Here is a 119,489-nt window from a genome sequence, read left to right as displayed (position 1 = left end):
ACAATCACTTGGCGCTATTTCTCTCTCCCTTCGTATCATTACGTGCTGTGTAGCTATTCCTGGAGAACGATTTTGTGATGCAAATGTATTACTCTTTTGAACACATATTATTTTGAGGAGCAAAACGCTTTATTTTTTAAACCCCAGCCAACTAGCCGGACTACCTGAAACTCGGCTCACAGGATGCAGCAGGGGGTAAGTCCAATTTAATAAATGATATTGCTAATATGTTATGTCATACAGCTTCATGTCAAAAGAGGCGAACTATCCCTTTAACTCCTCCAGGAAGCCTCCTGCCTTCTCGAGCCTCTCTCCTCGTTTCAGCATTTCAGGACTGGAGACATCCTTCAAATTATTTTGCTGAGATCGACTTCCACTCACAGGCAGGAGAATGGAGGACAGCAGAGAAGAGGAGGCATTTGCTGCACTACTGACTGGCTTTTTGTGTATTTAATTATTTCCAACATTAGGGCGGCCTAGGTTGGATTGTGTCGAAGACAACTAATGATAAATAAGGAGCTCTACGGCATGGAAGAGTGAGATATTTCTGCTGCCGGAGACACGCAGGCGCACACAATCCACTTGTTAGAAGATGCAGTTGCTCTCCTTTCTTTCCATAACTAATGCCGTTAACATTCAGTGATGATCTTATGGGCTTACTTAATTATTTCGTTCTGTGAAATCATGGATTTGAGATGGGCTGCAGCTGTGTGAGTTGACACAGAAGCCACTGCACGTGCTGTAGTTTAAGCTTTGAGCAAAGATAATAATCTGCAGAGGAAGCCACCAAACGAGTGAAAGAGTGTTGTGCTTTTTGTGCATAAGCTCACCGACACGTTCACATTGTCCAAGCGTTTGCATAATGCTCAAATCATGATTTACAGCACTTCTTTGTTTGGGAGTGACGTAAGAGGCTGCTTTGATGAGGAACATCTGCTAACTGACTCAGTTAACCAGTCAGCACATCAGAAGTGAACTCTTATATCAGCTGTAGCAGTCACAGTGCCGTGTGGATTAAGAGTTTTTCAAACTTTGACAAAACCAACATTCCTGTGGGGGATGTTTACGTATGTGGATATAAACCAGATCTTCATTTTCTTTCCACAAAGGAAAAAGAGACAGAAACTGCCTAATTTACAACACCCTTAAGAGCTTTTGGGGAGTCGAACTCACTCTTGGAAAAGTGGGACACTTACTATCTTATCTAGACCATAACTCGAAAGTTGACACTTTAACACCCCTTTTCACCAGCAAACCGACCAGATGGCTACACACGAACTGAGAAGACTCACTTTTAGTCGAATCTTAAAACTATATTAAATGTGTTTGATAACCGTGTACAATTTCTTTCAGGTTTCCAGCTTGATCACAAGACGCATATAGAGACAATTTGTACGATTCTGGCTTAAATATTGACAAAGAACTGATTTTGGTGGAAAATGCCCAACCTGCCTGATGGAACCACATTGCCCCCTAGTGGTCTGCAGTGTTGATTAGTTGAACATTTAAATCCCAGAGGACTCAGTAAAATGGACAATGTATATGCAACAATTTAACTTTTAACGATGTCCCTTCGGTATCTATTTGGTATTTGTTTAGTGTCCCCATTGTTAACACAGAAATTAGCATTGTGTGACTCACTATTCATATGTCACGATTTCATAGATATTCATCTGAATTTTGAAAGTCATAATTGTCTTTATCATGTGTGTTATTTTGATGTCTTTATATTACAAGTCTATGTTATATCTTTAATCTGCATATCTTAACAAGATGTGGTGTTTTCAGAATCACAGAGACAAATGTTCTATGAGATGGGAGTAATGGAGAAACACAGAGTTCTTTGTCTCATCCAGAAATCCCCCTATAGCACAGATCACCTTACAGAGACATGCACACAGTTCAAGCATGTCATTGGCTGAAAAAGTAGTGTAAGCCCCGCCTCCGAGAGTCAAAACCCGGAACCCGCGGAAAACACACTCTCTCTCTGGCTCTCTGTCTCTCTCTAGTGCTCTCTCTAGTTCTCTCGTTTGCTGGCTCGCTTGAGGCGTCTGCTCTCTTGCTTCTTGCCTCTTGTTCCAGAAGGGTTCCAACCCAGAGTTTCAGAAGGAGATTTGAGCAGAGAACAGCTGCTCAGAGACTTTTAGAGATGGTTTAAGCAGAAGAGAAGAGCTCACCAGAGTTTGGGAGTTTTCCCATAATCTCAGGAGAGAACGGAAGGACGTGTGGATAACGATGCAGCGGACGACCGGAGGAGACCCTCCAGAACCCAGTGAGACCCCGGAGACGAGAAAGAAAGACCCGAACAAAGAAACAGATTGAAATACTCTGAAGATGCACGTTTTACGTGTTTTTGTTCGTCCCTCGCCATCCACGTCCTTCTACGTCGCACGTCCTAACCTCCGCTGTTTCACGCCATCATCACCTTTTCCTACCAAGAAAGCCAACTCCAAGCAACCTTTTTTTAATCTTCTGTAAACTTAAGTTCACTTCATCAGAGAAGCAACGGACCCACTGACACTAAGAAGATTCGACCATCTAACCCCAGTCCTCGGCACCATCGTTTCGGTTTCCCGGTGAAAGAAACAACTGAGAAGTCCGCTAAAGTCAGCCACCACAGCCAGGAAGGCCCAGAGAGCGGAAGAGAAATCCCCTCGGACCCGCGTGGCCGCTACCGTGAATAGAACTTCAGCACAGTAAGACCGACCCGTTTTCACCTTAAAGTGGGTTTGATGGATGTCTCGAGGCTTTCACAGAATGATACATTAATCCGAAATGTCAGTACAGTATTTAGATTCAAATAGTCAGCCAACCCAAACTATTTGAATAAATCCAGTAACTCTCCATTCCCCATATTTTATTTTATATTCACTAAGTGTTTTATATAATCACCCATATTCCATGCATCTCCTGTTTGTTTAAAGGTTCATGTCTAAGATCATATCATTGTAATAAACAGCTCATATATCTATATATATGTTATAATCACAGATTGTGTCGTATGCTTTCTTTACGTAATGTGTCCAACCAAACGAGAACTTCACGAAAGTAGCGAGATATGAGACTGATTATTAATTGAATATTAATTTAACACCAGGATCGTAAGATTTCGAACAGTTTTCCTACCTGACTGTGACTTAAATTAAGTCAAAACCTAGGTAGGTGGTGCCCTGAATTCGAGGTAAGGTTTATTTGAGACTGTAAGAACATCTCATAAATCCTTATATTTAATACGTATATAAATACCCGGTAACGCTACACAGCTCCAACAGGGATATATGAGGAGCTATATCAATATATATGTAAGAGTGCACAAGAGAATTAGGAGTGCTGGTCCTTGGGACACTGTGGTCAGGTGGAGTTTGCCATCAAATCACCGTCAGTTCAGCACAGTGATACTCACTATTTTTCTCACAAGAACCACATTGGCAGAGCAAAATCAGGGGAAGAGCCACGTTTACGACAACATACTAAAGTCCCCTTTTGCAAATATGCATTTCTACATATAAAACATCCCACAAAAACAGAAACACAGCCAATACATTTTCAATTAAGACCACATTTACCTTAATACTGGGATGAGCGGAAGCTGACATGCATGTCTGTGACTTTCTTCATGTTGTGTTTGTAGTTTGTTGTTGTAATCATAGTGAGACATTCAAGATGAGCATGGTTTTTGTGCTGGTTTTTGCCCTTTTTTAATTAAAAACCGAACCATTGTGCCTGCATCTCGCGCTGGCTAAAGGAGCTAGCGTGCTCTGCGGTCAAGTGTGACACTGAAAAAATGAATTGTTATTCTTACCATATTGTTATAAGCTACTATGCAAGTGCGAGCCACCAATTAGAGCTTGAGGAGCCGCGCAATGATTATTTCAGGTTTAGCACATATGTAAGCGGCCATGTTGATATAAGGTGCAAAAGAGCAATTTCCCTGACTCAGTTACCTACAGAGGAGCATCAGTACGTCTTAAATGATGACGCTGACGCTCGTACTCTCTGTGCAAACGTCATTATTGGCTGTCACCTCTGAAAAAGGAGGAAGGGGTGGGTGTTGGGGGGGTTGATCCGGTCTCCCATCAAGAGACCCCCAAGATTGACACTGATTCTACAGTATCAGTGAATGTTTTTCACAGTTCTTTGACTGTTTGACTTCCAGACTTCCAAATGGTTAGGGGTAGAATTAAGATGTGTTGTTAGGAGTTACACATTTTACCTTTCATGGGTCGCTGTTCTACACAAACAGCCTGAGACGACGTTGTCATCTTACAGAGTATAACCATTGACTGTGACATGACTACATTTTGGAGATATGGAGAAATGTACCAATTAAACACGGTCTGACGAGACTTGGCTCCAGACTGCTTGCACACAGGCGATGCTAAGCCTTCTACAAGGGGAGACACTTGTGTTTTTGTGTGTATGAGCCCACAGAAACTGTATGAATGTTCATTTATAAACCATTGCAAGTATGTCAGTTACTGTAAAATGGTTTTTGTTTCTTTTCCGGTCGGAAATATTCATTTGCTTTTCATGATGTTATGGTACTACCTCTTTTTTCCCCAGCTTTATCAAATAGAGACGCTGATTACATGCAGAGCCTCATAATGTGTTTTTAAAGTCTCATTGCTATTGCTGTGAGTGTGGGTGGGAAATTCATAATATTTGCTATTTTACGGAGTAAACTGCAGCAGTTCAGGCAGCTGATCCAGGGTCTGTCCTGTAGCATAGCAACAATAACAAATCAATATCCAATCCAACATAATCACAAACCAGATAGAGTAGTTGCCTGCAGCTGAATGTGCAGAGTTTGGAAAGAAATTCCCTCCCTAATAAACATCATCCATCCAACCACGGGATTCACCATCATTTCAATCCTGAGCCACAAAGAAAGCCAACCTGGAGAAACGGTCGCTGAAACACTGCAACACTACAGAGATGAGATCAGGCAGTAGCCTCATTATGTTGGGGATACATTCAATATGTCTACATTGCAACATCCCCCACCTCTTGTTTCATCTTTTAAGCTTGGTGTGATGTTGCATCAGTGTTTGCCTGATTCAGGCGGGCTCGCCTGACAGCGATACCACACACACCTTTTTGGACGCATTCCCACGATGTGATGGCAGGATTCAATCTCATGGCTGAGGTGCATTGGAGTCTGAATTCAGTGATCATATCCCTCTGTTTGGAAGCTAAAGGGGCTATTAAAGCTGGGATGGAAATGAAAAAACCATTACCAGAAATGGGCATGGGTTCTCTGAATGACTATCAACTTCCTTATGAAGCTTCACTAGGTAGCCCCCCCCCCCTTAAGGAGGGACTTAAGGGCGCACCGAAGAGAATAAATGTAGCAGAGGTAGCATAAAAGCTGTTTCCTTTCCATTCCTTTCCATTTCTGTTCTGTCTAAGCTTATTGTTGCCAACATGCCTTTACAAGGTCTTTGAATGACAGTCTTTTATTCTGTGAGAGGCTTTCTCTGGAGATCAGGATGTACCCTGAGCAGCAGTGATGAAGTTTATATGAATTGATAAGATGATTTTACTTTGTTTTGTAGTGGAACTGTGGATGTTGACTTGGTTGACGTCAGGTGACCGTGAGAAAGTTTGAGTTAGCATATTAGTTTGAGGATGATATGGTGCACAAAGACTCCTCTTAATTCCCAGTTTGGCACACCCATTCTTGTTAATCATAAACCATCCAAATTTCAGAAATTTAGGATCGAAAGAATTTAAGATGCAGGTATAAATGTGTGGATAAGTGGAAATAAAACTAACAGACACATAACATTTAAACAATTTTGAAATGTACCTCATTCACAAACTCCGACACCGACAGACAGATCGCTTTATGCTAGTTTTCAGTTTTCTTGTTAGATCCATGCTTAACAGCTCAAATGTGTTACCTGAAAAATAGCAGTAAAAAACAAGCAAATACATTTAATTCAGGATGTATTCTTTAATAATATGTTTTTGTTCAAAGAAAGTCATTCGGCTCAATCCAGTCAGAGCTTTCTGAAGAAAAAAACATACAATATAACCAGAAAAACACAATGAAGGCAGCTCTTTTGCCGTAGTCATGCGCTTCTCAGCAGTTTGACTTTACAGAGGATTAAACCATTAAAGAGAACGGATAGACAGAATGTTAAATATTGATTATTAGAAAGTGTCAGAAGTATATTCCACTTCATGTTTGATAGCAGAGTCCCAGCTGCCTGGCACACTGCATTTTGTCATCTGTATAGATGATCCATCACAAACAGGTAACCAGCCTCTGCTGCCACAGTGATGTCATTTCACCTCAACTTTTTTGTGAAATGAAAGCTTAAAGGTAAGTAATACATTTGCAGCACGGTCTACACAGCCCGCAGTGATATGAAGGGAGAGAAAATAGCGACAGGCGATTGTGAGGTCTCACTTTTTCCTGCACAACGATTTTGTGATGCAAATGTAATACTCTTATGAACACATATTGTTTTGAGAAGCAAAACGCTTTATTTTTGTGGCCCCAGCCAACTAGCCGGACTACCTTCGTCAACGTCATAACGAGGCTGGAACTCGGCTCACAGGACGCAGCAGGGGGGTGAGAAAATGTTCATAAATGATATTGTTAGTATGGGATGTCATACAGCTTCATGTCAAAAGAGGCGAACTATCCCTTTAAGCTGTAATGTGCTCACCTCAATGAAAACGCTAATTATTGTTGCATTAATTGCTGTGCTAATCCCATGTATCTATTTCAGAAGAGATGCCAGTAAAACCTTTTAGAAATGGCATCCCTGGTCAGCGAGCACCTGTGTTGCTATTGTGCAAATGCTCAACAATTTCAGTGCCTTTACCAACTTTGACTTTTACGTCTCCACATTCTCCTTTTGGATAATACAGTATTCCATCTTCAAAAAAGTTAAGTGCATTTGCTCAGGCAAATATACTAAAGATTGTTCGGCCTACTGACTCTCACGATGTGTGGTGGGCAATGATGTGGAGGGAACAGATGCAGACACAGATGAAACCCAGAGGCAGGAGAAATTCAGATTGATTTATTCAAACTAAACAGAAAAACAAACCAAAAAAAAAAAAAAGAACTCAGGAGACAAAACCATGCGGTAGAAGCAGCAACAGCACGGATCTGAGAAAGACCGGGGCCAACCAGGGAGCTTAAATGCAGGGGAGGACTAATTGGTGCAGCGATGGCAGCTGAGGCAGCACAGGTGAAGGGAATGGAGCTATAGAATAATGATCGAGATCAGATACACAACAGAGAGCAGGAAAAGGTGAATTAACTAAGAAGCCAGAGCCAGAATAAATGCTCAACTGTGAAAAAAACACTAGAAACACAAAACAAACCACAGATCGTGACAGTGAGGAGCAGTAAAGTCAAAGAGAAAAATCCTTATCTTCAATGACAATATTTTTTGGGGATATGTTCCTTTGGATTTGTAATAGTCTCATGAAGTTTGGGGTCCATAGCTGTTGTTGGAATGAAAGCCAAGAGCAACATAAGTTCCACCCCCTGGTCCAGCTCTGTTCTCAGCCCCAAAGCATCTTACTGGCCGACCTCCGGAGAGGCAGTACCCGTGTGCCTCGTCTTCTCACCTGTCCCTGGTCCAGCACCTGAGCCTTCCCCGCAGTCTTTGGCTGTGTTCGAAACCGCATACTTCTCCTACTACTCCTACTACTCATACTAACTTTTTGAGTTAGTATGCAAGTTTTAGTAAGCGAGAAGTTCCCGGATGCATACTAGATTCGCCGAAATGTTGGGTATGCATCATGAGGTTACTACTCATACTCAAACTACCCAAGATGCAACGTAACGTGACGTCGCCGATCGTCATTTCTTGTCAAAACGGCAGTTTTAAGCTAGCTACAACGAGGGTAGGTTCACTCCCTGTTTTCAAAACAAAAGCACCAATTGTTTCGAAATGGCTTTCCCTATGATAAAGGGCAACGGGGTATTTTATTTTGTGAAAATAACCGGAAGTGCGTTGCTCACTACGGCTAGCCTTAGTAGTGCCAAATTCGTCGGACAAAATTGTAAATAGCCGGTATTTTGTCAGATTTTCAACACGTTGGGGATCTAAACGACTACTTTCTCGCCTGAAAATGTTTCAAATGTTGCTAAAGTTTACAGAGTTGAGAGCTTAAGCGAAATCAGCTTCAGGCCGGCTGATTTCGGCTCGGGCAGGAGCGAAATGCATTGTGGGTAACGCTCTGCATACTGTCTGATCGATGAGTATGCAGAATGGAAGTATGTAGCATGCAGTTTCGAACACAGCCTTTGCCCTCACACGAGTCCCTCTTCATCGAAGGCTATATCAGAGCTCCAGCCTTCAACCACTAAACTAAGATAAACTTAATAAACGCACAGACCAAAACAGAAACACCCTCCTTCACGCATGCAATCAGCCCCCAATTAATTCTGCAGCATGCAGCTCGACTTTTCAGCCTCTGCAGAAGATGCTCTGCTCTCCTCAGAGATGTTTGTTTTCATGACATTCCAGGCTTGTGTATCCTCGTTTTTCCAAGATCATGCGTATACTTTGACTGCCATCTACTTTTGTCCCCTGAAAAGAAATAAAGGAAACATTGCACTAAGAAATAGCCGAAGAGAGTAAATGAAAAATGATCACATGTCACTAGGAAAAAAACTCAAAGGTTCCCTCCACATTTCTCAGGGGAAAAACAATTCCCCAAACTAAGATTTTTTATTCTAAACTCATGTTTGTCAGTGAAACCCATTATTGCATTACATTATTTAAAGTTTGGTACATTTAGCTTTCAGGATAGATCCTCTGCAACTTTTCTCCTCGGCAGAGATTCAAGGGGCTGTGAAATAGCCGCGAGTCATAAAGTAATGAGATTAGTTTGAAATTGTATTTTGATTAGTGGCCATAAGATGACAACTGCTGTTGCCATTGAAATATTATAAATGCATGACCGTCTGATTCTAAGGGACCTCAGGATAATGTTTTCCTCAGATTACCCTGCTGTGTAAGCGTGTACAGATTTTTCAAAGTACAGGCTTCACAAGCCGATCACATGGAGCTTTTCTAATAGCCTCGATGGAGCTCCCACATATGCTGAGAAACCGTTGCCTGATTATCCTACACTCTGAGGTCCAGCTCATCCCAAACCATCTCAAGCTGCTTTTTCCACCCCATCTGCTACACAATTCTGTGTGTTATAAAGCTACATGTGTCGGTGTTTTGAAGAAACTACAGTATTACCGTTGTGTCTCCAAAGGTGAAATTCATAGGGACACAGCAGCACAACAAACTGTCAGCAAGGAAGTAAAAATGTATTATACAGAACCTTTCAAGGTAAAAAAAAAAAAATCACAAAGTGCTTCTCAATGAAATTCAGGAAATATAAAAAGATGGCAAAAGCTAATCAAAAGCAAGTTTGTCAGCTCCTACGTCTGCAGATATTCACTGATGGAAAATATAGTTCAAAAATAAAAAAAAACTGCTCTCAGAACAGGAGGAGGACATTTTTCTCTTTTTGCTGCAGACCACATAACTTCAGCACAACCTTGACAGGCTTTTCTTCACTGGGTTTATGTAATACCCTTTTTTTAATTTATTTTTTTATAGAGTGCAGAGCCATTACAAAGTGAGAACAACGACTGATGTGCAACAGAAAACCAGATAATAGAAAATAAATAAAACTTTCAGATACAAAAAGGTAAAAAAAAATAACCCACTGCTGCATGCGACAGCCTTCAAACTAATTAAGATCAACGCATGTCCTCCTTTCTGCCTCTCCAACTTTGATGTAAACATCTGGGAACTTTACCAGTTTCCATGGTTACATCCCTCCAAAAATCTTATTTGCCTGAACACACCTCACCATCCGGATGAAAAGCTCAGTTGCTAAGTAGAGCTTAATGGTGGACAGGTAGGTGTGTGTGTGTTCATCTATCTTAATGAGGACTGAACAGAGTTGTACACCTGTGGGGTAAAAACATTTTGGCATATTAGGAGCTTAGATTTGATCTTTGAGAGTTCAGGTTCACATTAAAATCAGGCTTATAGTTGTGATGATTAAGGCTCAAGTAACAGTAAGGCAGAGATATTCACATAAGATCCCTCAAAAGCTTCAGTCATCTGAAATACCTGTGCGGATTACGACCAAGTCGACATTTTAGTCGACTCCCGACAAAAGGATTTTTCCTCAGCCGACACATTTTTTATTTTCTCATTTTATTTTTTTTAATGAATTATGTTGAAATAGAGCCTGCATGTCTTAAAAAGATTGTTTACTTTGTGGGAGAGAGCAGGGCCTTGACACTGTTCGAACCACATCTTGTTTAGGGTCAGAATGTTCTCTGTCCAGATGTTGCAGCAATCTCAGACAGACTGGGTTCAGGCCACACACGCACTGAATGATGAGGAAGTATAAGAGGATCTCACAAGCTGTTGTTGTTGGGGATTCTGTGTATGCTGCCACCTAATACGTTTCTATGTTGTTCCTGTTAATAAATTCCCCATAAGCGGCTGTAAAGGGGAGTCCGACCACTCTTTTCTCCACAACAACTTCTGTCCTCAATGGTTTGCATGAACAACAACTTTTAGATGAAGTTTTTAAATAGGGAGTACTTGTTTTTTTGTGACCACATGTCAGTGTGTCATCTTTAAAAGCTTTTTGTGTTTTTCCCTCATCCACAGCATCCTTAGCAAACGCATTCTTGCACTCTGAGCCTTGAGGAACTGGGTGCGGACTATAGTTGGAGGTAGTTAATTTCACAATTCTTTCTTAGTCATGAAAGGCGAATTACACTGCTATAACGCAGGGCTTCTTCAGTCTTGATGGCCGCTCGTAGTGCTTTATTGTACAAGCCACAATAACCCATTTATTTAATTTATATACACTGAGCTGCATTGGCAAATCATTCATACACCGAATGCTTCCTCTGTAGAAGGAGTTTGCAGAATGAAAGAAAACGCTTATTATTAATGCAAACAGAACCAGCCAGTAGAAAGAAACCTCCATTGTTGAATGGCAGAGGTCCTTAGACCCACCCATAGCTGCCAGTATGGGATGCTACAAACCTTCGTGCTGAGGCTACAAACTGATAACTCAGCACCTGGCAAGATGTCGTCTCTTGTGGTCTTATGAATTTCACAAGAACTCTGCAGCTTGGAAAGGTTGGGTCAAAACAAACCTTCAATATGTCAACATCTGCACCATCTGAGCTATAGTCAAATGGGAAATTTTCTCAAGTATCAGTGCAACTTTCAAAGCTTTCTGCGTATATTTACAGGGATAACAAAGGTATACATGTGTCTACTTACCTTTTTGCACTTGTTCTTAATTGTACTCTTGTTTTAAACGAGCAGTTAGTTTCTTCGTTCCTTTCTCCTGCTGCATGACCTGCAAGTTTGCTTCTAAGCCTGATCTAATCTGTCTGGTCAAGAGGTGTTTGTCGCGGCCAGGTGCCTCGCTGCCTCACAAAAACGGACTCAGAGTTTATTTACAAGTGGTGGGTGCTGAAAGCCGAAAAGGTGGATCCAGGTAGATAGAAGGGAGATGATTAGTGAGGTTCCCAATGAGGAATTTGTCCAGAAAATGGGTATTTGGGTTTGACCTCACTTGATCAAGGAGGGAATCCAAAGTGGAGGGGAGGGTGCTGGCTGTGGTGCAGAGTGCGGCAGGGCGAGCAGGCAGGTACACTCTCAGAAATAGGGGTACAGTACAAGTCCTTTTTTGTCCCCTGGGGTACAAACTATACTAATGTACCCCCTAGGGTTAATTATTGGACCTAAAGGTATAAATGTACCTTTTTTTTCTACATGCTGGGGTACAATAGACAGTCTGTATTAGGCTACTTCAGTATAAGGGTACAAAACTATATCTTCTGAGGGTACTGCCCCAGTGACAAGCCATCGTACCCCTAAAGGTACAATTCTGTACTTTATTTTCTGAGAGTGTATGTGGAACAGGCTGGCGGGAGGAGGGTAACACGAGATGCCGGTCTGGACTCGAAATCCAAGGCTTGGAGAGTGGACGCAGGAAACCAGAAGGCAAGGTCAGAACTAGGAGTTTAACTTGCAGCACAACACAGGAGTCGTCCTGATTACTATCAGACAGTCAAATTAATCTCCAACGAATCAATTTCATTCGGTTTACTGAAGAGATGAAAACACGACTGTGTGCGAGTTTAAAACGATAAACAAGGAGATCAAGTTACAGCTCCAAGAAAAGTTGTTTTTTTGGAGCTCAGTTTCTTAGGCAAAGCTCAGATGGATGCTTGTATACGATGTGATGCAGCGCGTGTTTGTGTGGGCACTTCTGACACGTGCATCCCTGCCTGCATGCTGTCAACAGTTTTAGTCACCTGAGCAGCTTGAGAACAACATTTTCTTACAATTTTATTTGCCACCTTTGTAACTCTCACGGAAAAAAACAATGTCTACTTCTGAGTTACCGAAACTTTCAAACTGAACTTAAAATATAATTCCCAGTAGATGTGTTGTATCAAAATGATGCAATTTGACACCAGGTTTGACAAAGCGCGGAGCATATGCTCATCTTTTCGAGTTTATGATTAAATACCATGAAAGTGACACGTGGAATGAGGAGGAAGGGGATAAAACAGAATTTAAATACAAAACTAAACTCCAACTGTGTCTGCAGTTTGATCAAAGGTCTGGAGAAGGCTGACAGAAGCTTTAAAACCTCCTTATCTGAGATGTGACATTGGTTTCCACAGGCAGAAGGCAAAAAGCTAATCTTGCCATCACTCTAATACGGAAGAGACCGACAGAAGTGGCTGGTGAGCAGAGCCGAGATCGTCTAGTTGAAAGCAATTATAGATTCACAATCAAAACTCTTTGTAATTATTCAGAAACCGAACCCCTTAATTAAAATCAAGCCAGATTTTAATGTTGATTTTAATGTTGATTTTAATGTTGATTGTTGTTGATGTTGCTCATGTTGGGGGTGGTGGGGGGGTAGTATGTGTGCAGTGTGGTTGTCGGTGTGATGTTGTGTGTGAGTTTATGCATGAATTCATTTGATTACTGATTTTATTATGTAAAGCACTTTGTGGTGCTTTTTTAGTATGAAAGGTGCTATATAAATAAAGTTTGATTTGATTTGATTTGATTTAATTAAAAAAAAGAAAAAGAAAGAAAACATCCTGGGGAAAATGTCACTTTATTTGGACATGAAATCTAATTCTATTTAAAACGGAGCAAACGCCACCAGGAAGATTTTCATTTCAAGTAAAATATCAGTAGATGGAACATTTTACTTTGGTAAAACAAAGTATCATCTGTAAAAAGTGCCTATAAAATAGAATTCATCAATGCAAGAAGTTTACAGTCAAATCATTAACTTTATCGGCAGCTGAATGGCTGAAATAGTTTTTTTTGTGACCTCACAAAGTTCTTTGACACTTACACCCGTTCATACAGAACTTCTTAGTCTATACAGTCATTTTTACAGCCTATGCTCTGCTTTTTTGGTTAAGGCTTCCAGGGAATTTACAATGAAGTTGTCTTCAGTTTATTACGGCAACTCCTTTTTTTTTTTTATCAGTTCATTGAGAAAGTCAGAACATCCTGAGCCTAAAGCGACTCCATTTTTTAATCCAACACCTGAAAGAACAAAAGTATCAAAAAGAAAAGCAAAAATAGTTGAATTAATCAACTTAAAAACAAACATTCAGCTCAAATTGAATAAACAGTGTGTCTGGAGGCATCCTGTTAATACACAGCCTGTCCAGTTCCATATTTTTAATTTGTATTACATTTTAATATATTTAAATTATGTCTGTTTACCACATTTAATCGGCTAGTGAAAAGAAATATAACTTCATATTAACCAACAACTTCTCTTTCAAAGAAATGACTGTTTTGGACGTGTTGATGTTATAAATGAATTATTTGGGATTAAACTTTGGGTGTAAAAGGTGAGCTGCAGGAAGCACTACCACACTGATTATTATTGTTTGTAGTCCACCTGTGGAGTTGTTGAAGGTCAGCATACAGCCTTTACAGTTCAATATAATATTTTATGATGCCATAAATGTACAGAAATAAAATTCTTGGACAATCAGACATTAAATAAAGTCAGCATTGAAAATCAAGGTTGGTGCTCTTTATGATTTCATCAGGATTTACAGACTTCAGTTGTGCATTTTACATATTTACAGTTGTTTGATGTGAAATAAAGAATCGAGTAATAAGGATTAAACTGCTTGGGCTAATAGATATAGTGCAAATTGATTTAAAGAGTATTTTGGGCATCTATTTAGACCTAGACCCATCTGTATATATTCTGGGGATAATTTCCTCAGATATGATCAGAAAAGAAAAGAAATATCTGATTAGAGTCTCGCTTCTGATAGCGAAGAAATGTATTACTACTGCCTGGTTAAGACCACAACCTCCCAGTATTACGCAGTGGAGAGTCAGAAAGGTCTACATTATGGAAAAAACAACAGCAAGACTACAACTTAAGATGGAGAAGTTTGAAGCCAAGTGGAAACCTGTAGCTGGATTCATATTGAAACCCTGACACCTCTACCTATGTTCTTGCAAGTTTTTTTTATTTATTTTTTTAATTTAGTTGGTGTTATGCATCTTTATTACCTTAGTTTTTAGTTTTTCGATGTTCACTGTTGTTCCTTACACCGTAATTAATGCGGATTTACACGGTCATAGATGTTGTTAAAGATAACCATAATCTCTGAGTGAGGTTAATGGATATTTGTGAGAAATATATTCATGTTTACTTTTGCGAGGACTTGTGTTAGTCGAAATAGACAGCCGGTATATTTACGGCAGGTTAAAATGTTTAAAATGGTCCGTGTAAATATGATAGTAATAAGATGTAAAATGTGAAACGGGACAAAGAGTGAATTGTGAATATGTTTGTACAAAATGGTTAATGGAAAAAAAAAAAAAAAAAAAAAGGTTAAAAGAGGCAAAATTTAGCCCGATGATACCTTCTGCATCCAGTGTGAGCACTGGATGCGATTTCCTCGGATATTATTGAAAGAATGCTTTTAACGACACTGAAATAGGTTAAGCCATAAATACTCTGCCCACTCAGATTCTCGAGTCATTATTATCGTTGTTTGCAGCTTTTTCAGCCGACACAATCACACACTTTGGATGTTCAGTTCAACACGAGGCGATGGAATACCTGTAGACGTGTGAAGTCTGTGTTATGACAGACGTAATTACGTCAGGTTGTGAATCACGTTCATAGACACGCACACAAACGATGCAAAAGTACCCGCTTGACATTGATGGCAAAAGAAGGCACATGTGTTTTGCTCTTGCCAGTTTTTTACCTCACCACCCTGGGGCCAGAGGATCCCACATGGAGGCATTAATTCTGTTATGGATCTGTCAGGAAAACGGCTCGGGGCTGCTGGGGTGATAAATGTGTTGATAATGCTAAGTGCTGTCCCTCTAATTCAGTGTCTGGCATTTTGCTGGAGGTGGTTTTGAATCCTAAAACTTTAACACATTAGATGCTCCTACCTCTTCTTTTACTTCATGTTCCCTCTTCATTCACACAGACAGAGGCCAAACATCTGGAGCTCCGTTTGTATAACCCCTCACTGATTTTATTTTCCACTGAAAAAAGAATCATTGAAAGGTTTTCCATCTACTCAATATACGACCAAGACTTATTTTATCTAGTTTTTCCCGTCTTTTCCTGCTTGTACCTCTGTCTGCTTCTGCATTATTTCAAAATGAAGCTCTCAATTGACATTCACAATTGATAAAACAGACTTTTCAAACTTGTGTTGGTAACCCTAACCCACGCTTTGAACGCCCACCCTCAGACCTCTCCTATTACACCACATTGTTTTGAAATAATAAGTCCAGACAGACATTCTCAGCAGTTATATCTGTTCCAGTTTGTCTCTCCTCTTGCTAATGTTGAGTTGAAGATGTAACAAAAGTGGTGAGAGCTGGAGTGTTATGCTGAAACACAAGTTCTGGGATCAGGCTGCTTCCATTATTAAAAAATATGTCTGGGCAACGATTAAAATCTTTAATCTAATTAATCACATGATTTCCCTGATTAATCACGATTAATCGCATTTGTACGCAAAATCCAAAAATGAATCCAAAAGTAGTGTATAGCTTTTAGCATTTAGTTTTATTTTAAATGTGCTGCCATATGAATGAAAGTGCCATAACATTTGTTGTGCAAACACACTTTTAACATCAGCATCTTTCTGTAGTTTTTATGTAGAAGCCTCGCTCCACTGTCTGTTTCCTTGAATGACTTGCTGCTATCAGTTGTGTGTTTTGCCTTTAAGTGATATTTTAGACTGGAACTACTACGCTGAGAAGACAATTCAACTTGGCAGTGTTTACAGATGACTTTGGTTCTGTCGACTCCGCCGTCTGGAAGAATTTTAAAATGAAAATGGCCGAGTAAAAGTTCCGTACCCTTCTCCAGGTTTGGTGGATCCGCCGATTACTTTCTTTTACGGTTCCGCAGCAGACAGCAACAGACTTTTACAAAATAAAAGCCTGTGAGCAACAGACTTTTACAATAATAAAATAAATAATAAAACAGGAGTGGTCTGTGGCGTAGTGGGTTGAGCAGGCGCCCCATGTACAAGAGGCTACAGTCCTCGCTGCAGCTGGCCCCGGTTCGAGTCCCGTATTCTACGGCCCTGTGCTGCGTGTCGTTCCCCCTCTCTCTGCCCCCTGCTTCCTGTCTCTCTGCACTTTCCTATCCATTAAAGGCATAAAATCCCCCCCTGAAATTTTTTAATTTATTTTTTAAAATAAATAAATAAAACCTGCGTTAAATTGCCCAGCACTATTAAAAAAATAATTAAAAAAAGCTTTCTTTTAGACATTTGCAGGAGAAACAGCCTCGTGTTACCATAATTATAATGCCTTGATCATTAGTTGCACTTCATTTCTTGTGAGTTGTGAAAGGCACCCAACTCACAACTTTGTCTCTTCCACTTGGCCTTTAAATAGGTGAAAAAATCCTGGGTCTGACCACATAAACATGTGCTGCAGCACAGCATACGACAGGCAGGACCGTGAATTAGTTTAAACCAATCACAGAGGTGAGGACAGAGTGCAAAATGGATTTATGAGAAATCCCCAGGCAGTTTAATTTTATCACAGCTGCCATCTCATCAGGTGAATCCGTCTTCATTCGCGTGTCATTTATGTTACGGTCAAATTCTCTCCCCCCGGCTGAAGCGAAGCCTTCAAACGTGTGTCTGGAGACATAATGCAAGACAAGGAGGAGAGAGATTGTTGTCCACACAGTGGCTCGTGACAATGTTTGATAAACTTCCAAACAAATAGAAATAAATTGCCTTTGTCTTGGCGTGGAAGTAGGAGGTTTTAGGATAAATGATGTTTCTGTGAGTTTTTTTTTGTATTGTGCTCAGTGTTTGCTCAGGTAGCTGAAATGTCAGAGGGATATTTCTCTCTAAGGAGCTTTAACAAAGACTTTCTCATTGTTCATTCTAGGTTCAAACACATTAGGTTCCTACATTTAGCTCTATTCTGTAGCTAAACAACAAAACATGCTCGAAACATTAAGTAGATGCTGAATTAATATATTCCAACTCTCACTAGCACTGATTAGCACATGTTGCACTCTGTTAGCACTCAACCACATTTGTATTTGAGTGCAAATGAAAATGCAGCTTGCACTGATTTTCAAATGGATGATAATCTTTTTAAATGCACAAACACATTGATGATCATCTACCAACAAACATTAATGACTGGATAAATTCCCATTATGTTGTGACATTTATAGAAAGACCGTCTCATGCATGATTTATGTCTCGAGTTCGAAAAACAGAGCTGACGTGCAAGAAATATATATATATATTCTTTTTTTGAGGTACCAATCGTAAACGCTTCAGTTAAAAAGCCCTCAAAATGGTGGTTATCGTCGTTTCTCCACAGCAAAGACGGTCCAAGTAGAAGACGCTGGTCTGCTGCAGGCAGAGTTTGTTGCCTTGCATGCGTTTCTTCCTATAGTCCAAAGAGTGTACGTTGGGTAAATTGTTGATACCAAACTGTCTGTATGCGTGTCTTGTCTGTCTCTGCTTCTCTTTAGTCTACTATAAATCTTTCTCTGTTTAGATGTTAATGACGGCTTACAGTTGACTTTTCTGTATGTAAATCTCATTTCCTTCAGCTGGTTTCTTACATTTGAGTCACATATTTTACTCCTGCTCTTCACCATTTGCTTTTAATTTAGTTTTTAATTATTTTGGTGCACATTTGCCTTAATTTTTACTTCCTATACGTTTCCCTTTTATAACTTTGCCATTTTGTTTTTACTTGCTGGAAATTCTAGACGCAGCTGACGTAAGTTTTTTATGTTGTTCAATGTTTCCTCTGACAGCTCTCTTATTAGGGCCATGTTTCCTGTTAGTCAGGTGCAACAGTTAATTACAGTCTGGAAGCACTCTTAAATGAAGACTAATTTGCATTACGAGGTAAATCCATTACTTTTCTCTATCTGGTCTCGAGAAAAATGCCATCAACTAAAAGAACATTTAGATTTTTTGTGGCATGTTTTTATTAAGACGAAATGATTAACTGTTGAATATAATAGAAATAGTTTTGTCAGATTTTTTTAGTCCTTTAAAAATAATAAAAACTACTGGATGAACATCCTCCAAGAGTGACCACACATACAGGACACATAAAGACACGCTAAAGAATTAAAGGCTGAGATTAGTAAAATAAAACAAGCTAATGACAAGAGGGTTAATCCAAACCTAAAATGATAAGATTATTGAGTATTTACGAGCAAATAGGGGTGGGATCGTCTACAGATGTTCTGTTTTTTTGTCATGACATCAGCAGATTATGTGTTATTTCATTAAGTTTTTCAGAATAAATAATAGGAAGCCCAATCTTAATGTTTAGAAAATGTGCGTTCCTAAAAGTTTTATCCTGCTGAAGGCCAAATGAAACAAATTGAGGCAAAAAAATTCTGCATGGAGACGCAACAGCATTGTCATAATATGGATATCATCTTATTCGGTTTTATCTGACAGAAGAAAACTGAATCTTTCACACGTTCTTCAAGAATACACCTGCAACTATGGATGGGAATTTAGCGATTCCGGTTCACATATCGATTTGGTTCCTTATCAGTTCTCTTATCGATTCTCATCCAGTACTTTAATTCCAAGTATGCACCGACATTTCATCTATTTTCTGTCATTTTACTTTTCCCTGCCTCGATGAAAGGGGGAGCCTCCAGGCCCGTAGCCAGGGGGGAATCGAAGGGTTCGTTCGATGTCTATAACAGAACTTATTATGTGCAGTTTCGACCTTGGTCTCTATTGGTGCCTCTCCACCTTTTCCTGAAACGGATTTTATGAGGGTTTCACCCCACAATAAAGCCAAATTATTTTATGCCCATTAGTTGATTTTTAAGAAATGTAAGTGACAATAACTAGGTTTATGACAAATGCAAATATATCTGCTCGTTAAAATTACCCAAACCCCCACATTTCTATGTGCACAATAGAAAATAATTCCTAGAATAAAATTATTAATATGTCTGATTTGAAATACTCTAAAATTGACTTAAATGTCTTTCTTTTGCTGTATTTATTCAGTGGGTCAGCATGTGGGGGGTGAGCTACCAACAGCTAGTAGCAGTGAAACAGCCTTGCCAGGTAACAGTGCAGTGGAAGACCAGAGAGATGCAGCAGCTCCTGAAGTGGTTGAGGATGTAAGAGTGAGACAGGCAGCAGAATGTGAGGTGCCCAGGCAAGCTCTGTACTTGACAGTGACCTTGGATTTGTCATAGATGCAACAAAATCTACTGAGGAAATTGCACAGGCTGTGTGTCAGATGTCTGATGGCCAAAAGTACAATTTGCTGAAAAACCACGTCAGACCTTCGAAAAATTTCATTTTCCCAACTACATTCATTGGTGGGTGCAACCGGGCATTCAGGTATGATTGGTGTGAGGAGCATGGATGGTGGCTGGTTTACAGCATGAAACTTGATGGCGCTTTCTGCATATGCTGTGCTCTCTTTCTCAATGCCACAGAAAGCCAAATGAAGTCCACTTTCAGGGGAAAAAGATCCCCCCCCCACCACAATGCTGGCTACGGGCCTGGCCTCTGATCCTGCCTCACTCTTGCAGTCCTCTTCAACTAAATGTTATTATCAGATGTAAATTATTCTTACAGTATGTCGCTAACATTATTACAATCAATAGGACCTGGAAGTGTTACGCTACAGGCTCTCATTCCACATAGTTAGATTCCACAGAATCTAACTATTGGGAGCCGGTTCCCATCCCTAGGAGCAAAATTTATTAAGTTATATGAATCTAAAATGGAAACCTCAATTCAGATTCTCAGTTTGACTTTACTGCTGTATTCACAGCTGTTATAAAGTTAAGCTGCTTAGCTGCAAAAAAAATCAAACAATATGAAACACATAATTAGAATAAATGAATAATAAATAAATACGAAATGCTCATTAGGACAAAGCGTAAAACAGATGCGTTACAGTCTGTTTATCCTTCGACAGCGTGTAAGCTTCTTACGATCTTTATTTTTTAGTGTCTCTGAGGCAGCGGTCAAAGTCCTGGTTATACTGTATTATTGTCAGGAGAAGGGGGAGTTTGGGCTCGGGTCCTGGTGGTGTAGGTACTGAGGGAGAAAATGGCAAATGCATTGCAGGTGTGGTTTATTTATTCATTTCTAAACCCAAGTGTGTGGGAAGAGCAGAAAGCAAGATTTACAGAGAAAAACGAGGGAAAAGACTCTGGAAACTGTGCCGCTATAACAAGCGGAGGCGCTCTGAGGAGCAGCTCTTTTGACTGGAGCACATCGGCAAAGAATGAACTTTAGCCGAAGGGAGTAAACTGGATGGTGACAGTCAGCATCAGGCAGACATCCTTGAAGTGGCAGCAGGATAAAATCTTAATCCCCTTCCCAGTCTGAGAGTAATGAGATTAGAGAAGCTGTGATGGAGCATGGTGTGACACAGAATTCCACAGATATTTGAGCCTTTACGCTCAATGTGGCCCTTAGAAGCTCTTCGTTTTAATCTACGTCTCCTCCGTATCTCTTCCATGCTTTTAAATTCTGAAGGAAGACATAAAAATCAAAGATTAAGCCAACTTTGCCTTCTTTTGACCCAGCATGGGACAGCTTTTTTTTGTTTTGGTGACATGTGGATAACAGCACTGGTTTGGACAGGTGGACTTGGCAGCTGAATATAGTTAACCAACTGAGTGCATGTCTGTGCGATGAACAGAAGTTCTTCCGTTGTTGTTTTCTGTGTAACATCGGCTGTCCAACCACGTATATATTTTACAAGTAATTCTTTTTGCCTAAAGTGAAAGAAAAATTAAGAATCCATAAACCTAACCAAAGAGTGACTAAATGAAAATGAGACTCTACAACAACACATTAAACCAGGGTTTTCTCAGTGAAACTCAAGCATTTCTTTCACATAATAACACCCTGTCCTGACTGAAAGCAAGCGAGCGATAAAAAGTGATTAGAACTAGAAAGCTGCAAGCAGCTGCATGCGGGACCCGAGATGTGCGCACGTTGGGGCGTGCGCTGGACGTCGTCGTCGCCCACACGCACGATACCCTCTGCGTACGTACGAGCACATAATAACCCCAATGCGGAGGGGTTTTTGAAAATTTCTAGGGGGCGCCACTGAGCCATTTTGCTCCGCCCACACACGATACCCTTTACATACGTACGAGGTCATCAGGGTGGACGTGTGTGCCAAGTTTCATGACCTTGCGATGATGATAAGGCTTTCAAATCACAAACGCCATCACACGATTTTCACCGCCTGGCCACGCCCACACCGTTCAGAGTTTGGAAAAGTTTCTCCATGATTTTTTGCCCCCATGTCTTAAGAGTAACTTGGCCAAGTTAGGAGCTGTTACCATTAAATCTGTAGGAGGAGTTTGAGCAAAAAAAGATGTTTCCAACCACCAGCAGGTGGCGCTATAGGTGGATGTCACTATGATAATATGTGCGCGTTCAGGCTGGGTCCAGCAATCACCGTATGAAGTTTGGGACAGATTGGATAATGTATGTGGGAGTTATTATCGACTTCATTTATTGTGGCGAGTGATGGCGAGTCATCGAACTTTGAGGCGTCGCCATGCCCACGCCCTTTAAGTTTTGAAAAAGTTGCCCGATGATCCCCCCCCCCCATGTCTTAAGAGTAACCTGGCCAAGTTTGAAGTCTGTAGCATTAAATCTGTAGGACGAGTTCGATCATATGCAAGGTGTGGAATCGGTCAAAAATGGCACAAAAACGCACTTTCCATCCAAAATGGCCGCCTTCCTGTGAACACTTTTTGTGCGTCTGGGCTTGATGAATTAGTGTACCGAATTTTGTCGTCCCACATGAAACTAAGCCCAATGCGGGGACCATTTTTAAGCATCATAGGGGGCGCCGCAGAGTCAATGAGCGACTCCCAAAAATATAAAGTTTAGATTCTTTCATGTCGTCGACTGGCAGGTGGCGCTTGCAAAATCTCAAGTTTGAGTAACTTTTGCAAAGAATAAGAATATAGAAAAAGAAATCTTACAGATACAATAGGGTCCTTGCAGTTTCACTGCTCGGTCCCTAATAATAGTTAATAATACTTTTCAATCTTTTCTGACATGCCGTGAGTGCTGTCGCTCCGTCATGCAAACATGCAAATATGCTGTTTCCTGTTGACAAGCTAGTTAGCAACAGGTCGGCATCACTCAGGGAATAATGGATGAGGAGAAGCTGATCTTTACCGTGGAACAGCACCCCATGATTTATGGCCCCAAACACCCGTACCACAAAGATCTGAACCGAAAGGAGGGGCGGCAATCGCTGGTAATTATTAGTTTGGATTCTGAACCAATAGAATTACTTGCGACAAAATCGTCACGCTGCATATGAGGACACGCTCGCGACATTTTGTCGTCGTTTCGCGTCAGTTTCGCTCGCTCGCTTTCTGTCAGGACGGGGTGATAGTTGACTTTGTTAATCAAATGTGGGAATATGTGTGTCCAGGAAAACAATTAAAGTTGTATTTACCAAAAAAAATTAATAGGGCTGGACAACGATTAAAAATTTTAATCTAATTAATTGCATGGTTTCCCTGATTAATCGCGATTAATCGCATTTGTACGCAAAATCCAAAAATGAATTCAAAAGTAGTGTATAGCTTTTAGAATTTAGTTTTATTTTAAATGTGCTGCCATATGAATGAAAGTGCCATAACATTTGTTGTGCAAACACACTTTTAACATCAGCATTTTTATGTAGTTTTTATGTAGAAGCCTCGCTCCACTGTCTGTTTCCTTGAATGACTTGCTGCTATCAGTTGTGTGTTTTGCCTTTAAGTGATATTTTAGACTGGAACTACTACGCTGAGAAGACAATTCAACTTGGCAGTGTTTACAGATGACTTTGGTTCTGTCGACTCCGCCGTCTGGAAGAACTTTAAAATGAAAATGGCCGAGTAAAAGTTCCGTACCCTTCTCCATGTTTGGTGGATCCCCGATTACTTTCTTTTCTGGTTCCGCAGCAGACAGCAACAGACTTTTACAAAATAAAAGCCTGTGAGCAACAGACTTTTACAATAATAAAATAAATAATAAAATCTGCGCTAATGCGCGATAAGACATTTATCAGCGATAAATAATCAATGAGTTAATGCGATAATAACAAGTTAACTCGCCCAGCCATAAAAATGAACAAACTGGGGTTGGATATTGGATATTTAAGATGTCAGGCAGATAATTCAACAAATTTCATGGCACCACAACGTAAAACATTTTAAAAGTTGAGCTAATTTCACATCGTGTCGTGAAACCAGGCTGCCCATAAATAGAAAGCTACGATCAAAAAGAGCTTCTTGTGGGTAAAAAGAGCGTTGAAATACATTAATAACAGCTTTTCTCGGGCTCACTTTGAAATGCTATATTCCCTTTTTTATTAATTCGTCTTCAGCTTACTTTCAAGCATCCAAAGTATGGAAGCTTTTTCAGGTGCTAATTATTTCTTCAGACCCGATTGTCTGTTTCTTAATGAGTTGCCATGATAACATGTCATCAACGCACATCCCACATGCTCTACTTAAAAAAAAACAAACAACAAAAAAATGTCCTTGAGGGAACTAATTCAGAGCCTTTGTGTCTGTCTGTGATCAGTGCGTCATCTTTTGTGTCCATTCTTCTCCAGCCCTTTCGCTCCAACAATTCTATTCCGCTTGAAATTTGTTTGCCGTGTAATTCCAATTAGTGATAGACAGCGATGCTGGATAATGACATTCGAGTGTGTGCACGCTTATAAATATCCCTATATGGCTACTCATGATATTGCCATTTTCCTGAGTGTGATTTTCAAAGTGTAAGAGCAGAGCAGCACTCCTACTTCATGCCAATTCAAGTCGTGAATTTGCCGCTTCGCTTTCCTGAGATCAGAAAGAAAGGAAAATGTGAGTGAAGAATGAAGTTATGAGTTATGACACACGTTCTGAGTCATGTGAATAATAATTCCTGCACTTTAATACACACGTGCTCAGGGCTTCAATCTCTGGAGAAACTGATAACCGTTTTGTTGCTCCAGCCACTCAATCAGTTCACAAATTTGCATTATTAAACACATGCTGAATCAAACATTAGCTGTTCTTCAGCATCACAGTAACACCTTAAATTTTATGCCACAAGTTACATCAGCATACGGCTTCAGGAACCGTGCCGGACCACGCATCTAAACCCATTTATCCAGAGTTGTGGGGGGCTGGAGACGCACCCACCTGACACTGGATGTGAGGCATGTTGCATTCAACAGGTGGCATTGCCAATCTGTTACTGGGTTAATATAGAGAGAGACCATATGCACCCTCACTTATATACCCACAGCTAGTATATAAAATAACAAAATCAGCCTATTGCTCATGCCACAAAATCATAGTTTGTGGTCCAAAAAAGCTTATTTTGTACATTTGCCACAAACAAATCTGAGCCTTGAGTTTCAAAACTTAATCATGTTTTAACTACTGATTTTATCTATTGTTCTTATTTCTTTATTTTTTGTTTAAAATTTAATTCATGCTTTTTATTTCTACTGTTTTAATGTATCTGTAAAGAACTTTAATTCGCCTTGTTGTTGAATTGTGCTGTACAAATAAACTTGCCTTGCCTCACGACTCTGTGCTGATGATTCCTGCCATCGACAAACATCTGCTTCACCACACCACATCTCTCCCCCACCCTGGTCCTATCTGCAGACTTTTGGAGGCTTGGGCTTGATAAAACCGATGTTTCAGAGCTTTTGTCACTGTCATGAATACAGTGCCTGGGGTTGTTTGATTAAACACGCCATCACATGACTGATGGTATCTGAAGCATCCCTGCTGAAACCCGTCAACACTGGGAAATTTAGGAATAATGAGGCCAAAGAGGCTTCTGTGGTTAAAGCTGCGGTCGGCAACTTTTTTTTAGTCACATTAGCTTGAACTGTCATGGGATTCTGGAAGTAGAATATTAAATAGGCTGTTTAGGAAAAATAACGAAATCTGTAGCTCCCTCTGAAGCCTGTGAATCCTACCTGTCAATCACAGCTTGTGCACACGCTGCTGAGCGTGAGTCTGCCCCAGCTTGTGTGCGCTCACACTGGTGTGAACTCACGTGCACAACCTCGTCCACAGAGGGGGAGGGGTTTGGGGGGCGATTCGGAGCTTGTTAGAGGTTGGGGGAGGGACCTGAAAGTTGTATCAGTTCGAATTTTCCTAGCCTGGCTCTCACGCAGACCCTTCGTGCTTCGTGCATCTTCGTTACACTTCGTGAGCTCGCACGAGGGTCTGGGCGCGCCTTGTTGAGCCCGAAGTCTTCGTTTACCCCATAAACGGGCCCGCCTCTATGCCTAGATCCAATCACAATCGTGGGGCGGGGTGTTAACAGATTAGCGGATGCTAGCTCATGCTTTGCTCGCTGCTGTTGTATTTTGTTTATTTTCCACCACAGACCAGAGAGTCTCTATTATGAGGAGAGGGAAAACTGGCGGCTATTTCTGGGTGGTACTGCACTCTAGGGGCGCCAACGAAGCAGAGCACGCCGAACTCTATGGTGGTACTATGAAATCCACCTTAGATGCAGCCATTGCTTTGGATAGAATTTTATATATTTTTTCATTTTAATTTTCCTAAAGGCAGGATAAATTATCCTTTCAAACGGCACTTGGTTTGATTTTTTAGACTCACTAGATTTGTTTAAAATACACATTTATTGTCAGTATTGCATCCCGAGTGACGTCACGCATGTGGCATCACTTTACGGCATGGTCAGTCCTAGCGCTGAGCTAGCAGAGAGGTGTTAGCCCAAATAGTTACAGATTTCAGCACAGCCCTTTTACATACTCTCTGACTAGCCTCTGGTTTAGCTTTGGTTGTTGTTAGCGGCACCAGGTTGGCACTCTGGCACAGTGGACAAGTGCCGTAAAGCAGCCGGTCGTAATCAGCCGTGCGTTCTTCAGATTCCGTTAGCTAGATGCTAGCGGATACTGACTTGCAAATGCCAGACCTGTAAGAAAACAGAAAGCTATAACTCCCAGGTTATTGTACTTTCGATATAAATCCACATCCCTTTGTCAGAAATCACAGTATTATTTTCAGGTTTCAGCCGCTAGCGGGGACATTTTTTGAGTTATTAGCGCCAGCCCTATGGAAAATGGTCATTCTGCACTCGCTCGTCAGCGCCCCCAGACAAAATCAATTGAACTGCAGCCAAATTTTTTATAATGGGGCGAATAGGAAGTGGAACGGCTGTCTGTAAAAGGGCTGTGCACAGACCGAGAGACTGGTTGCGCTCCAACGCGTCACGTCCGCTTTCGATATGATTGGTCGAAGTAGTACGTGACACACACATTGAATTCTCCAATCAGGTTCGAGAGGTTTTTGAATACAACCCCCGCCTACTCACAGCAGAGAACAGCTAGGCAACCGACAAAAATCCAGATGGATGAGAAACATCCATCTGCGTGAGAACCAGGTTAGAATTTTCCGACTTTAGACTCGCAATTTTGAAAACCTGCCGACGGCAGCTTTAAAGCTATGGTAGGTAATCCTAGAGAGCTAGCAAGAGAGCTAGCAAGATTCGAAAGTGTCCCCTCCTCTAAGCTCCACCCCCCCCTCCCCATTCCGTCAGTGCTTCATCCAAAGCCGGTAGAACCGCATGCGCACATGGAGCAGGGAGCCGACAGAGGGGGGCGCAGGCAGAAAGCAGAGGCATCTGATTGGTTTTTTGTAGGCGACCAGCTGATCTCGGATTGGTCAGCTTTTTCTCAGTCCTGCAGCTGCCACAGAGGTCTGATTATTTTCGTCCCTTTTTCTAAATACATCTTGTATAGATTTCTCTCAGGATAGATGGACCATTTCACCCAGTATTACAAAATGTGTTTCTGAACAGGATTACCAACCATGTCTTTAAGTAGATAAGTCATGCAAAGAGTTATAGGTCTGTTGGCAGATAATGGAGCCCAAATCGACTAAGAGATGAATATGACAAACTGCTGAGGTTTTTCTTGAAAGTAAATTGCTATAAATAAAGGTTATCATTACTATGTAGAAACAAAATAACAAATCAACTTATTCCTTTGATGTGGCAGCAGATATTCATAATTAGGAAAATTTAGCCGTCTGCATAATCGACACATGTATGGAATCTGACCACTACTTCGAGTTCTCAGGACTGGTAAATTATTTTAGTGGCTTGGTGAGGGAACAATCATCACATCTTATGCATGAGTAAGAGAAAGGAGATTGTGGATTTGAGGAAAACTAAAATTGCGACAGTTTGCCTTTGGGGATGAAGTATTTCATCACTCTTTGCATACAAATTATTGCTCTCAGTACGACTTGTATTCAGCGTTCATTTGTTGAGTCAGGGCTGTAGACCGTAGGAGGACCCAAATGCGGAAAGAAACAAAAGAAATGATTAGAATAATTAACAACGTGCAGAAATCTGAAAGAGGTCTGTAATCCAAATAGTAAATTAAATGGTGCAGAGGACCGAAAAAGTAATTCAACGAGCAAACGTCAACGTTAATCTAAAACTGCGAAGGGGAATGAGCAGAAGAAATACAACATCGTTGAGGGTTTGCCCTGGAACAAAGAAAACCAAGAAGCATATATACTGACCAACTCCTCAGTAAAGAAAGTAGCTATTGGCCGTCATAAAAGTCGCTAAATGACTCATTTGTATAATTGGCCATATATGCATGAAATTGTAATGGTCGCCGTAGGGGGGGGACAAGGATGGGGGAGGGGCACATGGCGGCACCCGCTGCTCGCTTCACGTGAGTCTCTCCAAAAACAGCTTTTTTGATAAAGAGTTGCTCGAGTACGGTGGCCCGGAAGAGTCAACACAATACAAAAATGAGCAAAATGAATGCAAAACTCAAAAAAGTAATCTAAAGGAGCTGAAAGCAACAACTTCAAAGACAACTCAAAGAAGACTGGAACAATTCATCGATTGATTTTCAGCACATTCATCCTGTCCCGTGCCTCCAGGGACTTAAGCCTCTCCCAGCTGCCACCTGGCACGCCCTGGACGAGTCGCCATCCATCATAAAACTTAAGATTAACACTTAAAGAACACAATTAAATCCATGGAAATCCTAAAGATAAAGCCTGTACGAAAAGAAGGAAACAAAGGACACAAAAAAAACCTGCAGACCAGGTCATGTCAGGCCTCATGAAATGCATCTGCTTATTTCCAGTCCATGTCGGTGAAAAATTCATTAGCTCTGCATGTGAAAGGCTTCCTTCTGTCAAAATTAGCCAAGATTTAGGAGCAGAGGAAATGATACTGAATAATATTTCAATTAAAGTTAATAAATTATTTCATCCACAGGGCCTTTCAGGGCATCTGTGACCAGTTCAGGACCGACTTACAGCCATTTCCTCCAGTGCAACCATAGAGGTTCAACATCATACAAACTCTAATTGACAGACTTGGATCATCTCGTATTCTTCCCAAGTTTTGTCACCAACTCTGTTGCTTTGGTTAGTTTGCACGACACACATCCTATGTGAGACATTTTTTAGTATTCACCAGTGTTATAGTCCCGTTTGTGAACAATGACGCAAAGCCACACAATCCATTGCTGCCAGTTTTTGTCTCATTAGCATCATCTGAGCACGAGGCAGACGGCTCAAAGTGAAGGTCAACCAGGCATTTCATATCCAAGGGTTGGACCGGTTTTGACATGATGGGTCTTTATAATTAATTGATGGGTTATTGCTTCAGTCCTTTTCCACGTGTTCCCTCTTCTATCCAGCTATTGCACATTTCCAACACAGTTAGTATTCCTGTTGTGTCTCAGTCTAATTGCCCATCTGATTTATGCCATAGTCATCGTCTGTGTCTGTATCTCTTGCTGCTGCTTTCATTCAACTTCAAAAATAAAAAATGTTTGAGGTAATCGAGTATCGACACAATTCCCATGCATACAGAAATACCGGTTTCCTTTTTGCACAAAGTAAAAGAACATCGGGCCTCTGTTTCACTAGCTTCTGTTAAATGAATTTATCTTTTATTTTTAAGCTGCAACATGTAATATCATTCATTTATTTCTGCCTGCTGTTTTTACAGGCATGTTTGCAGCTGATGATACTACTGGTCATCATTTGTGTATTCGACAGTTTATAATCTGAAATAAAACCTCAATGTTAGAATTTCACCAAACAGATTATGCAAAAGTGATCAAACTTTTAGATGTTTAGCTTATTATATTCGGCATTCATGTACTTCTCTGTTTGACCCTTTATTTGTGCCATTTGCATCCCGGACCAGCTTTAAACTGAATCCTGGATTTTATTTGGGAAAACTTGCAACTCATGAATGAAAGACAATATTTTGCTGATGAAATGTATAGAGAGTAAATAATGTCGCAAAAATGTAAACACAAACCGACAGTAATGGTAGTAGATAAAATTCAGTCATACGCCACCTTTGGGGGCATTTAGTTAAGCACTTAATCAGTTTGAATTCTGGCTGGACGCCTGTAGCAAACATGCTCCTCATTCCAGCAAATGCAGAGAGGATTACCACAGGCAAATAAATGTGAGTGTAAACTATACTAAATCTAAATTATTCAAATCATTTTTACCATAATGAATATGATTTGTTTCAGAGAAGAACACTGAAGGTAAACAAAACATTTCCCAAGGAAATCAGACATGTACTGTATGACTACAAAACACCGTACTAAACATATAGATATATATATATATATATATATATATATATATATACATTTTGTTTGTGTACGCCCGGTCACATTCGTACCTTGTGAGCATTGAACAACTTCCAATAAAGGTCGGGAATGAGGCCAAATCTGGAAAACATCCAACCGAACCACTGCAGCCAAAGTTACCGAAGCGGCTCCGACTCAGACTGTGGGAGTTAAAGGTCACCTATAAGGTAATAGACATCCGGCTTTATGTTAAAGCAATAAGTATTACAGAGAGTTTGAGTTTATGAAATGCCACCGAGTGTAGATTCACCTTTGGGGTGAAAAGGGCATGGCAAAGATTTGGCTTCACAATTCAGATTTAAGTGGGGTGCAAAGGGCAAATCAATACTGAAATATCATGACTGAGGCCAATTCGACCTTTGAACTCCAACTGTTGTTCAGTACAGGAATAAATATATATATGTATATATATATATATATATATATATATATATATATATATATATATGTACAATTGACATGGCTCCTACTGCATTTCCTTTTTGTTTCATGAGCTCTTTCATCTGTGGTATCAAACATTTGATTTAGAATATTTGCGTTAATTCGGTAGTTTTTTCCCATTTTATTCATCAAGGCCTTTTTCAGTGAGTCTAATTTCCCTCTTTTTCACCGACAGCCTTCCAGAGCAGGAGGCGGCACCATTTATTTGACTCATTTTGACCCTTTGAATCAGTTTTCAGAGGACCACAGAATTCCAAATACTTTCACAGTCTGCAATAAATCAGTGCAGTTCATTTCAACAAGCAGCATCGCCATCCTTCATTGAAACACAATCAAAGCGTTGCATGTTCGAGCCACAGTGCACAGACGTCATTTAGGACATGGAGCAAATATAACGCTTCAGCATTTCTTATCCGAATAGCAATCATTCATTCCAGCGTTCAAAGAGCTCACATTTAAGCAACAATGCCCTCCAGATAGCGTATCCACACACATACATCCAGGTGCGCAAGGCGTCGCGCGCGGTGCTTTGCCGCCTCGCACTTCCTGTTCCTCAATACTGCGGGCGATGATCGTAATAAATGCCCCTTTTTTTGTTGACAAAAATTGTAGGAGCGACTTCCAATATCCACTTAAAGTCGCCACAGGGAGAAGCACTTAGGGTCCTTTCTATATGTATGACGCGCTGCGTGACGCCGAGTCCTCGTGCGTGTATATGATGTTTATTTTATATATATTTCCAGCGTCTCTTCAGCAGCACATTTGCATATAGATAAACTTGTAGGTTGGAACATAAAAAGAAGGTACATCATTGCGTGCTACCCAGCCTTTCCTTCCTCCTCTCACCTGAGCAGGTGAGTTAGCGCCTCTTTATAGCAGTGCCCATGTGACCTAACCCGCCAAGAGGCTGGGGTAAACAACGCTGCAGGGCTAGAAACACGCGCACACACACGCGCACACACAGTAGAATTAAACAGTGGAACCATACAGGAGATCCAAGGTAAGATAGGAAACATAAAGACAAGCACTATGGGATAGAGAGTTGGATCATGGTATGTCTGCAGAATGATTTTTTTATATTTCAAAATGACTCTGTTTTTGGTTATTAAGAAAAATATGAAAAGCAAGGGGAATTTTTCTGCTTTTCCACTTGTGAGCGCTGCAGAAGCACATGAATCACAGTAAATGACTCACCACCACGGCAGAAATGCAAATGTATGTGTTTTATTGGAAATTATGCATGGATTAAAAAGAAAAAAGGAGGCATATAAAGGCAGTTGGTGCGGTTTGTGTCTCAGAGGTAGCAGGTTTTTTTTTTTTTTTTCATAATTAACTGTAAATATATGATAAACCAGAAGGTTGTTTAAACCCTTCTACCACTTCTGAGGAGGCATCATCCTCAAAGACCATCTGGATGAAATATTTTTCCCGCCTTTTGAATGATATAAACCGGGGATACGGATCAATGCATCAGATCAATGCCTCATTAGCAGGTTTGTGCAGAACTTAATCTTTGGAAGACATCCGTTTCATCTGAATCAGGCGTGTTGAAGCTGGGACACATCTGGACAGAGGACCAGATGTGGGTATCCCTGATATAAACCCTCTTCCTATGTTTCAGCTGCTTTTTTAAATTCTATTCTTACGAACATGTCTTCCTCTTAAGCCCAAACATCTTTCAGAAGAAAATATTGTTCTTATAACCAAACTTAATTGATCAGTTTTAGTTACCATTTGCTTTTCAAAAAGATTTTGACATGAAGAGTTAGGTTTGAAACCTCTTAAAGCTGAAATGCTCTGAAAGAAACTATCTTTTATGACAATATAAGTATTGTTTTAAGTGTAAAAATGTAGCGAAGATGGACAGGACCACATTTTAAAGAGTTCTGTCCTTTTGTGTAATGTTTGATTTGAACAAATTAAACATTAAGATGATGTTTCTCTCTGGACAAAGAGGGTATCTTCAACTGAGAAAATAACCAGTAAATTAATAATCAGCCTGACATCTGGTAGTAAGATTTGGGAGATCCAACACAATAGATTATAATATTGATATTTAAAAAAAAAACACATAAATAATATGACATAAAGGAAATAGTAAGGCTCAAAGTGGGCATTTCTTATCATATAACATGAAGGAGTATTTTTACAATGCTTTTTTTGTACTTTCGCTTCAGTAAAACTTCTCATACTTATTTCTACAAAGTTCAGAGAGCTCAAAATCGGGGACAAAATGTGAACTGACCAATGATAGAAATGGAAAATACAACTGGAGAAGAAGCATTTAAAAACCATTTAACTTTTGGCCTGTGAACGGCACTCTTTGTACAGCTTACTGTTATCTGAGCAGCAACTATTAATGTAGCAGACACGGTAGTTTGACTCCTGTGTTGAGTTCTTTTAATTAACCACTGCTTCATCTGCTTAATTGGTGAGCTGACCCTGGTTTGAACTCAAATTTATTCAAAACAGCTCTCAAACTGTGAGGCTCAGACGTTTGTGACATTTGTGTTCTTGCCCCCAACATCAGGCCATAGAGTGGATAACATTCTCTTAATCATGGACCGATTAACATAGATGTTTACAACATTACATCCTTTTTAGTCTTTGTACAGCCACACATGAAACCTGCCCAGTGACTAGAATACTGCAAAACTCACTTTTCATACGCCCAAAAACCCTGTTCACCGATGAAAAATGTCTGATCCTTTTCACTCTGTTGTCAGGAGCAAACCACTGTGATCAGACAGGTCTGCACTCACAAGATCAAAGTTTAAAAGTTTTGGATCAGAAACAGCCAAACAGACGGCCACCTGCTTCCAGAAGCTGGGGAGTTTCAGACCGTGTGAAGGGATTTCATGCATCTGGACGAGGTTTTCAGCCAGAGAGGCTCCAAAACTTCTGTGTTGTGACCACAAACGGATAGATAAACTGTGATTTTACCAATTGTGAGTGAGTCCAGCCGCTTTAAATCTTTCACACTGTGTTGAGTTAGAATTGTAGCATCTACAAAACAACACTGTAACAAATTGCTGTAAAAATACAGGATATTTTGCACAGTATTGTACTGTTTTCCATTTATACAGTTGAATACTGTAAATTCTGATGACTTTGAGGAACAAAATATTAACGGCAAGCTCCTGTAAAATCTTACGGGAAAAAGCAGTATTTATTTATTTTTTTACAGCAAGCTACCTATAATTTTACAATATAATATAGTATTTTTTTTCTTTATCAGTTAACTTTAAATCAGACTTGATTTTCGGTCCGTTTAATAGTTCAGCTGAGCAAAATAAAAAATTGAATTGAATTGAAAATAGCCCTACCATCAGTGTTTTTATTTGAGATTGAGGACACAATAACAAGAAGATGAAGAATTGGTTTTCATCCGGACTCTCAAACTGAAAGCACCAAACTACATGGAGCACTTGAGGGATCACCAATCAACCAAAGAGCTGACAGTATAATACTGTTGTGTTTTTTTCCATACAGCACAATACTGTAATATTTTTACAGTACTAAACTGTTGTTGCCAGTAGTTTACTGTAATTTACAGGAAATTTTGTTACAGTGTACTCTTGAAGGTAAAACATGTCGTTTTATCTTTATATTTCATCTTCCTTTCCTATGGAGAGTGGAATCTAAATTCGATGATGCTCATTTTGCATTGACAATAACATAATTCAGTTAAATTTTGTCTGCATATGCTTGAGCACGGTTGACTAATCTGTTTACCGTTTTGTAATCCGTGCATTCACGTGCACAAGCGCTTTACTCTTCAGAAAACATGGAAGGTGTGTGAGTGCAGTGGTGCTGCTGAGATGTTGCTGGTACACCTGCATGAGATCCTCTGCACTGTTCACGATTTTATCAGTAGAATCGAGGGAGTCGGCTGAATGACGGTGGCGTTGTTGGTAGTAGAGGTGAGGTTCTGGTTGCACATGCACCCATCTTTACCTCACTTCTTCAATCAGAGGCGGCACATCAACTTCAACTCCTCCTATTCTGTTCTTAGACTTACTGTGTGCACTTCTACACAGAACAACAATTCCCAATGAGGGTGCATCAGTCCCACCTTAAAGGGATAGTTCGCCTCTTTTGACATGAAGCTGTATGACAACCCATATTAGTAATATCATTTATGAACATTTTCTTACCCCCTGCTGCGTCCTGTGAGCCGAGTTCCAGCCTCGTTTTGGCGTTGACGAAAGTAGTCCAGCTAGTTGTGTTATCACTTATGAAAGTGTTATCAGTCACCTTGAGACTCTCTCTCTAAAACCTAATTATCAAGTTAGAAATCTCGGGGTAATATTGGACTCAGACCTGAACTTTAACAGCCACATTAAATCTGTAACATCAGCAGCTTTTTACCATCTAAAAAACATTGCCAGAATCAAAGGAATAGTGTCTAAACCAGACTTAGAGAGACTGATCCATGCGTTTGTCTCCAGCAGGTTACACTGCTGTAACGGCCTGCTCACTGGGCTCTAAACGGGCTGTAAGACAGCTGCAGTACATCCAGAACGCTGCTGCTCGAGTCCTGACTAGAACCAGGAAATACGACCATATTAGTCCAGTGCTCAGGTCTCTGCACTGGCTTCCTGTTGCTCAGAGAATAGACTTTAAAACAGCTCTGCTCTTCATGGTCCAGCGCCAAAGTACATCTCTGACATGTTAGAGCCATATGAACCAACTCGGGCTCTGAGAACCTCAGGGAGGGGTCTGCTGCTGGGGCCCAGAGTCAGGACTAAACAAGGTGAGGCTGCGTTTCAGTTTGATGCTCCTAACATCTGGAACTATGTTTTTTTTTTGTATGATTTTATTGCCTTGTTGTGATTTTATGTAGCTGTAGAGCACTTTGAATTACCTTGTGTTTTGCTTCTCAAAACAATATGCGTTCAAAAGAGTAATACATTTGCATCACAAAATCGTTCTCCAGGAAAAAGTCAGACTTCACAATCGCTTGGCGCTATTTTCTCTCCCTTCGTATCACTGTGTGCTGCCGCCTGCCGACAGCTGCGCCTGTTACGGTGTTTGCTGCTCAGAAGCAGGGGACTGCTCAGTCTGCACAGCACGCAGTGATATGAAGGGAGAGAAAATAGCGCCAAGCAATTGTGAAGTCTGACTTTTTCCTGGAGAACGATTTTGTGATGCAAATGTATTACTCTTTTGAACGCATTGTTTTGAGAAGCAAAACGCTTTATTTTTTAAACCCCAGCCAACTAGCTGGACTACTTTCGCCAACACCAAAACTCAGCTGGAACTCGGCTCACAGGACGCAGCAGGGGGAAAGAAAATGTTCATAAATAATATTGCTAATATGGGATGTCATACAGCTTCATGTCAAAAGAGGCGAACTATCCCTTTAAACATAACATGTGAAAAGGCAGCAGATGACCCTCATTCAAAGATAGAATTTTCCTTATTTATTGGTCTTTAATTGGTAGAAGTTTGGCCGGTGTGATAACGATCCAATGTTTCCTTTCCTTCAAAGAGTACGGGGAGAAAGAATATTCTGTCATGTTCGCTTTTGTTCTCTTTGGATTGAATGAACTCAGGACTTATAATAGTCTCCCATAGCAATGGGTCTGTGGTGAAAAACAGGCACGGATATTGGAAATGACTCTTCAGAGGGCCATCACATCTTTGAGCAAACAGTTGTGCATCTGTTCCAATCAGAGGTCTAGTCACAATTTCGAAACCAAGAGTAAAGACTTAAAAATGTCTCTTTCCTTGTTGTCCATAGATGAGCTCCACATGAGATACTTTAATGATTTTATGATTATTGCAAAAAAAAGATGTTCTACACTTCTGTAGTGAACCTGCTACAAGCTTCACAGCACAGTGTAATGGCAGCTCGACACACTCGTGTTCCTTTTATGTCCCGCTCCTGATGTCGCTTTCATTAAAGGACATGATCTGCAGAGGTGAAAAGGACCCGCTACCAAAACGAGTCGAGACATGTCAAGTTGAGCAATGCCACGAAACGGAAAACAAGGCATTTCGAGTGATATGGCAGAGGTTAAAGATGAAATCTGTCAGGATGACGCAAGATTAGGTAAAAAGACAGAAACTGTGAGAGTTCAGGTCGATAAAAACACGTCTAAATAAAAGTACTGGATTAGCAGATGGGTTCAGGTGTCTTATTGATTTCTACTGAAACAGACAAATGTGATTCTCACAGATTCCCTTCATGAGGACCATCTCTGAGTTTGTGTCACTTCTTTTTTACGATCATGAATACTTTGGTTCCTTTGCTTTATTTTCAGCAGCTTCTCATACACAGTGGATAAATATAAATGATCAGGTTATTGACACCCGTGTCGACAGCTTTCACGCCTGTTTTCTTAAGACTACGAGTCCCAAACATCAGTGATCACATCTGTCTACATTTGCAGAGACTTACTGACTGATCAGCAGAGCTACAAATGATTACTCCTAATCGATCTGAGGGTTGGGTCCGGCGGGTTTCTTGATAGGAAATGTGGTAGCCACAGAATTGCTCCGTTAGGTTTTGTGTTAAAGGCCGCACTAGGTTAATTAAGACAACACGCCCTTTGAGGAATATGCAACTTGGTCAATAGCTCTCAAATGCTTTGTTGGGGACACTCTGCATGCATAATTATTAGGAAAACTATACTTATCAAATCTAAGATGGACAAAAATCCCCTTCAAAAGCAGTCCTCACTGGAAAACATGCCCCTCCAAAAATAAGTAAGAAAAACAACAAATACAAGATGTTTTTGCTTGAAATAAGCAAAAAAATCTGCCAATGGAACTAGTGAAAATCGGCTTGTCAAGATTTCTTGAAATACGATGTGATATTTGGGACTTTTGAGATAAAAGTGATCTTGAAATTAGCTTAAAAACCTCTTCAAATGTCAAAAAAAGCTTGTTTCATATGAAATCCGACTCAAAACAATTTGTTTTCCAGACTTTTTCATTTAACAAGATATTCAAGATGTATTGTTTTCAAACAAGTCCCTATATCTGGCTGAAATAGTACTTGTTAGGCAGTTGTGTATTATATTAAGTGTGATGAGATATTTTAACTAGAAATGAGACAAATATACTTGGTAAGACTTTGATTTTTTCCAGTGCTCTCATACCTGCCCAACAAAAACTGCTCAGAAAGGGATAAAAAAACCAACAAACAGTCTGAGGTGTTCACCTATCCTCTAATCCTCCCAGAAACCAATCTGAGGGGTTCAGATGACGGCTCAATCCACAAAGACTGCACCCCACAGCCCGCACGATCCAAATGATCCATTACTGTATCTGATCTATGTATGTTATTGCTATGCACAAAAACCTTTGCAACTGGACCCATATAGAGCAGGATTACCACGAGCAAATGCCAAACAGCTGGAATAACACAAAGTAAACATGCATCTGTAACTGACAGGCTGTTATACTGTGAGCGCCTGACAGCAGTACGGGCAAGATGCCCACACACAGGGTCGCTTCTGCTTACGTTCTGTTTCAGCTGTCATTGGTCGGATTGTTACAGTTTTGGTTATGTTTTTGGTTCCTCTGATGTTTTACAGTCTTGTCATGTTTTAGGTTTCTTTCAGGTGTTAGATCGATTCTTTCACTGGATGCTCAAGAACAAGCCGGAGTAATCTCAAGTTAAATGAAGTCTTTATTTGTGGTAACAAATGAAGTATATCAGCGCTGGACCCAGTATGACAGACCTCTCGCAGGAAATCCGTCAGACCGAGCCTCGATTTCCGGTAACATTTTGTATTTATATGCCTCATTGTTTCACATAGGTTGCACTCCTTGTCGACCAAATATGATTGGATATGAGTAGGTTCAACATGCTTCGTGATATTCTCCGAATAAGCCAAATAATGTGTGTGTGAAACTTGCACCTGCTTTCCCAGGCTAATTGTTTTGTCTCCCCATTCCTGGATCAGTTACAGTCATGTCTCGTGTCCAACGTGGAAAAGTACAGCATTTAATAAAGCCAATTTTAACACATGTCTTAGTTATGTTAGTTTTCAAGTCCATGTTTAGTATTTAGTTTTGCCATTAGTTTCTCTTGCCCTGCCATCACCTTCACTCATGTCACCTGTGTTTTTCCCCTCAGCTGCACCCACTCACCAATCACTCCTTCAGTATTTAGTTTCCAGGTTTCCCAGGTATCAGATCCTCACCTTATCTCCATGATTATCACTGTTATTCAAGTCAAGTTTGTCAAGTCAGGTTTGTCCTTTTGTTTATTCATAGTCTTAGTCATGTTTTTGTTTGTGTCATAGTCAAGTTTTGCTTTCACAGTTTAGTTTTTGTAATCCGGCTCAGCCGCCGCGCCTTTTGTTCTCTTGGAAATAAATCAAGTTTTTGGGAAAATCTGCATTTGTGTCCTCCTTCTCCTCGCACAACCACCGTCCATGACAGTTTTAAACTAGGGGAGTTTAATAAAATCACACCCACATTTTACAGGAAAAAAAAAAAAAGAAAATATGAGAAACATCAAATTTAAACGGACTAAGTTTCACGGTGACAACTACTATATACAAAATGTTACATATTTGGCACATGTTACATATTTTGCTGACATGCATCACTTCCTGTTGCCAAATGCAGAATATTTTAAATATTTCATGGAATTTATCAGATAATGATTAGATTATTGTTTTCTATCTGCTGTAAGAGGACGGCCTCCGTTTTCTCATATCAACTCCTCTTCCAGCCACTAGAAGAGGCCCATTTTTTTTATTTGAGCAAATCCAGTCATTTTCAAAGGTCAGCGCTGGAGTTTGGAGGTGGAGGATAGGCAGAAAACACTATAAATAAATCTGTTTCTCAATATACTCACTGTCACTCAGGGCCTGAGTGCCCATGGCCTCTGACATAAAGGAACGTTTTGCACTAAAAAATTCAGCTGACTACGGATTCTAACTAACACTATATAGTGAATGATCACTGGAAAATCCAGTTTTATCATTTCATCCACTGACACAGAAGGCACCCTTTGTGACTCTGTTGCTGTTTCAACACATGAACAGAGATTTTCTGGAGAATGTGAAGACAGTTCAGTGGGCTATAATTCACAGAGGTGTTGCAGAGTCTGCACCTCTCGTTGTCGCTTTAACGACTTCTAATGGAGACTTTCAGACAGTCAGCTCCATTGTGAGCCTCACTATGACGTCTTTGTTCATTAGTTTTATAAAGGGGTTATAAAAGAGTCTCTCCTGATGGCTCCGTTTGTGCAGGAAATATGCTGGTAATGCACGTCACTCATATAAAAGAGTCCCAGCAAGATAGCACAATGATTGCTGTTGGAGCCAAAGCTTTCAGGAAGGTGAACTAAATGTAAATAATAATGCAAAACACAGGAACCTCCTCTGTGAGGATGATAACTCTTTTAGATTGGCTGCTGAAGCCATTTTGATAAAACGCACGTAAAAACAGTTTTCAGACATTAATGTAATAAATGAATGTAAAATGAAACCTGTTGTTGCCAGATCATCAAAATAAAAGCTTAACATTCTGTGTAAATGCTCCAAATCCTTTTTGGAATCCTATTTAAAGATTAAATTTAAGTAAAAGAGTTTAGTTTAGTGACGATTTAGTCTCCATCTAAATCACACTGCAGTTCAGTCCTTTACAGGCGTTGCTGTTTCCATGCCTGTCCTACAAAATGGCATTGAGGTTGTAACAGCCCGAAAGATAACAGGTTATTTTCCTGTTTTCCTTCCAGCCCTCTGTCAAAAAGTGGCTAATATATAGGGGACTCCAATATGAGACCAGACAGCAGTAAGGGTTCCCTGTTTTCAATCACAGCAGTTACCTGAAAGTGTGAGACTAGTTAAACCAAATGGACAGACATTTTCAAGTCTAAGCAGCTGATAAAGACTGAGGTGGTAAGATTAAAGGGAAAGTTCCGTTTTTTTTTTTTTTTAAACCTGGACCTTATTTCTAACTGTTCATTTACTCATTGATAAAATTTTGGTGTCACTCAGAGTCATTTGGACGCTATTTAGATCATTTGGGTGCCACATATATTGTAGTGGCCATTTGTCCATAAAAAAACAATTAAACTTAAACCAAACAAAATCAAAAGACCACTGATGCACCATGGGGGATGTGGTTTAAAGGACAAGACCATTGTTTTTTTGACATTGGGCCCTTGATTTCACATTATAACATGATGTTCTACTCACCCCTGCTTGTTGTTGGTCATTTGGAGCTGTTCCGAAGATATTCGAGAGGCGTCTGGCTGCTCTCTTGAGATATTCGGCCATGAAACGGTTTCCTATGGGCAAGTTTATACAGGCACAAACTATGCTGTTTATAATTTATTAATTACTCTACACTAGCACTGATAACGTGGAGGTGCGTTGCTTACTTAAAAAAATCCGGGTTACTGTAATTTTGAATTTTTGTCATAAAGTGGGTGTTACTCACGTCATCATCGTGCTACTACCACAGACAGCCCACAGACCCACTTTACGACAAAAATTCAAAATTACAGTAATGTAATTCCACATAATGGAAGCATTCCGAGCAAAGCGCTCTGCACTGGAAAAAATCTAAATCTTACCAAGTATATTTGTCTCATTGAGTATCTCATTACACTTGATATCAGACACAACTGCCTAACAAGTACCATTTCAGCCAGATATAGGGACTTGTTTTAATACAATACATCTTGAATATCTTGTTAAGTGAAAAAGTCTTGAAAACATCTTGTTTTGAGTCATATTTCACATGAAACAAGCTTTTTTTTCATTTGAAGAGGTTTTTAAGCTAATTTCAAGATCACTTTTAACTCAAAAGTCCTAAATATCACATCTTATTTCAAGAAATCTTGACAAGCAGATTTTCGCTAGTTCCATTGGCAGATTTATTTGCTTATTTCAAGCAAAAACGCCTTGTATTTGTTGTTTTTTTACTTATTTTTTGAGGGGCATCTTTTCCAGTGTGTGGTGCCTGGTGTTATGATGCTAACAGCATCCCACAGCCTTCTGTTGCTTGTTCATGCTTTTCACCTTTTTGGATTACTGCAGGTCCTGAAGGTACACGTCACTGTTTATTGAGATTTCACATGGAAGATTCTGGAACATATCAGCTGACATAGCATAAACAGATTAATGCAATTTGCCATCCGTCATGTTATCTGAAATGAAAATAAAAAGACTTCCAGCACCAAGAAGTTGAGTATTAAAATGCCATTCATCCAGCAGTCAGTTTCAATCACCACGCAGCTGCAGGCTAAATGATATGTGTCATGACATTCCTGCTTCTTTGAAGGCTGTTATTGAGCCCGTGAATAACCCCATCATGGCGGGTGACACACTGAACGCATCAGTCATACTACAGATTTTATGGACTGTTACATGAAGAAAAGTGGCTGCATATAAGCCATTATTGAAAGTCACATTCAGTTTGAATGCATCATTAACATTTTCAGAGCGAGGGCCTTGCATGTGTGTCCATCAGTGTGTCTGAAAGGTCACTCGGGTTGAAGTGAATATATTACAGCGAAAACAAAAGAGAAATATTACCACCGAACAACAATCCCTGTTCACCACGGAGACGCTTCTTTCTCAGCGTTACTGTGATAATGTTTGACCTTCTTCATCATAATATGGCGTTAACCTTTGACAAAAACAGGTCTGACTTTGCTGTAGTATCCAAATATCATCCTTGCTGCAGTTGCCCAAATATGGAGTGTTGCCATGGCGATCACAACTTACAGATGAAGGTGCCTTTTACGTGAATGTTTGTTGTAGTCAGAAAAGTTAAATGCTTTAGGCGCATTTATATTTATTTAGTTTGTCACGCAGTTATCAGGGACAAAGGCGATTGGTCAAAAAGTCTACTGCTGCACTAGAAAAAAATCAAAGTCTTACCTAGTATATTTGTCTCGTTTCTAGTAATATCAGACACAACTGCCTAACAAGCACTATTTCAGCCAGATATAGGGACTTGTTTGAAGACAATACATCTGGAATATCTTGTTAAATGAAACAAGCTATATTTACATTTGAATAGTTTTTATTTTATTTTTTTTTCTAAATATTTTTTTGGGGCTTTTTGGGCCTTTTTTTTCCTTTTTTTTTTTCTTGTCCTGTCCAGCATTATGGCAGCAGAATTGTAATCTGAATACCGTTTATGCTAAACACATTTGGTATGCCAAGGGAAGCTTTATGAATGTAAAGCTCCCCTTGATGCCCATCAACTCCTCATTTTTATTTATTTATTTTTGTTACAATATTTAACATGATATGATAACATATCAGAGAGAGAGAGGGAGAGCAAAGAAGAGAAAAAAGGAACAGAAACATGGGCTTTTTATGTCTTTAATGACAGGACAGCCAGAGAGAGACAGGAAGCAGGGGGCAGAGAGAGAGGGGAGACATGCAGCAAAGGGCCGCTCGGTGCGGGACTCGAACCGGGGCCAGCTGCAGCGAGGACTGTAGCCTCTGTACATGGGGCGGCTGCTCAACCCACTACGCATCCGACCGCCCCTGAAGAGGTTTTTAAGCTAATTTGAAGATCACTTTTATCTCAGAAGTCCCAAATATCACATCTTATTTCAATAAATCTTGACAAGCCGATTTTCACTAGTTCCATTGGCAGATTTTTTTGCTTATTTCAAGCAAAAACGTCTCGTATTTGTTGTTTTTTTACTTATTTTTGGAGGGGCATTTTTTCCAGTGTGTGGATGGTGTGGCGCCCACAGAGCCCCTGATCTCAACGTGAGGGAATTAGTCTGACCATGAAAAGGCAGGAACAAGTGAGGCGACACGCCTCCCCCCTGCATGAGTTAGTTTGGTCCTGCTAATCACGAGGTACCCAGAGAACCCGACTGGGAGAGGTCATGTTGGAGTATCAGCTGTTTACATTTGCGCACCACAGTTTACATTAAACAGTATACATCAACCCTGCTCTCTTATGTCAAATACTGTGGCAGTTAGCAGGCTCTGGGTGTCCCATCCAGAAAGCATTTCTCAGGAGGCGCGGAACATTCAACCAAAGTCAGTCTGTGGTTCACCTTCGGTTAGACTGACAAGAGACCAGAAGAAATCCTCTTTACAACTAACGTTTAGGGAATATTTGCACGAGGTTATGCAGTAGTTTATACACAAATGCAATGGTTCAGTTTTTCTTTAAACATTTTTTTGTATAATTTAAAGGTTTTCTCTCCCAAAAAGACCAGGAGAAACTCATCCATGCATTCATCTCCAGTAGACTCGATTACTGTAACGCTCTTTAAACTGGACATCCCAAAAAGAGCATTAAGCATCTGCAGCTCATCCAGAACGCTGCTGCTGGAGTTTTAACCCGGACTAAGAGATCTGAACACATCACAGCAGCTTTAAAATCTTTACTCTGGCTTCCAGTCAGTCACAAAATAGATTTTAAAAGCCTGCTGATAGTTTACAAATCCCAGAACGGTTTAGGCCCAAAATACATCTGTGATATGTTCAGAGAATATAAACCCAGCAGAGCTCTTAGATCCAAGGACTCAGGTCAGCTGGTCCAGTCCAGAGTCCAGACTAAACATGGAGAAGCAGCATTTAGCTGTTATGCTGCCAACAAGTGGAACAAACTGCCAGTGGAGATTAAACTCTCACCAAATGGAGACATTTTTAAATCCAGGTTAAAAACATTTCTTTTCTCATGCGTCTATGCATGAAATCTGCACGCTATCTTTTAACTTATCTGGACTGTTGCTTGTTTTTAAATTCATTTAAATTATTTTATTTGTTTCTCTTTATATTCTTTTATGTATTTTTAATGCTTCTTCCACTCCCTGCTGCGATGCTTTTATTTTACGTAAAGCACTTTGAATTGTTTTGTGCATGAAATGTGCTACAAATAAATTTGATTTGATTTGATTTGATTTACAGCTGCTGTTCTTTAGTTGTTACGGATCACAAAGATGCCTGTGGAGATAAGATGATTCTCACAGCTCCTCCTGTTGTCCAAACGTAGCGCTCGTACACTTTCTCTTGTGGAAACTAACGTTTAGGGTTTTTTTAGATTACAACACAGTATTTTGAGCAGTCTAAATAAGTTAAAGCATGGCTAACCAAGCTAAACTAATGTTGGATATTAAATTCTGACTTAACACAAACGTTATTTTGTTAACGTTACTTTTAATCTACATGGTCTTCCAGTTTCCCACGCTGAATGACAAAAATACTACGACTCTTTTCTGCATTGCAAAGTTATGTCCTCTGTCTTACATCCTAGCTGGGCCCCGGTCTCTGTGGTGTGTTCAAGTGCTGTTCTTCTTCCTTGACATTGGTTATATAAGCAAACATACCTTTTTGTAAATGTAAATGTACTTTATTTATACAGCCCTGTACAGACAATCCTTACGGTATAACAAAGTGCTTTACAGCAGGTAATAAATAAAGAGAAGAATAAGTAAAAACAAATAAAAACAAACAAAAGAACAGTGAAAGCAATAAAATACAACAAAATCGAATAAGATAAAAGTGTCATCATACTACTGGGTATTAAAAGCCATCCTAAATAAGTAGGTTTTTAGCTTAGATCTGAAGAGGCCCAGGTCAGAAATAAGACGCAGCTGGACGGGGGGCTTATTCCAGAGCCTGGGGGCAGCTTTAGGAAAAGACTCGCTCACCCCAGGGTTTGTATTCTGACCTGGGCACTTCCAGCAGAGACTGATCTGTTGACCTCAGAGCTCTACCAGGACTGTTAAAAGCTCAGATAAATATGATGGGGCGAGGTCGTTAAGAGCTTTAAAAACAAACATTAAAAGTTTAAAATCAGTTCTATAAAGGACAGGAAGCCGATGGAGGGAGTTAAGAACAGGAGTGATGTGCACACGTCTGTTGGTGTTGGTTAGAAGACGGGCAGCAGCGTTCTGCACAAGCTGAAAGCGGCTGAGAGAAGACTGGGGGTCATTTTGTTGCCGCTGGCTTCTTCACATCAAATAGGTGTATAAGAGCCCAAAGATGGAACAAATTATGAATGGAAGGGGTTGTGGGGATGTACAATAACAATTGGCCTCATGTCAACCAGGGCCTCAGGTCTAATGAGGGCTTTGAGAAATGCACTTGGATAAAAAGAAATTTGTGCAGTTATGTAGTTATGTGATTTAAAACAAACTGTAAAATGGAGAGATAAAAATGAACACATTTAGGGAGATGAATAGAGGGATACAAAGCAAGAAATAGTATAGATTTATTAAATTAATAACAGACTTTATAAACCCGTAAACAAAATAGAACTTTATTAAAGTAGAATTTCTTGGCGTCATTCATATATTTTTGTAATAATTTCAGATTATTGCAGTTTAGTTCATATCTGTGATGGCGTAATCTTTGTTCTGTGCAGCCAGATCCGATGGCTTTGGTTTAGCACTCACCTTTCTCTCTAATGCAGATCGAAAGTCGAGCGGTGGCATGTTAGTTAGATGGTGACGGTCACAGATGGAACTTGGTGATGGAAGCAATAAACTAATATTAGTGTCTGCGCTCCAGTTAGCTCTAATGGATCATGCTGGTAGCAGCCCAGCTCCAAATCTGAAAACTTAAAACTTAGTACTGTATACCTAAAATATTACTCTATGTTAAAACTCAGGGATATTCCAATGAGAATGTAAGAATGTCACCAAATTTATCCAAACCGACACTGACAATATACCCGTACATAATTGGAATGATGGCAGAAAATATTCCTGATTTTTTGGTGGAAATAGGAATCAATGAAGATTCAAATTTGTGACCAGCAAAGAGAACACTGGAAAAAATCAAAGTCTTACCAAGTATATTTGTCTCATTTCTAGTCAAAATATCTCATTACACAACTGCCTAGCAAGCACTATTTCAGCCAGATATAGGGACTTGTTTGAGGACAATACATCTGGAATATCTTGTTAAATGAAAAAGTCTGGAAAACAAATTGTTTTGAGTCGGATTTCATATGAAACAAGGTTTTATTTATTTTTTTACATTTAAAGAGGTTTTTAAGCTAATTTCAAGATCATTTTTACCTCAAATGTCCCAAATATCACATCTTATTTCAAGAAATCTTGACAAGCCGATTTTCATTAGTTCCATTGGCAGATTTTTTTGCTTATTTCAAGCAAAAACGTCTTGTATTTGTTGCTTTTCTTACTTATTTTTGGAGGGGCATGTTTTCCAGTGAAAGCTAAAGATGGAGAGAAAGAATGAATGACAGCAAAGAAAACATCATTTGGGATTGTTTCTGGGGAGCTGATCTGTGACCGGCCACTTCCGGCTGCTCTCCCTCCTCTGTTGGACTGCAACTAATGAGAGTGACGATGCCCTCATGGACACTTGTGGGAAAGTCGTCTCTAAGCTCTTGTGTTGGCTCTAAAAAACAATTTGCAGTGCAAATTCCCAGAGACTGGATTTGGGTACCTCCTGTGTTGGTTTCCCCACCTCCAGTAACTGGCCAGCAACATGCTGTTCATACTGTACGCTTGAGCAAATCTCCCCCTTTCTCTGTCTGTCTGCCTGCTTTACTTCCTGCCAGCTTATCCGTACATCTTCCCTATGTCCATCTGACAGACTTTCCTTGTGTCTCTCTATACATCTCCCCGAGTCTCTTTTTATTAGATTTTTCTGGCTTCCTCCTCGTTCAATTTCATCTAGATTAATTTAACTTCTGATGTTTTGAGGCAGTTTTTAACAAGAAGTCTGTACAGGAGGACAAAGCGAAGAAGGGAGAGAGTCTGAGCCAGTGAAACAAATGAAAGGTAAAAACTATGGCATGTGGCTGGCACTTCTCACCCTGATAGCAATTTGCAGCAAATACACAGCCTTATTTGTACTGCATCACTGCATTTGTGTCTTTAATTTGCATTACTTAAGTGTGAGGCATATGAAACAAAAAAAGGCAAATTTTGCTTGAAAGTAGGGAGCAGCTGCTTTTGGAAACAATACCCTGCACTCTCACAAACTAATTCATTTGAATTCCATGTTTTTTTGCACTCACAGATCAGGTGCATCATTTCTTCTTCGAGGAGAACAAAACAACAAAAATCTATGTGCTGATGAGACTGGGTGGGCAGCAACGGTCCAGATATTGAAAGAAATAAAAGCAAGTTGAAAACAGTTGAAAACAGGAACCGATGCTGATGACATGTGGCTGGTGAATCCAATGATTCAGGAAACGGAACGAAAAGTAAAACAAAACAGGAACAATGAAGAAGATGTCTTCATTGTGCATTAGGTGATAGATGAACAGTGGCTTCTCTTAGTAAATACTGAGTGTTAAATGACTGAGTATGGCCAAAAAATCTGGCTCAGACCATCTATGGAATGGCTGGGCTCGTGTCAGAAGTGGTTTAAGGGCTTTTATATACACTTCGTTAGGCTCTGAGGTACATCGGAAGCACCGGTGAACATGTGTCGTTCTTGTTGTTTGGTGTGTAACACACTGTTGGGCCTGTTGGAGATGATTTGGGGGTTTGTCAGTGTGAGAAATCCCTCTGATTGGTATACTGAATTAACTTTATGTCTTAAATGTGTGGTAAACTTCCTAATTACCGCCTAAAAGCTTAATAAAAGCGTAAATGAAAAACAATAAATCAAATAAATAAATAAACAAACAATCCAAATGCTGTGTTAATTTGAATGAAAACACAGTTATTTAAAACATGGATAACTAAGCTGGAATGATGCCGGATAGTAAATTCTAACAATTATGAAACATTTCTTTGGTCTCCTAGTTGTTCATGTTTAATAACAAATATACTACTCTGCTCTGCATTGCAAAGATTATTTAAAACTCTAATTTTCACACAGACAAATAATTGACATTTCAGGGAGCATCAATGGGCATTTTACCAATCAAATGAAAATCCAGGTGCGGTCAGCTCATATTCTCTTATATAAATTTCATTGTGAGCTTCGGTCCAAACATCTTAACCATGCAGGGTATAAACTGAGAGTTCACATGCTTCAAATCTGGTTTTTACTCTCCATCTCAGCTGAGACCATTAATGGTAGCTTCCATACAATAACTTTTATGAAAACAATAACCCTGGGCACACAGTTTTATTTGTTCTATACATTTTCTTTCAGAAGCTGGGAATTCATTCCTTTTCATGAACCTTCAAAAACAAACTCCACAGCAGCAGCAGGTGAGTTAAGTGGAAGCACTCCTGCATTTTTTTATATCCAATGTGAATTCTCTGTTGCACTAGAATGGAATAGGTCTCACAAAGAGCTCTGCCTTGCAGGTTGCAGTGCATCATCGTGAGCATCAAGCCTCACAGACCAGGCTGCACACGGTTGCGGCTCATTGCTCGTAGCCTGTAAATTTGCTTTAAAAACTGTCATGCTCTCACGTCTGACCAGCAGGTCAAACACAGGTTTCTAAACTAAAGCAGACCCCTGCAGGAATGCTTCTCAACACTGTGTGTGCAGGACAAGCCGTGTGAGTGACAGAGCAAAAATAGGGGGATTACATTCATATCTAAAGCTGTTTCTTACCAGCACCAGAAAGCTTTGATCCAGCTTTGCAGAGTGGATGTTTTCCAGGCAGTCAGGGGAAATTTATGCAGCTATGTTGGTTATGACAGTGTGTGCTCATGGATGTACTTGCATACAGAACAACATTACACACATTTATGCAGTTTGCTGATTCTTGTTTAATGTAAACCAGCTTTTCTCTATTTAAAAAAAAACTCTGAAGGGTACATTTAATCATATTACACATTGTTAGGAATGAAAGAATGAAACTGAGTGAGAATAAAAGCCAAATTAATGATAAAAACAATTCTATTTTTTAACAGTTCAACTATCAATTTGTTGTATGCTTCTATCAACAAGCTGAAGTTTCAATTGTTTTTCTTTCTTTCTTTAAAAATGTACAATTAACAGCTGAACAGCTGGATATTTAAGTATTAATCCTTAACTCTTGTAGTTTTTCACTGACTTCAGTTCAGCTGCTTCAGTCTGTTGCACTTCAAAAAATGGATTTAAAATTAACACCTGACAGCAGAACAGAAAACAGAATTAATGATAAAAAGAGCAACACACAGAAGCAATTAGAAGCCACTTTGAGTTGAACCAGTGGCTTGATCATAATGCTTGTTTCAGTTCTTGTAACTGATCTTTTCCTGCTTATTTAAAACAATAGATGTGTGAGTATGTGTGTGCATGAGAGTGAGAATATCAGCCGGCTGAGATCAACAAAATGGACTGATGGACATTATAGAAAGCATTCTCCAACTTAGAGGTAATTTGAACAGATTCTGCCAATATTTGGTGTATTAGAGTGGACAGACTGAGACAAGAGAATAAATTGTAATTTCATCCCAATCCACATTCAGTTTATTGTAGCAAATCACCAACAAGCTCAACATTTTGACAACTCAAATAAACAACTTTGGAATTTGCAACCCCAGCTCCAAATAAGTCCACCCATTCATTTTCTAATCTATACCCACTTAATCCAACTGTTGGGTCATGGGGGGGCTGGAGCCTTTCCCAACAGTCATCGGGCGAGAAGTGGGGTACACGCAGACACACAACCATCCACACTCACTCCTAAGGACAATTTTAGAGACACCAATAAACCTAATGGCCCTGTCACACTGTTGCGTACGAGAGAAGCATATGAGTTGCGTATGAAAATTATCACTCATACGCTGGTATACGCTGACATACGCCAGGGGAACGTTAGGCATAGGTTGTATACGTTTCAAGCACGCTGGCATACGTTGGCATACGTTGACATACGCTGAGGCAGAAATAAATTTTTGAACATGCTTAAAACTTTTGTGCGTATGGTTAATACGCTAAGCATACTCTAGGCATACGCTGAATACGCTAGAGGTACGATATAGGTACGTTACTGATAGGTCGAGAACGCTAGACATAAATTGCCATATGTTGGCATGAAGGTGTACCGTACAACTAGCGTTTTTATACCCTCCGCCCGTCTGCCGCCTCCATCTCCGCCAGACGGGCGGAGATGGAGGCGGCAGGCAACCAACGATTCACGGGAGCGGTCAGGAGGAGGAGTTGGGGATCTTGATCGCTCAGAAGCATGTAACTCATCAGCTGCAGGTGCATCAGGCATTTCAGCAGGTTTGGGTGAGAATGATTCTTGTGTGTTTTTTGCCTTTTACTCGGCCCAGGGCCCGGGCAAACGACAATTGCTTCTTGGGAGGCATGATCGAGATGAATGTCTCGAGAGATGTTGATAGCGCGTCGTCTACTGCAATAATGGAGCAATGTGGAAAGGCTGCTGATATAGGCGCGTTGAAACGTACGCTGGGCATGTGCAGTTCATATGCTACTCATACGCTAGTCATTCTTTATTTTCAAGGACTTTTCGTGCGTATGAAAATTATATTATTAATTTTCATACGCAACAGTGTGACAGGGCCATAACATGCATGTTTTTGAACAGTGGGAGTAAGCTGGAGTACCTGGAAAGAACCCACACATACACAGGCAGAACATGCAAACTCCACACAGAAAGGCCCCAGCTGGGAATTGAACCTGTAACCCTCTCGCTGTGAGGTGACGGTCCTAACCACCACACCACTGGCAGCCCGTCTGGACTCTGTGTGAAATGTAAAAGAAAACAGAAAGTAAAGATTTGCAAATCAAGCAAACCAATGTTCTATTTTCAAGAGAAACACACACAATGGTGAAAGATTTTACTGTCAAATAAAGTCATCTGTTCATCAAAAAAGTCTCAAAAAAGTTGGGATGGGCAACGAAAGGCTGTAAAAAAAACTGTAAAAAGTTATACAAAAAATGAACATCTGGAGAAACATTTAGCAAGTAAATAGGTTCATTAGCAACAGATCAGACATATGATCAGGTGTAAATAATGTGCTTTGTGCATTATGATTCCAAAAACGTTGGGACACTAAACAAATTGTAAATAAAAACTGAATGCAATGATGTGGAGATGGCAAATGTCAATATTTTATTCGTAATAGAACATAGATGACAGATCAAAAGTTTAATCTGAGTAAATGTAACATTTTAAAGGAAAAATATGTTGATTAAAAATTTCACAGTGTCAACAAATCCCCAAAAAGTTGGGACAAGTAGCAATAAGTGGCTGGAAAAAGGAAATTGAGCATATAACGAACAGCTGGAAGACCAATTAACACTAATTAGGTCAATTGACAACATGATTGGGTATAAAGAGCTTCTCAGAGTGTCAGTGTCTCTCAGAAGCCAAGATGGTAAGAGGATCACCAATTCCACCACTGTTGTGCAGAAAGATAGTGCAGCAATACCAGAATGGTGTTACCCAGCGTAAAATAGCAAAGACTTTTAAGTTATCATCATCAACCGTGCATAACATCATCAAAAGATTCAGAGAATCTGGAACAATCGCTGTGCGTAAGGGTCAAGGCCACAAAACTCTACTGGATGCTCGTGATCTCCGGGCCCTTAAACGTCCCTGCACATCAAACGGGAATGCCACTGTCAAGGAAATAACAGAATGGGCTCAGGAATACTTCCAGAAAGCATTGTCAGTGAACACAATCCACCGTGCCATCCGCCATTGCCGGCTGAAACTCTAAAGTGCAAAGACAAAGCCATTTCTAAGCATGTTTTGCACTGGGCCAGGGGTCATTTAAAATGCAGTGTGGCAAAATGTAAGACTGTTCTGTGGTCAGATGAGTCACGATTTGAAGTTCTTTATGGAACTCTGGGACGCCATGTCATCCGGACCAGAGAGGACAAGGATAACCCAAGTTGTTATCAACGCTCCGTTCAGAAGCCTGCATCACTGATGGTATGGGGTTGCATGAGTGCTCGTGGCATGGGCAGCTTGCATGTCTGGAAAGGCACCATTAATGCAGAGAACTATGTTCAGGTTCTAGAACAACATATGCTCCCATCTAGACGTCATCTCTTTCAGGGAAGACCCTGCATTTTTCAACAAGATAATGCCAGACCACATTCTGCAGCAATCACAACATCATGGCTACATAGGAGAAGGATCCGGGTACTGAAATGGCCAGCCTGCTGTCCAGATCTTTCACCTATAGAGAACATTTGGAGCATCATAAAGAGGAAGGTGCGACAAAGAAGGCCCAAGATGATTGAACAGATAAAGGCCTGTTTTAGACATGAATGGGAGAGCATTCCTATTTCTAAACTTGAGAAACTGGTCTCCTCTGTCCCCAGATGTCTGTTGAGTGTTGTAAGAAGAAGGGGGGGTGCCACACAGTGGTAAAAATGGCCTTGTCCCAACTTTTTGGGGATTTGTTGACGCCATGAAATTTGGAAACAACATATTTTTCCCTTAAAATGATACATTCTCTCAGTTTAAACTTTTGATCTGTGATTTGTATTCTATTCTGAATAAAATATTAGATGTTGGCACCTCCACATCATTGCATTCAGTTTTTATTCATAATTTGTTTAGCGTCCCAACTTTTTTGGAATCCGGTTTGTAAGATAATGAAGACTGAAGATTTTATCATCAGAACTTAATGTCATTAAAAGATTCAGAGAATCTGTAGACAAATCTGTGCACAGGTAACATGGCTGTAAATCAGTCCTGGATACCTGTGATCTTCAGACACCACTGCATTAAAAACTCTGGGCTCAGGAACACTTGCGGAAATCCATCCAGTGGGAACACCTCCATCTTCTCTGCTCCAAAGCTCCAAAGCTTTTTGGAAATCATGGACACCGTGTCCTTTGGACCAAAGAGAAGTGGGGCCGAGTCCGGGTGCTGGACTGACCTGCCTGCAGTCCAGACTTTACACCAAATGAAAGCATTTAGAGCATCATGAAACACAGAATTCAACAAAGATGACCCAGGACTGTGATGAACGGGACAAAATTATTCTTCCAAGGGTCCAGAAACTGGTCTCCTCAGCTCCCAGATGTGTTGTTAAAAGATGGCGGGATGCTACACAGTGGCAAACATGGTCCCGTCCCAACTTTCTGAGATGCGTTGCTTCCATCAAACTCAAAACGACCTCATCATTTTCATGAAACGGCAACATTTTAGATTAGATTTGTAAATCATTGCATTTCGTTTTTGTTCCCGACATTTGGTCCAACGATGAAGAGAAGCAAGAGCAACAGCCTTAAACTTAGTTTAATTCCATTTATTCATTCTCATCGTGGTTCAGAAGATCATTAATCACATTTATAGAGACTCTTCAATCTTTAATACTTGTTGATTTTTACAACCTTACAGGCAAATGGTATGGTCACTGCATCTTATAGTGTATATCAAAACAACACAAAAAACTGTACAGTAATACAGATTTAACAGTAAACACTTGAATCAGTAAACAGATTTTGTAAAATAATTCCCAAGAATGAGTGCATGTAAGTTTCTTAAGAGGCATACAGTTAGTTCACTCATTTGCTTTTTAGAGATTTGTCTTTAAAGTTCTATTTCTTAACATCACGATGTATTAACCCGACTTTCTGCTTTTATCCAGCTCCAGTTTGGTAATAATGACTGACCTCTAAGACCACATTATTGTTTTTAAAAGGAAACAAGTCTGACTGGAGTCGAAAGCTTTGAACCACAACATTAAAACTAGGGCTGGGGGCGAGTTAACTCGTTATTATAATAATTAACAAGTTAACGCGTTAACTTGTTAATTATTTAACGCAGTTTTTATTATTGTAAAAGTCTGTTGAATGCATCACATTCACACAGTTACAGCAAACACCACGAAGCATGGAATAATAAAATAAAAATAAACTAGCAGGTAACATCACCCTTACAGGTGCTCCTCGGCGCTACTTCCTGTTTTACTTGTTTCAACATAAAAGCACGTATTTCAAAATAAATTTTAAAAAAAAACTCCTGCATTTACAGCCAAGTTGAATTGTCTTCTCAGCGTAGTAGTTCCAATCTGAAATATCACTTAAAGGCAAAACACACAACTGATAGCAGCAAGTCACTCAAGGAAACAGACAGTGGAGCAAGGCTTCTACATAAAAACTACAGAAAGATGCTGATGTTAAAAGTGTGTTTGCACAACAAATGTTATGGCACTTTCATTCATATGGCAGCACATTTAAAATAAAACTAAATGCTAAAAGCTATACACTACTTTTGAATTCATTTTTGGATTTTGCATACAAATGCGATTAATCGTGATTAATCAGGGAAATCATGTGATTAATTAGATTAAAACATTTTAATCGTTGCCCAGCCCTAATTAAAACCCATCCACCCCCTCCTACCCTATTCTTTTCCCAGGATCCCCTCTGTATAGATTTGACTCACTAAGTCTCAAAGTGGGTTTTCAGTCCGTTGACTTTATAGTAAAAAGACTTTTCAGGTGGGAATTGCTAACAACAGCTGATTTGGTATCAGGTAGATGTATTCTACAAATCAAACATTTAGTCATTATTTTCACACTGATACGGGCTTTATAAGCTTTATAAGACCGGGCAAATCGAAAAACAGCAAATATCATCTATCTGGAAATATGAAGAAACTTGAACCTTGGACTGCACGGTTCAGATGGGGGGGGGTTGATTACACGAGAGCCCGTTTTTATTCTTCAGCTGACAGCTTAAGTGAGACACTGGGCTCGCATTTGCTTTGTGAGTGACATTTCTTTTTCAAGCCAACAGCTTTTAATTGCCACGAGTGTACTTTGGAAAAGGTCAAACACTGCTCTGCTAAGTGGCGGGTTTGCATGAGTGCGTGTTTGTGTGTAGGTGCACAGTTCTCATTGTATATCCTTGCATATCTGTGGGAGAGACTGTGCGGCAGGGATGCGACAGAAAAACATGCTGTAAACAACAAAGTGTGGACGTCACCATATATATAAACATTTACATTATTTCTTTTTAAAAATGGTTTAATAGTATTCTGTTTGAGACATGTGACACATAGCTTCGTATTTCAGTTATGAAGAAGAAAAATAAGCAGCATATTACTGTTATTCAAACAGGGTGAGCTCAGAGGGAGTGAAAATCCCAGTTAGAAAATATCAGGATGTATAGCGTTTGTTTCCCCTCCTTCTTGTGTGATCACAGTCATATCTTACGATACAAAGCACAACAAGAAAACTGTCACCGCACAGAACTACAGTGTAAAAACGTTGTACAAAACCACACCTGGTAGCACTGGAGCACATTGTAGATTTAGTGATGACTGAACACACAGAAAACTGCAGGTCATTTTGAGCATTTTCCTAACAGCGTGGCTTTATATACAGCTGGTCTGTGGAGTGGTCCCAAAAGAACAATCAAATGGAATCTAAGACATTCGTGGCCTTCAACAAGAATCATTGTCTCGACTAATTTCCAAAACATCTCTCACATGATCCTTAGATTGATGAATCCCACTGATTATCAGGATCTCAGTTTCTAATATGCTGTAAAAAAAATACAGACTTAAATTGACAGAGAAAAGATTTCAGTAGAGTTCTCGCAACAGCTGAAGTTGGGGGACAAATGACGGTTTTTAGCAAATCAACTATAATGTTTGGTTAGGGACTTGCCAGGTTTGGTTTTCATTCAGGCAAATATATAGAGAGAGTCTTTAACTTTTTTTTTTTTCACAGCTTGTATAACGCCAACTACCAGCTTCCAGAGAATCAGTGAGGCTCTCTGCTCTGATTGGTCAGTGTTGTGGACATGTTGTTGACGTTGCAAGGAAAACGTGGGGTCCCAGGTCTTTCCAAATAGTCCCTCTCACTCATGATAAAACATAGGGAAGTGCATTTCTCTAATCCTCTGTAGCAGCTGCAATGTGCCTTTAAATAGCTGCAGAATAGTCCAGCTTGTTTCCACATCTTCACGCTGGTCCAAAAGGAAAACTTTAAGTCCCCAGATCTCTGCATGCCTCTGCAGCAGCTGGTGGGAAAGCATTACAGCTGCTTCTCTCTGTTTTGTAATGTTCCTTTCTCAAGTTAAGAATGCTTGTGTTATCACTTTATTTCCAGCAAGTGTATATTTGCCATGATTTATGCAAATGAAGTATGAAAGTATGAATTAATCAGTATCAGCCTCCTATCGTCTGACCACATTTTTAAAGATTATCCGAAGGCTGTGAAGAATGTTGCAAAGTATCGCCAGAAATCAGCATTTCTTTGCAGTATTTACAAAATCTCATGGGCACTGGAGTCTAAGCAGTATGACTAAGACCCACTGCAATCTAGACTGGGCAAAAGTTTTGCTGCAACTTTACCAAGGCAAGCAACAGTAGTAAGTGGTAATGATGAAAGAGATTCTTCTTATGCCGATGCCAGCTTTGATTAAAGAGAAATACCTATCCTCTGCCCTGTTGTCTTTCTAACGTCAAAGTCGGCTTTATCCACAGATGCTCACCCAAAATACCACAAAGGAGGGTTTCATCATAGCTGCTGTCGTGGTGAAAGAACTGCTGGAGGCCATTTTTATACAGAGCGTACTTTTAGGTTTTTTTTCTGAGTTAATGCCTAAGATCACAAGAACTGTAGACTCATTGTTACTGCACAGCACCAACTCAATCAGTCCACTAAACCCAAACTCACTGTGTGAAATATCTACAGCAATATCCAGCAGTTTTAAGGATTTTTTTCATTCTTCCATCATTACATTCGTAGCATTACATCATTCTTCATGCAATGCTGGGCGAGGACAGGAGACACGTTGAAATTAGAATACATGCGTCAGCAGTCTCTGAGTGGGCACTTGATTTCCCACAGCACTGATGGTCAGCCGATGCAATCAGTCTCCAATCTAGAGCTTAACATTTCTATCATGAAGCTGGACCAGTAATCACAAAGTGGCAGTCGGTGGGTTGATGGTTAATGGAGGAAAATAAAGCGTGTTCTCTGACGCTTGCTCAGTACGCTGTTTCTTTGATGATGTTGGTGGACAGGGTGTGGTTGCTGGAGATGCTGATGGACTGCCGGGTCAAAGGGTGCGGTTGCCTGCTTGGCGTGTGACGGCAGGGCATGAAGAAGTAACGCAGCGTGGAGAAGAAGATCTGGCGGTAGGTGGCAGACACCAGGTTGTAGAGGATTGGGTTAATGGCTGAGCTGACGTAGAACAGGACATTGGTCAGCATGTAGAAATAGTGGTAGAAGTCATACAAGTCACTGAAGAAAACAGACGAAAGAGAAAAACAGAAAGTTAGGTGTGGTGTCAGTGACATAAAAGTTATTTAAGTATGGATGTGAAGTTTAAGTGTGTAGCATACAGTATTAACATCAAACAGACATTTACCAGGCTGTAGTATCAGGTCTGGGAAATGAAACCTCCCCCAGTTTCACAGTCAGCATAAATCTAGAACTCTTTAACCCCAATCAATGTAGTCCTTAGTATTAAATTGTATATTAAATATAAATTTAAGTCTTTAAATCATGCTAAAGGACTTCAGTGTGGATTTTTGGTTAAAACTGGTTAATTCATAGTCTGGATTTAAGTACTTTCGTCACCCAAAATGCAGTTTTAATGTAAAAAAAACCCCACACAATCTATTTGTTCAGTAGTGAGTTGAAGAAGAGATGATTTTCCAAACTTATATTTCACCGGGGATGATTAGCAAATTCATATCCATGAATGTTCTGTACAAACTTCCAGCGTGAGCTCGGCGTAGCTTGCAAACAGACAAACATCAAGCAAGAGGTGGCGTCCCCAGTCCACAGGGTAACAACCATTCATGCTTATAGTCATACCTACAACCAATTCACAATAACTGAGTACCCTTACATGTACGTCTTTCAACTATGCAAACCATGCAGGCACTGCAAAACAGTCCAAACCGACAACTTTCCTGCACTGAGGGGACAGCTCTAAGCACAAGACCACTCTAATGTTCCACCCTCCATCATCTGGATAGCGTAGTGGTAAGATTGCTGCCTGTTAGAATACCCGACCGGCCATGGAGGCAATTAGGAGAATTCCTAGAGTGCGGATCCAGACAAGTTTATTTTCTTTCAATAATTTCCATACACCAACACCTACATCAACCCAGACATTTACAGACTGACTACTTATATACCTTCTAGTCCAGCTAATGAGCTGGACTATACTATTTAACCCAGGTAAAATCAGCGACACACACATACCTATATCTACAGCAATATTTACATAACTCATCACTAGAAAATATATATAATCTTAACAACCATCAACACACCCAGAGTAAACCTAATAAACACACACATATATTTTACAACAGTTAAATACATATTCATATAACATGAAACTCCCCTCTACGTATTTCCCACTTGTCCTACTCCCTCCCGGATCTAATAAGGTGCGTGTGCACCCGGGGAACTCTTTTGTCCGAACACCTCGGGAGACAGTACGACGAGCAGAGGTAAATTTATGCTCATCCACAATCAATATAACTCCTATGTGTTGCGTTAGTCTTTATTCTCTTCTGCAGCTATCGGCTTATCAATCCATGCTGTCTCATTCAACAGGTGAACTACGAGGTGCATCAGCCCCGTGACATTATTATTCCTGGAGCTAGTGATGGCGGCGCGTCGTCACACTGCCCTTCATGTGGGTGACCAGAGTTCAAATCCTGACCTTCCCCCTGCACGAAAGGTACTACCTCCAGTATGGGACCTCAGGCAAGACCCCCTTACGCTACCTGCCTACCTGGGATATGAGTGTAAGGATAAAAGCATGAACATAAATATGGTCGAAACCCCCTAACCCCTACTAACAGTTGGTGAGCATGGCTGTGTTCGAAACCGCATACTTCTCCTACTACTCCCACTACTCATACAAACGTTTTGAGTTAGTATGCGAGTTTGAGTGTGCGAGAAGTTCCCGGATGCATACTAGATTCGACGAAATGTTGGGTATGCATCGTAAGGTTACTACTCATACTCAAACTACCCAAGATGCAACGCAACGGGACGTCGCCGATCGTCATTTTCTGTCAAAACGGCAGTTTCAAGCTAACTATAACGAGGGTAAGTTTTACTTCCTGTTTTTAAAACAAAAGCACGATTGTATTGTAATGGCTTTCCCTATGATAAAAGGGCAACGGGTATTTTATTTTGTGAAAATAACCGGAAGTGCGTTGCTCACTACGGCTAGCTTTAGTAGCGCCGAATTCGTCGGAACAAAGGCGACTACTTTCTCGCCTGAAAATGTTTCAAATGTTGCTAAAGTTTACAGAGTTAAGAGCTTAAGTGAAATCAGCTTCAGGCCGGCTGATTTCGGTTCAGGCAGGAACATAATGCATTGTGTAAACGCTCTGCATACTGTCTGATCGATGAGTATGCAGAATGCAGAATGGAAGTGTGCCGTATGCAAGTATGTAGTATGTAGTATGTAGTATGCGGTTTCGAACAGAGCCCATGTCTCACATTAACCTATCAATGCTTATTTGAAGTCTCTCTGGTCCACTACCAGAAGTGCTTCCAACAACACTGACAGATAAGCTATTGAGGAAGCGTTTTCAAGATTGTAATGCGGGCTTCTCGCCAGCCTCTGGCTTCATTAAGACTGTCAAAGTCTACAGTAAGTAAGGTTGGAAGGAAGAAATGTTTCTTTTGCTGACACATACTTAGGGGTAAGATCGGCTTTTAAAGTCCACGTGGTTCAAATCTAATCCTCAGATGGATGAAAATTGCAGATAAATTCCGAAGTCTCTCCCATGGATCACCATAAAGTGAGCTCTGCTGCAACTGGAAATAAATGTCTTGTAAACGGAGCATGTTCATTTCATTTGCAATCCAATGGGGAACTGGAACATTGCACGATATAAATGTTGTATTTTGTATAAAGTCTGCAATGCTCAAGGGAGGTTTTAAAAACCTTTAACTGACTGACTCCGTCGCTCTGAGGTTGGCGAGAAGGAAGCAAGAGATTAAACTACACAGAAGAAGAGAAGAACATTAAGGATGTAAAAATTACATAAGATTGGACAAGAGCTGAGAGGGATTAATGAAAGACGCAAGTTGAGGATGGGGGTAGAAAGTACAGTCTACGACATGCAGAGCAAGTATAAAAGAAATCAAGCAAATCCACTTGCTTAAGTGTGAAAACATACTTCACAGGCTAATAATCCAGGCTTATTACAACCTGGGGCACTTTCTGTGGGGATATCGTGACTCTGCTGTTCATAAAATCTTAAAGTCACATAAAACAGTCTATATTAGGCACAAAAAAGCTTTAAAGGGGATAGAGAATCAAAATCGTCTTTTTCTCGTTTTTGGTGTTAGTTCTGAGTCTCCCTGCTATGGGGAGTACACACAGCAAGTGTGTAAGTGTCAGAACCTCTGTTTCAAGTACTCCGCTTTTTTGAATATCCCCCAGAATATCCCCCAATCCGTTTTTGTGAAAAAGTGATGTCACTTTTTCAGCAATCGCCCCCCCCCACCCCACCCAAATCCACAGCCACCCCGTTTCAGACACGCCCCTTCGGCGAGAAACAGGAACTGGTGTGCCTTCCAAGGCTGTGAAAGCGGACTACGATCGTTACATATTCTTCCCCCGGAAAGCAATGTTCGCGATCAATGACTTTTATTTATTTTTAACAGCATCCCCAGTACATACAACCGCCGACTTTTCCTTTGCTCTGCGCATTTCACGGAGTACAGTTTCACAGAGCTTGCATGATTCCGAGCAGGCTTCGGTCCATTCGGACCAGAACCTCCCGTCACAAAAACAGTTTTTTCCCCCTTGCAGTTGGACTTATGAACACTTCATAATCACCTCATAACCTGCCCCAGTCACTTTACCATCATTAAAATTGCACTAATGAAGCTGCACTGTTGTTGCTCTGTATATTGGATACTGTGTATTGTTGTACACATCTTGTACATTTTATATTCTTACATTTTTATTCTTTATTTTTTATTATTATATCCTATGTTACATGTTTGCACCTTACGCCGCAGCAAATTCCTAGTTAGTGAACACTGTTCACTAACAATGGCAATAAAACGAATTCTGATTCTGATGTGCTTTCTTTTCAGTCAGTGTATTACTCTATAGCTCTGTTTTCAGTGAGAGCAAGGGCAGCCAATCAAGCAACGGCAACCGAAAAGCGCCAACACCTACCTGCATTTCATAATGAGGTTGCCAGATAAGCTCTGAAACAACGCCAATAAGGGAAAACGACGCATTCTAAACCCAGCATAGTAACATAGCTGTTTCAGAGAGCCTTTTAGGGAGGTTCTGAGCCATTACAGACCCAACCCATTTTTTTTGGGCTACATATCACATCACAGAACAAGGATTAATGCCCCATTCAACCATTCTCTATCACCTTTAAAGTTGTAAGATTGTGCCATTAATAATAAAAAAAAAAAACTAGGGATGCACCGATTTTTTTCAAACTGATACGATACCGATACTTGGATCTGAGTACTTGCCGATACCGAGTACAGATGCCGATACTTCTACCACAAAAAAAATGCAATGAATTGGAAGAATCACTAGCCCAACCACACTGTTCCTCATTAGCTCGACATCTCCCCGAGCCGCCAATCTAAAAAAATACAACAAAAATGACAAGCCACCCTCTGATCGCGGTCTTCATGCAATAAATTGGTATCGGTTCACTTTAACGAGTACAAGTATATTTGAATTGTCATGCTCACAGATTTATAGACATTTTCTGGACTCAATTCATTTCCTGTTTTATTTTGTTAACCGTTTTGTCATCCTTATTTCACTTCCTGTTAAGTTTCCCACCAGTCTCAGCCACACCCATCAGTAATCATTCTCAGTACCATTTATACTCCTAGCTTTCCAGACCTACCTTGCCAGATTGTCTAGGTTCCTGTGTTCCAAGCTTTCTAGCGTTCTCCAAGTGTATGTATTCCCGTGTTTGACCTTTTTCCAGTGTTTTTTGACCCTGCTCTTGCCTTGCCCAGTTTGACACCTCTGCCACTGTATTTTTGACTTGGACTGTTTTTTGACTCTGCCTCTGCCTACCCCTGCCTGTACTTTTGCTCCGCGGATTGCCTCCCAGTGTATGACCTTTATTAAATTGTGTTTGATCTCTGCACTTGAGTCTCCAAGCCTGTTCGTTACAAGAATAGTATTGGTGCATCCCTAAAAAAAACCTCTGTTGAATCTGTTGCTTGGCAGGAGATGAGTATTTACGGTAACAGCAATGATATTGTGAATTATTTCTTGTGTATGGTTACACATCTCAGGTCCCAGTTCCAACATCCTGAGCAGAGGAGGCAGGGAGAGACACAAAGAGACAAGAGTCGATTAACGTGACACTCACCCTTTAGATGTGACGGACGCCCAAAAGATTTCAACAAAAGAGACACTGATGTGATCTTCTGGTGTATTTTTAGGAACTTTAAAATGTTTTGTTGGAATTGATTTCACGGTCATAGTTAAGACAGCGGAGGAGCGGGGAGATGAGTTCAGATACTCCTGAGCGTCTGTTCAGTCCATTATTAGGATCGCATATTACTCCTGGAGCTCTTCTTATGTAATGAGGGGGGTTGGATCTTGAGGCGAGAGTGAGTCCCTGGTCATATTTTGATTAATAAGAAACCCATTTGTGGCAAACATAGTACATAATTGTAATAACATGTATTGCTGTGCAAACTGCAGCACAGATGAAGCATCTTCAACCTGCAGCAATTCTGTGGTGAATGCACATCAGTAAGATGAGTCAGTTGGGGGGACAATATTAAAGACGAAGGATCAACAGTAAGTAGCTCATTATAGCTTAATCCACATGGTGATTAAAACTGTCAAACCGGAAGAGTTAAAAGTGTAATATGCAGCATTTTGATCTCAGAAATTTTCTTCAGGAACTAGAAACCGACAATAAGGCATTAAAGGAAAGCTAAGACAGGAAAATTAGACAGAGATGGATGAATAAGAGGATGCCCGATAAGGAGATGGATCCTTTAAAGGATAAGACCGGTTTTTTGACATTGGGCCCTTGATTTCACATTATAACATGATGTTCTACTCACCCCTGCTTGTTGTTGGTCATTTGGAGCTGTTCCGAAGATATTCGAGAGGCGTCTGGCTGCTCTCTTGAGATATTCGGCCATGAAACGGTTTCCTATGGGCAACGTAATACAGGCACAAACTATGCTGTTTATAATTTATTAATTACTGTACATTAGCACTGATAACGTGGAGGTGCGTCGCTTACTTAAAAAAATCCGGGTTACTGTAATTTTGATTTTTTTGTCGTAAAGTGGGTGTTGACGTCATCGTCGTGCTACTGCCACAGACAGCCCACAGACCTGCTGCCTATTTATTCATTCGGCTAAAATTCAAAATTAGTAACCCGGATTTTTTTAAGTAAGCGACGCACCTCCACGTTATCAGTGCTAATGTACAGTAAATAATAAATTATAAACAGCATAGTTTGTGCCTGTATAAGCTTGCCCATAGGAAACCGTTTCATGGCCGAATATCTCAAGAGAGCAGCCAGACGCCTCTCGAATATCTTCGGAACAGCTCCAAATGACCAACAACAAGCAGGGGTGAGTAGAACATCATGTTATAATGTGAAATCAAGGGCCCAATGTCAAAAAACCGGTCTTATCCTTTAAAGAGACAGGATGCTGCAGAGAAAGAACCTTATTAGCATATCTCACTGATATTGTAGACTTGTCAAATAATTTTCTTTTTTACAACCTGTCTTCCCATTTATATGCAACTGTATTTCTTTATCTTTTTCAGAAATAGATAGAAGCCGGAGGAGCTTATTCTTCCGCCCCTGCAGTCAAGTCTCATAAAAAAGTCTAATTGCACCAAGTCCTGCTGTTTATTAATATGCATTTTTGTAGGATTTGCATGTTATTTTCATGCTATAAATTGTGAGAGGATGAAATCCTCCCTGTGCTGTACCCCTATGTCCAACTATTTGGAATGTTATTCTAATGGTGTAGAACAACACACCAGAAGCCTAAAATGGGCTCAAAAGACCTTGCACATAAATGCCTCGCTGTTTATATGCATTGCCATGAGATCATGGTGCTCTTTAAGTCTCCAGTAGCAGGTCACTTCAGAGAACTCTCGGGAGTCTTATGTCCACAGTCTAAGTTTGTTCAGTTTGAGCTTACAGTTTTAAAGCTGTTACCGACTCATTTAGAAGATTATTCTGGTTCGGATGTTTAGAAAATACAGGGCTTAAGAGTTTTATGCTGTATTAAGTTTTGATATCTATAAAATGTTAATTTGTCTTTCCCCGTCACAGTTTGTTTAGCTGCAGAGGCATTTCTAATGTTCTGATATGAAACTCCTCATTTTCATATAAATGGGCTAAACAAACACAGACGTATGTATTATAACTTTGCTGAAGTTAACTTGCATTAGTCTTCATCATCTAAAACTACCGTAGGTCTACAAAACAAGGGAGGTTTCACACTTTCATGAATGAAGCTGTATTCTCTTTAAATACCTGTCCTTTGGCTGGTTGCTACTAAGGTATCATGAATCTGATACTGTGACAGTCCTTATTTTGTGTTGTTTTTACATCTGATAGTACAAGAAGTGCCTGTAAACATCACAGATTTAGACAATAACAGCCATGCACCACCTAAAATAAGTGTATGGTGTCATACTCTTAGTCTGTGTTGTGTTTGGTATATTTTGGGGCTATAACCTTTGTGCAAGGTGTGAGCAGCCAGCTGCCAGTTGCAGCTTGTGGGCGCATGTTTGACTCCATGATGGTCTTGAAGTAGTGCATGTTGGTTAGAGATCTTGTCCAACTTTCGCTGGTGCTTCAGAACGTCATGTCATGTCACATCAAAACCTTGCAGGAACGACTGGGGTTGGCTGGGGTTTAAAAAATAAAGCGTTTTGCTTCTCAAAACAATATGCGTTCAAAAGAGTAATACATTTGCATCACAAAATCGTTCTCCAGGAAAAAGTCAGACCTCACAATCGCTTGGCCCTATTTTCCCTCCCTTCGTATCACTGGGCGCTGTGTAGACCGTGCAGACCAAAGTGCAGACTGAGCAGTAAACACCGTAACAGGAGCAGCTGTCGGCAGGCGGCAGCACGCAGTGATACAAAGAGAGAGAAAATAGTGCCAAGCGATTGTGAGGGCTGACTTTTTCCTGGAGAACGATTTTGTGATGCAAATGTATTACTCTTTTGAACGCATATTGTTTTGAGAAGCAAAACGCTTTATTTTTTAAACCCCAGCCAACTAGCCGGACTACTTTTGTCAACACCAAAACGAGGCCGGAACTCGGCTCACAGGACGCAGCAGGGGGTAAGAAAATGTTCATAAATGATATTGCTAATATGGGATGTCATACAGCTTCATGTCAAAAGAGGCGAACTATCCCTTTAAACTTGAATTGAAGTGGCTTTAACGTAGCATCTGGTTCCAAATCCATTCATGTCTGCATGCTGTGCAACATGAGAACAACTCTGTGCAGTGCTGGCGCAAAAGCTCAGACACTCTGTGCTTCAGTTAAAATAATTTCAACTTGGAGGGCAGCAAGGCTCTGTGAGGTCACGTCGATGCATCCAATGAAAGCGAATCTGGCAAATCTGAGCTCATTCTCCTCAGACAAATTGCTTAACAAACAAAGTCTTTGCTGCCAAAAGTTGGTTCTCATTTTTCCGAGTCTCCTTCCGCCTCTCTGGATGAGCCTAAACTCCAACACTGTGTCAGCTGCTGCTCAGTAAAAGCAATGCTAGAGCTTTCTTTTGGCAGCTTGACAGGTTAACACCTTAAATCCGAGTCTGCAGATGGTTATCTTTTCGTTCAACTGAAACCAAACTTGGACACAATTAGCATATGAACAACTTTCTCCCCTGCTCTGAACCCCACCCCTGCAGCAAGCACAGCCATTACTACATCTTATGCCAAAGCCCCCTTGAGTCTGCACAACTCTTCCATCAAAGCATCACTTCCCTTTGGCAGCTACAATGTTTTCTATCTTGAATGGCTGATGGCAGAAGGTGGAGCTCTATGCATCAAACACTAGCATTAAGAGACGGACAACAGGCCCCGTAGGCTTTGCGCCACTCTCGCCTTCCCACCTCTCTGATCCTCATCTTGGTTTACATTTCCAGGTATGTTTGAGTGTTGTGTTCACCACTTAGGCTGAGTCATGGGCAAACTTAAAAGGCTGCACAGAAGTCGAGTTTGAAAATGTTCCAGACAACCGACGTCACAACCATTGAAACCTAAACAACAATGACTAACGAAGATGATATAAAGAAATAAACTAAACAAAAACATGTTGAGTATTTCCACATCGATGTTAATCTAATGAGATATGCAACTATTAACTATTATTAACTATTATTATATATATTAAATAACCATTGGGGGATGAATAAAGTATTTTTCTAACTACTAGTCAGATTTCCTTTTTATATTTCCTTTGTATCTGAGCTCTTGATGGATCAATAAGACTTGGTCATTATCAGGTGCTGGAAGGTTTGTGCACAAACCATCCAAAGCTGTGGTAGACCAGCAAACGTGCAGCTAAATGGGCAATGAAAAGAGCAAATAAGGGATTAAAACAGTTCCATGTCTCAAAGGATTGTCTGACTCTCACTGCCACAGAAAAGTTGTTTTTCATACTTTTTGCATGTATTTTTCTTGCCGTTTCCAAACATGGTGGAGCCGTCACAAACCATCTATGATTGGAAGAAGAGGGATCATTTCTTCGGTGACACTTAAAAGTAATGGCCGAGCAAGATTTGGTAAAATGATTGCCGTAGAGATACTGGAATACAAGCTATTGTTATGATAAAAATTATAGTTATTTTAGAAATTTGTGAACCTTTACATTTTTGGCAATCGGCCGTCGACATTTATGTCCAAAGCTGAACACAGTTTTGCTGTTTCCTGATCAAGATCTACTTCAGATACTCTATTTTTCTCATGAGATAATGCTTCCTGTAGTTCTCTCCACTACACCACTTCATTTTAATTTGGTACTGCTAACAAATAGCAGCATTTTGGGGTGATACACGCTGCTTTCACCTGGAAGCTAAAGGCAGACTCGTTGTCTAACAATGTGCCCAGGTCTGAAACGACTTGTTTTTCTTGAGCTTTCACTATCCCCTGAGAGCAGAATTAAAGGGAGTACTGTTGCTTTAATGTAATATCTCTTCTTGATTATTTCGTTTTTGACCAAATCTTTTGCCAGAATGAAAAAAAAAGTGGGAAACAATTCAGTTTGAAAGATTCCTGATTAATTCTCAACACTGCATCCTGAATACCTTGTGAATCTCCAGCGCACCTTTAGCATGACACAAACCAGCTTTTGTAAATTCTCTTGCCATAATGTAAGCTGAGGCACGGAAACCATGTGATTTGTGTGTTTTACTGAGTATTTGTATTTACTTACTGGTGATGTATGACTCTCTGCTGCCACGTTTAAATCTTGTTTGCCTGGCCTACATTCGCTCAGAAGGAAGTGACTTTCCATGCACCGATATTCATTTACTGAAATGGTGTCTGTTTGATTTAATTAGGGAAACAATATTTCGGAGGGCTAAGAATAGAGGAACAAGACGGAAAGAGCAAGTGAGTGAGGGAGAGGATGAGAATGTTAAATGAAAGCAATCTAATCAGGAAGATGCATCTACCCTGCTCCCTTTTGTCAGATGCTCTTGACAGATGACTCCGTAAATGACAGCTTTAGCCAGTATAAGTGAGTGTATGAATGCGTGTGTGTAAAGGGTTTGTGTATAATTGTACAAGTAGAGGTCTACAGCGCATTTGTGTACCAAATATATGACATATTGCTGTGTTTCTGCATGGAAGCACAAGCAGTAAGTAAGCAAACAAACTGAAGGCTGGAACTTCAGTGCATGAAAGGCCGGGAAGAATTGTTACTCACTTTGACCAGTCAGAGATGTAGCAAAACATGAGGCGGCGAGCGTGATAGGGCAGCCAGCAGACCACAAAGGCAAAGACCACCGCTCCTGAACGCAAAGGAGAAAGAAAGCATTATTAAACTGACACCAATCTGACTTATAAAAAAAAAAAAAGGAAAAAGAACAAAAAAAAAAGGCTGGAACAAATAATACAAAATAAATAACAGAGATAATAATGACTTTGTCAAGTGTGGGAAAGAAAGAACAAGCCCGAGACAGCACGTCTACGCCATCCCTCAGCACGGCCACAGGGAAATTACTCCTAATTTGAGTTTGATTGTGTGTGAAATGAAATTCACATGAGTAGAAAATGAATTGCCGATATGTGTTGCTATTTTGATGCAAAAGCAAAGAAGGAGTAAATTTCAATGTAATCTGTATGAATCTGTATGAATTATGTTTCATAATTGAAGCTCCTGCTTGTACAAGATTAGCTGATTATTTTTGATGTGATGTTGTTTTATTCTTAACCAGGTATCACTGGTGTTTAACTGCTTTACAAAAATGTGGATGCTGCTTTTATCTGTTCAAGTGGTGTAACTGGATAACAGTTAGTTACATCTCACATGTATCAGTGTGCCCAAATCCATAACTGACCTATAGGATTTTCAGGACTCCAACCAAACTTATACTGCATGGAAAAGTAGTGGTATAACTATCTAGCTGTTTGCATGTTCTCAGCAAATCCTGTAAATATGAATATAGAATGTGGAATAAATAAAGTAAATCTGATCCATACTTGTAAGTCTGACCTGTACCTGGAGATTTTTACGTGTAAAATGTTTTGTATTCAAAAGTTACAAAACTTATTACCTTATTCTAGCTCCATACTAAACCACTTTGTTAGATTTTGGCATTAAAAATAACAAGGTACGGTTAAAGCATCTAAATGACTTGATTAGGTTTAGGAAGACGTCGAGGCTTGACTTTAAGTCACGATGTGCCAGATGCTGATCTGTGGTCACTGACGTGTTGTTGTTGTGTGTCGAATTAAATTGGGACAAACAAAGTTTTCTGAAATTAACTGAAGGAAACAGAAATTTACGTCTGAAATAGAAATGTACGTCTATGTATTAAACAGTCACGCTTGCACGCTCCCTCCACCATGTCACACCATGTTACTACAGTAGCCCAAAAGGGACAAACCAAAAACTGTCTCTCGTGCAAGCCTTTTAGGTTGTCTTTGGCCTCCATAGTTTTCTGGGCTGACTACTCCTGCACTGAAAAAAAGCTTACTTCCAAAGTCATGCTGTACAGAAGCCCTAAACGGCCATAGGTACATACATTTTATTCCATCCGTTTTCCCATGATAACGAGATAATTAATTTGAGATCTCGAGAACACAATGATCGTTTTCTCGAGATAGCGAGTTAATTTACCGATGGTTTTCGAGGCCACTTTTTCTCCCCAGTCCGCCCCTGTTTATATGTGTTTATATGTATTTCTGGCAAAGGTGTACCCATTTTTACTCCCCTTTCCTTGAAAACTGATTAAAGTAGCTTGTGAATCAAACATGGAATGTGGAGCGTTTGTGTAACAGTTCTGCTGTGAAAATGCACAAAGTAAATCTCGCTGGTGTGACAAACATTTGAAGAATGGAATCAGGTTTAACACACACCAATCATGCCAATATCATTTTCTCGAGATAACAAGTTATTTATCAATTACAATAACGGCACCTCTCGTGCATCATTCCGTAACCATGGAGACGGCCTGGTCCCCTCAGCTGGTCACTGATGAAGTTGACTATGTCGAGCCGGCCGTCTCCTTAAATGACGCGGGCTGATATGAAAGTTATCTCTACAAGACAAACAAAATGCAATTTCAGCCTGTTAGACCTCGACGGAAGTAAAATCTGATCTGTTGATCTATGTCGGGTTCTCCAAAATCTGACATTGTCAGCTTGAGTCCGATCTTGGAAAGGCTTTAAGAACGCTGAGAAACTGATCATGAGCATTCAAGAAAAGACAGTCATCTTGTGATCTCGAAAACCATCGGTAAATTAACCCGTTATCTCGAGAAAAACGATCAAAAAAAAGTTTACACGTACCACGTCCGCTCTGGGCTTCCGTAATGCTGTGTGTAACAAAAATCACGCGCAATCGATTTCCATCTGTTCATTAAACGATTTCCATCTTGTGCATATTTCTCAATTAACCATGAAAATAGGCTCCCTGTGTCAGCTTCTTTCACCAACAACAAAAGCCATCATGAATTCAAATTAATTTGAGTCAACCTTTTGCAGGCAGCACTGCTTTAAAATGGTTTAATTTAGCACAGAAATCTATTAAAGGTACCAAAAACTGCACAAAGAAGCATTATTAAGGAAATGAACTAGTATTACAAGGTTTAAAAATAACAGCTGCTTTCATGGAACCAGAATGAGCTGCTTGAGCAGAGAACGGCACAAACGTCTGTGTTATGTCTTTAATATGATCAATACAAATGCTAGCCTGCATCTACTTCTCATCAAACTGCCCTGAAGAGGATTCCTGTCACTTCAAGAACCCTGCGCTCTTCAGGTCAGCTTCTTTTAGAGGTCCCAAGGTCGAGATCTAAGCAGTGGGGTGATCGTTCCTTTGCCATTGCTGCTCCTAGACTGTGGAACAAACTGCCCCCTGATATCCGCACCATCACTGATCTCGGCCTTTTTAAATCGAAGCTTAAGACCCACCTTTTTAGACTGGCGTTCCAACTCTGATTAGGGCCACTATGCTCATTCTTTCCGCTCTAATTATCTTAATTTTATACAAATTTTATTCAATTAATTTTTAATTGCACTTGTGGAAGGCTTTTAATGCCCTGCATCACTTTTAGCACTTTTAGCACTTCTACCATTTTTGCATGGTGTTTTATGTTTTGTTTTACGTATTGTTGTTTTTTATCCTGTTGTAAAGCACTTTGAGTACCAGTTGGTGATTGTAAAGGGCTATATAAATTAAATTTGATTGATTTTGATTGATTTGATTGACTTCAACCTAAGCATCATCTTTCTTATTCCATCTGTCAATGCAATTTCATCACAACTGCATTCGCCACTGCATGCAATACATTTTCCAAATCGTCATTGATGAATGGACACAAGTGACCGTACTGATGTCCAAATTAGCATCCAGTCTTTCATTCAGCACTTGTTTGAAATCCCTGCTGTGCTTTTGGTCCGCTCAATAATTCTAATAAGTGTAAAACCGAGTAAGACTTTAGTGAGTGCACAACTCCCCAAGGTGCTGCCATCTCAGCGAGGCTGTGAAGACTGCAACTCTGCCTTATTCACCGACAAAAAGAAAGAGCAGAATCCACCCTAATGTGACAATGATTAGCACAACATGGGATTTAACACCTATTTGTATTCACTCTTTAAGTGAAAATGTTCAAGGTTCATTCAATAAATTACACAGCTCGTTTTCCCACTAAACCATTACAAACATAGTATTTAACCTTAACCTTAAAGACTCACACAGCACTTCCCATTATATATGTGTTCTCTTTTATCTCTACAGTACAAACACACATTGACAAGCATAATCGAGGGACCATGTGGGCTTCGTGTCTTGCACAAGGACATTTCAGCACGTGAGAAGAATGATTTCGCTCAAATGGGAAAAAAGCATGTTAGAAACGGGAGGGGGAAATGGTATTTCTATGTATATTTAGTATAATCGTTATTTTATTGGCACAGAACCTACAGTTGACACAAATGTAATTCTAATCTGTACCTAATTTACCCAATGATTGAGTGCTCTGATATATTTTACATACATCCCCTACTAGTTAAGTTAAGAATGAACTTTAAAGAAAGATTAATGAAAAATCAATATATTCATGGCATGCTTTAAATGGCCTTCTATTCTCTGACACTGACCTCTAAAGAGTGAGATGTCTGCTAAACGTGGTTTAGCAAATAAAAAAAATCAGCTGCCTCCCAGGCGCAGCCTTGAAATCACCATGGCAGGAGACTTTAATTCAGTGGTCTCAAACTGAACCGTGAAAGGGCCGGTGTGGCTGCAGGTTTTTGTTCCAACCCTGCAGCAGCACAGCTGACTTGTTTCATTTAGACCATAGACATAATATACGTAGACGCCTCATAGACCTACGCTGCCTATAGAAGCTGACGTATCAGCGCGGCCGCCATCTTGGATGGGTCTCCAATGCCCCCACATTGCATTTATTTCGACTGAGGAAGGTGTTTATCCCCAACTACAATGATCATAACTCCCCGAATTCTTACCGGATTTTCACACGGTTTGGTTTGTTACAAATGGCGGAAATTTAGTTATGATACAGGACGCTGTCACACATTAAAAATCCATTCTTTCATGCTGAATGACTTTGGATTATGCAGGGTAGTTCATTTTGCGATGTGGTTTAGCCTTACTTTGTGAAATACAGACACCACAAATGACACAAGCATAATCTCCAAGCCTGACAATCTCACCCGTCCTGTCAAAATCATCAGGCTTGAAGTGCTCACTACAGAGCTTTGACGACTCAGTTGCAACAAAACCCTCCTGTCTTATAGCAACTTCCCATTGCCTCCTCAAGCCTGTATCACTGGGAAACCCTCAAAATATGAAGAAAAAAAAAACCCAGCAAGAGATAATGAGAGAGAGTACCAGTCCCCGCTGTAATAACGTTACACGTAAGTAACCTTAATTACGATGACATAATATTATATATGGTAAAATAACCAAAATTATTGTTTAATCTTACTTGTGAAAGGTAATCCCACGCAATCTGGTATCAATACTACGCCGGTTATTGCAACTGTAAACTGCACAACATACGAGCATAGTTGCTGGCTCTCCGTCGACTCCAATTGATTCTTGTGCTTGCCTAGAGTGAGGAGCTCCATCCAATATGGCGGCGACGCTGTTACGTTCCAGCACGCCATGAGGCGTCTACGTATATTATGTCTATGGTTAAGACCTTCAGTGCAGGCAGCTCAGTTGATTGAAGGAAACAAGTCAGCTGTGCTGCTGCAGGGTTGGAACAAAAACCTGCAGCCACACCGGCCCTTTCCCGGATCAGTTTAAGACCTGAAAGGCATTATGACAAAGGGATGTCATGTAGAAGTTTGAATTAAAGAACAAAAGTGACACCCAGTTTGGATGGAATCAGCCTCCACAGATGGTGAGAGATGAGTGTCTTGTTATATCTGAACAAAGGGATATTATCAGTACATTTTGACTGTTAACATCATGCCCACATTCAGCAGTTTCCACCCCCTCCGTTGTATTTGAAGACAATTACTCTACAGATGGTGAAGGACAGCTGAAGCTATGTTTAATGAAATGTCAACGCATCTCAAAAAGGGCATTTGCTGGTCTTTCCGCTACTTAGACATATCAAAGAACATCAGCAGATAAAGTTAGAGGAATACTTAACCACACAAATGCAATGTGAGGTGAAAGCAGTGGGAGAGGCCCGAGCAGCATGGGTTCTGCATACATTAACATGTGCAATAATTCAAAACGTCACTGCCATACGTGAATCTCAATTCATTTAAAGTCTCAAAAGGATTTTCAGAACAGCAACTCAGTCCTTAGCTCTCTGTCCCAACCTCTTATTCGGTCATTACACTCAGGAACAGCAATTTGAAAACCATGGCAACCCAGCCTTCTCTGTCACAGCTACATCTTAACCATGACCCTTCTAAGGATGAGCCAGAACATTACATGTACCTACTCACTACTTCTCGGTCCTTTTTCCACCACCAACCTGCAGAGGTAAGGAGTTTACAGCTTATGCTCAGACGTCAGACTGACATGGTCTCCAGTGCTCCCTACCCAGCAGCCTCCGACGTACCTTTCCCAGCAGTCTGTACCTCCCCACAAATCTAACTACACATCATCATCATCATAACACAGGCCTTTGACGAGTCCACTTGGTATTTGTTTACATGGCACACTGCTTTGCTCAAATATGACATGTTTGCTCATATTCTAACAAAGGCATTCTGCCTTTAAAAGCGCTGCCAGTCTGTGCAAAGACTTTGTCGAATGCTTGAACAAATCATCTCATCTCTAACGTCTTTCCAGTGTTCTGTGTTGCTGTAGTTTCACGTATATTAGCACTTCACATATTCATAGAGTTAGATCCAGGAGTCGGTTTTTCCAAGTTCATTTGGCTCAAGTCAATGTGCCAAAATAACCCATTCCAGCCTTTGCACATCTATCAGTCAATTGTGACTGCTTGCAGTTTATGCTGCTATATATGAAAAGGAGAGCAAGTTGTAAGGACTCGTGGGAAGTTCAGTCTACGTGCAATATGCCACAAATATAAATTAAAAACAGGTATATGTTCTGTTTTGTTAGTTTGAAAAAAAAACAAAAAACTTTAAAGAGACACTGTAATTTATTCCCCCATCTAGTGGTGCAATTTTATTTTGCAAAGTCGAATGAATTTGCTCTCTAGCGCCTCGCGTTTTCAAATGTGCGTAGCAACTTGTTGAACTACGGCAGGCGGTATGTGTCAAGATTCTCTTTTTCGCTTTTTTGGCGACGAGGATCCCTATATTCTGTTTTAGAGAACAATAAACATCCTCTCCACAGCATCCTGGCAGGACAGAGGAGCAGCTGCAGTGAGAGGCTGCAGGACTGAGAGGTTCAGGAGGTCCTTTGGTTAGAGTCGGTCGTCCAATAACTGGAAGGTTGTCGGTTCGATTCCCACTCTCGCCACTCAAAAAAGATTGGTGGAACTGATAGCTGGAGGGGTGTCAGTCCACCTCCTTGTCACGGCTGAGGTGCCCTTGAGCAAGGCACCGTACCCCCCATGCTCCCCGGTCGCTTAATGGCTGCCCACCGCTCCAGGTTGGCATCTGTCTCTGAGTGTGTGACCCTGTGCATGTGTGTGTCAACAGGTGCCAACCTGGATGGGTTAAATCCAGTTAGATCTGAGTAAGGCCCAGCTTGAATATCTTGAGTTCAACATTAACAGGTGACTGCTCCGAGGGTGCCGAGGTTTCACGTTTGTGGAAGCAGGTGGGAACCGGGCCCAAGGGGATTGGGTAAGTAATGACTGATGGACTCGGAGACCGGTCTTTATTACAGTGGTAATTAGATTAGCAGCAGCTGAAGCCCAACACTCACACACCTGATGCTTCTGTAATTAAACAGAGGTTGGGGAAGGGAAGAGGGGAATACCACTGCCATGTAAACAAAGAAGATAACGGTGCATAATCTGATGTGGCAAGCCAAAAACCTTGCCTGGAAACTGACTTTTAATAAACTTATATGTCTTCAGCCCAGAAAGATTTATTGTGTTTTCTTCAGTTTTACAGTTTAATGTATTATTACAGTTTTAGTGTTTAAAATGCAAGCCGGATTCCCGAAAAGTTGGGACGCTTTGTACAACATAATTACAAACAGAAAGCAGTGATTTGCAAACCTCATAAAGCAAAAATATTCATCACAGAAGAAACCATAAAACGACATTCGACCATTTCATGACTCATCTTGTTATGACAGGACTGGCAGAAATGCACTGGCCTTTGTGACAGTACATGTGTCTTACTCAGCAACAGCATGCAGGTATTTGCTCCACATGGGACACAAAGCGTAGAAAGCTGCTTCAGTCAGTGTTAAATGACTGCATGAAGAGAACAACTGAGAATTGTTCTTTTATTCTTGCAGAAACAGAGAGCTTGCATACAACTTCATCTTGTGTTTTCACATTTTATAGGTTTTGACCATCTTTTCATTGCGTTAGGTTTATTAGATCATTGCAGCATATTGAATGGTGCACCACCATGGAACATGTTGCACAACTTCACCCTCAAGCATGAAAATAAGAGGATATCCGTCCATCCTCTTCTCCGGGGTCAGAACAACAGACTTACTGTCCAAGTTCAACACAGTTAATTAAAGTCTTTTAAATCGATTTGACTGTTACGTTTTGTGATCATGTAAACTTTACTTACTGACGCTAAGCAATATATTACCGTGTTGTAACTAAAAAAAACAACTAAAAAGAACTGTGGAAACATCAGAGGCAGTACTATGTCTGCTGCCCTCAGGTTTTCAGGAAGGCTGTTCCAAACACAAACACAATAAAAACATGTCTCACTGTAAGTTTTTCTTTTCCTTTGAAGTATAAATAAAAGGCTACTACCAGATGTCCTTCCAGGGGGTTCTGGAGGATTTAAAGGATAAAAGCAAGACTATTGATACTTTAATAAACCAATAAATGTATCTTTGAGCAACACTGAATATGTGCGTGAATCTTAAAAGTATATGCTTCATTTTAAAGTACACTGGCATTTATTATGTAATCTTATTACGCGCCGCTGCAGCACAGCTCATTCACTTTGTGCTCTGTGACAGTCGGCTAACTTCACATGGAGTTTGCTGCTGCTAGTTTTGTGCAAAATGGCAGGATATTTAGCAGATTTTGACAATGTGCATGACAACTTTTTTAAATTTATTTATTTATTTATTTAAACATGTCACATTGACAGAACAATGACTAAAAAATGAACAGTTTTTGTTTTTTAACATATTCACACCTCCTCATATAGTACAAATAGAAAGAAAATAAATTATTCTAGTGTGGGCTATCTCTTATAGAAAAATTAACATTGAAAGATCTTAGATGCACAAGATAAAAAAAAGGGATAATAAATTATAAAAAGCAAGTAGAAAAGAAAAGTTAAGTCCATTCTTAACAGTTATAAGGGGTTAGGACAGGTTAAGATTTGGTATGAGTGTGTATAATTTATCTGCATGGGGATTATTTATATGTTTCAGACATTTTTGTAACAAGAATATATCATTTTGTAATGCAAGCCATGAAGGTGGGGATTTGGCATATCGATACTTGTGAATATAATATTTAGTGACGATGATGAGGTTATTTACCAAGAACTCTGTTTTTTTTTTTTTTATCTTTGAGGATTACACCTACTTGGATGTTTTGAAAAGACCAGAAATCAGTGTTTATGGAACTGGACGATAATAAGTCATGGAGAGATTTCCACAAATTTGGACAGTAACGTGCACGACAACTTTGAGTACGATGGACGTCCTTATCGGAGTGAATGAGCTGAGCTGCAGCTGTGCTACAGCTGTGCTGCAGCGGCGCGCAGCGATGACGTCATCCCAGTAGACGTGGTGACGGAAGCCCCCATAAGCCCCCCCGATAGCTCGGATAGCAACAACACGGCAGCTCTGAGCTAACAGTGCAACAGTACGCGTTCATTCATTCATTGGTCTTAAAGTATTGGTGAAATAAAGACAGATAATGCCTTATTTAGAGGCTGTATTGTCTCTGTCCTGTTCTCTCCCATCATGTGGCTATACGCCGATCTCCAGTGATCCAAATACCTTCTGAAGGACGCCGACTTTCACCAAACTGTTATCGGTGAGTAGATGAAGGTATTTTAGGCCAGAAATAAGGTCCAGGTTTAAAAAAAAAACAGAGCTTCCCCTTTAAGTAGCCTAACAGGCTAATTGTGCACCCAGCATCTTGTAGGAGAATCTGTCACAGGTGTGAGCAAACTAGTTCGTGGGAAACATACAGCTGGTACTAAACCAAATGAAAGAGCACTGTTGAAATGTGCGACTTTTTCTTAAAATCATGACTCACCGTGGAAATAAAAAAAAAATGAAGGCTTGATTTTTGATTTTCAGAGAGCTTCCCTAATAAAGTCTGATGATGTGTTTAGAACTGTGAGCTGTTTAAAATGTACTGATGGCACAAACATGAAAAGTGCAGGTCTAATGAAGTTAATGAGGAACTGAGAGAGAAATATTTGGAGGTCGAAATGTCAACATCTCAGTCCACTTTCATGACTGGTGAACTAAGACAATACGACACATTACAGCTAAGAGTCATCTGCTGTAGAAAGGTACTCACAGTGGAATATAAAGTCCCTTAGTAAATCCTAAATCGCCTGATATTGTCAAACCGATTGATCGTCGCTAGTTCCCAACATTCCTCATTGTGACGGCTCGTAGCAACTGCTGCTCTAAACTGGGAATATCAGCAAAACTGGGCCCATCTGGCAGATAGATTCCTCTTGATCCAGCTGATCTTGAACGTCCTTCTAGGATTGATAGCACAGGTGAGAACAGCAAAATCTTTAATACTTTTGGTGTAAATATTTAATGAAATGTCTGAGACATCAATCACAGATCACTTAGCGGTTATCACGGGATCTGAACAAAGATAAGACTTTTTCTTTCTTTTGCTGTTCCCTCATCCTGAAAATCACACAGCATGACCACCTGCACATGGTGCTACAGTCAGTGTGGTATTACGACACATTTTGTTTCAGTTGTAAAAGGGCATTTAGTATGTAACAGGTTTTCATTGAATTTATGTTCTGACTGAACTCGGCAATGAAAAATTCCCCAAAGTCACTCAAAGGTTCAGAATTAAACTACAGAAATACAAAGTGGAAGATTTCTCTGGTCTCATGGGTAATAAAACTATTTGGGCAGAACTTCCAGGGCTTTTTCTGTTGAATACAAAACACTGCTCATCAGCTGGAAATCTCTATCTTCCAGTAAAGGCATATAAAAATGTGTCATAAGTATTCTTGTTCATCTCTGAAACAATGTAGTGTCAGAATCCGTTTCTTTGTGGGGGGGAACAGAAAAGTTAGGGTTTATGGTGTGTAGTCGATAAACATTTTGTTTCTTAGTGCAGAACAGTGAGTGAGCTCAGCAAAGCCAACAGCCTGTAATAACTCACAGCCCAGAAGAATGTTGTGAACTGTGAATACACTACAGAGTGTTTCCAGATGGCTTCATCTGGTTAAATCTCCCCAAACCATAAGGAGAAACGCTGCTGGTAAAAGCTCATTTTCAGTCAGCATGACAACAAAGAGAGCATTCAGTTAACATAAAGGCAATGTTCTGCAACAATATACACTGAAAATTAAAGGCATGTCATTTCATTGATCGTGTGTACTTTAGAAAATAGATTCGTCTGTCTCTTCTCTCATTTACATTTTTAAAAGCTTAGCATTAGTGTAGTGTAGCAATGACCATTTTCCAGTATTATTTTCATATCTGATAAATCTAAAAAAAAGTGTTAATAAAATTAACCTAATTAAATAAATTGGACAGCATCATTATATGTTGATCCATCGTTGCACATCTGAACTTCATAGCTAACAGCAGCTAACAGGACTCCGCATACACCAGTGGGCGTTGCCATTGGTGATGTGACATATTGGTAGCTGCAATATTCATTATAGCTCTGGGAGCAAACGTTTCATTGACATGCAGGTGGGGAACAAAGTGTTGCATTTCTCAACACATTAGCTGTGTGCTAATGTTGTCAAATGGAAGGCTCGTCATCTGTGTGAGTTCATTAATTCACTCTCAGTGTGAATCTTCACTGCGGTTTTGTTTTTCTCTTTCGGTTTCCAGCTCACGAGTACAGACTGTGTGTGTTTGTGTGTGTGTCTTATCTTTCACTGATAGACTGTTGGAATTCACACCTGAGATGCCACAGGAAAAATAATCCACCCACCACAGTCAAGCACAGCAGATAAAGCTACCCAAGCTGGTGACAACACACTGGGTTATTCCTCAGCCTCATGGTGAAAGATACAGATTAAAACAACACAAAAATAAAACTTACTAGCTTACTTACTATTAGTTATAATGTTTACATTATTTTCTGACTATCTGCTGTCTAATTTTTTAATCTATTTAAATAATTAGGTGAGCTCAGTGTTTATGCCACTACAGCATACATTATTAGATGTTAGTAGAAAACATTTATTCTCAATTTAATACTTTCTGCTATTATTCATTTGCTTCTGCAAAGAATATTATGGACCAATATCTGGACTTTTGTCAAATATAACAAACGTTGGAGTCGTCCTGACCACCAAAAGATGTTCAAGTGAATATGGACAGCTCCCCTTTCAGTGTGTTGTGGATCACATGATCCTTGGCTAATTCTCTAAGAGCAGCAACTTGGCCAACGAGAGGCGTATTCTCTGTTGGATAAAGGAACGTGTCAAGCAGAGCTGCCAACTTTTGAGTTAATCTTGGAGTGAGAATTGTTCAGACGGAAGAAGTGAGGGACATTATTTCCTCCTCCCAGCACTTTAATGGCTGAGATTTCTTTTCACAGCAGAAGGTCTGTAAATGCGCAGAAGAATGAGTGTGAGGAGTCAGGCTGAAACAGGCAAACGGGAAACATCCAACGGAGAAGCTGAGAGCTGAAAACACACTTTAGAGGTGCTGTAGAGCAAATGTGCATGGAAGCAGGGACTTTATGAATTTTAAGGAACGGCTCTCTGATATTTAAGGCCGAATCACAAAAAAGTTGCTCTTGATTAGGGCTGGGCGAGTTAACTCGTTATTATCGCGTTAACTCGCTAATTATTTAACGCCGATGAATATTTTATTTTAGTGTTTTTTATTATTATTATTATTATTATTATTATTTATTTTTTTATTAAATTTATTTTATTCTGTAAAAGTCTGTTGCTCACAGGCTTTTATTTTGTAAAAGTCTGCTGCTGTTTGCTGCGGAACCGGAAAAGAAAGTAATCGGCGGATCCACCAAACATGGAGAAGGGTACGGAACTTTTACTCGGCCATTTTCATTTTAAAGTCCTTCCAGACGGCGGAGTCGACAGAAACAAAGTCATCTGTAAACACTGCCAAGTTGAATTGTCTTCTCAGCGTAGTAGTTCCAGTCTAAAATATCACTTAAAGGCAAAACACACAACTGATAGCAGCAAGTCATTCAAGGAAACAGACAGTGGAGCGAGGCTTCTACATAAAAACTACAGAAAGATGCTGATATTAAAAGTGTGTTTGCACAACAAATGTTATGGCACTTTCATTCATATGGCAGCACATTTAAAATAAAACTAAATGCTAAAGGCTATACACTACTTTTGGATCCATTTTTGGATTTTGCGTACAAATGTGATTAATCGTGATTAATCAGGGAAATCATGTGATTAATTAGATTAAAAATGTTAATCGTTGCCCAGCCCTACTCTTGATTGAAGATAGTGATTTGAATCCCCTCATATCGAAAGCAGAAATAACGGGACATGAGGAGTGTGTTACAGATGTCAGCGTGTCTTGTTAGCCTCCGGTGGTACCGTCTCGTTTCAAGGAAAAAACACTCAAGGCTTCCACTCATTCAGGGACGTTGCTGCAATGTTTTTCACATGTTCATGCATTGAAAATATGTGCCGTTTAATATCGAACCACTGCTCATATGTGTTGATGCTACTGTGTCTGTGTGAACTCGTGTGGGTGGTTTGCACTTACGGAGAACAAGAACTCCATGGCGAAGCGACTGAGCACGGTTGGATTCCACCGTGATATTCAGCATAGTGGGAATTCCTCCGGTGATGCAGACACGGTTATCTTGCTCAGCCTCTCGGAACATCCGCAGTAGCTGATTGGCTATGACCCCATTCAGCACAGAAATGGCCACCATGGGTACCACAAAGGACAGGAAAGCATTTACCTGTTGAGAAGGAGACATGAATATTCATGTTTGTTAGATGTAGAGCTAAAATACAGATTGCCAAAATCAGGAACTTATTGTCTCAGAGTGATGCAGAAAAACTGCACCGTGCATTTTTTACGTCAAGACTGGACTACTGTAATTCTTCATTATTGGGCTGTCCCACACATTCTCAGAAAAAAAGCCGTCAGTTGATCCAAAGTGCTGCAGCCAGAGTTCTGATGAGATCTAACAGCAGAGATCATATTTCTCCAGTTTTAGCTTCTCTTCATTGGCTCCCTGTTAAATTCAGAATAGAATTTAAGATTCTTCTCCTCACAAATAAAGCTCTTAATGACCAAGAGAGCACTTTGCTCCCAAACTGCAGGTTTACTTGAGGTTCCCAGAGTTTCTAAAAGTAGAATGGGAGGCAGAGCCTTCAGTTATCAGGCCCCTAAAAGCAGAATGGGAGGCAGAGCCTTCAGTTATCAGGCCCCTAAAAGCAGAATGGGAGGCAGAGCCTTCAGTTATCAGACCCCTAAAAGCAGAATGGGAGGCAGAGCCTTCAGTTATCAGGCCCCTAAAAGCAGAATGGGAGGCAGAGCCTTCAGTTATCAGGCCCCTAAAAGTAGATTGGGAGGCAGAGCCTTCAGTTATCAGGCCCCTAAAAGTAGAATGGGAGGCAGAGCCTTCAGTTATCAGGCCCCTAAAAGTAGAATGGGAGGCAGAGCCTTCAGTTATCAGGCCCCTAAAAGTAGAATGGGAGGCAGAGCCTTCAGTTATCAGGCCCCTCTCTTGTGGAATAAGCTGCCAGTAAATGTCGGGGAAGCAGACACCCTTTCCACTTTTAAGACCAGGCTTAAAACTTTCCTTTCTGATAAAGCTTATAGTTAGGGGTGGCTCAGGTGATCCTGAAACATCCCATAGTTAAGCTGCTATAGGCCCAGCCTGCTGGGGGAGCTCATCTGTCACAACTTTCCTCACTTTCCTCTCTTTTTCCCCCGTTTAATTTCTCAAATGATATTATGTACATGTGACATTATTGTGGTCATTAACTCGTGTTTCCCTGTTCCAACAGGTATCCTTTGAATGGTGTTACAGTGGGTTTTTCCCTCTTTTCTGTCTTCTCAAACCCCAGCTGGTGGAGGCGGATGGCCACCCTTCCTGAGTCTGGTTCTGCCAGAGGTTTCTTCCTGTTCAAAGGGAGTCGTTCCTCTCCACAGTCGCCTCAGGCACGCTCAGGACGGGAGATTGGACTGAAGACAAGTTTCTGTGCAATCTGTTGGTTTCCTTAGCTGGGAAATTGTTTTTGAATTGGCTCTATATGAACGAATTGGATTCATTTTGAATTTAATTAATTGGATTATGATTACAATGAATTAAACTCCAATTGGCTTGAATTGGACTGTATCATTGAAGTTCTTTGAGATGACATTTGTTGTAATTTGGCGCTACATGAATAAAACTGAATGGATTGAATTGAATTGAATTGAATATCGAAATATTTTAATATATAAAGATATCTTTAGGAATTTTTAGAAAAAAAAATCCAAAGTTAATTTATATCTTTATGTTAGTTTTTATGTTTGTTTGTTTTTTTTTGGTGATCTCCGACTCCGACATTTTTTTAATTTTCACATCATAACTGTAGTGCTGATACTAAAGTAAATGCAGAAGAGTGCACAACAAAATGACAAACAAACAAACAAACAACGGGTCAAAAGCACGAGAAGGCAGAATTTAATCATAGCCTCCTGGTTTACAAAGAGACTAACATTTGTGCATTTAGAAATGAAGCCCTCTGTGTTTGAGTGGAGCCATTTTCTTCATCAGTATGGCAACTTCTTTGCCTCTCTGCAGTGCAGCCACTCAGTTTTCTTGTTGTAATGCAGCACTGTCCCATTTGAACACCACTGACGGCTTCAAACCGCATTAACACGGTGAAATATGTGTGCAGTTAATCTTACTTTGTTTTCACTGGCACAGGAATGATGAAAGCCTTTTTTTTTGTTTTGTTCTTCTTTGAATAATTCAAAACTTTCTTTGTTAATCACTCCAAAAAAGACTCGATGAAATAACACTTTACGAGTGTCAACTTTGATAAAAATTAGGACGGGAAAGTTTGCTCGAATAATTCACTCGGCTCTGTTCTGCCGCTGTGACTGAGGGAACATGACAGAGAGAGCGAGAAGTGAAGATTAGTGAGTGAGAGGGATGAAAAGTACACAGAGGAGGTGCTGCCAGACAAAAGTTATGACATCTGACTTCTTCCTGTAACTACTGTGGAGCTGCCAGTATGATTAAAGTGTTCATGGGTGTGAAGGTACTCATTTGATTTGAGTTTTAGATACCCGGGCTCCAGTTAAAGCTTTCGAGTCATTTCTCCCTAATAGCTTTATGACATGTTCACACAGACACGGTGCTTGTTTTTCAAGAGGATAATCATGAATGAAAAATGTTAATGGTCTTAATGAACTGGCTGGCGGACTTGTGAGGTTCTCTCTCCTGCCACTCAGGGATTAACGCTGAAAAGGAGAGCAGAGGAAACGCAGAAAGGTGAACCCCGGCTTCTCAGCGCGAGTGGGAAGAAAACCAGCCAAGAAAAGTGGGAAATGTGAATAATTGGGACTGGGAAAGTTCGAGGGAGTTGAGATATTAGGTAAGAGTTGTTGGAGGGGGGAAAGATGAGATGCAGAGAAAACAAGTTGGTTATGTTTCCCCTGTGCACTGAAAAAAGTTACTTTTTGGTGAAGTAAACTATTAGAATAACTGTCATAATTTCTACCTTGTATTTTTAAGATTCAGTAAGAACTAGAGCTTCTTAAGTAAAATTAAACATTTTATTAACGTAATACATGAATTATGGGGGAGGAGTAAGTTTTACTTAGGTTTCCTCATACAATTTAAATGTTTAATAGTTGTATGTACATAAACCTCGAAATACTACATAAACTTTACTCTGAAAGTGTATCGTTAAAATCTACTAAGTTACTTCATAACAGCAAATACTACAGATATATAAAATTTACTTAAAATTTTTAGTAAAATGATGTTGCTGCCTATGAAAAACAAGTAGACTTTACTTAAGTTTTTTTTTAAATAAATATAACTTAAAACTTAGATGCAATTAAGTAAATGTTACTTAATATCTTCAAAACTGTTGTGTTTTATGATAAATAAAATGTACTTGATATTGCAGCATTCAATCTTACTTAAATCATTTGAGTGCAAATACTTACAAAGGGTTTTTTAAGTAAATCTTATGAGTTGTTTTTTTCAGTGTGTATGTGTCTTAAAATAACTAAGAAAAATCTGAGTTTTAGATAAAAAAAAGACCTAAAATAAATGTTGTTGGCCTACAAAGACCTTGATTTCCCTTTCATTGCCTGCTGCCAGGCAACTGTGTGCAATGAAAGCCTCTTGCTGCGTGTTGAAGAGCCGTTTTTCTATTCCATCTCTCAGACACAAGAGATTTATTACTCTTTGTTGTTCTTCCATCTGTGGGGTGTGAAAGTGGGTGGTCAATCTTCTCTGATGGCTTCCCACACTCGTGAGAATACCATTATATTTCAACTTAAACAACAGGCCCTTTTCATCATTATTAAAAAGGATTTACAGATTTGAAGGGCAATTGTGTTTTCACCTGTTGCGTAAATGTGAGCTGTTGTTGGAGATTTTCTGAATAGTGCCAAGGAGGGTGTGAGATGGGAAGTCAACAGCTTGTCCACAACCTTCTGTCTCTCAGGTGGCATGTTTCCATGACACCAGAAAAAAACACTTGCTTTTGGTCTGACCTAAACAGGACTTCTGAAAAGACATGTTAGCCTGACTGAAATCGTTCAAACTTGAAGCCTTAAAGCCAGACTAATACATCTAAATAATATAATTGTGGGTTCAATCACTCCAGTATGTTCAATAAGATGCAAATGGGGCTAGGCACATGCTCCAAAGTTTCATCTTTTTGCATCTTTTTGTAAAAAGTGTATATCAGTCAGTGGGGTTACATGGCACTGAAAGGATTGGATAATTGGCTAAATTACAATAATTAAGTGCATGTAGACACAGGTCTTAATCTGACAAGAAATTTAGATCAAATCGAGTTACTCGCAATCGGATTAAGACCCCGAGATAATTCGGTTGAAAGCCAAATTAGACATGTTTGCAGACGAGTGAAGCACGTGATAAATTAGACTTTGCGTTCTGTGCATGCTTGAGATTTTTTCCCGGGGTCGTGACCCGGAAGTCGGAAGAGACGATATTACTGTCGTATTCGCCGTCAGAAAGAAACAAACAACGCGATGGAGAATGCTCCGTTGTGCATCGCGTTTGTGCAACAAGCAGCTCATCACAGACCAAATGTAGAGGGACGTAGCTTCATCTTGGGTATGACATGCTTTGTGCCTCTGATTCGATTCATTCACCGCCATATATCCAAGGATAATTACCATTGCTCAACTCATTCTTAATGTAATTTACTCAATTATCCGATCCTTTCAGTGCCATGTAACCCCACTGAGTATAGCCGAATTTCCAAATAAAGCAGCTCTCACTTACAGATCTTTGTCTCATACACTACATGTCTTTTCAAGTGATTTCAGAATCGTAGACAGTTTTTTAGAGCCAGACCGAAATCTGAAAGAATCTCCAACAAGTGTTGTGTCATGCTCCTGGCGTTTAGTGTAAAAAGACCAACAAGGCAACAAGTTTCTTCTAACTCCTGAGTGATAAATTAGAGGCATTTGGACTCCTTTTGAAAGGTTCAATGTCCTCAAGAAACATATTGAAACACTTAGGATTACCATGACTTCAGGACCCTGGAGCTGATGTAGAAGGGCCCATAGCCTTGGTGGAGTTTCTCCAGCAGCGTCCTCACCTAGCTGGTCATCACTCAGTGGGTCTACATGATGAGATTAATTCGATTATAGCTATAGTTGGATCTTGCTCCTTATTTGACCAAGGGTAATTATCCTTGAATATATGGCGGTGAATGAATCGGATCAGAGGCACAAAGCATGTCATATCCCTGTATGATAGGTGGCGCTGTACCCATTTCTACTATTGCTAATAGAGCCACTTCCTGTTGACCTCTTCACCACCAACAACAACAACAAACTCCGGTATTCGAGAAAGATGGAGAACGAAGAGCAAGATGAAGCTACGTCCCTCTACATTTGGTCTGTGATGAGCTGCTTGTTTCACAAATGCGATGCACAACGGAGGATTCTCCATCGCGTTGTTTGTTTCTTTCTGACGGCGACAACAACAGTAATATCGTCTCCTTCGACTTCCGGGTCACGACCCCGGGGAAAAATCTTGAGCATGCGCAGAACGCAAAGTCTAATTAACCATGTGCTTCAGCATCTACACACTGGAAAAAATCAAAGTCTTACCAAGTATATTTGTCTCATTTCTAGTCCAAATATCTCATTACACTTAATATAAGACACAACTGCTTAACAAGTACTATTTCAGCCAGATATAGGGACTTGTTTGAAGACAATACATCTTGAATATCTTATTAAATGAAAAAGTCTTGAAAACAAATTGTTTTGAGTCGGATTTCATATGAAACAAGCTTTTTTTTTACATTTGAAGAGGTTTTTAAGCTAATTTCAAGATCACTTTTATCTCAAAAGTCCCAAATATCAGATTTTATTTCAAGAAATCTTAACAAGCCGATTTTCACTAGTTCCATTGGCAGATTTTTTTGCTTATTTCAAGCAAAAACGTCATGTATTTGTTGTTTTTCTTACTTATTTTTGGAGGGGCATTTTTTCCAGTGCAAGCACGTTTAGTGTGACTTTCAACCGAGTTATCTCAGGGTCTTAATCCGAGGAACCCGATCCGGTCCAATTTTTAGTCAAACTAAGGTGTATACATGAACTTAATAACTCAGTCTCACTGTTATTTAGCCATTAATTTGATCCTTTCAGTGCCATGTAACCCCACTGACTGGCTGTCATTTGAGGGGATGTGGTCATAGCTGTGGAGGTTGGTGTTGGGGGGTTTGATGAGGGCTCCAGAAAGCTGGGGTGTGAGGACAGACTGGGGTGATTAGATGATTGTCAAAGCTATTGAAGTGTTGAATGGGCCAGCAGGGGTCCTCTACTGAAGCTGTTAAAGAACTGATTCAACTCAGTGGCCCTGTCTGGCTGCCCGGTCCGGCTGCCCTCCTGCTGCTGTTGTTGCTGCCTGTGCCCACATGCCTCTGATGTGGGCACAGGCAGCAAAATAAGCTGGAGTTTATCCTCCACCTTCTGTCTGTTTTCATTGTAACTAATCTAAATCTTAAATAATGTTTTCCTCTCATCTATGTTTTTCTGACAGGATCTGCATTCACTACAATGATACAAGTATAAACACTGCCATCAGAATGTTTGAATGAGGAGGCTTTAGAAGACATTTAATAGAGAGCAAAAAAAGTTTTTTTCATCGCACTTTATCTTTAGAACAACAACATAGTGCAAACTACACGTAAGTATAGCTGAATTCAATGCACATATGTTGTCTTCAAGTTAACTGAGTGGTGCTTTTGTCCAATGATGCTGCGATCATAAATTCGGGATTTTATTGGAGTAGACAGATACTCAGGAAATGCTTTAAGCAATCACAAGTCAACAGTGTCCTATGGGCCGACTTTTCAGTCAGTTTCTGACACGTTTTGTCATCTGTCAAAAGAAACGGAAAAAAATGTGAATGAGAGCATCTTAACTGGGAATTCAGCTGTATCAATATACACCTACACTTTACTGGTTTTACAAAAAAAATAAACACAATGGAGTTTTACAGCATGTGCTGAACGCCTAAGTCCGTTAAGTCTAAGTGAATTTATGCATGAGTGCTGTGACCCAAACCGCTTAATCTGGGTGTTAATCTGGTTTTGAGAATCTCAAAGTAGTGCAATTTCAGTTCGACTATGTTTGCATGCATCTAAAAACTGGTATTAGTCAGACTTACACAATTTGTTTGCCTAGTGTCATGTAAATATGCTTTTCTGACCCACTATCCAGGAGGTGTTGGTGTTAGCTAAGCAAGTGGGTTACAGCTCAAAGTGATATAATTTCTTACCTGTGCTAAACATTCAGAGATGAGAAGAGAGAGAAAAAGAGGGAATTTTGGAGGGTTTTATACAAACTGTCAGCACTCACTATTAAATTTTCCATCAACGAAGTAGATTAAATTACACAAACATAATTTGAACACAAACAAAACTGCAAGCAGCAAATGTAGAGCACTAGACAGCACATAAGATGAGATTTAAGTGACGGTGATATCATATGTTATAATGAAGACAATTAAGCCTAAACTAGGCTAATAATCTTAACGGTTTGAACAAAACAGCTCATGTAGCTTTTTCGAAACATCAATTTGTTCTTTTGATTGTTACAGATAAGAAACTCGGGCAAAGAAGGTTAGAAAACTCAATGGTGGAACAATGTTATGCACCAAAATTCACTCGAGCAGCATTTTTATATGTACTGATATGTGACTTGAGCTCATCCACCAGTCTAAGGCAAAATTGTTGATTAGCCATGTCCTTTAACTTCTCGGACAGGAAGTGAAGGCACCTTCTCATCAATCTTGTAACTTTTTCCAATATCCAAAGTATCAGCGTTTGTGATGTTTTTTTTTTTTTTATCCCAGTAAGCAAATCTATTTCAATTAAGATTGGCTGATTGTGCTGCAGAAGTTTGTTGTTATAAATGCAACCGGCCCCAATGCACCATGTGTTATCAACAGAGCAGCAGATAGACTATGGTGTGCTCAGCGTAGATTTATACGTGTGGGTGTAAACCGTCAGTGTCTGCAAGTGGAAACGTGATGTGACTCCTGAAGGAGTGTGAAAGAGCAGCAGCTTCCAACAATCAAAGGGACTAATGCTTTTTTAATTCACATGACGAACAGCCAACTTCGTCTGCCTTCTGGCAGTACCGTTCACCTGGAATATCCATTATTATCTCATTTAAGCAGGTAATTGAAAATTAGGACTGACACCCGACTAGATTACTCATAAGATCTACAAAGTCTGCCGCTGACTGGAACAACTGAAGTGAATGAACCGTTTGGTTTCTGCACTAAACCATCAAGCAACATGCATGTTTTTGAGTTTTGGGAATTGGTGAATCCATTTGAATAATGAATTATGCACACTGGGGTGGAGCTCTCAGGTGCTCATGTTGCACCAGACTAGGCAATTGCTGGATAGGCTTGTCGACAAGCTCTAAATGTCTGCAGCCTTTTATCACAGCGGTTCATAGCCTGCAGCTTTTTAAGTTACTGTTGAACGTTATTGGAGGGCTTGGAGGAGGAATGGGAAAAAGAGAGATGAGCTTGTCAGTTAATGGGTTTCCTTTTTTTTTGCCAGCCTATGCTACACCTGTAGCTTGTTATTGGTTCTTTCAGCCGTCAGATTAGTCTGCAGCAAAGGAAATATAGGTTTTAAATCAACTGACTGGCTCAGCTGATTGACTTGGCTGCTTTACTTGAATCGGTATGTTCATAAACATCCAATTTCATCTGGTTCTGTAATACCACTAATCAGAGATGGGGACTCAAGTCACTGTGACCTGGACTCGAGTCGACTTGAGTCGCTGTTTAGATGACTTGTGACTTGACTTGACAAAAAATAAAAGACTCGAGACTCGACTCGGACTTGGAAGTTAAAGGCACTTGACTTGACTTGAGACACGATGACTTGAATGACTTGAGTGTTATTCAGTTCATGTTTTCAGTTTGAATATAAAATTAATAAATTAATAAAAAAAATAATATCGATTACCAGGTAGGAGCGCAGGCTGAGAATGGCGTCATGATTGGATCCCTACCCTGTCAATCAGTCATGCCCTCTCTACATACTTTAAAGGATAAGACCGGTTTTTTGACATTGGGCCCTTGATTTCACATTATAACATGATGTTCTACTCACCCCTGCTTGTTGTTGGTCATTTGGAGCTGTTCCGAAGATATTCGAGAGGTGTCTGGCTGCTCTCTTGAGATATTCGGCCATGAAACGGTTTCCTATGGGCAAGCTTATACAGGCACAAACTATGCTGTTTATAATTTATTAATTACTCTACACTAGCACTGATAACGTGGAGGTGCGTCGCTTACTTAAAAAAATCCGGGTTACTAATTTTGAATTTTAGTCGAATGAATAAATAGGCAGCAGGTCTGTGGGCTGTCTGTGGCAGTAGCACGACGAGGACGTCAGTAACACCCACTTTACGACAAAAATTCAAAATTACAGTAACCCGGATTTTTTTAAGTAAGCGACGCACCTCCACGTTATCAGTGCTAATGTACAGTAAATAATAAATTATAAACAGCATAGTTTGTGCCTGTATAAGCTTGCCCATAGGAAACCGTTTCATGGCCGAATATCTCAAGAGAGCAGCCAGACGCCTCTCGAATATCTTCGGAACAGCTCCAAATGTTCAACAACAAGCAGCGGTGAGTAGAACATCATGTTATAATGTGAAATCAAGGGCCCAATGTCAAAAAACCGGTCTTATCCTTTAAGTGTTTATTGGCGAGAATAAAGTATCAGATATGCATCAACATGTCAGCGGGAAGGATACCGAGAGTCACTGTCTTCGGCTTTCGTAATTACCATTTTGACGGCAGAAGACGAACAGCACAGTGCAAAACATGTGGCATCAACATCTCAGACAGCCAGACGACAACTTCCAACTTTGTTCGTCATTTGAAGATCCATTCTGACCAGTAAGTCCTTGTCAAATGAGCTAATATTATCCTGTTAGCCTAGTCGGTGGTTAGCTAACGTTAGCTTGATATGATACGGGGTGGACAGGTTGGACACATTGCCCAATGATGTTTACTGACAGTTACTTGTATCTTGTCTTTTCACTTTATTAAGATCAGATTCTGCAGGTAAAATTGCAATAATAAGGTGAATTGACTTGACTTGACTTGAAAATTACTTGGGACTTACTTGAGACTTGAAAGCTAAGACTTGAGACTTGCACATGTGTGACTTGGTCCCATCTCTACCGAAAAACTAATAAGTCAAAGCCATTGGATGCATTCTAGCCAGCTGCTTTGGTAGACTATGGGTTGATCTGAGTTTAATCTGTGGAGTGAAAGCTGTTCCAGAACAAGCCTGGCCCAGTCTCATCTGCTCTGTTTTATTCTCGGGGCTGATGAATGGTTTGCATATTGGGATGAGCTTTATCCGTTTGCTCTTTAAAGTAGCTCCATACACCAGCCTCTTGGATAGTATCCTTAATGTGACAGGACATTGTGAAGAGGTTTTCTTGAAGATTTCCATTGATAATAACATGCCATGGTTCAGTTGTCTGCCTGACAAATTTGTTTTGTTTTGCAGCAGACTAATACCCGGTGTCACTGGCACCGAGAACTCCTGTGACAGCATGTTGTTTCAAAACAGCTTCCAAATGCAAATGTCAGACTCAAAGTTATCTCCTGCTGTGGCATTAGCATGCTGCTTGATATTTCCCTTCAGAATCTTAATGTCGTCCTTATTTCTTATGGTCGCGTTTACAAAATACTGCCTTCGCCTACTGGGGTTCTTTGGGTGTTTTTTCTCCTTTATCACACCCAATGAAATGCATGCTCCTCTGTCCAAACCATCTTCGTCTTGTCCGAGTGTGCAAAGTTGCAAAGATGCACTAATGCAACATTAAAGTGATTAAAAACACTGTAAACTCACGGTTTGCATTAGGAGTAAAAGTCAATTCTGTTAGATATGAGTCTGAGAAAGTCAAATTTCTCATGATGTTAAAAGGGTTAAAATGCCATTGTCCCTCTGAAAAATCAATCCATTTTTTATTTCCAAATAAAGTAAATTTGAGGTCATGGGAGGGTTTTCAGTGAACAGCAAAGTTGCCTTAGTCCTGTAGCATCATATAGATTGCTCTTGTTTATGCCTTCTCACTCAAGGGAAATCAGTGTTTTTCTCATTCCAGTAAATTCCTTTGCTAAGGACACATCACCTGGTTTCTTTTGTGATTATTAATGTATAGTATTCAAGACTTTAAAAGTAGTCTTAATAAATTACCAGTATGTGTTTGAGTGCAAAGACAATGATATGTAGCATTTTGAGTAAGTGGTGAAAGTTTGTGTCCTCACATAGCAGTTGCACCTTTTTGTGAACTTGTACGCACAAAAATGTAAATCTATTTTGTAGTTGTTCATATATTGTTTGTTTAATATCTTTTAACGGTTATTTAAGAGTTTTTTTCAGTGGTAGCCAAATGTGTGCTCTATTAATGGCTGAGCAAATGAGACCTATCTCAAGAGAATACTATTTGATGTTGTGATTTAAAAAGTGTTTGTATCCTACTGCAGCTTACCTGTTGTGCAAGTATATTTATGTTAAGCTTTGTATGTTCATATTTCACTCAAATACATTTTTGCAACACAAGCACTGAATTGAGGATTCAAAGCTTTCCTCTTTTTCCAAGTAAGGTTTTACAAAGGCTCGACAAAGGTTTTTATATCTATATCTGCAGTTTGTAGTTACCCGAAGTCCAGACGTCAAGCTCAGACTTCATCAAACATCTGGAATGGAACTAAAGATCAGCTGGTATGGAAGTCCTCCAAACTCATCTTCATTGTCATGTTAAAGTCTGAGTACAATTAGTGGTCCCAGATTATTTATTTGATTCAAACGGAGTCTCATTTAATTTGAATGATTATTATTGATGGAGATTTCAGTTTTTTCACAACTTCACAATGGGGACTTACAGCGTGATGGTTTACAATGTATCAACCTGGTTCCCTTTGAGTCTCACTATCAGAGCCACCTACGATGTCCTTCCATTTCCAACTAATCTCCATCAGTGGTTTGGTGAAGACCCTATGTGCGTCCTGTGCGCCAAGCGAGCCTCCCTCCGACACATACTGACAGGGTGCAAAACCAGCCTCACCCAGGGACGGTACACTTGGCGCCACATCCAAGTTTTGAAGAGCCTTGGTTCCACACTGGAGGGAAAACGATCCAGCATCAATTCCCTACCGCTGCCAACATCTAAAACCTCATGGGGAACTGCCTTTGTACATGAAGGAGCCACAGCTGCCAGGAGTAACTCTAAACCATCAGAGAGGAGACAGCTGTGCCCAGCACGTGACTGGAAGATGCTGGAAGATGTTGGCGAACAGCTGGTTTTCCCATCAGAGATCACCACTACCACCTTGAGGCCTGATCTGGTGCTCTAGTCACCCTCCCTAAAGAAGGTATACATGGTCGAGCTCACTGTATCCTGGGAGGACTCCATAGAGCAGGCATACGAGCGGAAACACCTGCGGTATTCCGAGTTAGCCGCAGAAGCTCGACATCAAGGCTGGAATACTGAAGTCCGCCCAGTGGAGGTTGGGTGCAGAGGCTTTGAGGGAAAATCTGCCACAAAACTTTTGAGGGACATGGGACTTAGGGGCCAGAGCCTGCGCACAGCCGTCAAAGACGCATCAGAGGCAGCCGAAAGGAGCAGCCGGTGGCTTTGGCTGAAGAGGAACGACCCCAGTTGGGCCCCCAAGTAGTGCAGCAGGAGGTATGCGGTCAGCCAGCCTAGGCCTGACTCAGGGAACTGGATGCCCCTGCCATGCATAATCCCCTGAGATGTCTGCCAACAAGTTGACTTTCAGGCAAATTGGGCTTGGGAAGCAAGCTCAGGACTGATCACCCTGCAGCTGGCCACCTCTGGAGAGGGTGTATAGTGTTAAAGGCCGAAACACCCCATGACCCAGAGGTACACTACTGATGACGCGTACCTGCAAATTCCTTCTCCCTCAAGTTCACCAACCTTCACCAACAATTCCTCAAAAAGCCTCCTCAACTGCCTCGTACATTCAACACCCTTCAAGTCGATTGTTATGTCACAAGCCTTTATTTCTCCTTCAAGTCCACCATCCGCCATTCACCTAATGTCAACTTAGTGTATGTGTTCGCACAAGAATATTAACACCTCATTCTGTGTATTCTGGAACCTGAACATGTAATGACACCAGTGGACTTCAGTAGGCAGGGAGGTTGGCTGCATGAATGTACAGCTGGTAAATCTGCTGAATCAATGTGATACAATCATGTTCACGTTGGGTGCAGCATCAAAGGAACATCCTCTGAAATACATGGAAACCAACACCTAAGGGAAACGTGTTTTTTTTTCAAATCTATTCTAGGAGCATGCAGCAGATGTGAAGGTACAGATATCAAATGTATGTTTTTTTTCCATTTTTCTCAACAGCTTTATTCTTCTTTGTGCTTCTTACTTTAGAAAGAAAGAAGTAATTTGTTGCCAGCACCCTGCTGTTTCTGTACATCTGAGACCAACTTATTGCAACACGCACACACTCCCGCAGGCCCAGACTGTTATTGAACAATCTATTACTTCAATTTATTAGTAAAATAAATAAATAAATAATAATAAATTTAAAAAAAATGATCATTTTCCAGCTCTGTCATATTCAATTAAAGTTTCAAATGCTGCAATCATTCATTTGTTCATCATTAGATCCACAAGTGATCCACACGCTTTAACATGCCCTTACGTGAAAAGATGGAAAACTGAAGTGCCAGTTATTACACTGGAGAGTGATTTTGCAGTTTAGAACATTGTTTCAACCATGCTTTGACTTTATATTTTCCCCAAAAAACAGGAAAGTAAATACTTTATTTACTTAAAAACGTCCAGGTAAATTATTATTTGGTGTTTTCCATGTGAAATGAATGAAAGGAAGTTTGTACATTTAAATTTGATGTGAACACAGATTTTTTTATGTCCTTGCTTACATAATACTACCACTGGATCACCATGGTTACTTAAGATAGCCACTTTCATTTGTGTGCCCTGTCTTCTTTCTGCACGTTGAGTTTCAGCGACCATGACAAAACAGTGAAGCATCTGTACTCCTCACCTTTCAATAAAACTGAAATATACAGGCGGAGAACATCACTGACCCCGAGATAAAAGTGATTCAGTTAGATTCGGTGTTAGCTTAAATCCTCTATCAGTTTAAATATGTCCAGCAGCAAAGGTCCAAAGTGGTTACAGCAGAATATCCTTTGAAACCTTAACATCCACGCCTCTCTGTTTTCTGTGAAAAGGCAATTCAAATGTAAAAGAATTAGAATTTAAAAAAACCTTTATGCAGAATGAGAAATAAACTGTCGCTCAAGCGTAGAGTCGCTCACCCTCATAAAGCTAACTCCTGCTCTACCAGCTAATCACTATAATTTTGCAAATGGAAGGTAGTCAGTGAGTGAGTAGTGAGCTCTGACTCATTGGTGCATGATAATCCACCAATTCAAATCCTCCAAGTACAAATGTTTGGCCTCACACTCATAACCCAGCAGTCATTTTTTGATTTCACACCAGTAACACCATCTGTAAGCACCTCAACAGGAGGGAATATAAGACACACTGTGGTGAACTATACACTAAAATACAAAAAACAATGAATGACCAAGCAAAGAAAACAATATGGGGCTTAACTGCAGTGAAATTCATATGAACCATGAAAGTCTGATGATGTTTTAGGTCATAATCATGCAACACTGACTGTTTATGTTATCCTTTCCCATCCTATGATGGAGTGCTTGCATGTTCTCAATCTGCAGGCAACACATTTCTAACAGTGAATTTTTTTTTTCTGGCAAAGCAGTCCCATTATTGCCCTGATGTGTTCCCTCACAACTAAATAAATGCATTCATCTCACTCTCAACGGGGAATAATCCAAATATTTACACGATTCTGACACTGTTTATAACGAAGGTCACAGGCTTCATGCCACATGTCATGTGTCATGTGCTGTTTTATAATAACATGCAGACACGACTCTGGCCTTTGTCTGGTGTCATGTGCAACATCGACAGAGCAGAACCTTGAGTACAAAAACATAGTTTCACAATGTCATGTGAAAAAGAAAGAAAGAATCAACACCTGGTCTTAAAGGTCTTAAAAATACAACCTCAGCAAAACAACTCATGGGCATATTACACTGTGGTTTATTTACCCCATGATTCAACAGCTTGTAAAACCACCTTTAGCGGCAATAACTTGAAGTAAGTTGACGTAAGTAAGTAAGAAGTGGGGGGCTGTTACCAACCTAACCTTAAAGCAATACAATGTAACTTCTCAAAAAGCCCATTATGGAGCTCCCCCTACAGGCTTGGAGGTAATGTACGGTTACACTGTCGTAAATACAACACCCTTTCGCTTTCACGTTTCACGTTTGTTGACGAACTGGCGAGGAGTCAGAAGGTGCAAGCTATGTCGACCGAGAAGGTAAGAGTAATCAAATGTACCTGGGAGCGTGAGAGGGGTCTATTTGTTTTTGCGGTAGGTGTGCCAGAAAGCAAGTCGAAGTACTTCCGCTCAGCTCCTGGGCCGGTGCAGTAAAGTTACATTGCGCAGTTTCTCCAACTCAGATCCCCAAAGGGCATAGGAGACAGGCCAATCGTAATATTAAAACTCATTCTAGCCGCACAATTTTTTTCAAGCTGTTATTTTAAGGTGGAAATCTTACATAGTATTGCTTTAATAACAGAAAATATACCTTTTGATTCACGTGGTATTTGGGATCTGTCCACAAACAGGAGTCAGGGAACTAAACCAATGAGTCAGGATCTGTACAGCTTAATCACAGACTTGCCTCTCTTAACCGTCCTTATGCAACGCAGGAAATTCCTATTTCAGTTTTACACTTCTTAGCATAAACTCCTCCTTCATTCATCTCATTCTGCAGTATAGAGTGTAATATCTGTGCATAATCTCAAACTGCAGCTGCATGTGGCTCTGGTCATATCGTGTCTTTCTCTGCATCTTTTGAGTTTTTTCTTTAAAAACACAGATTTTTGGAGCATATTTTAGTTTAAATGCTGAGCTGCTGGAATGATTTCTGTGGGTAACTCTGACACCTTTTATGTTGCATGACCATGGCAAACGCAAGCAGCTGATTGAGCTTCCCAAAGCCTAGAATAAGACCCCACCCCAGAACAGCAACAAAAACAAAAACAAAGAGAAAAGGGGACGTTTAAACCATTTCTTCCCTTGATCATCATGGGTAATCTGATGAGCTTGGAGCTCTGATGAGGATGCAGCAGGAATACCAGGAATGCAAAATGATTTTTTACACAGATGCTGGCTGTAGGAACAACTCTAACACCTCTCTAATCAGCTTTAAGACAACATGTGCAGACGCAGACTGCTCGTAAATAACAGACGGTGTAATCCTGGACATGTCACTGAGATAGGGCATTTCCTGTGAGTCCCTGTCTATGTTGTGTGCTGAGATATTTCTCCTGTTACATAACAACACTGTGTTTGTACTCGCGAGCTAAATCGCTGCCAAGCTAGAAACACAAGATCCCAATCGATTCACGGCTAGATTTCTACCAAACTTCCATCTGCTAATCAGCTGATTTCCATTCTAATATCTACCTATAACAATAGCAATGTAATTTCTCTTTCAGGATGAAATTTAACTAAACTGAATTGTATCTGTTTCCAACACTTTGCTATGATATTCAGCCATTCCCTCGATCAAGACATGAATGCACCATCTTTACAGAGACATATCACACGTGCCATTTAAATCCTGCTGCTTCCGTTACATAAATGTGATTTCAATACATTTGGCAGAATTGGATCGTGCCATAATGACAACATTTGGTAGATTTGGTGAAGCTTGGTCCATCGTTTGACTGTATCAAATCAAATCAAAACAAATTTATTTGTGTAGCACATTTCATGTACAAAACAATTCAAAGTGCTTTACATAAAATAAAAGCATTGCAGCAGGGAGTGGAAGAAGCATTAAAAATACATAAAAGATGATGGAGTCTACTGGAGATGAATCCATGGATGAGTTTCTCCAGGTCTTTTTGAGAGAGGAAACCTTTAATTCTGTTGATACTGTAGGAAAAATGATTTGATTGGTTGTGCTGTCTCTCCAATAGACTCTTCCATGATGAAACGGTGAGCATAACCTCTAATTAGGAACTCTATCCACTTTACTTTGGTCTCTTGTCAGGTTATAGTATAACAGAAACACTTTAATACATAAAAAACATTTAGAAAACATCACAAATATACATTTATAACATCTTACATATGACACTTATGGTATATTTTTCTTTTTTCTGTTATCTAAGAATGCTATGGCAGATGGAATCAGGCTGGTTTTAAATCGTGCCTTGTTGCATCTCAGCGTCCTACATCTCCGTTCAGAGGGAAGGATTGTGACGTATCGGTGGAGTGAATGGGTGGTGTCTTGTGATATTGTATCTGCAATGCGTGTAATGGCTTTAAGGTTTTGCTCTGGGAGGTTTAGAGTGGAGAGTCCTATTATTTTGCCAGCAATTTTGGTTATGTGAGTGAATTTGTTCCAGTTTGTGACACTCAGCACATCGAAGAAGCATAGTAGAGTAATTACAGGCTGAATAACGCTTTTGTGTAACAGTGGGAGGAGACGAGGAGCCACATTGAGTCCTTTTAATTTGTGGATGATGAACAGTCTTTGGTTGCATCTTTTATGTTAGTCTATTGTTTCAAATCTGAGTTTACTTCATCCAAGTCTGCTCTGTGTCCTTTCATCTCAAATGCTCTCCAGCTAAGAGCTTATGCAACCCTAATTTCTATTTCTATTTTGGAAACATCTGTGGTTCCTAGGATCAATAGTGTTTAAAAAGTTATATGAGGTGCCTAAATTCTGTTTGAAATTATGTGTTTATAAGTGCCACAGAGAAGATGCTGTTTAGATTTAATCTATGTTGTGTGGACTTGAATATAAATTATGGTCATTAATATGCACCGTAAAAGTCTTGTCCTGTGAGTTTAATGTACAATGTTTGACTGAACAATGCAACATGTACATTATTGTCAGTCAAATTTGGAATAATTATCTTGTTTCTCAGTAATAATAAACTTAACACTCACTCTGAGTGTAACAGTGAATTTGACCACATGCTACTACTCTTTAATACCAATAAGTACCAGTTGATTCCAGTACTTTTAGGAGAAATGATATAATTAGTCTCACTAAATGGTGTCAAACACTGTCAAACTGCTGTTTTCTTGCAGGTCTTTCATCTTTAAGCTTAAAGATAAATTTTTAATGATAAAAATGAAAGCGGTAACCTGAGGGTAACGTGACTGCGGCATAAATAAACACAGCTATAGAAAAAAAGGGCGATATGACGAGATTTTTGACAACTAAATTATTAAAGTGATAACTCAACAATGAACAAATCCACCACATCTACACTAAGAAACAATTGTGCAAAAAAGACACATGTCCGCCTCTTTAAAAGGAATCTCTCATGAAAGCAAGCATTGAATCTAGACAAGAATCCACAACTTAAGTGCCCTAGTGATGGAGCTAAAAATCAAATATCCAATACATGTTCCCTTCCAGCAGGCGGTTGGGGAGGCTGCATTTGAGCTGTTGCTGCTGTGATGACAGAAACACAACAGTGGCCGTGTTATGATTCGTTCCTTTGAAGAGGATAACCAAACAGAAGGCGAGTGAACACACTGTAGCCAAGGCAGATGTTCATACAAGAGTCCTGACAGATACTTCATATAGTCACGGACAAGACAACTTTGATAGTTAGCAGACGCCCACAGCAGTATTAACGAAGGCTCTGAGGAGAGTTACTTGGCTCAAGCTTATCAAAAAGGAAAGAGGTTGAAAGTTGCAGGACAGTACAGGATAGTATCATATGCATGCATTAAACGAAAGAAATTACAATATGATTTGGATCATTTCCTTTTGAGATAAATAAGGTATTTTTTTCCATTTCATTTCATTTCATTTCAAACCAACTTAATGTGGTAAACAGCTTTTCACAACAGTCACTGGATTCAAAGTCTACCAGCTGCAAACAGTACAAACAACAAGTGAATGGAATAAAAAACTGAGAAGAGGTTGAAAACAGACAATGTAGCAAAAAGTCCTCCAGTCCATATGACTTCATATGTTGTTTGTTTAAAATCTTAAAATTGCAGTATATTATTTACAAAAAAAGGTTTCTGCTATTATATATCATTGCTTTGCTAAATTAATTGTTATGTTTTTATTACATTTAAATTATGGCTGGGCAACGATTAAAATGTATAATCTAATTAATCACATGATTTCCCTGATTAATCACAATTAATCGCATTTGTACGCAAAATCCAAAAATGAATTCAAAAGTAGTGTATAGCTTTTAGCATTTAGTTTTATTTTAAATGTGCTGCCATATGAATGAAAGTGCCATAACATTTGTTGTGCAAACACACTTTTAACATCAGCATCTTTTTGTAGTTTTTATGTAGAAGCCTCGCTCCACTGTCTGTTTCCTTGAATGACTTGCTGCTATCAGTTGTGTGTTTTGCCTTTAAGTGATATTTTAGACTGGAACTACTACGCTGAGAAGACAATTCAACTTGGCAGAGTTTACAGATGACTTTGGTTCTGTCGACTCCGCCGTCTGGAAGAACTTTAAAATGAAAATGACCGAGTAAAAGTTCCGTACCCTTCTCCATGTTTGGTGGATCCGACGATTACTTTCTTTTCCGGTTCCACAGCAGACAGCAGCAGACTTTTACAAAATAAAAGCCTGTGAGCAACAGACTTTTACAATAATAAAATAGATAATAAAACAGGGGTGGTCCGTGGCTTTTATTTGCTAAATTTCATATTCGTCCTAAATTTACACTCCAAACCTTATTGTATTTAAAGCACTCTTTTCATCCTATATACAAGAAGGTTATGTGAAGAATATAATTCAATTTAAGTCCTATATCTCAAGCTCTTATTTTTTTTTTTAAGGATCTCTAGTTTAAATTGTGAAATATATTATATTTTTGTACCTTTTGTCCTATCATAATGTAATATTTTACTGTTTGTATGTAGTGTTCAATTATGCAAAATAAAATTAAAAACAAAACAAACAAAAAATAAAATAAATTTAAGTTTAAGTTTGCAATATCCAACTTGACCACTAGAGGTCAGTTATTGTCAGACAGCATTTACTTTGACAGACAAAAAAAGTTTGTCCGAGCAGTTACACAACTTCAGTTTTTTGTCACTGTTTTCTTTCACTTGTTTGGTGATGTTTGAAAAAATTAAAAACATCTTGGTTGCAGTTAGGAAATATCATGTTTTTTTCCCTTCAAAACTAACAGATAGACTCTAAATGTTCGTATTTATACAAACACAAAGCAAAGCAATGAACCAAATGCAACCATTTGACCGTACAGTTTTATCATACTTCCAGGCATATGATTTATTTACAGTCACTAGATGGAACAATATTAACAGTTCCCTCCATCTCCAGGAGCAAAAAACACACACTGAAACCAACATTTCAGCCAAGCAGAAAAGTGCACTAATAATGCAAAAGTCATTCCCCATGAATGAATTGGTCAGTTTGTAGTTCAAACTCACCAGGCTGCACAAACAACACAACCCTATATATGCTACTCTTGCACAGCATGAGCCCACTTAATGCTGCAAAAGCAAACAAGCTAAATGGTAAACAGGCCAAGGTAAGTACACACACTGGCAACGGGCTTAAAACAAAACATCTAACATTTGAATATACTGGAAATATGGGCAATAACTGTGGCAAAGTACTTTACTTTTAGTTTGATCACATAGTCATACTTTAAACACACTTTTAACTATTTTGTCTGTACATGGTAGAAGGTTAATAGCACATGTTTAAAGAATTTTCTAGAAATCGTGTTTTCATCAGCCTGAACTGGTGTTAAATGTGTGCTAAGTGGGATTGTTATTCTTTTTTCAATCTAATGTTTTTCATCCACCTATTTCTAAACTTTTCGCTTTTATCATTGGTATAAAATTCTTGCATTGCAGGTGAATCCAGGGGCAAGGTCATCAGATCAGATTTCAGTGCCCCTGCCCGGTGGCACTTTAAAAGCTTTATATAACTATATTGAAACTGTGTTTATATCGCGTGGGAATCAAGACAACAAAAGAAAATTCAAGGTGGATATTGATAGAAGAGTATAAGAAAGAAATCCTATTTCTGACATGAAGTAAATGCAGGTATTCTGAAAGGACTGGCAGACAGCATGGTTGTGTGAGCCATTTAAACTTCAGAAGTCAGAACTTCTGAGTTCGCAGTGGTGAAAATCTTCTTTTTTCTTGACAAAGATCAATTTGGAAATGATATTGAAATTTGAATTTTGCATGACACATAAAACTGTAGCCAACAGCAAACAATAAGTGGCTGCGAAAATATACACTCTCAGAAATAGGGGTACAGTACGAGTCCTTTTTTGTCTCCTGAGGTAGGTACAATCTATACTAATGTACCCCCGAGGGTTAATTATTGTACCTAAAGGTACCTATATGTACCTTTTTGAGGGACCAAAAGGTACATATATGTGCTCAAGTGGTAAAAGGTTCATATATGTACCTTTTTTTCTACATGCTGGGGTACAATAGACAGTCTGTGTTAGGCTACTTCAGTATAAGGGTACAAAATTGCCACCAGAGGTACAAGATTGTAGCCTGACTACGTCATACTCACGATTCTAGTCAGAATGTGAGTCTGATACCGCTCAATAGAGATTTGAGTATGGGGCATGTTACAACCGAACCAGGAGAAAAAATGCCTCTTCGCTCAATTGGATAGACCTACAACCAATCAGAGCAACGTAGTATGTGACGTAGATTAAGCAACACACACTTGTTGTAGGAAGGACGGCAAAAACATCTTTTCTATCGATAAAAGCCTTTATCGCGTTCCTCTGTTCGTCTTTCAAAATGAATGCAATGTGGAGATCCTGTAGAACAGACTCGATGGCAGAATCTACACACCCTAGCTCTCCAGCGGCAGCCATGTTTGTTTCAAACGAAGTCAAACCAACCGCTCTTTAGTGACGTAGTCGATAATGTCCCTGTTGATCATCTGTCCATCATCGTATAAAGCCCGCCCTGGCAATCTGATTGGGTCGACCGATTCTTGGTCGGGCATAATGATTTCCCAACTGAGCAGACCCAGACCGAACTTCCCGACCAAAACTTTTATGGGCGGGGCTAAGTTCGGCTGGCATCCAGGCTAACAAGATTGGTCTCTGTAAGGTACAAACCACAAGGGTACAAAACTATACCTTCTGAGGGTACTGCCCCAGTGACAAGCCATCGTATCCCTAAAGGTACAATTCTGTACTTTATTTTCTGAGAGTGTACATACGCCAGTTGACAGAGGTTTTTGGCTGCAGTGCCACAACAGTAATGTTCTCACTAAATAAGTGAACGCCGCGTAAAGGACCTGATTGCAGCTGAAGCTGAACAGCGTCTACAGGCTGTTCAGAACACTGGAGGCCTTTGTGTGCAAGTGGTACTACCAAGTAATCAGGCAGGGACACAATAGCAGTGAGGTTGAACCTTTTCTCATTTCACTTCGCTTCTATCAACTACATCTGCAAAATTAGCACACTTTTACCAGTGCAAGACCTCTGCATGTTTTTTCACAGCACGGTGCTAATTAAAATGAAAGATACAGGACACGGAGCTAAATAATAATAACTACTCTACAGGATCTTTTGCCTCCAGACTTGTCAAGATATACATCACTTTATAGGAGGAAGATACAAAAACCTTAGTGGATTAATAAAGCCTTTATAAATAAATACGGTTTCCAGTCATTATCACAGGTATTACAATGTTAACTTCTAATTCTATCGTTCTACCTTGACTTGTATAGTGTTGGGAAAACATTTCATGACAATCCTGGTATATATGCAAGTAGAAGTGGACTGACTTAGGACAAAGAACACGGCTGTTTGGTTTTTTTTAGTCCCGGTCCATCAAAGAGTATCACTGTGAGTCAGTAATAGTTATTAGAATAATCAGTTGTTCAAATCAAAGCAAACGGGGCTGCAGCAAATGATTATTTAGGTAATGGGGTATTCTACTGAATGTCCCATCCATTAATTGAGAAACCGGATAAGAAATAAAGACAGGTGTCTTAACATGAACCATTCATTGGTTCATTATTCAGATAATAAAACGACTTAACTGCATGTCGAAAGAACAGAACCAGGAAGGGCATTAAAGTGCCATATTCATTTTTATCTTAAAAGAGCAGTTCTGGTGACATTTGAACAGAGATTAGGCACTTTTTTTTGTCCAACACAATAAACACTGAATCATTTGAAAAAAACACTGTAAAAACATTAGCATCCTTCTGTTCTCTGCTAGCATCCTTCCGCTAGCATCCTTCTGTTCTCTGCTAGCATCCTTCCGCTAGCATACTTCTGTTCTCTGCTAGCATCCTTCTGATCTCTGCTAGCTTCCTTCTGTTCTCTGCTAGCATACTTCTGTTCTCTGCTAGCATCCTTCTGATCTCTGCTAGCTTCCTTCTGTTCTCTGCTAGCATCCTTCTGTTCTCTGCTAGCATCCTTCTGTTCTCTGCTAGCTTCCTTCTGTTCTCTGCTAGCATCCTTCTGTTCTCTGCTAGCATTCTTCTGTTCTCTGTTAGCATCCTTCCACAAGCATCCTTCTGTTTTTCCGCTAGCATCCTTCTCAGCCAACAAGCCGACTGATTTCCATTAAAATGCTAACGTGAAATGTTCCCTTGTGTTCGTTCCACTCAGTGAACTGGCTGCTTTCTGCTGAGATGCTGTAGCATTGCCGTTGTGCTACTGTGCTAAGCTAATTCAGTTTTACAATAGACACACTGTTCAGTATTTTAGCTTTTCTGTGGTTTTAAAAAGTTCCAAACATTTTTCATCTTTATCTCTGATTTTTCTCATCATTGTTTTTTCTCCAGTTCCCTCAATCACGCCATCAAATCAAGCTAATTACAAAAGCAACACGCACACACGTTGTGTGACAGTAATAACTGTCCGTGTGATACAGGGCAGACATCCCAAGTCTCCCGGAAGTTCCGGGAGTCTCCCTGATATTGATAGTTAATCACAGATGCCCGCGAGTCGGATAAAATATCCCGAATTTTAGACTATGCGAGGGAGTGGGTTTTTTTTTTTCAAATGCAGGCACGAGACAGAGAGGGGTGTGAGAGGTTGCTTGTGAAACCTGTGCGTATCTGTCCAAAGCGATGCTCTGTTCAAGGTGACTGCTTGTCAGAGGGCGCGCTGATTGGTTTAGTCAGCAAAATAAGCCAATAACGTTCGGTGTGGGAGGGCTTTGATTTACTCTCTGACAGTCACCTAAGTTACTACTCAAAACTGTGCATCCTGCGAATTGGCAGAGGGTGAATCCTCGAGGAAAAAACAAAAATATAAGACTCATTTTACAGCAGAATATACTAAAGTATATCCATGTCTAATGAAGGTGAAGAATGATGACACCGTGGCGAGGTGCACTGTATGCAATAGTGACTTCAATATTTTTCGTTGGGTTCTTCACAAGGAGACACTTAGTAGGCGAGGAAGAAATCCCTTCTGACAAGACAAAGCAATTCTTCAAAGATGCCAGATCATTCTATGTCAAGAGCTTCCAAAAAGTAAAAGAAAAGTTCCCAGTGAGAGACCAAGTCTTGACAAATATGTCAGTTGTTAATCCAGAGGGCCAAGATGATGTGACACCAGAGCAGAGCAGATTTTGATTTTGGCAGAGAGATTCCCAAATGTAGTGACAGCAGAAGCAAAGGAACAACTACACTTGGAGGTGCTGGATTATACCTCAACCAATTTGGAGAAAGTCATTCCAAATTACAGGAATTTGTCAATTAATGAGTTCTGGGGGAAGCTATCAAAAGTCAAATCAGTCAGCACAGGTCAGGTCAGATTCAAAGAGCTCTGCCAACTAATGAAGCTGTTGCTGGTTCTGCCCAATTCCAATTGTGATGTGGAGAGAGCATTCAGTTTGGTGCGTCACATCAAAACAGAATTCTAAAATCAATAAGCATCTCCCTGAAATGAGTTTTTGGAACTTGGGATGTCTGTACAGGGCGACCACGGAGCAGAACATATTTGTGTCAATTAAATGATGCATTGAAGCAAATGATTTGCATCTGGGATTTTTGGGTACATTTTTCGGGTAATGGAGTTATTTGAGTTGCTCAAGGAATCGTTTCAGCCTTTAAAGTTAATACATGAACGAACATTTGGTGTCATAGCTCACTCAGCGTGCTTATCAAGTGCAGTTTAAAGTGATAGTTCGGAGTAGATTCAACCTGGGGTCATTTGAACCGTGACATCCAGCCAAGTAGCCCACCCTGTTTTTCCGACATTGGCTGAACATCAGCTGAGTTACTGAGTTATCCTGAATAGCTTAGTACAAGCACTAATGGAACCTGGCAGTATCTCCAAAATTACCACACTAAAATCACATGCCATGACACCAAACTTCTACAGTAGTACAAATATGGTCTGTACTCACAAAACGATCCATTTTGAAGTTTGTACATAGTCCAGGAGTTTATTATTATCAACACAAGCCTGATAGCTTTTCTGCTGCTAAAGCTGCGTCGACGTCACTTCCTTGATCTGGGAGCTTCAAAGTAAGATGAGGGTTGATCTACTACTGTAGACAACAAAGTATATGCTATATTCTACATGAATTTTTATGTTGTAGAGTTGTGAATTTATTTTATCAATGGAGAAATTGAGCAGCCTTGCTTTGTTGTCTACAGTAGTAGATCAACCCTCATCTTACTTTGAAGCTCCCAGATCAAGTAAGTGACATCAACGCAGCTTTAGCAGCAGAGAAGCTATTAGGCTTGTGTTGATAATAATACACTCCTGGACTATGTACAAACTTCAAAATGCATCATTTTGTGAGTACAGACCATATTTGTACTACTGTAGAAGTTTGGTGTCATGGCATGTGATTTTAGTGTGGTAATTTTGGAGATACTGCCAGGGTCTGTTAGCGCTTGTACTAAGCTATTCGGTATAACTCAGTAACTCAGCTGATGTTCAGCCAATATCGAAAAAACTTAGGGTGGGCTACTTGGCTGGATGTCACGGTTCAAATGACCCTAGGGTGAATCTACTCCGAACTATCACTTTAAGAAATTGGGCTGCTGCTGCCGCAGCTCACAGCGTATCATTGCTCTTGATGTTGGTGAAAGTTTGCATCTGTTCATTTTAGTTGATTTTAGTAGCTTTGAGTAACAATTTGCTAAAAACTTTGAAAAAAGTGTCACATTCAAGCTTGCCATTTAACTAAATTAGGTCCATCTACCTCAAAAATAGAGATGACTGATAGGCACATTACCAAATATTTGCCCTTAAATATTAATATTAAGAGCTTTGAGTTTAAAGTGGAGAGTCAAAAACAACTTGTTGAAATGATAACATGTTTGCAACCCATCAGTCCACCTCTGAAGGTTTTCAGAAGTTTAAAGTTATTCCAGTCCTGCTGCATTATTTATGTTTGACATTTAGAGTACAGTTTAAATAACTGAAATTCTCACCCAGAGTTCAAGCCGCGCTCCTCCAAATAATCTACAAAGGACCACCTGCCCCTCCTCCTCCTCACTCCTTGACCTCTTCATCATTCCCCTTCACTTAAGATTTTTCATGCATCTACACACAGTGTCACACACCCAAATGCACCTTTCTCTCCCCACAAAGTTACTTACTGTTATGTGTGTGGGTCCCTCACTGCAGCAGGACGCCACCTGAACCGGCTTAGAAAAAAATCATTCATACAAAGTACAGATTCTTCACAATGTGGAGTTATTTGGAAGTTTCCTCCTTGTCATAAAACACGGTCTTAACTCCTGTATCAATTGAGAAGACGTTTTCTTGGTTGTTGGAAAGTACGCTCGTCTGGGATTAGACATAAACTCAATCAAATCGTGGAAAAATAATATTTGTTTGCCTCGTCACTGCTCAGTCATGAATAAAGAGGAAGAAAGACATGGAGGGATATCAAAAGATGAAACACAGGACTGAGTAGATGTTAATCATGATGACTGTAGCGATCACACAAAAGCTCGAGTTCTCTTTGTACTTCGCTTGAATGTTTAGATAACTTTGGCCAAATCATGTCCACTTTTCTTTGTCTCACTACCAAGAAGTCAGTTGCTTCTTTAATAATGCCAAACATCAGAGATGGAACCAAGTCACACATGTGCAAGTCTCAAGTCTTAGCTTTCAAGTCTCAAGTAAGCCCCAAGTAATTTTTTCTTGGGCAAGTCAAGTCAAAGTAAAGTCACCTTATTATTGCAATTTTACCTGCAGAATCTGATCTTAATAAAGTGAAAAGACAAGATATAAGTAACTGTCAGTAAACATCATTGGCCAATGTGTCCAACCTGTCCACCCCGTATCATATCAAGCTAACGTTAGCTGACCACCGACTAGGCTAACAGGTTAATATTAGCTTATTTGACAAGCACTTACTGGTCAGAATGGATCTTCAAATGACGAACAAAGTTCAAAGTTATGCTAGATGCTTAACACTCAAGTCATCGTGTCTCAAGTCAAGTCAAGTGCCGAGTCTTTAACTTCCAAGTCTGAGTCGAGTCTCAAGTCTTTTATTTTATGTCAAGTCAAGTCACAAGTCATCAAAACAGCAATTCGAGTCGACTTGAGTCCAAGTCACAGTGACTTGAGTCCAAGTCACAGTGACTTGAGTCCCCATCTCTGCCAAACAATGTGTACTAAACCGTGAGAGACTGGCCTAATCATTGGTGTGACCTACGACCTGCAGAGGAGCTACATTCATCTCGGGGAGTGTTGGGGATGGCTTTGAGAAACGACCCAATTTCAGTAGGATAGAGCTGCTGTGTACAGAAGATGGAAAAAGCATGTATGTGTGCGTTTCTCACTTAATTACCCACACTACAGCCAGTGACTCATGGATTCTTTACAATAAGCCACATCCTAATTACCCTGCTAACACTCGACATGATTTGCATGTAGCTGTGAGCCTCATTAAGCCACGAATGTCTCCGGCTGAATTCAGATCATTTTAGCCCAAGCTGTGTGGTCTTCATTCATTTATTTGATTTATTTACTACTAAATGTAATTCTTAATTCTATGGCGCTCCTGTCAAACTGCTAATGACATCTCTACTCCTGTTGTGTTGTAACAGTTTGATGCTCATGATGTAATCATGTCAGCAAGGACAAAAATCTCATGATAGGAGTTGGTGAATGGCTTTAAACTTCTTGTCTGTCAAGTTTGAGTTTATAGGTTCAAGTCCAGTCCTTCACAATCTTTTCTACCTTCACTACACTTCTGCAATTACCTACTTTTCTGGTTTGGTCCCACTTGCAAATGGTTATGGTTAGGACTTACATATACATGTTCAGGATTTGAGTTAATCTTCGTGATTAGGTTTAGATTATTAGGGTTAGAAAACTATTGTCCCAGACTACACTGTATAATACTCATTGGTCACAGTTCCTTTAACATGATGCAACACTGCCTTCAACACAAAGACATAATTTAAATATTCATATCAATTGTTATATAAAGGGGAACTATACAAGCTGTATGCTGCTAACAAGATCCTTCTGGAACATCATAATGTGGCACTGGATGCAGTTGTATGCATACATTTAAAAATGAAAAAATAAATTGCACAGGAAGTGAGGAAATAACAAAGTAAGACTTTAAAAGTATTAACAACAAAGTTAGCCTTTTGGTTCACATTGTATAAACCGGGAAAGAAAGTAGCCTATAACTATAATAATGTATATTTGAGCACAAAGCCAGCCTGGGTCCAATATAACTCTATTTAAACTATCCAGTAAACCTTTTCCTATAAAGGAAAAGGCAACAAATGTATATTTGAGAAACTGTCAATTACTTGGCAATTCTGCTGAAAACAATGAAAGAACAATAAGTGGATGGAACAATGCCCAGAGATTTATGCTCAGTAAATCAGATTTTGGATGAAGTTCCGCCATAAAAACCCAAAGGAACCAGGAGACCAGTCGGGAGACACTTGTAGCATCATCCCACATTCATCCACCGTCTCACAGCTGTTTCTGACCTTTTTTCTTATTTAGAATTCCGTGAGGTTTAGGCTCAACGGATCTAAAGCGGATGCTTTAGTGGGAGATGGAAAACAATGCAGAACAACTCTTCGGTAGGATTAACGTTCATATCCTGAATCTATCAATAAAAATATAAAAGAAATACCCTGCAAGCGTGCCCTTACTTGTTTAAATGGCAAATATCAATGCGCACAAACAGGAAAAGCCTTGAGACGCAGCTGCGCGTAAAGCTTGCATCCTGTAGGTTAAAGCCTTATTTACGCGCTGCAGGACACGTCTTTTTTTTTAATAAATCATCTCTCCCACCAGCTTCGTGTCCTGTTTGTGCACTCTAGAGTCTCAGATCTGTGGAGGCATATTTAAAATGTTCCTTTTAATCCCTCTCGGTGCGTAAACGCAACAGCGGGGACGTCGGCGTAAATCTTCCAAATAAATCAGCAGCAAGACACTTTTTTTTTATACCCACCTGGAGTACAGTCTTCATGGTGACAGGAGAAACGATAGCGGTGCAAATCTTCTCGCCATTACGCGTCACTTGGCCCATGATGAAAAGCATCGGAGTGGCGAGCGCGAAGGACGCGAGCCACATGGCGCTGATGAGCTTCTTGGTGCGGCTCCGGGACATGATGCTCTTGGCTTTGAACGGGTGGCAGATGGCCATGTAGCGCTCCACGCTCAGGCTTGCGATGTTGAGCGCGGTAGCATAAGAGCAGCTGTCCCGGAGGAAGTAGTAGCCCCTGCACACAGCGTCCCCGAACACCCACGGGTGATGGAACCAGATGAAGTTGTACAGCTCGATTGGCATGGAGAGGATGAGAATGAGGAGGTCCGACACGGCCAGGCTGGCCAGGTGGTAGTGCACGGTACTCTGAAGGTTTTTCAGGGTCTTTTTGGTCAGCAGGGTGTAAAGAGTGATGGAGTTACCAAGAGAGCCCACGGCGAACAGAGACACGTAGATGATAGTAACAATCACCTTAGAGTAAATGTCCGTGTTGACTTCCAGGTCTTCCTCCTCCTCTGTTTTAGGAGCGGCCGTGTCGTTTCCAAACGGAAACAGTGAACTATTCCCAAAAAGTCTCTGAGCCAGCGCGCCAAAGTTGCGCTCTGAGAGCGTGAAGTTTAAATCCATGATGTTTTTACATGCGAGGCATGGGAATAGAGCATGTGAGTGTTCGAACTGGATGCTCTTGAGTTGACTTTCTCTAGAAGAAAACGGGATCGGTCTGTGAAAGTGGGCGCAGAGCAGCTTTTATATTTGGCACAACAGGAGGCGTGCTTGCTATTGGCGCTGCGTGGATGACGCACGGACAGTCAGTGAATGGACCCCTTGCCATTTCACCTTGGAAACATATAGTTTGACAGACAAACAACTCGAGAATCGCTGGCTTCTAATTGCAAGAACCTTTTTCTTTTCTATTCTCCCTGCGAGGTGGCGTATCTGTTCTTTCCTCTGTCAGTTAGGGACAAGCAATACACAACGTTAAGTGACAGCTGGAGACCTCAACATAACGTGTCTGATTATGTCTGTGTCTTCATTGCTAAAGAGCCACTCACGGTGCAGAAAAATATCATCGCTCGATGGGCAGGGAGGAAATTATGCTCTAATGGTTAGTTGACCAGAACTACCACTACTGAAACCAGTGTTGCAAAGCAGCCTAATGGCGCACAAACACGCAGGCGACATCCTTCCACATTGTTTAACACAAAGCGGTGCGTCTAATGATTCTAACGTTTATTATATGGTATAGAGCTTAATTTCTTTCACTGGGTCTGTCCCTGCTGTGAGCTCACCATTAAGTTCATATATTTTATGCACATTCACTCACACATTTACAGTAAGCCATATATTTCTGTGTCCTGCAGTATAATATCTTGCTGGCGACTCAAAAACTGATTTTTCACACTGTGAGGAAATGTTTTTGCCTTTGCCTGCGGGGCCAATTTCTCTTCCAGAGTTAATTCTGTTTGGCTAACCGGTTGTGAGAAATGTGCAGGGATATTTAAAATAACTGACGTCTCCTTAGTGGGGTCTGTTTCAGTAGTTACTTTCAGCCTTCACTGTGTGACATACCCCAAATTCCCTGTCTGTTGTGGGGCTTCAGTCTTTGGGTTAAAGATGAAGAGAAGTGTGTGTTTGCATTTCTTCCCTTCTTTTGGTACCATTTAAACTGTGTAAAGTGGATTGGATTTGTAGAAAAAAATCTTGAAGTCTTTCTTTTTAGTTTTTTTATGAGTGTGATGATTCCCAGTAAAACTGCTTAAATAATGTTCTTTTAATGAGTCTGCAAGCAGCGGACAGCAGGTGTCCATCCATCTGATTTTTGTGTTTGACTAAAAAAAGCGAGCCACAAAGCCAAAATGAAAAATAAACATGGATATCAAGCTGTTAAACGGGGGGATTGAATGACTCTCTGTAGTTAATCACCATTAAATGCAATCCATTATCGAGTGAGCCTCTCCCTTTTAGTAGACGGCTTTGTGGGTAACTTAGTTGTGAGGTAGATGCTGTGAGAAGTGGACACAGAGCACAACCTGCCTGCAGCTGAGAAATGCATGCAAACCGAGGTAATTAGATTACTTATGATAGGGCATCAAGTGTCCAGATGGGCCAAGGTTTCAGAATAACTGTGAATGTTGTTTACTATGTTTTCACAGTCTGAAAAAGAAAGATCTGGTTCCTGCAAAGTTAGGGCTCCATCTCTGTGTCCCTCTTCATCTCTGCAGAGTTGGTGCACATAATAAAAATGAGTCATCAGATACAGCTGAGCTACAGTAAAGGTCACTGTCCCGGTGTTGCAGTTTCACCATCAGATAAAGGAAACGCTGCCAATCAGCTGCTGGAAGCTGATGTGTTGTGGTTTGTCATGGAGCAGAGCACAGTGCAGTTTCTACACATGGGAAAAACACAAAGTTACTTCCCTTCCCTTCAGATTTCTCTTAACTTAAATCAAAGGATATGTCAAAAATGTAGTATTTACTTAAAGTAAGATGTGTTTACCATTAAATCAACTAATCTTCTGTGTCAGTACAGACTGTGTTTGCATGTTTATCTGCATACATGAGATAAGATCTAGCCAAAATCAAAACTCACTGAATTTTCAGCCAATTTTCAAACCATTTGGTTTGTTTGAAAGACAAGACTTGCAACACTGATAGTGGGATAATTTGTTTCATCAGAGATGAGCTGTCGTGCCAGAAACTCCTCATTTAATGGCTGCCATGTTGCAATTTTGTTTATGGATTCTTAAACAAGAGCTGCTGCGTTGAGAAAACGGTTTACTTTAATTCGATGTGCTTTGGCTCACTGAGGAGTGTTGCTGCACTTACACCATCCATTTGGTTGGCAGCCAGATCAGTTGAAACTGCAGAGAAAAGAAAAGGAAGCATCTGGTCATGTTTCGGTGCACCAACACACAAAGCAAGTAGAATGTTATTTCAGCAGCAGTTTGGTAGTCTTCATAAAACAGGAGAGAAAATGGTTCACGATGGTGTCATCAGCAGAAAGCAGCAGAGAAACAGAATCAGGACAGAATCGGTCAGTGTAGGAGCCTCGGTCCTATTTGGGTTTGATATTTGGATAGCTATTTGAGTTTACATGTTGAAATATGGTTTACGTTAATTGTAATAAAAAAGGAGCTATTTACAGTATTTGTAGACAGATAATTCATTTAATAAGTTAACAGTTTAATTCAGGTCATTTATGTGTGCATTATTTAAAAAGTTTAAAAATTGCGTACACTGCCTTTAATTTGTTGTTAATCTCGGGAGAGTTTGGTTACCGGAGTCATTATGGTCAGGCGGCTTAGAGTGGAGCCACACAGTTTTTTGACCTTTCTCTCTCTCTGTCACTTTCTTTGTTTTTTCTCTCACCTTTTTTATTTTCTCATATTGGATCATTGCTGTACCATTCTTTATGTTTTTTGGAAGTAAATTGAGGAGCAAAAGAGGATCTTGAGGAGTTTTTATTTTGTCGTGGACGTGGATGCCGAGAGAGAAGAGCGTCAAGCTAATGGCTTCATTAAGGAACCTACAGTCAGAAAGAGGTAGACGATCTTAGAAAAGTTTGTTGATCTTTTATCAGTAGAACTGTAAAGACATAACAACAGTGGCGTTGTCGTGAAAAGCGTGTTCTTTAGATTCTGTTCAGATCCTGTGGGAGAGGTGGACGAATCCGAGTCGGGGAGAAAACCTGTTCTTTTCAGCACTGTAGCCAGTCTGTAAAAGAGTCCCAGCTCTGCTGAGCCAGGTATTCCTTTAACTCTCAGCAGTGATGATTTCATGAGCCTCTTTATCAATAAAATTGTTTCTATCAGAGAGAAGATTGATGGAGTCCTTCCCACTATTATCAGTGATGTATCATCAAGTACAGCAGCTTTAGAAGTATCTTTATCACCTGATTTATATTTAGACGGCTTCTGTCCAGTTGATCTCTCTGAACTAACGACATAGTCTCTTCTAAACCATCAACTTGTATTTTAGACCCAATCCCAACCAGACTGTTCAAGGAGGTTTTTCCCTTAATTGACACTTCCATATTGGATTTGATCTGTCTTTGTTGACAGGGTATGTACCTCAGACTTTTAAGGTTGCTGTAATTAAACCTTCACTTGATTCAGAAGTGTTAGTTCATTATATACCAATGTCCAATCTCCCTTTTATGTTTAAAGTTCTTGAAAAAATAGTTGCAGCTCAACTTTGTGATAATTTACACAGAAATAATCTGTTTGAAGAGTTTCTGTCAGGATTCAGAGTGCATCATAGCACAGAAACTGCACTGCTGAAAGTTACCAATGATCTCCTCTTAGCCTCTGATAGCGGACTTGTGTCTGTGCTTGTCCTGTTGGATCTCAGTGCTGCATTTGATACGGTCGATCACAGTATTTTATTAAAGACACTTGAACATGTTATTGGGATTAAAGGAACTGCATTAGGCTGGTTTAACTCATATTTATCTGATAGATGTCAGTTTGTTTTTGTAAATTAGGAATCTTCCTCACACACCAGAGTAAGTCATGGAGTCCCTCAGGGTTCTGTGCTTGGACCGATTCTCTACACTTTATAGATGCTTCCATTAGGTAACATTATTAGACAGCATGGCATAAATTTCCGTTGCTATGCTGATGATACTCAGCTGTACTTATCTATAAAACCAGATGAACCCAATAGGTTGGTCAGACTACAAGCATGTCTTAAAGACATAAAGACCTGGATGACTTAGAACTATCTGCTTCTAAATTCAGACAAAACTGAAGGACCTGAGCACTTCAGGGAGAAATTGTCTAGCTATATAGTTACTCTAGATTGTATTTTCTTGGCTTCTTGTACGACAGTGAGGAACCTTGGAGTTATTTCTCAACAGAATTTATCAATTGACTCGCATTAAAAACCGGTTTCCCGGACTGCCTTCTTTCATCTTCGTAATATTCTTAAAATCAGGAACATCTTGTCTCAGAGTGATGCAGAAAAACTGCTCCGTGTATTTGTTACTTCAAGATTAGACTACTGTAATTCTTTATTATTGGGCTGTCCCACATATTCTCTGAAAAGCCTCCAGCTGATCCAAAATGCTGCAGCCAGAGTTCTGATGAGATCTAACAGCAGAGATCATATTTCTCCAGTTTTAGCTTCTCTTCATTGGCTCCCTGTTAAATTCAGAATAGTATTTAAGATTCTTCTCCTCACATATAAAGCTCTTAATGACCAAGAGAGCACTTTGCTCCCAAACTGCAGGTTTACTTGAGGTTCCCAGAGTTTCTAAAAGTAGAATGGGAGGCAGAGCCTTCAGTTATCAGGCCCCTAAAAGTAGAATGGGAGGCAGAGCCTTCAGTTATCAGGCCCCTAAAAGTAGAATGGGAGACAGAGCCTTCAGTTATCAGGCCCCTGAAAGTCGATTGGTAGGCAGAGCCTTCAGTTATCAGGCCCCTAAAAGCAGAATGGGAGGCAGAGCCTTCAGTTATCAGGCCCCTAAAAGTAGAATGGGAGGCAGAGCCTTCAGTTATCAGGCCCCTAAAAGCAGAATGGGAGGCAGAGCCTTCAGTTATCAGGCTCCTAAAAGCAGAATGGGAGGCAGAGCCTTCAGTTATCAGGCCCCTAAAAGTAGAATGGGAGGCAGAGCCTTCAGTTATCAGGCCCCTCTCTTGTGGAATAAGCTGCCAGTAAATGTCCGGGAAGCAGACACCCTTTCCACTTTTAAGACCAGGCTTAAAACTTTCCTTTCTGATAAAGCTTATAGTTAGGGGTGGCTCAGGTGATCCTGAAACATCCCATAGTTAAGCTGCTATAGGCTCATCTGTCACAACTTTCCTCACTTTACTCTCTTTTTCCCCTGTTTAATTTCTCAAATGATATTATGTACATGTGACATTATTGTGGTCATTAACTCGTGTTTCCCTGTTCCAACAGGTATCCTTTGAATGGTGTTACAGTGGGTTTTTCCCTCTTTTCTGTCCTCTCAAACCCCAGCTGGTGGAGGCGGATGGCCACCCTTCCTGAGTCTGGTTCTGCCAGAGGTTTCTTCCTGTTCAAAGGGAGTCGTTCCTCTCCACAGTCGCCTCAGGCACGCTCAGGACAGGAGATTGGACTGAAGACGAGTTTCTGTGCAATCTGTTGGTTTCCTTAGCTAGGAAATTGTTTTTGAATTGGCTCTATATGAATGAATTGGATTATTTTGAAAATAATTATGATTACAATGAATTGAATTCCAATTGGCTTGAATTGGACTTTATTATTTAAGTGCCTTGAGATGACATTTGTTGTATTTGGCGCTATATAAATAAACTTTTGCTCATGGATGTATGGTGATGATGGCACAGGAAAATTCACTTAATTCACCTAAATTAATGGTACATTGAGCGGGGACAATCCAATTCCAAACGAGGGGAGACCTGCTTGAAGTGAACAGAATTTTATCAGCGAAACTTCAGCCTCTTGCTGTTGCTCCTCATAATTCCCTGTTCTCTCTTCTTGTTCTTTTTTGTTCTGAATGCTATTTAAATGCCTCATCTACATAGTCTGTTTCAGCTGATAATTCAAACCTGTCACATAGAAATAAACTAATTCTGGCTGTTCTGTTGGCCACATCTGATTATAATCAACTTAACTTCTCCCTGCGTCACCTACAATAAAAAGATAAGACACTTCGAGGACAACTACAACTTAGACAAGAAGGAAATATATTAAACAAAAAGCTTTCTGAAGTGATTCCTTTCATGATAAAGTGATCAGAATTTTGCACATCAAGTGAAAAAGAAAATATGGACTCACCTCGAGATTTGCATTTCTAAAACAAAAGTTTAAATGAGCAAATACGTCTGCAGTTTAAAGAGCGCAATGCAGAGCTTAATGAGTTGTTGCACCCGGCTGATTGGCAGGAAACATGACCCCAACAACAGAGCTGTCAGTGGAAACAATGGAAAAGATTATAAGAGTGCTTCATGGACAAAGATCTGGGTAGTTTCAAGTCAGCTGTGTTTTTAAAATAGAATGGCTGTAAGAGAAAAACATGCCGGTCGACCAAGAAAGAAGCGTAAGAACAGAACGCTCAAAGCAACAAACGTTAACTGCACAACAACAAAAACTTCACTTGTGCAGGGTTATGAAAACATCAGACTGTTTAACAACTTATATTTTCACCAGAAGTCGTTTTAATTTTAGCCCCAAATGCACCCTCACTAACAGTTAATGGCTCTTCAGTCAAGTCCAGACAAAAAAACACCTTCATTTAAAGCAACACTAGTGACATTTCTACCTTAAAATAACAGCTTGAAAAAAATTGTGTTGCTGGAATGAGTTTTAATATTACGATTGGCCTGTCTCCTATGCCCTTCGGGGGTCTGAGTTGGAAAAACTGCGCTATGTAATTTTGCTTGACCAGCCCGGGAGCTGAGCGGAAGTACTTCGACTTGCTTTCTGACACACCTACCGCAAAAACAAATAGACCCCTCTCACGCTCCCAGGTACAAGGCTAAGCTAGCGCAACATTGTCAGTACAATCATCATGGCAGAGGCACCGAAGAAACAGAAGAAGACGTTGACTGATGAAAGGAAGAGAAAGAGAGAGGCCGACAAAGCAAGAGACCGGGCTAGAGTTGCTCTCGGAACAGCCTGTAGGGGGAGCTCCATAATGGGCTTTTTGAGAAGTTACATTGTATTGCTTTAAGTGCAGTATTTAGAGGCAGAGTCCTGTTGGATACAAAAATGTGGTTTATAGTGTAAGGTTAAGCTATAAGTCAAGAAATCATATCTGTCGGCTGTTCTTCATTATGCATGCAATAGGTGCACAAAGCTGCCCGCTTAAAGCTGTGAAAAAACACAGAAGCTTCTATCTGAGGGCTGGTGACCTCAGGGGCCACATGCAAATGCCAGGAATGTGAGTGCAATGATAATCATTATATCCGAGTCTTACTTTCTATGAAAAGGATGTGACAGTGAAGCAGTGCCGAATCTGCATCTTCTGTCAGGGTTTATTAATCACCACAGAACAGGGTTTGGATGGATAGAAAACACAAGCCTCTTTAACATATTTGTTGTGCCTTTTTTATATAAAAAGGATCCTTTGTCCAACCTTGGCTGATCGCCCTCATTATTCAAACATGCAATTGAGCGACGCTGCGTCCTTTCACACATTGAGTCGACGTGATGGAATCAGCTGAGTGACGACAGCACAACTGGATTAAGCACACACGAGGCCACT

At 40.1% G+C, this 119,489-nt stretch overlaps 1 protein-coding gene across 1 annotated transcript; it reads right to left on the bottom strand.

Moving 5' to 3' along the window:
* Nucleotides 1-53,784: 53,784 nt before the first annotated feature.
* On the bottom strand, nt 53,785-112,007 carry ntsr1 (neurotensin receptor 1 (high affinity)). Its single transcript, XM_075476214.1, has 4 exons — nt 111,264-112,007; nt 81,694-81,895; nt 68,407-68,491; nt 53,785-57,729 (listed from the first exon to the last, which is right to left on the bottom strand). Exons 1-4 carry the CDS (start codon nt 111,924-111,926, stop codon nt 57,474-57,476), a joined length of 1,206 nt encoding a protein of 401 aa, XP_075332329.1. The 5' UTR covers nt 111,927-112,007; the 3' UTR covers nt 53,785-57,473.
* Between the last annotated feature and the right edge of the window lie 7,482 nt (nt 112,008-119,489).

Source organism: Odontesthes bonariensis, chromosome 10 (assembly GCF_027942865.1).
Source record: "Odontesthes bonariensis isolate fOdoBon6 chromosome 10, fOdoBon6.hap1, whole genome shotgun sequence".
In the NCBI taxonomy this organism is placed as follows: Eukaryota; Metazoa; Chordata; class Actinopteri; order Atheriniformes; family Atherinopsidae; genus Odontesthes; species Odontesthes bonariensis.
Note: the sequence above shows the minus strand (reverse complement) of the source record. Positions and strands in the feature narration are given on the sequence as shown.

Coding starts and splice junctions, on each gene's coding strand:
- ntsr1 (XM_075476214.1), bottom strand. CDS start 111,926: ATGGATTTAAACTTCACGCTCTCAGAGCGCAACTTTGGCGCGCTGGCT. Junction 68,492..81,693: donor CCATGGAGTTCTTGTTCTCC/GTAAGTGCAAAC, acceptor CTTTGCGTTCAG/GAGCGGTGGTCTTTGCCTTT. Junction 57,730..68,406: donor TACATCTCTGACTGGTCAAA/GTGAGTAACAAT, acceptor TGTTTTCTTCAG/TGACTTGTATGACTTCTACC.